The following is a 133,236-nucleotide window of genomic DNA, read 5'->3' on the forward strand; positions in this document are numbered from 1 at the left end:
TATATATATATGTATATATATATATATATATATATATATATATATATATATATATATATATATATATGTATATATATATATATACACTCAAACCTCTTTTTATGCAGTCCTTTTTTATGCGATACTTTATTTGTGCGTTTTGTTTCATGAGATTTTTTTTGTGCTATCTCATTTAATTTAATTTTTGAATGCGCAATAAATTCAATCTCAACGATTAAAATGTGTAATATGTATGTACATACGTCATTATATAGTTACTGTTATGAACATGCAACCACAAATTGCGTTACAACGTTAACTTTTATATATTTTTTATATAAGAGTTGAATTGAATTTTTGTATAGCAATGCAAAGAGTTTCATGCAGTCTGTATCTAACCACATAAAAAAAATGTTTTTAATATTGCTTTGAAAACTGTTTTTTATAGGTACTCCTGAAGTTTTATATGATTTTTATATTTTTATAAGTTTTATGTGATTTTAATATTGTTTCGAAAACTATTTTTTATAGGTACTTTTTTTATGGGTTTTCTTTTTGGCCCCTATCTACCGCACAAAAAGAAGTTTGAGTGTGTGTATATATATATACACATATTTATATACACATGTATATATCTAAATTTTCTCTTCAACTTTAAGTTTCACCATTGCTGGATCATCAGGAAGAGTTACTAAATCTCAAAAAAAAAATTCAATTTATAGAAAAAATGATTTTACAGGAAGTTATAAATTATTATAACTAAAAATAAAACTAAAAAATTTTTTTAATTACTTTTTTTTTGGTTAACGGGAAGTTACAGAAAGTAATTATTAAATAAATTTATTTGGAATTAGGATAATTTAATTTGGTCATTTGTTTTATAATTTTTTAAGAGGTATTCATTTTCATGCCTAAATTTAGAAATTAATTCAGATTTTTTATTTAATAAATTTTCCGGATTTAAATGAGTAATTATTTCAAATTTTTCTTGCAAATATAGCATACATTTTTTGGAAATGTTGTTATAGGCAGGGGCAGATTTTAGAATAGACCATTGTAAATTAAAATTTTTTTTTTTTTTTTTTAAATCCCAAATATTTTTTGACAGCATAGTCTCTTTTGAATATTTTTTGTGTTTAAACGATTGTTTGTGGTTGGCATAACGTTTTTTCCATTCCCCCTCGATTAAGCCAATATATTGTTTATCAGGGTTATTTTGTGAGGAAACAATGCACTTGTATATTACATTTTTCGAAAAGCATTTTCCATTTAGAGGGAAATCCATTTTTTGTTTACAATTACAATAATCAGTGTTTTTTTTCTTTTATATGTTCATTTTTATTAATTAACACGTAGTTGTGGCCTTTTATAATTCTTTCTAAATTTTTTGTACAACTATAACTTACTTTAATGGTATTTCTGTTAAAAATCTTATGTAATTTATTAAAGGGAGGAAAATGTTTGTCTACTAATTTTAGAAAAGTTTTACCTATATTTGTTGAAACATTTTTGCTGTACGGGGGGGGGGGGGTTGAACTAAATTATGTTTCTATTTCTATTACGCTTTTTTGCAATTTTCTTTTCAAATTTTAGCTCGAAATTTTGAAAGCCACTTTTTTTATGGGCATCTTCATAAACGCGTCTAGAGGAGTTAAAAATATTTTCATTAGAAAAGTTTTGGTTTAGCCTATTGTTAATTGAAATTGGAATTTGTTTTAGAATTTGAGGGGATGGTTCGAACTCACATTTATATACTATAATTTGTCATTAGGTTTTTTGTAGGGCTTATAGGAACTTTCTGAGAGGTTAAATGTGACATCAAGACAGTTCACTATTTTTAAATTTATGTTTATTTCAATTTGGAAACCAATGTTTTTAAAAGCTTTAATAATATCTTTTCTAATTTTATCGAGTTGTGGGCCTGATTTTTTATGCATTATTATTAAACCATTGTCGCGATAAAGACCTAATTGATTAATTTGGATTATTTTAGCTAGGTATTTAAATTATATAAACCTACAAATTTGCAAATTTCTGCTCCGTCGTAACTTCCCATTGTTACATCAAAGCATTTGTTCGTGGTTTTTTTCTTCCATGTTTCCTTATTAGAATAGAGTAAAGTTTTTCTGCAGTGCTTAATTATATGGATAGTGTCCTCAGTAATTTCTAAATGGGATTTTCCAAATTCTATTGTTTTATCTAAAATTTCTGCTGTAATTGTATATATTATATTATATATATAATTAACATATATATATATACGTGTATATATATATATATATATATATATATATATATATATATATATATATATATATATATATATATATATATATATATATATAAACATATATATATATATATATAAACATATATATATATATATATATATATATATATATATATATATATATATATATATATATTTATATATATATATATTTATATATATATATATATATATATATTTATATATATATATATTTATATATATATATATATATATATACAGGGCTGTCCCGAAGAGGTCTCTCATGGGGGTGTCATAAGTATTTTTTGCCAACTAGAGACCTAAAAAATAAAAGAAAAAAAAAAAGTCCATGATATTTGACATTTTCCTACTATACTTCAAAACTTATTAACTGTAATGCTAAATGTACAAGTAAGCCAACTCAAATGCATATATAACAGCTTTGAGAGAGGGGAACACCCCCTACACCCCCTGTTCGGGACGGCCCTGTGTATATATACATGTATATACTTAAATACATGTATACATATATACATATATATATATATATATATATATATATATATATATATATATATATATATGTATATATGTATATATATATATATATATATATATATATATATATATATATATATATATATATTTATATTTATTATATTTTTAAAAGTACGGTTTTGTGGGATGAAAAATATTTAAGTTATATATAAAAAAACATATAAAAATACAACGTACAAAAGCATTAAAAGCTTACTTTAATTACAGAACTTTTTTAGAACTTGATGAAAATAATAAGGAAACAATTTTTAAATCGAAGCATAGTAATTTATGCATTTAAAATATGAGCTATACATTAGTAAAAAATATTACCTAATATACTTTTATAATTTGTGCTTACTGGTTTAAAGCAAAACTTCAGCGTTTTATTCTCTCTGAAGAAACGAGCTCAATTGGTGTATGAAACTTTAAACAAAATAGAAGGAGTTACCTGCAACGAAGTTTTTGTTAATTTATTAGTGGTATTATAAATTATTTATATATAAATTATTATTAATTAGTGGTTTCCGTCAAAAGGAAGGAACCTATCATTTTCGGTAATTTTCTTAGTTGTTTTTTTCGTAACTTTTCATAAAAATTATCTTAAGTCGTAAGTTTTTGTTGTTATTTTTATTTTGTGCAATTATCTTTTTGTTTTATTGTAGTTTGACTATTCTTCCGCCAGAAGACCAGTTAAAAGTTTTTTTGGAAAAGTTTAAAGAATTTCATATTAAATTTTTAGAAGCTTACAAATAATTTATTTTAAACCTTAAAACAGATGAATATAATAAAAAAATTCTGATTATTATTGTTTATTTAAGCTATATATTTGTTTGTGTGTGCGTATATGTGTGTGTTTATATATATATAGCAAAATGTTATTTCAATTAAAAATGTATATATATATATGTATATATATATATATATATATATATATATATATATATATATATATATATATATATATATATATATATATATATATATATATATATATATATATATATATACATACATACATATTAAATATTATTAGAGCAATGAATATTATTAGTGCGCATAGTTATGCCTATTGTTCGTATTGTTAATTATGGTTCTGTATTCTGTAAAATGCACTAATTCTTAGTTTTTAAGTAGTTTCTAGACTATTTAATGGGCGGATATATGTTCCATGCGGTCTCTCGAGTAAAGTCAACAAGCAAATTAGAGCTAATATATTCTTATTTTAAAGTAGAATTGATGTTGTTCGTTGTTTAAAATGAAACTTTAAATAATCGTTTGTTTGTTGTTGGTTGTTTTTATTTTTCTAATTTTTATAGCCTGTTTTCATTTTTTAGAAGAAGTTAGAACTAAAATGACTGGTAAAATAGTTTTTTAGTACAATGTTTCTTTTTTAGTAAACTGTTTCAGTTTTGTCGTTAGTCTTTTTAGAACATTTTAAACAAGTATTGTTTCATTTTCTAGAGCAGTTAAGAGGAGCTGGTGGCTTTTTTAGTAAGTTCAATTCATTCATAATGGAGAATAAAATTTTATTTATGTATTTAATATGAAAAGTTAAAAAAATAGGACTGTTGTTTGTGGTCATGTAAGTTTATATACATATGTTTGCGTTTATTTCAATCTATTTTGTATTTCTCTATATCTATATGTAATATTTTATATTCTTAGGAAAAATAATAAGGAATATAAAAATTAAAAAAAATTGTTGTGGAATTTGTCAAAGAATGTTGTGTTATGCTATTTGAATATGTATTTATTAGAAATTTTTAATTTTGTTCTTAAAAGGTTTCATTTTTTTCATTACAATGTTGTGAATTGTAGTCTGCATTCTTTGTTACATTAAAAATAATTGATGCTAATAAATGTTGTTTTATAGTTGTTAAAGGTTTGCGTATATGTTTATATTAAGCTCAAAGTTAAAAAGTTTTTGATAAATGCATGTATGTGGTGATATATGTTATATAGTTGTTTTATAAATGTGTTTTTATAATATTATGAAATGTATTTTATATAATATGCACATGATTGTTAAATGAGGTGTTTTTATATGTTATATAACATTAAAAAAAATATTGTGTTTTATAGTTAGTATAAAACGCAATATATTTTTATAGTTACTTTTTATAGTATAAAACACAATATATTTGAGATATAGCTCTAGAGCAAGATTCGTCAACCTTACCAGTCAAGCGGTGTTACTGCTTTAGGTCTAAGTGTTGTCTAACCTTCAATATAACTATTCTGAAAATACATAACATTATCTTTGATAATTTTTAACAAAAAAGTTATACTAATGTTATTTCCATAAAATTGGTTATTACTACTTTGAAATTTCTGTGATGCTATTAACTATTTTTGTCTTTTTTAGAAAATTTAGAAAAATAAAATAAAATTTTGTGCCAACACTGACATGGCATGTCACATGTTATTGTATGTAAAGGTTAAATTTTGTTATGAGGATTACAGTTCTTATGAAAAAAAAAAGAAGGTAAAGAGTATTGTTTGTATATATTTATTTTGTTTACTTTGAATCTTTTTAAATTCTCTCGCGTCATTTTTAAAATTTTTGTTTGCACATGTTTATTGTTTGCTTTTTTGATAAGTATGTGTATGTGGTAATATGTGCTTTATAGTTGTTTTATCAATTTTTTTTTATAATAATGTTAAGTGTTTTTTGTTTGTTTGTGTATGTGTTAATATGTGTTATATAATTGTTTTATAAATGTTTTTAAATATGTATATAAGGTATATATTTAACCTTTAACATATTTAAACACATTTATTGTGTTTATAGTTGATACATATGTTTATATTATGTTGTTTCCATGTTTTCAAAGTGCTACAACTTGGTAAGCGTGTAGAGCAAGATTTGTTGACCTTGCCAGCCAAGTGATGTACTTATAACAGAGAGTTACACAACAGTGTTTAGTATCAACCTGTTACTGCTTTAGGTCTGGGTGTTTTTAAGCCTTTATTATTAATTATTCTAAAAATACATAATAATGTGTTTTAATAACACTTTGCGTAATGTTGTTTCTTATGTTCTGTTATATATGAATTTTATGTTACTTAAGTTATGTTATATGCATATTATATTAACTTATGATGTGTGCTATTGTTGTGTGTTGTTGCTGTGATGTTGTTGTTTTGTTATCTTTTGAGTTGATAGACATTTAGCTTACCTTCATTTGGTGTCTATTGTTAAAAATGATAAATAGGTAATTTTATTATTTAAAATCACTGCCTTAAATCATTCACTAAAAGCCTAGACAAATTATTTTGTCATATATGCAATTTATTTCATCTCAATTTGATTTTTTGTCTTTAGCACTGTTTATTATATGATTTTGCTATAAATAATTTGGAATCATGATGTACCAGCATAAATTATTTTCTAAAAGCTAACATGAAATAATAATATTTAACAACTACTACCCTAGTAAATCACAACAGTTTTTCTCTATAAGGTACATTGACATTTTTTGTATGTAATGTTTTTCATATTTATTTACTTATTCATTACATTTTTTAGTTTAGATTTATCAGATTATGTATTTATGTTGTACATAATACATAGTCTGATAAATCTAAATCTAAGTTAATTTATTTTCAAACATCTCCTAGCTGATATATATATATTTTTTTAAAGTCATAAGAGTATTGTATTGTATATGTAATCTTAGGCCAAATCAAGATATTCCGCCTACATATTGTCAACTATACATCTATGAACCACTTTCAGCAGTAAATTTTAGAATGCGACAATGTGGTAATGATCTTTTCTTAAATGTTTAGATTGCAAAATTTTATTAGTGTAGAGAACCCAATTTCTCCTGCATTTAAAAACATAGCTGAAGTGGAAGATGAAGAAATTCGCCGGATAGCTATAGATGGTTGCTCAGTCTCAGTTATAAAAATGACTTTACTTGAAGGGCAAGATAGACGTTGCTATAATCTCCTATCACATGTTGCAGTTGTATTTGTTGGCAAAGATGGTGCTCCACCTGCTTCTGGGGAAGTTGTTATTTACCCAAGAGGTCATCGTCTTAAAACTATATCAAGTATGTCTGCCAACTTAGATCCTATGGTTTATTCTCTATTTTTTCCAAGGGGTGATGCTGGTTGGCATTATCAATTGGTTCACCACCCTGAATGTGCTACATTGGTTAGAAATCATGCTACATTATCTCAGTATTACAATTATAGACTTTTAATTAGACAATTAACCTAAACAGAGAAGCAAGCTGTATGATGCCTTGCACAAACATGTAAACGACCTTGGAAATGATCATAATATTAGACCAGGCTGTGTTGTAGTTTTGCCATCAACAATGTAGCAAGTCCTATAGCTTTATTTAATTTAATTTTTTTTAATATAGTAGTTTTAATTTAAAAAATGTTTGTTCCAGGTTTTTTGCTTTTATGTTTACATTTTGCTTTTCTGTTTATATACTTAAAAAAGACATGGATTTCAATTAATCTTAAGTTGAAATATAGTCTTTAATTAAAAAAGTTCACAATTTGTAATATTCTTTTACATTTATTTATAATCCAATTGTAACAATAGTAATACTATTGGTAGTATGTTTAAAGAATACAGTGAAGTTGAAATGGCTATTAATAGGCGAAGAATTTATTTTTGTATATTCTAATAGGCAAAAATAATTGTTGTCCAAATAAAAGAGATAGAGCTAGGCAAGGTGAAATTAGTTATTGTTGAAATATAAAATATGCTACTCGGCAAGCAGAAAATTTACTTGCCAGAATTCAGTGTCAAGCAGTGTTAATGTTTGTTTACTTGATTTTAAACACTTTAGAACAATACTAAAAATGAATTTTACTAATTATAGTAACAGAGTTGATAATAGTTTTAAATCAAAATGATTTTAAATTTTTTTTTAAATTCAAACATAATTATGTTCTTTTTTTTAGTTGCCTTTGTCATCACTTGATTAGTTTGCTTACTGTTAAAACATGGTTTTAATTTTGTAAATTTAATGATATGAAATTTACTCTATTAGTCATTAGTCAACAGTTAGAGAGAAGCTGGAACTTCAAATAATAAAGGTAAAAATAGTTTTGTTTACTGGTAACTTAACAAAACCAGTTAATATTATTTATTCCATGTCTTTTACTTTTTTTATTATGCTGCTTTGGAAACACTTTCTTTCTCTCCCTATCTCTCTTAGATGAGAGTTAAATGAGAATTAGTACAGGGAGCATCAATAAAGCATGTAATTATTGAGCTTTTACGTATTTCATATTTAATACCATAATTGATAATGACCATGTATATAAAATATTTTACGAGTTGCTTGCTATTTTATGATATAATTATTCAAATTGTTTAACCATAATTGTTCAATATTGAAACAAATAAAATCTTTTTAGTTCAAGTATTTTAGTTGATAAAACATATTATTAATTTGTGGTGTTATTTAGCCGTGTTTTAAAGTTAAGTTGTCTAGCCTTTTCATAATCTTTTTTTTTTTAATTATTTTGGAGAGACATAGTAATGTCTGCAATGTGTGCTTACAAATATCTTATGCTGTGCGCTATTGTTTCTGTGTTTTGTGTTGATAGAGCTGGGCTGTTATAGCTATTTTTTTAATTCTTTATACTTTCTGTTATATTATTATCTGTTATATTCTACTAACAATAAAATGCAAATGATACTATTGTAATTAAAAATTGTAATTATTTTTCATTTCTTTTTTTAGGTGTTGGCAGGCTTTACTTGGCTTTCTTTTTATGGTACCTGCTGTGTTTAACAGATTTTAAAAAGAACTTAACGATGTTAATGTTGTCTTTTTGTTGTTAACTATAAGCAATGATTTAATTACTAATAACCCGTATTACGGGTTGCTTACTGCTATTACATACATATTTTTCTTTATTTTAAGTTATATAGTAACTTTTTCTTTGCAAAAAAAATGCAGTAATTTGAGATTCGGAACATTAAAAATCTCAAAACTTGTGCTCCAGCAAACTCAAAAAACAATAAGTTACTCAACTTCATGCTATACTATTTTTAACTAAATTTATATTCATCAATATTCGAACTTCATTAGATAATAGTCAGTGTCTAAAAGTTTTGGCAATGTAAAGTATCCCCTTGTTTTAGGATTTTGATTATGTTTACAGGGCAATTCCACTGTTACTTAAAAGTATTTTGACTTTCGTGATGTCGCGTTTTTAAATATTTTAACAGGTTAGATGTTTATATATGTATTAATCATTCCAAAATAATTGATTTGTTTTCCTGTATATTGAAATTTCGTTCAATTAATATAAGTTAAGGAATTATAGTTGATTATATTCTGTGTTACGTATGGGACGCAAAAAAACATTGCATTAAAATGTGTTTTTTCAGTTGAATATTTAGAGACAAATATTTAACCTAGGTGAACTGGCTTTTTAAATTAAATTAAATACAGGTATTTGTACCTTAAAATGTATGTGTACCTTAAAAAGCTGGTAATTGAATTTTGGTCTCATATTTTAAAATCAATTGGAATAAGGTTTATATTATACAAGGAAGTAACCAAGGCATAAAAGAATATAATTTAAAACAATAATTCCGCTCAATTTTTCCCAGAGGTGGTTCAAACCCCACCTCTGGGAAAGTTTAGCGACATCGGTTTTAAGGTGCACATTGCTTTTCTAAAATCTCTAAAATACCTACATTTCAAGGTGCACATTCAAAGACCTACATTTTAAGGTGCACATTGGTTTTCTAAAGTCTCTAAAATACTTATCTTTATTGTCAATTTTAGTTTTACGACTTATTTATCAAATAAGAAAAAAAATTTAAATTAACAGATAAAACACAATTTTATTTAAAAAAAGAAATAAAATGTTCATAAAAATGTCAAGAGTTGATATTCATGATCCATTCAGAGGCTTCTATTATTTTTGGTTTAATACTGTCAACTTTGCAGGATTGCTTGTTACAAACTGACTCAAAACATTATTGCAAATAGGGCACTGCTTGTAGCCAAATACACAACACCTTTCTTTACATGGACATTGAAGTTTGCATTTGATAAATTGTTCTTTAAATATTGCATGGTTTTTTTTATTTACCTGCTTCCTCTCGGCTTTTTTCATTTTTTTTCAGTTTTCTTTTCATTTTTTTTCAGTTTTCTTTTCATTTTTTTTCAGTTTTCTTTTTCAGTTACCGCTTCTTAGACCTTTTCCCCCTCCATTGATCCATGTTGTTGAGTTACTTTTATGGTTTTTCTAGAGATATCTTTTGGAGTAACCTTTAAATATGGTAGCAAATCAGGAACATCTTCAATAAGTAATGGAGGTTCAGTAAGATCATGGATAAATATTTTTCAATTTTTTTCTGTAATAATCACAAGAACCTGTTCTGGTGATTTACATCGTGAAGGGATGAAACAAATGAGATTTTTTCTACAGAGCATTGTTTTGGGGTCTGAGAAGACTGAATAGTTGCTATACATCTCGTTGTTTGCTAAAATTTATTATTTTGCATCCAGTTAACATTTAGACCTAACTCTGCAATACTTTTGCTGCTTTAATTCTTTTGTTGTCCATGATGACGATGTCTCTCATAATATTTCCATAAACAGAGAACGATCAATTTTCATAGAAAATAGTATAGATTTACGTTGGCAATAATGGTGGTGTAAAATATGATTTACTTGCTCCAACGTTTGTATTACACCTGTTGTGTCTGGCGGACTAACAAAAAGACGACAATAATGAAGGACACTTACTTCAAATCTTGAAGAGTGACTATCTGTTAGTACCACCCCAGGTCTCTCTACATTTTTCTCTGTTAACTTGCAATCAAAGAATTTATAGAAATCAAGTAGAAAGTTGTGATCTTGTATTCCATGTTTTGTAGTTGATGTAAGCAAATTTGTAATCTTTTCCACAGTAGATTGGTAATTTTTTGTAGATTGGTGCCATTTTGCTGGTTACTCCTTTTCCTGATAATATAACGTGGCAAATAACTACATCCCTAGCACAAGACACAAGTTGGTGAATACAATCTCTGTTCTCGCAGGTCATTTAATAGCAATCTTCAGCAAACACCAATCGACTTGCACTCCCGTCAACTCCAAAGCTTATGAACTTTCATATGATTAAACATTCATCATGATTAAACATTCGTTTAGTATCTATTATACCGCACCACACTCCTTCTGAAGTTTTCTTACTGTTCTTCATTATACCTGAAATTTTAAATTCTTCGACTATTTGACTTTCACCAATTTCTCTAATGCAGTTTAAGGCACATTTCAAAGAAACTCTCTCTTGTCTTGTTTAAGTTAGACTGGGGTGCTTTGCCATGAATCTTGACCATAAAGAACGCGATAGTTTATTTGTGAGTATTGCTTTTTCTGCATTAGGTGAAAGCTTGCAGTATAAACAATGATTTTTCAGGTTTTTATTAGCATGCATACAATACCTTATTATATTTAAAATGACTTTGGACAGTTCTTTCATACAATACTACTGCATTCACTTTTTTTTTATTTTAGTTTTTTATTTTTATTTAGATGCCCATAGAAGTTTTTACGGTCTTATCACAGAGCACCGCGAGCATTTAATTGGAAGTTTACGCCACCTATCTCACCGATGTCGCAAAACTTGCCCAGAGATGGGGTTTAAACCACGGATCCTTTGTTTCTAAGGCAAGTGCGCAACCACATCGCCACGGCTGCTCATCCTTTGTTAAAATTGAGAGTTGGTTATTTTTTTACCAATTTAAGCACCATCTAAAATGCGATTTATTGTTCTAGGATCAACATTATAATCACCTTGTTTAACAGATTTGTAGCCTCGACAGTTGTTGTTTTTTTTACAATAATCCACAGCATTTGCTAAAATATTTTCGTTCAATTCTATTTCGTCTCTGTAAGAACCTGCTTGATATTTTGTTTTAGGTCTTAACCTAAGATTGAACTTTGGTCTTAACCTAAGAATAAACTTTGGTCTCATTTTAATATACTTTAACTGTAAAAATAAATTTAAAAGTTTTATGAATAATTTAAAATATAACTTTTTAGTTCTTTAAAGAATCTTATCTGCATTTTAAGGTACAAAAATCTGAAAATCTGAAAGTCATTTATACAATCTATTTACTTGAAATTGACATAACACACCTCTACACACAATGGTAAATAAATTGTATTTTTTTAATAATATTTGAATAAATATTTGACGATCTGATTCTACTAAAACAGTATCCTTTGAGGTAAAATAAACCTAAATGAATGAACAAAAAAAATAAAGAAATGATTCAAAAAATAACTAATAAATGTAACAATTTAGACCTAGTAAATAAATTGCAAATAAGAAAAAAACTCAAAACTAGTATATAACAATTAAAAAACACTGAGAATGTATGGGTATTAATAAAAGTTTTTCTTCTCAAAAAATTGAAAAGACAGACATAGATTTCAATATCCTGAACTTTTTTGATTTACCAGATTCTGATAAAGCTCCAGAAGTATCATTGTTAAATTTGATTTTTGGCTGTAACATTTAAGATCCATTCAGTTTAAAACTGATTGCAAAGTCAACAAAAGCATTGATAAAAACTATTTTCTCATAATGTGGAAAAGTGCTAATATAGTTGCAGTCTGAAAAAAAAAAGTTGAAATTTGAGCCAGACAATTACAGACCTGTTTCAATACTGCTGATAATGTCAGGAGTATTGAAGCAGGTCTTACTTGATTAGGTTGAATGACTCTAATTTTTGCAACTCAATTTGCCTGTAAATTGGTATTGTTCTAGAAGAATTGTATTTTTTTTGCGCACTGTGTTGTTGCTACCTCCTTCCTAAATATACTAATATCAGTGATATCAGTGATATTCAACCTAATCAGTGAAATCAGAGTCATTCAACCTAATCAAGTAAGTCAATAGATGCTAGTGTCTAATGGACTTCGTCAGGGAATTAGAGTTAGTTCTAAACTTTTTATTATTTATGTTAAATATCTCCTAATTGCCTAAAAACCCACTAAACTTCAGTTTGCTGACAGTATCACACAATCAAAGGATGATTTGGACCTATATGTACTAACAACTAAATTAGTACAAATGTTCAATAAAACTAAAGAACTATGAAATAATTACGGTTTCACAACAAATTCATTCAAGTCTAAGATCTCCATCAATGAATTTTTCGTGCATTTAGTCGGCAAATCTGAATCTCTTAGACAAGTCAATCATCACATGACAACACATGACAACAAATTTTATTAACTTTTCTGCAAAAACTTTTGCTAAGCTGCGACCATATAAGAGATTTTTTTTTTGCAGTATGTTTAGGAAATGGTATGCAGGGGCGCCGAGAGCCTTCACGTCGCCTGGGACAGAGCACCCTATTTTATAATTTTTCTTATTTTAAAATATTGAAAGGCTTTTTTTTTTTAGAAACTTTTCTTTATTTTGGCGCCCCTTCGACGTCTGCGTCCCGGGACAAACTGTCCCCCCTCCCTTCCTCTCGGCGCACCTGTGAATATGGAAAAATTGTACTACTAACATTCCTTTTTTTAGGTGTTTGTCTTTTTGAAATTATTTAGACCAGAAAATACCTTTCTGGTAAACTTTCCACAATTTAATTGACATTTGACAATTGACATCCACAATTCAATTGTCAATTGACATTATAAAATTTATTCAAAAGTTTGTCTTATGTTCATTTGGCAATAATCTTAATAGCAATTAAGCATTCCCTTGCCAAATAGAGAAAAGACAACTTATTTTGTCTACTTTATGGTTTAGGGTTTCATAAGTTGGCTCATGCATGTATCGGAATTTATTATTTTCTAAATAATAAATTCCGATACATGCATGAGCCAACTTGTTGTTCCAAAGTTATGGCCATAAAATAAAAAACTTCATTTTAAGGTTCAAATGGTAAAACAGGCTTTACTATGTGGAACTGTTGCTGATTCATTAAAGAGTGTAAGTGCAAAAAGTACCCCAAAGAAATTTAAATGACTATAAGGTACAGTGCTGGCCAAAAAGATCCGACCACGCATTGTTTATCTATGTATACAGTATGTACATTGTAGTGTAGGCGCTTTTCTCGGAATTTCACTATCACGCTTTGCATGCGTGATTGGCTAGGTATCAACCAATCAAAACAGTTGTATCATTAAATATACCATTGCATACGTGGCTGTGAATTACTATTTTCATTTGACTATGACGACAACATCACCTGGAAAACGTGCTAAAATACAACTTTTGATGGAAGACAAGAAGTCTAAACGTGCGATCACCGCACGTTTGCAAATGCCTAAGACAACTGTTCACGACGTCATTGAGCACATCAGGTCAACAGGCACCAGCGCTGCAGGATAATCCAGTAGCAGACCGTGGTAAGCCACATCAAAAACTGACGCTATGATCCGCCGTGCAGCCACGAAGGACCCACTGGCATCATCCTTACAAATTCTCAATGAACTGCCTCCTAATGTGAATGTGAGCTCTCACACCATTCGGCGACGTCTTGTGGACAATTTCAGTCTTCGATCCTATCGCGCTGCATTAAAACCACGACTATCTCAGAAAAATATTCGTGACCGCCTCAAATTTTGTAAAACACATAAAAATTGGACCGTGGCAATGTGGCGACGTGTTATGTTCTCAGACGAATCGCAGGTGAAACAATTTGCTACGCATAAAGTGAATGATCGACGGCCACCAAACACACGCTACAATGCCCGTTATGTTGCTCCAACGGTAAAAGATTGCCCTGCGTTTGGGGGGCAATTACTGCCAGAGGTCGAGCGGGAATACATCTAATGCCGCCAGGTGAAACTATCAAAGCTGTTAATTATTTGCAAATAATAAAGGAAAATGTTCCTAATTGGCTCAGAACTCGCAACTATGACATCTTCATGCATGACGGCGCGCCATGCCATTAGGCAAATATCGTCAAGACATGGTTTCAAGAGAATTTCATCGATGTTCTTGCTCCGTGGCCTGGCTCGTCACCGGATTTAAACCCGATTGAAAATTGCTGGGTAAAATTGAAAGCAGAAGTGGCAAAAGCAAACTCGACGGCGGCGACAACTTTGAAGGAGGCTATACTGGAGGCGTGGTCCCAAAAAATAACGCCTGATTACTCTGACTCTCTTGTTGCCTCTATATCTCGAAGAATAGAAGCTGTCCTCAAAGCCAGAGGAAGACATTCGAGGTACTAGAAACTCTTTTCTGATGTGAACTACTTGTTGGTTTCTTCGAAAGTATGTCATTGACTTATGTGAATGTTGTTTGTTGCGTTTAATTCAATCATATTATCATTAAATTGAAGTGGTATTATGTTTCTGTCTAAAAACCTTAGTAGTCGGATCTTTTTGGCGAGCACTGTATGTTCAAATTCTGAAAACTAGCTTTCAGCTATTAAAACAAACATTTTTATGGCTATTCAAAAAGTCACTTACATTTTGAGGTACAAATACCTGTAGCTATTATTCTACGTAAAATTATTCAAAAGATTGTTTTAGCTAATTATTTATATATCTTAAATCAAATTAGTAATTGTTACTTACGGGGCCAGAAATAAACGTTACAGGAAACAACTTTTAACAATTAAAACAAACAGATATTTAGATATTTATGTTAAAAAATATCTATTTAGGCATTATTATCTAAAATTAAAAACAATGACTGGTAAAAAGTTATAATTAAATAAATATTGGAAATAGTAAATTTAAATTTTTTGAAAAAGACTATTGAAAAATAGCTCTATAAACATTTATAAAAAACTATGAAACATAGAAATTCTATAGAAATTCTATAGGTCTATAGAAATTCTATAGGTCTATGAAAACTATGAAACGGTCTATAGAAATTCTGGTATAATTTTGTTAGAAATTTATAATTTCTTTAAAAAATATTATTTATAGCAAAAATTCTAACTGGAGAAAGGAATATTTGGTGTAACTTAAAAAAAAGACAAGAAAATAAAAACAATTTCAAGATAACAAATCTACTCGATTATGTCAAAACCATTTCTAACAAGAAATGATCCATAGAACCCCATGTGGTACACAAATAAGACTTATAAAAGTTTTCAGGACAATATTGCACTCATGAAATAACTTTCGAGTGTCAGATACATCCAGAAAACCACAAAGTTTCAGAAAATATTTAAGAAAAATATGCAGGCCTCAACTTGAAAATGTCGATGACGATTCGTCCGCCACAAAATGAAGTAGATTCCTTTTTATTGACATTATTGTCAGCGCCACTAGAGGAAGTAGACTTAAAATAAATATTGCTGAAGGTGAGTTATTAGATGATGAAAGAAGTTATTTAAAAAGCGTTAATAACATATTAAAAGTTGATTTAGAAAGAAGTAATGAATTTCTAAGTGTACGTTGCATTTGCTTTATTATATTATAGTCAATGATGAAAATTGTAATCATTATACTATTATAGCATAATGATTTTCATTGATGGAAATCCAGTATAATTTATACTGGATTTCGTACAGTATAATTTATACTGGTTTAAGAAACTGGTATAAATTATGCGGTATTACCGGTTTTATGACAACTGAAAAACAAAAACAAGCTCATCCACCATCCAAGTGTATTAAAGCCACTTGATATATTTATTTTAACATTGACTTGTTTACACAGGAACTTTGATCTTTGTTAGTTATTTATTTTTACACAATATTTCAGAAGGAACAGTTTCAAATACTGTAAATACATGGATAAATTTTATGTATAAGACTTGGATCCATCTGCATATGGCCTAGTATGGAGCAAGTTAGGAAGACTATTCTGCAATGAATGAAGGAAAAGTTCCTAACGGTAAAATGTATCATTGATTGTGTAGAGTTTAAAGTTAATAAACTGAATTATTTATGCACAAAATTATGTATTCAGATTATAAAAGTCATAAAACAGTTAAAGTTTTGGTAGAAAATGTAAATATATCAAAAAACATGATTTTGCCAAATCATTATATAAATATTAGAAAATAAACCATTTTACGAAGTAAAAGAGTGCTGACATATAAAGTAAAGCAAAAAAACATAAAGATGCTGCATATTACCTGTGTCTTTGGAGCTATTTTGTGAAGAATTTAGAAAACAGAAAGAAAAAGACAAAAATACAAAAAATAAAAAACAACAAAAATGCAATAAAATAAAAAATTAAATTAAAAAAATCTTATTAATCAAGAAATAACTCCTGCTATTGAAAGAGTTTTAAATACTTTTTCTGATTTAGTGGAACAACGCTTAAAATTGGTTTTTACCTAATATTACTTTAATATTTACTCTTTTCGTTTATTGACCATATTTGTGTATTTTATTTTATATTTAAGTTTATCTTTTATTTAGTAAAAATTAAAAACAAAACATAAAAAATCTATTTAAAAAATTACATAACTGCCAATCAAGAAAAAGAAAAGGATCCAGAAATGGAGAGTTAATTTATGAACAGAATAGTCAAGGCAACATCTTTATTAGTTTGATTTTAGATGGGTAATTGAGACCAATGATAAGTAAGTAATAATAAAATAATACCTTCAAATTTTGTTGCTTGATTCATAAAATTTTTATTCATCACTGCATCATTCAGTATATGATTTAAAAGATAAACATCCAACAGATGTTAAACTTTTAAAATCATTTCTAAAAGTACAGTTTAGCTTATACTTTTTTATGTTTCACATAGCATAACTAAAAAGAAAATATACTAATTAAAAATTAAATTTTAGAAACTGAATAAGAACTATTTTAAAAAAATTACATAATTGTCTATTTAGAAAAGGAAAGAATCCAGAAATGAAGGGCTAACCTGAGACAACAAAGTTAATACTTTACATAAACTTCCTCTCAGAAAAGGAAAGAATCCAAAAATGGAGGGCTAACCTAAAGCAACAATACTAATACTTGCAGATTATGAAAGATCGTTGTTTAAAATGAAGAAAATTGGTATCCATTTTGTTTTTTTACCAACCCAAAGTGCTCTAACTTTGACTTGAAGAAAAAAAAATTCCCTACCAAAACGCTAATATTCTCCATTTTCTTAACCCCATTATGTTTTGTTACTTCAAGCAATGTCAATATTGAAAATGACATGGTTTTCACGGTCGCAGAGCTTAATTTTAAAATAGGATGTTGAAAGTGACAATAATGAACACTTAGCAATATAGTTGCGAATATTAGAAATCCTTTAATATAAAATTCCAAACAGCATTGATAGCTTAAATGATTAATTACTTCCTAAAATCTTGTATAAAAGATCTTTCAAAATTTAACCGAAATAAATCAGTTAAAAATCGCTTTAAAGTACTTTAATTAACATTAGCTCTTTCTAAACTTCATGGCTTTTAGAGTCCCATCGATGATTGAGTTTTATTCTATTTCTCTGACCCAAATTGGATTAAGATTTGCAAACAATTTGAACGCTACCATTCGTTGGTGCAGAGAGTTTGGTTTGATTGCAAAAAAAATCCATTGTCCTTTATGTGCCAAACCTTGCATACAGCAAAATTACTCACGTGCTGTGGACCTTGTTATTTGGAGGTGTTTGGTTAAACGCTGCAAAAGAACTTTCAGTACTAGAAAAGGCAGTTTTTTAAAAAAATCTCATTTGGAATTATGACAAATTATTGGCATAATGTACATATGGTGTAGAAGCGCTGGGTCGAGCTACAGATTATCTTATGAGGATATTAAACATGAACTGAACATTGGCAGTCAACATTCAGCTGTTGATTGGAACCAATTTTGCTGAGACATCTGTGTTTCCCATTTTATTAATCATTTGGAACCAATAGGAGGACCAGGACGTGTTGTTGAGATTGATGAATCTATGTTCTCAAAAAGAAAATATGAAGTCGGGCACTTAGTACCACAGCAATGGATTTCCGGTGGTTATGAGCCGGGAACAAAAAAAGGTTTTTTAATTCCAGTAGCAAATTGTGATGCAGCAACTTTAATGCCAATTATACACTAATGGATCCTTCCAGGTTTAATAGTATGGAGTGACATGTGGAATGCATACAAAAACTTACCAGCGCTTGCATACCTACATGGCACAGTTAACCACTGTGTAAATTTTGTTGACCTTCAAACAGGTGTAACAACAAATTATATTGAAGCAATGTGGTGTTAAGCAAAAGAAAAAATTAAAGCAATGACGGGACCTATTAACCGTGAGATGATTCCAGACTACTTGTCAGAATTTATGAGAGGGCAGCGTTTTAGAGAACACTGTTTCTTTCATTTTTTTATTGAAGTTATTTCAAGCTATCCTGTCTAACCTCCGCTAACAAATGTTGTATTTGTCAAACATATTTTAACATACTAGAAAACTATTTTAAATCGATTTATAAAAATAAGAAATTAGCAGCTACAAAATTATAAAAACGTTTTAATTAATAAAATTGGCTGCTTTTGCTGCTTTTAAAACTAAATATGTTAAGAAAATGGGGAATATTAGCGTTTTGGTAGGGATTTTTTTTCCCTTTAAATCAAAGTTAGAGCACTTTGGGTTGGTGAAAAAACAAAATGGATACCAATTTTCTTCATTTTAAACAACGATCTTTCATAATCAGCAATAAAAAAAGGGTTTGCGAAAGTGCACTAGCGCTATATATTTATATATACATATATATATATATATATATATATATATATATATATATATATATATATATATATATATATATATATATATATATATATATATATATATATACATAATGCATAAATACATTAATGAGCTTACCAAAAAAACGTTTTTTATCACAGCTTTTCATGGTTTGTTTTGCACAACCCGTAGGTTTTGACGGCTTTTGGAATGAAAGTATTTCCATAGTTATTCCATAATTATTATTTATATAGCTATTATAAAAACAATAATATAGTAATAAAAAATTAAATTTTAGAAACTAAATAGAGAAAACACTATGCAGGGTTGTTACGACATAATATGTCTGGCAGATCTGTCGACATATTTTCAGACATAATTTCTGCCGGCATAAAATATGTCCCATATATTTTCTATTGACATATTTTGACATAATTTTATGTCTGAATTATTTTCTGCTGACATAAAATATGTCAGACATATTTTCTATCGACATGTTTTCACATAATTTTAGGTCTGAATTATTTTCTGCTGACATAAAATATGTCAGACATTTTCGATCGACATATTTTCACATAATTTTATATCTGAATTATTTTCTGCTGACATAAAATATGTCAGGCATATTTTCTATCGACATATTTTCACATAATTTTAGGTCTGAATTATTTTCTGCTGACATAAAATATGTCAAACATATTTTCTATCGACGTATTTTCACATAATTTTATGTCTGAATTATTTGCTTTGATATATTTGACAGATAACAACCCTGGTACTATGTACCTCAAAATAATATTTTTTTACTGTATTGAAATTTAAGTTTAAATCGAAAAAGTTGCAAAGGAATTATCAGTAATAAAAAACTTTTTATATGCTGTCTTCTAAAGTTTTTATTTTTTAAATCGCTTTATCTCAAAACTAAAATATTTCAATAGAATTTTTTTAAACTTTTGAAACATATGGTATTAAAAATATCTTGTAATTTTAAACAAGCTAAAATAGAACTTCTCTTGGACGCCTAATGAAAAACTTACATAAGCTTTTCATTAGTCGTCCATAAGAAGTTCTAATTTAGCTTGTTTAAAATTACAAGATTAATACCATATGTTTCAAAAGTTTAAAAAAATTCTTTACTCATAATTTACTAAAAACGCTGTATAATGTCTTCTGAAGAATAAGTTAATAATTTGAAGTTTCTGCTTAGAAAGTCCTCACAACAATTTACAATCACCTACGATGACTTTTTTTTTTAATTTTATGGTTTCACTTAGTTTAACAATAGATTGTTTTGTTAAAATAAATTATTTTGAAAAAACAATTGTTATTTTAAATTTCATTTAAAATAAATTAATTGTTATTTTAAATATTCACTTTTGTTTAATTTAAAGTAGAAGGCTAAATATTTACAGTGAAAAAAAAAATAAAGTCATTCAAAATCATTATAAAAATTAAATAAGAAATAATGGTTAAACTACACAAAATCTAAAAAAATTAGTTTTGGACAATACATCTCCACCCCTCCTCCCTACTATTATATAGGTCATAGTATTTAATTAAACTTAGTATTTAAATACAATGACTATTTTAAAACCATAGATATATAAATTACATGATACAGCAAAGGCAGAAAGCCGGACAAACTTTATCTTAATGACGTAGTGAGGCATAAAAATACAATGTTTATAATTAAATTTTAAGTTATATTTTGAATTGCAAAGTTCATAAAACAACAACTTCGAAGGAATTTGAAATTCATTTATAGTTTATATATACTTTAACTGAAGATGAACTAAATAAAATTAATCTTAGTTGACTCAAAATAATAAGATTTAAAAAAATAATAATAAGCTTTTCAAATACTGCAATGCAAATTACAGTTTTATTGAAATAATATGCGATGAATTGCCTAATTAACTTATATATGGTTATATATACCACACAAGATTATTAGGTAATTCATATACATAGTTAATATATACATACATATATATATATATATATATATATATATATATATATATATATATATATATATATATATATATATATATATATATATATATATATATATATATATATATATATATATATATATATATATATATATATATATATATATATATATGTAAATTATGTTAGTGTATTTTACAAATAGAGTACTCAATGTTCTTAAAGAACAGAGCAATAATAAATTAGCAAAAAACACTTATAAAATAAAAGATAATACAATTATATATAATTATATAATATTATATTATATAATTAATTTATAAGATTGAAGTTAAATAAGTGTTTTTTACTAATTTATATATATATATATATATATATATAATATATATATATATATATATATATATATATATATACTATATATATATATATATATATATATATATATATAAGATTTATAAGGAGCTTTAAGAGACTAACATTGAATATAAAATTATATATCTATATTAATGTATAAGATATTTATCTTTAATATACATATGTATTTATGTATGTTGTGTTTGCGGCCTTATTGTAACACGGTATTTCTTAATTTAAAATATTTTGATACGTCACAGAAACAGAGCGGAAAAACGTGCTAAAAGTAAGATGGCGGCTTTCTAGAACTTATTCGTATATATACAAAGTGCTAATGATAACAAAAAGATTTATTACTAAAAATATTCATTGTGTTCATTTTCAAAAATGAACACAAGGAATATTTTTACTCAGATGAGGATTGGGACAATTATGTCGAGAGATTAGATTTTTTCTTTATTGCTAACGACAATATTAATGAGGAGCAACAAGGAGCTATCCTTTTGAGTTCATGTGGACATGTGACATATAAGTTGTTTAAGTCTTTGGTAGCACCGGGAAAAATGAGCGATAGATCGTACGCTGAGTTATGCAGGTTGATGAGCAACCACAAGAGCCAAACCCCAAATCCAATAGCGAACGTTTCAAATTCAATTCAAGAAATAGAGACACTATTGAATCAGTAGCAACATTTATTGCTGATCTCAGAGCTTTGACCACCCATTGTGCTTATGAAAATACATTGGATGAAATGCTACGAGACAGAATAGTGTGTGGGATTAACGACTCTCGAATTCAGAGGAGACTACTAAGTGAAGGATCTAACCTTTCTTAACAAAAAACATCAGACATTGTACTAACCATGGAAGCAGCAATAATTCAATGCCATCAAAACGTTACCAGCCAAGCAGCAATCAATAAAGTTGAAATCAAATCAGAAAGGCATTATGAGCGTGAATGTTTCCGTTGCTGAGGCAGACATAATTCAGAGACATGTTTTTTTCAAAGATCAGGAGTGTTTTTTTTTGCTACAACAAAGGACACACCACAAGGAAATGTCGTAAAAAGAAAAGGATGTCTAAAAATACAACAACCCAACACAAGATAGACGAGATTAATGTAAATTAAGATGAAGAAGAGCTATATCGCATTCAAAACAAGTCGAGTAAAAGGAAACCAATCATGATTGACGTGGAAATTGAAGGTATTTGTACACAAATGGAACTCGACACTGGAGCATCTGTGTCAGTAATGAGTCTAGAAACATTTACGAGCTTGCAAAAGAAAGGACTCACGAGCAAGGAAGCTTATCCAACCAAATCTTTTTTGCGGACATTCACTGGGGAAGTAGTATCACCAGTGGGGAAAGTTGAGCTTTCGGTCAAAATAAATGGGCAGACTAATGTGTTAACTTTAATAATCACTCCAGGTAGTGGACCTTCATTGATTGGCAGAAACTGGCTGAGAAAAATTAAAATTAATTGGGAAAAAATATTTACTGCAAGCTCAGGAATCCCAAGAAGTCCAAATTCATCAATTATAAATACATTGGTTAAAAAATATTCTTCAGTGTTCCAAAATGTGCTGGGACAATTTAAGGATAAAGTGGTGCACATACCTATGGTGCCTAATGTAAAACCTAAGTTTTGCAGAGCACGACCTATACCATATGCTTTATTAGAAAAAGTGAATACAGAACTGGATAGGTTGAAATCTTCGGGCATCTACAGACCGGTAAGTCATTCCCGTTCGGCAGCTCCAATCGTTCCAGTCCTAAAAAAAGATCACACCATTCGATTATGTGGAGACTATAAACAGACTGTAAATCAGGCAGCAATATGCGATTTTTATCCCCTACCGAGGACAGAAGATTTATTTGCAACTTTGGCCGGCGGACAAAAGTTCACAAAACTGGACTTAGCATTTGCCTATCAACAATTACTTCTTGATAAAAGTTCCTGTGAGTTGTTGACAGTCAACACTCATCGAGGTCTATTTGACCCTACACGATTACAGTTTGGGGTGCATTCAGCATCTGGAATTTTTCAACGAGAAATTGAGAAGCTAATAGGCAATTTGCCATTTACCAAAGTTCGAGTTGATGACATTTTAGTGTCAGGCCGGTCGGATGAGGAGCATCTAAAAAACGTTGAAAGGGTTTTACATATTCTAGAAAATGCAGGACTAAAATTAAAGGAAAGTAAATGTGTATTCATGTCACCCGAAGTTGAATATCTAGGTTTTAAATTAACAAAGGATGGGGTAGTACCGTTGGAGGACAAACTTAACGCAATCAGGAATGCTCCTGAACCTAAAGACACTACCCAGGTAAAATCGTTTCTTGGCATGATCAACTATTACCACAGTCATTTACCAAACCTAGCAACATTAGTGGAGCCACTCCAAAGGCTTCTCAGAAAAGGCATTACTTGGTTGTGGGGCATGAAAGAACGGACAGCATTTGACAGTGCCAAAGCGGAATTATGTTCGCCTAAATTATTGATACATTACGATCCAAAAAAGGAGCTAATCTTGTCTTGTGACGCATCACCTTATGGAATCGGAGCAGTGCTGGCACACATCACATCTGAGGGAAGTGAAAGACCGATTACTTACATATCCAGAACGCTAACCACAGCAAAACGAAATTATTCTCAAATTGAGAAAGAAGCATTATCTATTATATTTGCCGTGAAGAAATTGCATCAGTATTTGTATGGGAGACATTTTACTCTAGTGACAGATCACAAATCTTTGTTGGGTTTATTGGCAGGGAAAGCCTATTCCAGCCATGACCGCCGCAAGGATTCAGCGTTGGGCGTTAACCCTTTCTGCTTACAACTATTGTTTAAAATACCGTAGTGGGGCTACACATGGAAATGCAGGCTGCATGAGCAGATTGCCGATTAAAAACACCGAGTCATCAGTCGCAGAGAATATAATTTTAATGATGGAGCTATCCAGCACGCCAGTCTCAGCCAAAGATGTCAAAATCCATTCAGCACGAGACCCAATCATAAGCCGAGTGTTAGATGGTGTTCTTAGTGAATTGCAGTTTCCCAATGAAAAAGGATTTAAACCTTTTGTAGCTAGAAAATATGAGTTAGGAGTTGAAGGAGGAATACTAATGTGGGGAAACCGGGTTGTAATACCCGCATCGTTACAGGAGATGATATTAAAAGAGTTACACAGTGCCCATCCGGGTGTGGTACGCATAAAAGCTTTAGCGAGGAGTTACGTGTGGTGGCCCAATATGAACAAATCGATTGAGGAAACGGTACACCGATGCCGGTTGTGTGAAATTCATCAAAGAAGCCCTGAAAGTGCGCCAATACACCATTGGGAGTATTCAAGTAAACCCTGGAGTAGAATACACCTTGATTATGCAGGTCCATTTTTAGGACACATGTTTTTAATTGTATGCGATGCTTATTTAATATGGATTGAGGCAATAGTGATGAAAAATGCCAAATCCAAAAACACCATTGAGCAATTGAGAGGTATATTTGCGGTTCATGGGATTCCCGAAGTAATTGTTAGTGATAATGGAACTTCGTTTAGCAGTGCTGTCTTTGCTAAGTTTGTCAAAAGAAATTCAATAAGACATATTTTTACAGCCCCGTATCACCCTTCTTCGAACGGGCAAGCCGAACGCACAGTACAAACATTTTTATTTTTATTTATTTTTATTTTTAATTATATATATTTCGTCGTTAATAGTATTTACAATAACAATGTTCATGAATAAAAAACAATATATGACAGGGGCAAAAAGAAGACTATAGTTGCCTTATCACTAAGCCCCGTAATAAATATACCGTAAATTACAATGCTAATAAAAACCGTAAAAGTTACATATGCTATAAATTATTTTTTTTATTAACGCTTAAGTTTACTTTACTTACTAAAAAGACCAACAATAAAGAAGAAAAAACAAACAAAAAAAAAAAACAAAAAAAAAAAAAAAAAAAAAAACCAGAAACAAGACTAGAGACAAGATTATTTATCATATTTATGTATTAGAATAGACAATCTTAGTAATAAACAATTACTAATACTAAATCATTAATAATAGTACTCTCATTTTAAACGCTTCAGAAGAAATTTAGTTCATTGTCGTTTAGTAAAAGATTATGCTTAAGTTTAGTTTTAAATTGATTAAGCGAAGAAAGTGGTTAAAGATCATAATTTAAAAGTGTATTCCAGAGTTTAGGACCTCGGTTTGTGATTGAGTATTTAGTGGCAGAATAGTAGGTTTTGGATTGAGTATAGTTATTATTTGAAAATCTTGTGCTGTATATGTGATTTATTTTTTTAAATAAAGAGTTGAATAAATATGGTGTCATTTTTTTATCAAGTTTAAACATAAATATAAGAACATGATAGAGATTTAAATTATAAACATTCAGAATATTAAGTTTACTAAAAAGTATTTTTGAATGAGAGAAGCGATTTTCATTTGTAATAATCCTAATGGCGTGTTTTTGTTTACATAGAAGTTTACTTAGCTTTGTAACATTGGTGCTGCACCAAGCAATGTTAGCATAGTTTAGGTAACAGTGTATAAATGAAAAGTATATGTATTTAAGACAAGATTGGTTTAAGACCTGTTTAGCTTTATACAGTATACCAATATTTTTAGAAACCTTATTCTCAACAACACTTATATGTTCTCTCCATGTAACATTTTCATCGAGTATTACGCCCAAAAACTTTGACGATATTTCCCTTTTTGTTATATTTTTATCAATAAAAAGATTTAGAAGTTTAAGTGGAATATTTTCTTTTTTATGAACACGATAGAATAATGTGTATTTAGTTTTAGTAATGTTTAAAGATAATTTATTGGCTTTAAACCATTGGGTTAGGTTATCAAGTTCTTTGTTAACTGTTAAAAATAAAATATTAATGTCTTCATGAGAATGAAACAAATTCGTATCATCGGCGAATAAAGTTGTTTAAAATATTAGAAAATTTATATAAGTCATAGACATAAATTAGAAACAAAATTACATAATAATTATATTGACATAAATTAGAAACATTCAAGGAAGCGATGAAGAAGTTGACCGCTCGACAAGGCAATTCTATCGAAACTACGGTAAATCGATTCTTATTTGCATACCGAATCACCCCTCATTCGACCACCGGAATATCACCGGCAGAGCTTTTAATGAAGAGAAAATTACGTAGTGCGCTTCAGAGCCTAAAACCGGATCTAAAAAAAGGTGTGGAAGAAAAACAAGAAAGGGCAGAAAGGTTCAGGAACAGGAAAACACACTTGAGGCAGTTCAACTGTGGGGACAATGTGATGGTAAAGAATTTCGGAAGTGGTCCGAAGTGGATACCGGGACGGATTATAAAACAAAAAGGACCAGTCAATTTTAAAATTTTAACTGACGACGTAGTTGTTCATCGACACATTGATCAAATACGGTTGCGATTTTCCGATTTACTGGAATACGATTCGAATCCCGTAATCACGTTTCCTGAAAGCACTCACCCTCAACCCCCACTTCAAAATTCGTTACTAAACCCGTTTTCGCTGCAACAAAGTACGTCTAACGCGAAAGAACTACCATATACAGAGGAACCAACAGCCAGCAATGCAGTGCAAAGTTACACAGAGGAAGACGGGGCTAGCAAATGTCCTCCCGTGATTGAATCGAGTATTGCACCAGTGGAATCACGCAAGTCAGGGCGACTCCGACAGAAGCCAAAACGGTTTCCAGATGAATAAAAAAAAACTTATTGGTGAAGGTGTTGTGTTTGCGGCCCTATTGTAACACGGTATTTCTTAATTTAAAACATTTTGAATACGTCACAGAAACAGAGCGGAAAAACGTGCTAAAAGTAAAATGGCGGCTTTCTTGAACTTATTTGTATATATACAAAGTGCTAATGATAACAAAGAGATTTATTACTAAAAATATTCTTAGTGTTCATTTTCATATACCTGTATACAACGTATCTAACAATGTACAATATATTTAAGGATTTAGTACTAAGTAGGTGATTAATACAAAGAAAATAATGAGTGTAAAAGATTGTATGGAAACTGATTCAGACAGTTTGCAGAAAAAAACGTATTAAATGTATAATGCAAGAGAAGCGTAGACTCAAATAAAAAAACTGCAAAACTTCAAAATGTGATCAATGAATTACAAGAAAAACGTTTAATTAATGATTAAGAACAGCAACTTTAATTAGTCTTAATGCTAGTGTTAAAAATTTATTTAATTTAAAGAAAACTGAAATCCAAAAGCAAATTAAAATACTCTCCATTATTGCAAACTTTTGCATTAATATTGCATTTTTATTCAGCAAAAGCATCTGATTATGTCAGACAGTCCTTTGACACTTGTCTTTTTCCCCCAGACACTTTGAGAAAATCGTAAAGTAGCATTAATGGGCAGCCAGGCTTTACTCATGAAGAATTCCAAATTTTAAAATCAAAAAATAATAAATCTAACAAAAAAATTGTATGCAGTTTGATGATGGACAAAACATCAATTCGAAAGCAAATTGATATGGATGGACATAAATTTTATGGCTTTGTTATTTATGGAACAGGATTTAACAATGACAGTGTTGGAGTTGCTAAAGAAGTTTTTGTTTTTAATACATAATTTTTAACAGACTTAATCTAAAAATGAAAGCAAGCATTATTTCTGTCTCAAGTTCTGAGTTGGAAAAATGAGATGGAAAGCATTTTATTTTATCAACAACAATTTATCATACAAAGATAATCAATAATACAACCAAATGTCCACCTCAATTAAAAGAAATGTCTTCTTTCGAGAAAGATGTAATATATCTAATTGAAAGAAACAATGTTTAGAAAAGTGAAAAACACATTTCAAGATAATATAAAAAATGATTTAAAATTAGTACAAATGTCAAACAAAACTTATATAAAAGCCGACAAAACATCAAACATATCGTTTAATTTTTTTCCTCGAACATCAGTTCTTTGGAATTTGCTTCCTTCATCTTGGTTTCTTGATTCATATAATTTGCAATCTTTTAAGTCGTCTGTCAATTTAAAAAATGCTAAACAGCATTTTTTTAAAAGGCGGTAATATTACTGCCACCTACAAGTGAGTATGTAACATGAAAATTTTAAATTAATAATAATACTAGATTGTTATATATCATTTGAAAAGGCTTCAGTATTTTAAAAGACTTCTGTATTTTAAAGGTGAAAAAAATATCAAAATTCAACATGCCTACCAAAAGTTATGATGTATTAAGCATCGATTTTTCAATCTATGGATTTGTTGAAGAAACTGTGGTCATAATTTTCCTTCAGTAAAATTGTTAAAACTTTGCCAATACTTGTCTTGGTATCAAAATTTCCAGGGAGTTAGAGGGAGCACTAAACCACCGTCTTTACCATCTAATAAATGCAAATTTCATCCATAAAAATGTGTATTTGAATGAAGTAGTAAGTTTTTTATACAAAAAGTTGTTATTATTTCATTTTACATCCCAAGGAAACAGCCCGGAGTGGGTTGCTCCGCCATCTTTACAGTCCAAAAATACATATTTCTTCTTACTAAAATAAAAGAATGATGAAATTTTGTATCGTTATAAAATGTATAAAAATTATTATCAAAAACATGCTAAAAATTACCTATTCAACTGTGTTGTGTTTGTTTCCTTTTGGGATAAGGTATTTGTCCCCTCCCAACCTAACTTTAAAAAAATTTTGAATACAAAATTGTAATAAATTTACTTTACCAAAATAATATTATACATTACAACATAATAAAATAATACAACACAACCTTATAAAGTAATATAATACAATTGCTATCGATGGAATACTATGACTGTTTTAAAATAAAAAAGTAATGAAAATCACAAAAAAAATCAAAATCAAGATAAGAAAAGAAATATAAATCAAAAAAAAAATTTTTTCTTTAATTACACAGTGAATGTATTTAGTTACGTAATTTTGTATTAGTTTTTAGTAAATGATCAAAAATGAAAGTTCCAATAATGAAACTATATAATAATCATTTTTAACGATAGACACCACACAAAGGTAAGACTAAGCCGTGTATCAAAATATATTTTGCAATACCTTTTTGCAAGTTGAAACACCTGCCGTATCTATTTTGCAAATTTCATCATTTGCGATACCTTATTGCAAGTACACTTGTGGTATCGATTTTTCAAGTTTCATCACTTGCGATATCTTTTTGCAACTCACAACACTTGTGGTATCTATTTTGGTATTATTAAACATAAAAAACTATGAAAATAGTATACAGTAAGACTTTCAACAAAATAACAGACATTAACATTAAAAAAATATTAATTCTCCTGAAACAATATCAGCAGCAAGCTGAATTTTTTATGCAATAATCAACAGCTTCAGGATCGGTTTCATCTTGTTGCCAGTAAGAAATAGTATAAATTCTGCAATCTTTTCTTTTCTTTTTCTACTCTGCCATCATACATGAAAGACATTTGTTGTTCAGTATCATACTATTCATAGAATAACATTACCTTGGTTCATGGTTTACAATACCTCAACTAAAAAAATAACAAAGTTTATTTTACAATTAAATTATAATAAAACTAATGCTCAACAATAGAAATAATAAAAACCTTTATCCATATCAATATCCATAGTTATATGTAATTTCTATATAGAATATTAAAAAAATTTAATATACCAGATATAAAATTAAATCAAATATTGATTTAATAATTTTAAAAATATCGTTTTTATGTTATCATTATTAATATCACCAATAATACTATTATTAAAATTAATAGAGTTGATACAAATTAATAACTTGTTTTTATTATTTAACAACATTACAATGTTAAGTTTAATTATAATCATTAAATTATAACTTACAATTGTAATTTATGTCCCTTTTAATAATGGACCATAAATTATATCATAATTCATCATTAAATTGTGTAGAGATAACAATGTATACATTATTTCTAATAAATTATTAGTAATAATGTATAATAATGTAATGCATAATGTATCACATTTTTATAATGTATTTTAATAATGCACATTATTTAATACTATTAATAATAGTGATTATTAAATAATTACTAATACATTATTACTAATAATAGATATTTATTAGATTTAATAATTACATAGTTTTATAATATTAAATACAATAATAATAATATTAAAGTTTACAATATCATAAAAATGATTATATTAGGAGATAAGTCAATAACGATGCCTTTGGTCTCAAAAAGTCTCACGAGATTCTCAATCTAATACCGCCCCCTCCCCCAATACAGAATTCGGAAAAAAGGATATTAGGTACCAAAGTGCGACACTTTTTATGGTATATGCGACTAAATATTTTTTTCTGAAATTTGGCAGGTGCTTAGATGATGTGTATAAAAAATTATCCTGATAGTTTTAAGAAAAACCCCAACATTCCTTCAATATTAATTTGACACGAGAACAGCAACTAAACTTTCAACATCAATAAAGTCAAATCAAAATTTGTCAGTAATACATAAATACCACATTAAAAAAAAGCTCTACTTTTCTATTTAAAAGGATCTAAGTTCATATAAATTTCTAAAAAGAAATGCTACAAAAAAAAAAACGTTACTCTAACGCTACTTAAAAAAAAGTTCAAAAAACGTGGCAAAGAGTTTTAGCATATTTTTCGGCTCCGTAAATAGCCATATTCGCGTACCTACTACAAGAAAGCTTACCCAAATTTTAAAGATAAAATAAAGAAAGAAGGCAACCATGATATTTATGATAAAATCAAAATAAATGGGTCTACTGAATGTTTTTTTAACGGGTGATGCGGAAGTTATCGGACAAAATAAAAATGTCAATAACTTATTTATAAATAAAAAAACAAACTATTGTTATATTTTTTTAAAATAAAGCATTTATATTTTGATAAAAATATATTGTTTTTTATATGAAAAATCACCACCATCTGCAATTAATCTCAACTTTGCTCTGACGCCTTTCATATGCGACTGTAAAAAATTTAAATCAATTTCTTGTAGTTTTAGTTTAATGCGATTAATCAAAACTTGCTCTGTTGAAGCTTGCCAATCTCCCTCGTAAACCTTCTGTGCCAAATGTCCCCAAAAATTTTCAATTGGTCGTGCTTGAGGCACATTTGGGGGATTGGATTCTTTATCAACGTAATACACATATTAGTCTATCCAATTTAGAGAATCTTTAGAATAATGAGAACTTGCTGAATCTGGCCAAAATAAATAGTTAAAGTCTCCATGATACTTGTGAATAAATGGAAGTCGTTTTTCTAAACATTCATTAATATAGATTGATGAATTGATCGCTACAACCTTGGAAGTGCGAAACAATGGCTCGGACATACCACGGTCAGATATGGCTATCCACATTAATAATTTTTTTGGAAATATCTCTTTTCCTATAAAACGAACACTTTCTGGGCATGTCTTTTTGTTGTTTGTGTAGTATCCAGAATTTCCAGGCATGATGTCCTCTGCAAAACAAAAGTATTTTTCGTCATCGATGACTAGAAGCGATTTTGTGTTATAGAGTTGGTTAACTAGTTTCCTGCTACTTTTCTTTGCCTTTATTTGTTGTTCTATAGTGTATTTTAGAGTCTTTTCACGTTTTCTATATTTAATATTCATTTTTTTAACTGAAGACCAATTGTCGTTTGATTTACACCAAATTTAATACCTATTTTTCTCTGACTGACCGCTTTTCGATTGTTGACAAGTCTCGTTAATTCGGCTTTCTTTACTCTAGTCCAGGATGTCGGACAACCAGGGTGATTTCTATCAGAAAACGATTGAACAGTTTCAAGTCTTCTTAGGTTATCATATATTGTACTTCGAGCAAATCCTTCCTTTTCAAAATGATTTACGATTTTTTTTATTTTTTATATTAGGTTTATTTACAAAAAACATTTTAGTCGCCTTCGAAAAGATTCTCGTTCAGCTGCATTTAACCTCATTTTAAGTAATTGTGTTTCAAATAATAAAGTTTATATTTTATAGAATGTTTATGCCTACGCATAAAACCACAAAAACTAATTATTATGCTCAAATAATGAAATTAGGATTTGTCTGATGATTGTAGAAGTCAGATAGGATCTGACTTCTGCATCACCCGTTACTTTAAAAAATCACAAAGAAAACTTCTCCAATTACCCTTCAGAACGACTTTTGAATCCAGTAATAAATGAGATTATTTTATAAAAAATTAACAATGAACTTTAAGCATAACTTTAAGCTCTTTAGACGTCACGTGACTGGTTTTTGAAAATGAAGTATAAAACATCTTTACAAATATTTTCGACATCGATGATTTTTATCGTTCAATAAGTAAAAAAAATGCTTAATAATGCAATCAACTTTGCCGAACAACTAATAATAAATACTAAATATAAAACATTATTAAGACGCGCAAGAAAATCTTTACTTTTTAACAACGAAGATGCGTGGATTAGGAAAAAAGGTGGACTCTTTGATGTTAAAATGGGCGCTTACCATCGTATGCTGAAGTATGTGAGTTAGTAGGACTTTTTCGTTTATTCCAACTTTCGCATTATTATAGTAGAGATGATTTTGGTCTATATCGTGATGACGGGCTAGCGATATTTTAAATCAAAAATGGCCAGCAAATGTAGAAAATCAAGAAACATATTGTAAAAATTTTTAAAAACAACTATCTCCTTATTTCCATCCAATGTAATAAGAAAATAGTTAACTCGACACTTGATCTTAATAACATCTCTTTTCAACTATACCGTAAATGCGACAATGAGCTGAATTATGTTCATCCTGATTTAGACTACCCAGCTCTCACTGTTGAATTGAGATTAACTGCCACGTCAGTTACCAAATCTGTTTTTTATATTGCTATCCCACCTTACGAAGAAGTTTTAAAAAAGTACGGCTATAATTGTAAACTAAATTACCAACCTCGAGTTACCTTGACTAAAAACAAAAATCGAAAGCGAAAAGTCATAAGGTACAATACTCCATTTAGTCAGAATGTGTAAACAAAAAAAAAACAGTCGTTTACTAGCATTAATTGACCGGCACTTTCCAGTAAACCATAAATTTCACAAAATATTCAACAGAAATTCAATCAAAGTTAGTTGTAGCTGTATGTAAAACGTAAAGTCTATAATTAGTTCACATAATCACAAGATTTTACTCAGTAGTACAAATTTGAATGCAAGAACTTGTAACTGCATTACAAAGATCGCTTGCCCATTGATTAATGTTTATTATGTAATATTGTTTATCAAGCTACTGTGATTGATGAAAATCCTAATCCTAAAGAAAAAGAAAAATATACTTCGGTATCAACAAGACACCATTCAAGCTTAGATACGCAAATCATTTAAAATCTTTAAATGCCGTGAAATATAGAAATGAAACCAAGCTTTCTAAGGAGATTTGGAGTTTAAAAGAAAAAAACATAAATCACACAATAAAGTGGAATATTATAAAACGCTGTAAACCTATCAAAACAACATCCAAAACTAGCAACCTCTGCATTCATGAGAAATTTATAATTTTAAATCACAAAGAAAACAACCTGCTTATTAAAAAAAACGAAATATTATTTATATGTTAACACCTAGATGATATTTTCAATTCCAACAAATTTCTACTGACCTCTTTGATACCTGAGATAGGACAGGCGAATATTCGTTAAAATTCGGATTACAAAGTGTACAAAGTCTATTCGTTACATTAAATATTTTTATCTCTACATAAAATCCTACAAGTGAAAAACAGATAAATATTTAACATGATATTTTCAACGATCTTTTTCCTTTTTAAAATTGACATAAAATTTTTTTAAATAAAGGTTGTTAATGTTCTTCAAAAATTGGGAGTTGAAAAGATTCCATAACTTAAGTTCTCGTTATTACTGAATTTTTAGATTTTTTATTTCGACGCAAATTGTTTTTTGTACGCGTACTTTTTAAAATAAATTAAAAATTGCTTTGCTTCACTTTCTCTTTGTCATGTTTTGAATTATGGTTAATTAGAAGCTAAAAAATATTAACTTTAGTTTATAAATAATGAATATACAGCAACCACGGCGCAGTTGTTAGAGCGCTTGCTGTAGAAGCAAAAACCTAGGGTAATTCTTGAGGCAACTAAAAAAATGTTTCAGTTAAATTCGATGAACGCATATGATTTAAGTTCGTCTTTCATTTAAATTCGAGTCTTAAAAAGTCGACTTTGCTGGTCCTTATACCGGAGCTAAATATTTACATCTATTGTTACTTCAAAAGTCGTTCTACCGAAATTTTTAATTCATTTGTAAAAGAGTTTGTTTTTAAAAACCCGTTAGAAAAAACCGTTTAACGGTTTATTCTAACGGGTTTTTTTCATGTATTTAGTAGCTGATGATCGCAGTGTATGGCACGAAACTTTAAGTACTATTAATAATGTTGTTTTTCCATTTAAACAAAATTTAAATATTTATTGCTCTATTATAGTAATATTGAGCACTGTTTTAAGCTCAAGAGTTTTCGTATTATTTTAATATAATATAATACATAAAAGAGCAATCAATATATATATATATATATATATATATATATATATATATATATATATATATATATATATATATATATATATATATATATATATATATATATATATATATATATATATATACATATATATATGTTTATAAATATATAAAATTGATTTTAATAAAAAAGGCAGCGTATAACTATTTTTTAAATATATTAACGATATAGTTATATATTAACGATATTTCGCTGACCTATTGTGGTCAGCGTCATCAGGTAATGAAAAAAACGTTACAAAATAACCGTTGAAAAAAACGTTACATAACTAACCGTTTAAAAAAGAAGACAGTAAATGCGGAAAATATAAAAACCAATTAAATAATATAATAGTGACGTCAGTTAAATTTTTGTTAAAATTGGTCCCCAAGTTTTTGTTTTCACATTATCCCCGTCATCTCTATTTAGAACAGTTCGTCCAATACCTATCTCGTGTTGAATTCTTGCTTTATTTATCTCCAGGGATTTTCTAACTTTTCTTATCCTGTATTCTGGAATGACTGTCAAGGTTTTAGGATTCAGCCAATCAAAAGTACCACTGCATGTTCTTAAATGTTCTGTGGCTCCTGAACTCAACCATCTTTGATTTTTACAGGCTCTTTGGTATTCCGCACTTCTTGAAATGATTTTGTTTTTGGTCTCACCAATATATTTACTTCCACATGAGCATTTAAGCTCGTAAACACCCGGATTTGAGTTCGGTTTTTGAAACGCGGTCTAAATAGTTTTTGGTTATTTTAATAAGATTACTTTTGTTACAGCCGTTTTCTAAAAATGTATCTATGAGTAAATCAATTTCTTGTGAGACATGTTTTTGAGAGCAGACTTGTTTTGCTCTACATAGAAATCTTTTAAAGACGCCAGTGATTATGCTTGGGTTGATGTTGGAGTTTGGTTTTATTTGAACATTGGTTATCGCATCCTTACGGTGTATTTGAAATTTATAAAATCCGTTCATTGTTTTTGTAATAGATGTATCTAAAAAGTTAAGTTGTTTTCTTCCGTTTTAAAGTTCAACAGTATATTTTATGGAGGGGTTTTGTTCATTTAAAGTTTTAAGAAACAGTTCTTGTTTTTCTTTCGAATCGAAGCAAGCACGGGTATCGTCTACATATCTTTTGTAGATTGGAATGAATTAACAAAGGCTATATTAAGGGCTCTTTTTTCTCTATTTTGCAAAAATGCTTCAGCTATGACCACTATCAATGAAAAACCAATTCGACCTGAATTAGGTAAAACTCGGATTTAACTTCGTATAAAAAGTTACACTTGCTTAATGAAAGTTGAATTATTTGGTGTCTATCTAAAAGAGTTAATTTTAATTTAAGTTTTTAAGTTTTTAATTTATATATATGTATGTATATATATGTATATGTCATATATATATATATATATATATATATGTATATATATATATATATATATATATATATATATATATATATATATATATATATATATATATATATATATATATATATATATATATATTTATATATATATATATATATATATATATATATATATATATATATATATATATATTATTACAAAATAATAATTATTTACAAATATTTCAACTATCTTTGCATAAAAAATATTTATATTCTAATTTAATAATAACAATAATTAAATAATAACAATAAGTTTCACATATACTTCTCCTTGTATACATCTTTCAATTTTTAAATATTTTTATTATAAGCGTTCATAATATAACTAAGACAAACTTTTTTACATAAATTTAAAACCCAACTTTACAAAAAGATTCCACACCCTGTATGCCGATATTTTTATAACAGTTTCGTGACTTCAGATACATATATATATATATAAATATTATTTTAGTTTTATTTTTGTATTTTTATTTTTTTGTGCTTTTTAATTTTTAATTTTTTTTGTATTTTTAATTTTATATTTTTTTGTGTTTTTGTTTTATTTATTTATTAGCCTTTGTGCGGAAAGAAATCGAGAATATGGAAAAAGGTTGAGAATGAAGTTAGTAAAGATTAGATAGGTATATTTAGCGAGGAAAGATTTTTTTAAGTAAAACTAAGAAAAATATAGAACTTTTACACAATTCATCACGTTACGATATCCACAGAAAACATGCAAATAATAAAATATATATCATAAACTAAGGGCTAGCAGTGATTGTTTAATCATATATAACAATATTTTTGTTTTAAAAAGAAATATATATTGCAGGAAACGGGAACACTTAACTAAACATTTAGTTCTTTCTATGAGCCATTGTATTAGTTTAGCTCATATGTTTAGCTTTAGGTTCCCAATCTCTATTTGACAAAAAACGTTTTTAATACAAAAAAGTTGATAGAAAATGTCCGTGGTATTTCTACGGACATGATAATTATATTTTAAAGTAATAATATTCCTGATGTTTCTGGTAATTATCCTGATCACTGCCGTTGGGTCAATATTTGAATTGTTAAACATATGGTGGCATCTGCTGTTTCATATTTCACTCATAATGGTTTGAGTGACTGTCAACAGCAGCTGCGAGGTAGGGTTTTTTTTAATTTATATATCTATGGTTAAAACCAAGAATTATTTTATCACGCCCTTTTTTACTTTCGTCAATTCCGCTTGTTTTGACATTCTTCCGCTATTCGCTGACGGTCTAATTTTGAAGATAACGGTCTTGTAATTTACTTTTAAAAAATCAAGATTACATCGTATATATAAAATTTGGAGCGTTTTTATTCAAAATAATTTGTTTCATTTTTACTGTATACTTTTATATACTTGTTGTTGTTATTATTATTATTATTATTATTATTGTTATTATTATTATTATTATTATTATTATTATTATTATTATTATTATTATTATTATTATTATTATTATTATTACTATTATTACTACTACTATTATTATTATTATAGTTACAAAATTATTATACATATGTTTATAGATATGTTTAAAAGAAAATGTATTGTCTATAACACGATACACGTAAACAGTCATTTCAGACGCCAATAGGCTGCAACCAACTAAAAGTCAAGAAAAGTGAGCTTTCTCTTCTCAATCTTTAGTTGCCTTTCAGTGCATCAGCATTTACTTTTGTTTTATCGTAATCTTATTTTATTCTAATCTTTATTGTGATTATCTTTGTATTTTTAATTTATTTATTTATTGCTCATGTCATGAGTTAATATATTCTTTTCAACTATTGTGAGTTTTATGAGTTAAAAAGAATAAATGAAAAATACCATGATAATGACAAAGATTAAATAAATTATTGAAGTTTTTAAAACTTTTTTCTTTCCCTCTATTGTGTGTAACATCTAAAATAATTAACAATTATACAATTTGTTATTCTTACAATACAAGTGTTTTTTTATTTATTTTAATTTTGAAATCTGGATATTTAGTTTCATAACATTAAATTTTTAAATTTAAAAATCTATGGTTGATTGTTATTATTATGGATGTTCTGCAACTAAATAGTTAATACAATAAATCAAGCTTTCAGCCATAATTTTCTCTTTCTTACAAAAAAAAGGAGTACATTTTTATATTTCTCAGACCACAGAGTTTTTAATTGAAAAGAAGTAATTAAGGAAGAGATTGAGGTAATATGTTGGTAGGTTTTTATAATTTATAAGATGTGATTGAATTTCAATCTTTGAATTCTGTAAAAAAAAAATTGCTAATAAAGAGTTAACATATATTGCTATAAAAGTTCAAATAAAATCATCTAAATTTTCAAAATGTTTATAATTTTCACAAGAATTTCACAATTTTTTAAATGAAAATTTAAACATTTTATAATGTTAAATATTATATAATATATATGCAATTCTACAAATTGTGATTTTGATAGGGTGAACCATCTGACATTTTTCTAACCTTGTTCGTTCAAGATCTTTTTATCAAATTACAATATTCTGCTACTTTTTAATCTTATTGTATATCAATTCTTTCTTCATGTTGTATAAAGATATTTGATTTATTACATTCATTGGTATTTTTTTTCAAATTGTACCTTTTATTGTTGTATTCATTTTTCAATTTCATTTATAAAAATGATTATAAATAATTATTAATTTAATGAATTTTATAACATGAAACATAAAATTTGCCATCATTTGTTTTAAAATATGTATTTGTACTGAGGATGAGCTATGAAGTTTTTTAGTATTTTATAAACTGCTTTTAAACTAAGAAGTTTTTTTTTATCTCAATAAAAATATGTTTACAATTTAATATAGGTTATAGCTGTAATAAGAATTTGTAATCATCATGGTTGATAAAAGAGAAGAGCTAAACAAATATTGGTGCATCCGATGGGCAAGTAGTGATAATGGTTGGGTTTTTCCTGGTGTTAATCCTTTTTTGAAATTATATTTTCCCAATCTTACAGAAGGTAAAGGTGTCTGCAACAAAAGAGTGTTGGTCCCACTCTGTGGAAAAACAACTGATTTATTATGGCTATGTGAACAAGATTTATCAGTAACTGGTATAGAGTTTTGTGAAGTGCCAATTATCAATTTTTTCAAAGAGAAGGGTTTGTCATATGAATGCTATGAGAAAAGTTGTCATAAAGTTTATAAGTGTATTAGCAAAGATATTGTAATTTATCAAGGGGATTTCTTTTCAATGAATTCTGATATTTTAGGTGGAGTGTTTGATTATTGTTGTGATATTAGCTCATTGTCTGCTATGATCCCTAATGAGCAAAAACTGTATGTTGATAAATTAATATCTCTTTTGTCTTTTGATTGTCGTCTTATTCTAAACTGTTTTGAATATGATGTTACCTTGCGTAATGATAAACCTCCATATGCAATTTTCAGAGATAGGCTTGAAAATATGTTTGGTTATAAATTTATCATCAAAGAGTTATGTTGCAACACTGAGGATACATTACCAGAAGGCTATACTAGTCGAATCGGTTTTAATACAAGGCACATATATTATATGATTAAAAAAATAAACTAGAGAATTTTAAAAGATATATTTTAATCTTTTATGTAGAATTATTGAATATAAATTATTAGGTTTTAAAATTTAATGAAATTGTTTAATGTCGAGTGAAAGTATGTTATACATTTATGTCTAGTGAAAGTATGTTATACACTTATGTCCATTGAAATTATGTTATATACTTATTTCCAGTAAAAGTATGTTATATACTTATGTCCAGTGAATTTATGTTATATAGTGTGTATAAAGTAGTTATATATTTTTAATTCAATGATTTTAATTTTTGCAGAGCAATTAATGGAGTTGTTTGTTTTTAATGAAAATAATAATTTTTAAACTTATTTTTAATGACTAATTTTATTTTTCTTGTAAATTAATTTTCCTTTAATTTTCTTTAAAGTTTGTGGTGTGTTTTTCTATTAAAAAAAAAAACAGAATCCTGGTTACCTACATACAGTGCCATAAGTCAAACTAAACATAAGGATACTACATGTATACATATTAATTAATATTTTTTAGTCTCAGCAAGCTTTATTATTATTATTTTTTTTACTATATGATCAAAAATATTTGATAATAGTTGTTCTTCAGTGTTCATAAAATATATCTTCAAATAGTTTGCTATAATTTTTGGATAAATATTGTTTTTGTTATGTTATTTTTGTGTGCTGTTTCAACAGATTTAGTGATCAAGACATATATACAAGCGATTAAGACATATATACAAGCGATCAAGATATTTACATATGCTATATGATCAAAAATATTTGATAATAGTTGTTCTTCAGTGTTAGTAAAATATATCTTCAAGATATTCATACAAAATATATTAATGATTAGAAGAAAGAAGCATACAATTTTTTTTTTTTTTAAAATAATTATTTGTAGAGTCTAAAAAACTTTTGTCAAATTTAAATTATTTTACTTTGATATATATATTAAATTAAGTATTAAATAATTTAATTTGTATAAATAAAATTAATTATTTATTTTTTTGAATGTAGATGAGTAGCAATACAACTAGTGTTGATAAAAGAGAGGAATTAAATGAGTATTGGCGCAATCGATGGGTAAATGGAAGTACGACTTGGGTCTTACCTGGTGTGAATCCTTTTTTAAAATCGTATTTTACAGTACTTACTGGAGGTCAAAATTTTTTTGAAAAAAGAGTGCTGGTACCACTTTGTGGAAAAACGCCTGATTTGTTGTGGCTGTGTGAACAAGGTTTATCTGTGACTGGTATTGAGTTTGCAGATATGCCAATTATTGATTTTTTCAAAGAAATGGGTTTATCTTATAAATTTAATGAAGAAAATGGTTATAAAATGTATGTTTGCGCGGAAAAAGATATCACAATTTATCAAGGAGATTTTTTTTTAATGAATGTTGACATTTTAGGTGGTCATTTTGACTTTTGTTGGGACATTAATTCATTATCTGCTATGATTCCTGATGAACAGCAGATATATGTTGATAAATTAGTATCTTTTTTATCCTCTGATGCACATATCATCTTAAACTGCTTTGAGTATGATGTTGCTTTGCGTGGTGGGAATCCCCCTCACGTTATTTTCAGAAATAGGCTTGAAAAGATGTTTGGTAGTTCTTTCATTTATGAAGAGCTATGCCGAAATACTGAAGATAAACTTCCAGAAGGTTTGACCAGTCGTGTAGGCGCAGATGCGCAACATGTTTACTACTTCCTTAAAAAACAATCATAATATTTTTTTATTTGCACATATTTTTTTTAGGTAATATAATAAGTAATAAATCAAAATGATTTTTTAAATCGCTTATAAGTTTTTACACTGTTTTTTTTAAATAATATTTTTTGTTATTTTTTATTAAAACAGAATAAGTCTTTATTAGAATGTAGTTAAAATAATTTAAGAATTTTGACAAAATTTTTTGTTTTTCAATTTTTGACAATTATTTTAGTGAAAAAAGAGCAAAAAAATAAAATTGTTGAAATAGATTTTTTTTTAAACTTATTTTTCTTTAGGGCGCTTTCTCTGATACGCTCACTATTTCCAATCTCTGTTTAAAGTTACCACTACCTTTTTCATCCTTAAGAGTCAAGGTGATGATCATTTAAATGATCATCATCTCTGTTCTTTGTATATGCTTGCAAACATCGTTAATCTTCTTTTTTTCTTTTTTACTTGTGGTGCATTACTTTTAATGTCTAATTTTTTATTACGTTTTTTTATTACCTATTTTTTTATTTTTAATACTGTGCTTTGAAGAAATATAAACTATAAGGGGAAATATAATACACTCTAAGGGGAGAATATAAACTATAGTCTTAGAGGCTACTTATTTCTTTGATTTGTTGGTCTAATGTTTAGTTGTTTGTTCTTATTACAAAATGAATGCTTTACCACTAGCTCTTCATCATCATCGCTTTCATCATCATCTCTTGCATCATTATCTCTTTCTGTTAGAAGTGGGATTAATCAAACTTGATCTACTTGCACATTACTCTAGACTTTGTTGCCTTATATGCTTCACCAGGTGATTCAAATTTAAAAAGACCTAATTGTTTAATTTTTACTAAAATGACTCATGAGCATGTGACTTAATGATCATTTGTGAAAATTTTAATTATTTATATAAATTAATACTATATAATTATCTTCTTATTCTAATTATTTATTCTGTTAAGTTATTTATAATGTAAATTTATAATTTATTTTTATTGATTTGATATAATTATTTGTATAGTTATTTGGTGGTATTTACTTCAGAATAGTTCTAATTCATTTGAAATGATCTTTTCTGTAAGAACTTTTGTTAAAATATATTGATTAATTTAAAGCAATTTCTGGAACACCAGAAATTAGAGTTGTTTGTTTGATGGTAAGTACAAAAATTAAAAAAAAAAAATTCAATATATTTATTATTGAATTATTTAAATTTTATTGTTTTTTTAGAGCAGTAAATCATAAAATTTATGTTAATTAATAAAGAATGATTTAAGTTATCATAGTAAAGTATTTATGGCATTAGGGCAGTTTCGCAGTTACATCTGGGATCCTATTTTGATTATATCACAAATAATTGCTGTACAGTCAATTTTTTACTTGTGTTTGGGAGTTTGGTTTTTTTGTATTTATAGTTTTATTGGACAACAGGTTCTAGTTCAGCATTTGTTTGATCCAACGGTTTGTCTTTTTTTATATATGGCATAAGTAAATAATCAAGAGATGCATTGGATTTAGATTTCTACTATAATTCTGAGTTTTCTAGTTTGGACAGAACAGAATCTTACATGAAGAATATTAATGTTCATTTTGGGTGTAGTTCTAATTTAACCATCATTCAGACTTTAGGCCTATTTCAGAAAAAAAATTTGATTATAAGTTGAACAAATCTGCCCAATATTAAAATACATTAATGTATATTTAACAGATATTTAACAAAAATGTCATTTTGGTGGTCATCAAAGAAGTTAATATGGGTAACATACGTTCTCTTGGACCTCATCAGACCAATAGTAGTGCAGTTCTTTATACAACTGTCTTCAAATCCAATTACCTGTACCTTGTTTTAGCTTTTTTTTTTCATGCATTATATATACATATTCAATAAATTAAAAAAAAAAGTTTATATATGAATGTTTGAATCCAGTGCATCTCTTGTAGTAGCATTAATGTTATGTTCATTTGTTTTCTATTAAATATATCTTATATATTATTATCAAGTTATTTGTCCAGATGTTTTTATCATGTATTTTATATTAAATTTTATTATTAATATTTTTTTTGTTGCAAATAATTTTTTTTTAGATAGTAAGTTTTTCAACTGGTGGTAGAATATATCTTTGTGTGTTTATTCTCAACTCATTATCAAAGTATGTAGTTTATGTTTAGATTTAAAATAAAATTAATGTTAGTCTCAGAATAACAATTCTTTTTCTCTCGAATTGCTGTACTAAAATATTGTAAATGCTGTATTAAAGTATCGCTATTGCAAAATCTATTGCAATAAAATATTCACCCATTTTCTCATTTTTTGAATTCGTATTATATTTTTAGTCACAAGGTTGCTGTTTTTAACATTAGTGCAATCTTTTTCGAAACGGACTACCAATTTCAAACACATATTATGTTCCAAACATAAGTTCATAATTTTTCTTACTAATTATAAATATTCATATGCACTTTAATGTTATGCAAGATTTAAAACTTGGACAAAATGAAATGAATTCCTTGTTTTAATAGCTTCACTTTTTTGTGAGTTTATGTGATTTTTTGCAACTGAGGTCTTTTCCACCATGGTTTTAACACTTTCTCTAACTTTAGCTCTAACTCTTGTAATAAGAATTTATCTTTGTATACGACCTTAATTACTTTTAATAAGAATTTATCTTTGTATATGACCTTAGTTACTTATAATAAGAATTCATCTTTGTATACCGGCTTGGTTACTTATGATAAGAATTCATCTTTGTATACCGGCTTGGTTACTTATGATAAGAATTCATCTTTGTATACCACCTTGGTTACTTTTTACTTCTTCTTCTTTTAACAAAGTTATTACTTTAGTTATCAATTCTTTCACTAGTAAAATAACTAAAAGTATTTAGGGTTTTTATTATTCTTTATATTATTCTTATGATATATTATTCTTAATGTTCTAAAATTTATTAAGTAGTTTAAAGCTTTTATTATTTTAAAGGTGTAAACAGAAAAAAGGTAAAATGGAGTCAACAAAAACAAAACAAAAAATATGAATTTTTAATTTTCAAAAAGGAAAAATTTTAAATAAACTTAGTCTAACTACATTTAAAATCATAATTTTTATTTAAAATTGTTTTACAGTTATATATTCAAAGATTGTTTTATTTTGATAAGTTTATATTTTTATAGCTCTATTGCACTTCGGTTTATTGTTCAGCGTGCCAAACAGGTATAATTTGATTTTTAAATTTATGTGTATAGTTTAATTTTAAATGCGACTTACAATTTACAGTAACAGTTATACTAATATTATGAAGTCTGATCATGCTTTGTCATAGTTAAAACATATAAACTCCTTTAACTATATAAATTTATTAAACTATGTAAATTAGTAGAATTCATCACTCTGAATCTTTATAACACTATCCTAAACAACAATTGGGTTTCAGGACTGATATCATAATTCTACACCATCTAATTCTAAAATTAGATAGTGTAGAATGAAACTGTAGTCTATCTTTGTATTTATGGTAACAAAGGTTGTTTAATTTTTGGCTCAAATGTATAATAATAATCTAAGATAATAATTTTTTTAGTTTCAAAGTTGTTTTTTGTTCTTTTTTGCAATATTCGGAGCTCAAAGTATTTGGCATTGTATGTGTCACATAGCAATTACTCTTCTATATTTATATTCCTGGACATATTTAACCTTTTGCTGGAATAAATATAGTGTTTCTGATTGCAAAAAGATGTATAAACAAACAATGTTTAAAGAAATAACCAATTATTTTTTTTCTCCTTGATAAACCAGTCTTGATTGTATTTGATTTTTGATTTGATATGTTTGAGTCAAAAAATATAATATATATACAGGTTTGGCCAGGAAGGCATTTCAAGTCTTTATATGATCACGCAAATAATATTTTGTTTTGAAGATTTAACCATGGTTTTAACAAATACTCTGAAAAAATTGGCTTTTAATTGTTGAAATAGTAACTTAATAATAACTTGATTAATAAAATTGAAAATAAATAACTTTGACCCATTTATTATGAAAATAAATAACTTTGCATTATCGTTTTATATTAGCAAAACCCTTTTACATAAAGGAGCTAATGATTTTAATTAAAGTATCATTGAAAATTGTATAGGTTTTTATTTATATTATTTAATTATATAAGATTTTTTTTAAGTATAATAAAAAAAATAAAAATTATAGTTAAAAAAAAATTTATAAGCGACAACTTTAAACAGCAATGGTCTCTTTAATAGACTTTGTCTAAGAATCATTAAAGTTAATTCACTCAAAAAGTAGAAAGATTTTATTGAGAAAAAAAAAAAGACAGACTTTTTTGAAAGCTTTTCAGTTTAATAACTTTGATCTTTACTTATATTTTTATATTATTGAAACGCATTTAAATAAAGTAATTAATCACTGCTAATGATTTTTCATAAAAATATTAATGAATTATATATATATATATATATATGTATATGTATATATATATATATATATATATATATATATATATATATATATATATATATATATATATATATATATATATATATATATATATATATATATATATATATATATAGATCTATAGTTTGTTGGCTTTGGGAAGAGCGGAAGGAAAAAAGTGATTCTTACGCCAACACATACGTCACTTTTAATTACTTTTGACTTTCGTCCAACATTTTCGTGTTGGACAAAAGTCAAAACCATTAATTTAATTACAAATTAATTGTTTTATAAAAAAACCACAAAAATGCAAATTTAATTGACCAGAATGTTTTTAAAAACATTCAGAATGCTTTTAAAACATTCTGAATGTTTTTAACAATATAAACAATGTTTTTATTTTTATTTTTTTTAATAAAATGTTTTTATTTTTATTTATTTTTTTTAAAATGCTTTTATTTTTATTTCTTTTACTTTAAATCATGCGCGGAGTGTTGCTACATCGACTATCTTATAGCCTGACTCGCAAGGGAGTGCTGCTACATCGACTGACAAATAGCCTGACTCGCAAGGGAGTGCTGCTACATCGACTGACAAGTAGCCTGACTCGCAAGGGAGTGCTGCTACATCGACTGACAAATAGCCTGACTCGCAAGGGAGTGCTGCTACATTGACTGACAAATAGCCTGACCCGCAAGGGAGTGCTGCTACATCGACTGAGGGTTTGGTTGGGGCAGGCAGTCTATCATTATTAAAAAAAAAATTCCGGTCTTGCATTTTAATTTTTACTTTTTGTCAACAAAATATGGAAAAAACTTTCGGACAACATCTAAGGGTTCTATATATATATATATATATACATATATATATATATATATATATATATATATGTGTATATATATATATATATATATATATATATATATATATATATACCCACCCTTTGGGTATGGGTGGGTATTATATATGTGTATATATATATATATATATATATATATATATATATATATATATATATATATATATATATATATATATATATATATATATATATATATATATATATATAACCCACCCTGCAATTGCATAAAGAAAGAAAACTGCCTTATAATAGGAAAATGTAGAGCCTCTAATGTTATTTATATATATATAGTATCTCCCCCCCCCTAACACCCCAGAAAAAGTATATATTGGTGAATGGAAGAAAAGATTGGCCACAAACTCTCATTCACAAATAAAAAGATGAAAAATTCAACCACCCTTTCAAAGTATATATGGCAGATAAAAGAAAACTTAAAAGTAACACCAAAATAAACTTGGTCAATAATTAAACAAGTCCCGGCCTACAGCAACGTAACAAAAAAATGCTTGCTTTGCCTTCATAAAAAACTTTGCATAATATCATACAAAAGTTATGCAAAAATTCTTGTTTGAACAAGTTCTTGCTTGACAACCACGAGCCCAAAGATAAAAAAGCTAAACCAAACCAAAACGCTCGCAAATAGTTATGGTTTTATAATTGTTTTTAAACGCCACGATGTTTATTGAGTATACTTTTTAATAAAGAAAACAATGTATTTTTTACCTGAGGATTGCTAAACGCATGAAACTTTAAGTAGTAAAAATCATGTAGTTATTTTTATTTAATCTCGCCAAAAAATCAATTATATATATATATATATATATATATATATATATATATATATATATATATATATATATATATATATATATATATATATGTATATACAGTATCTGACAAAACGAGTGCAACGAAATAATGCTAATTTAGTTTCTTTATATAAAAGTGCTGCATTTTTTCAATTTAGAGAAATAACTATATAACTGTTTAGAGACAAAGTTCTTCAAGTTTTATTCGTCACAAAGTTCATTATTTGCACACGAAAATTAATAAATTAATAAAAAGTATTAAAAAAATTTGATTTCCTTCTGGACAAAACGAGGGCAACTCAACAAAATGTTGACCAAGCTGTATTTTGCTATCAATATTTTGTGGCGAATCCTTTGTTGTCGATCACAGCCTTGCATCTTTGAGGCATAGATTCGATCAGGTGATCAATGAAACTTTGTAGAATTGCTGCCCAGGCCTTTTGGATTTGTTTAAACAGTTGATCCTTATTACGAACACCTTCACAATTAATTCAGCGGTTGACGATCTCCCACAGGTTCTCGATAGGATTGAGATCCGGAGATTGAGGCGGCCAATCCATCACCGATAGGTGGTTGTCTTGAAACCGCTGCTTGACTACTTTTGCAGTGTGTTTCGGATCGTTTTCTTGCTGAAAAACCCATTTTATTGGCATATTCCATTCAGCATGAGGTAAAGTAACATCTTTCATGATATTTTTATACATGAAACGGTCCATTATTCCATCGATGTATTGGACCTAGACCGTTAGCAGAAAAACACCCCCAGACCATTACATTGCCTCCACCATGCTTCACGGTCTTATGGCAGTAACATAAATCGAGGCGTTTTCCAGCCGGTTGGCGTACAGGGCAAATGCCATCGCTCCCAATGATGTTGAACTTTGATTCATCACTGAACAGGACAGTTCTCCATTTCTGCACATTCCAGTCAATATGAGATGTAGCAAACAGGAGCCTTTTCTTCTGGGTTTTTAGTGAAATCAGCGGTTTCTTTGCAGGGTGTCGGGAAAACAATCCGGCTTCAACAGCACTTTGTCTGATTATTCGATCCGATACAGGCAGCTCTAATTGCTTTTGTATCTCGACTGATGATATCCAGGGATCCTTCTTGACGGATCTGACGATCATAGAATTCTCTCTAGAAGTGGTGGAATGCGGTCTTCCACCTTTGTTATCTGCTGCCAACTTCCCCGTAGAACGATATTTGGAACATAGTCTTGATACGTTCCATTTTTTCACGTGATGTTTATCACAAATACTTTTTTGTGACATCCCACTTACGTAATCGCCAATAGTTTTCTTTCTTAGTTCCAATCCAAGACTGTCGGGAGCCATTTTTGCACTTGAAGTCATAAAAATAAATAATCATGTTTCTCAAGGCTTACCGTGTTACATTTACCTTGTGATGATACAATAATGCTCTGTGGAACACAACGTCTTGGTTGGATGTGGACTGTATTGATGTAATGAAACACTTGTTGTATTTCACTTCTCGTATTGATGTTCCTTGATAAAACACTTTGATAAAACTCACTTCGATATACTGTCTTGATAATACTGACTGATTGACTTTCATATACTGACTGAATTACATGTCGATTTACATGTCTCTTATATAGTAAAATGAACCTGTGTGCACTTGTTCTGGAAGATTCTAGATGCTTCTTTTCGATGCTTCTGGAAGCTTCTGGATGCGTCTGGATGCTTCTGAATGTTTCTGGATATTTCTGGATGCTACTAGATGCTTCCAGATGCTTTTTCTGGAAACTTCTTGAAGCCTCTGCATGCTTCTGGAATCTTCTGGAAACTTCTGGATACTTCCTTTAATTATTAAAAAACTTCTGTGACGTTGACACGGACCAGACTTAAAAAAATGAAACAAACCAAAAAAGTTGCACTTGTTTTGTCCGCTACAAAATGGCAGTTGTCAACAAAATTCTGCCTGTGTGCTGTCACCTGTCAGCTGATTGCTCATGTCATGGCATGCAATGACTCCAGACTCCTGAACTGTTTGCTGTGGTAGTATAGTTTGTTTCATTTTTAAGATATGTAAAATTAGAAACACTTTTTAGCATTGTTCCATGTTGGTTGCAAATGTTTTGTCCAATACTGTATATATATATATATATATATATATATATATATATATATTTATATAAGTATGTATTTTTTATTATAAATGTCTTTAAATAAAAAAAAATTTTGTTTACGTTAATGCAAAGTTAAATGTTAATGGCATCTTCAAGTGCCTAGACAAGTTGTGTTCATATCATAGATAAACATTAAAAAAGTTATTTTTAAAGTTAATTAAACTTTCCAAAACAAATTATTGAATGAGATATTAACAAAAACTTATCATTTTTAATGCCTTTTTTTTTTCGCAAAAAAAAAGTTCCGGCTCTTTGGCTATTTTATTGTTTTTTAAATCAGGTCTGATTTAATGTGCTTATATTTGACGTCAATAAAAAAAGTTTCATTCAAAAAACTTAAATCAAGTTTAAATTGCAGGGGTTTCTCCTTTGGCGGTTAAGTTAATAATATTAATATAAATTGTTATACATAATTATTATAACATAAGTTAAAAATATATATAAGATTTTTCAAAGGGTCTCCTCAATTTATTAAAAAAATAAAGATTTTTAAATCTTTCAAAATTTAACCATGTTGAATTATATTGTACTTAGTGTTGTGTATAAAAAAAGTAAAATATTCATCTTGTGTATTTGAAAGTTCGCTTCGCTTGTGTATTTTAAAGTTTGCTTCGCCTAATTACTTTTTTATGCTAGCTTATTTAACTCAAATACTTAACGATACATTGAGCAAAAAACAAAAACATGCTACAGTGAACGTTTTTTATGACCACCACAGACTAAATATGAAGGGAAAACCAATCTGATTATGTAAAACTGAACTGAAAAAACTCTGTGGTGAGCAAAAACATTTATTATTGAAACCAGAAATTGAAATTTGAAATTTTTAACGGAAAAAAATGCAGATTTGAGAGCCTAAAATTAGGCTCTGAACCGGAAGTATAATGGCAAAACAACAAATGCTTTTGTTAATATCTCATTCAATAATTTGTTTTGGCAAGTTTAATTAACTTATTTTCTAATGTTTATCTATGATATGAACACAACTTGTCTCGGCACTTAGGAATCCCTTTAAGAATGTTTTTTTTTTAACTTTGCGCATAAATGTGCGCATTTATTAAATAATCGTTAGATGTAAGTTGTTACTTCATTTAAAATTCCAAATATAATTTAGATAATCTTATCTAAATTATTATTTAATTTAGTTAAATTTAAATTTTATTTTTTTATTTTAGTTTTGGTTAAGTTATTTTCATTTTATTTTTGGTTTTTTTTTTTTACGAAGATTTATTTGCTTTATATACGATAAGTTTTTTTCAAGTTTTTTTATAGTTAAGTTGAAGATAATTTTTTCAGCACATTTTAAAAATGTATACAAAATTTCAAAATATTAACAGCCATGGTCAAGTTTTTAAAATCAAATAGTATTTGTGTGGTCATATATGATGTGAAATTGCACGGCTTCTTGGCCAAGCCTGCATATAGATGATTCATTTAAATTGTTAACTACTATAACTAAAATATTATAAATATTTTGAAGGTGTAAGATAATAGATTGTGTTTAAGATAAAGTATTGACATCCAAAAAAAAAGTTAAATTATTTGTGTCACAGACTGTTAATGCAGAAGAAAACTAATTCCCTTTCAAGTATATATTTACAATATTAGGGATTTTACCCCAAATGCTAATGATTTGAATCCAAATATCTTTACAACTTGGCTGATTAAAGTACTTAGGAAGAATCACAGTAAAAGAATGAGACTATTGAATGGCAAGTAACAAGGGAATGAATTTTAGTAGATGACACAAGAGACACTAGCTTTTTGGAGCAGTGCCCATTATAGTATTTATAGAAAAGAGAAAGAGAAACAACATTAGAATGATGTGATAATGGTTTGAGGTTGGCTACAAGAGCAGGTCCAATTATGTTTACAATGCGTTTTTGCACCTTGTTTAAAAAAGAAAGAGCATCATTGGACGATCTGCCCCAGATATGGAAACAGTATTCCATACAAAGACAGATTTGAGATTTGTCAAGATAAAGAATAGAATCCTGAGTAAGAAAGTGGCAAGCACAATTGAGAGATGCAACCTTAGCAGATGCTAATTTTGCAATCAATTTAATATATGGTTTCCAAGAAAGATCAGAAGTAAGAGTTAATCCTTAAGGTGAAGGGTAGACGCCTTATCTAGTACATTACCATTCATAAATATAGGAAGATCTAGATTATTGCAATAACGATTAGCTGAAAAAAGTTGACTTTTGTCTGAGTTAAAGTCTGAGCCCATGCTGTCACAGAAGTGAGATCCTTTTCAAGCCATAATGCCTCCTCCAAGCATTCATAGTGTTGGTTTCTTATTAAGGCAATATTAAATGGTAGTATCATCAGTGAACAATGTCACCTTAGATGTGAGAATTTCTAGAAGATCGTTAATGTAAATTAAAAAGAGTATAGGGCCAAAGATAGAACCTTGAGGAACCCCTAAAGTTACAAGATATGAAGAAGAGTGCTGTCCATAGAGGACATCTTTTATACTACAATTGGTGAGAAAGCATTCAATAGAAGAAGATTTAAAGATTTTATGTGATATAATACAAGAAGAGAGCTTATAGCGAAGACCAGCATGCTAAACTTTATTAAAAGCTTTAGAAATGTTGAGAATGATAGCCTTAACCTCTTCACATCTATCTAATGCACGATTAAACCTATCAGTTATTACCATTAACAAATCAGCAGTAGAATGAGGAGATTAAAATCCATATTGATGATCAGAAAATAAGTTATTAGATTCAAGATGAGAGATTAAGTGTATGTTAGTTAGACTCAAAAACCTTGTTTATGATAGGAGAATACTAATGGGATGGTAGTTAGACGAGTCAAATCGCTCTCCAGAATTTTTAAAAAATAGCGATAACAGATGCCGTTTTTCAGCAGGCTGGAAAACAAGACTCTGATAAGCGCTTGTTAAATAGTTTTGAAAGTATAAACAACAGCTCCGAAGAACAATGGATGAATTCTTACAAATGTAAATGCCTAAGCCAAGCATGTGACTATTAGAGTCTTTACAAATTAAAAGAGGATAGTCAACAACACTAAGATCGTAAGATGAGACAGCCAAACTCAAATTAGTCTCACAAAGAGTAAGTAGGTCTGGTGAACTTTGCAAGAGATAAGACCCAACAGAAGAAAAGTTACTTCGAAGACCATGAATGTTAGTGAATGATAGGTTTAGAGAACTTTGCGATGGCAATCGTTTTTTGTGTTTTATAGTTTTTGGTAGTCATTTTTAAATTTGTTAAAGAACTTGACTTAAATCACAGATACTCAGTGCATCACTTAATATTCCAAGCAATACCCTTATGTCTTCTAATAAACTTAAGTCGTAACAAGGGGCTCTAAATGTGGCCTCGACAATGCACATAACAAGTACAAATAGGGATACCATCCATGTGCAACATTGCACTGTTAGTACTCTGATATTTTACAGCTGTTGATGGAATAACCTGACCTGATAAAAACAAGATAACCTGACCTGAAAAAAAACTTCTTTAAAATGTCTTGACCAGGCAAAATGTCTCAACATTTATAAAATACCTTCCTTTTTGCTCAAATAACAATTTAAAGTCTTTTTTTTTCCAACAATCCTATGCCTGTTCTCTATGAAAATTGCAGATGAATATTTCACACTGATAAAAACAAACAAAAACAGAAAAAATCAAAATGAGAAATGTACTACGAAAAACATATTGTTTGCTCCAGTCAACAACAAAGTTTTTTTTTGTTGTTGACCGGTGTTATAGGCATGTTATCAGCTATACAACTTTTGCTTCCAAATTCATTATTAATTGTAAAAGACCTTGCCTAATTAATTTTTATTAACAACCTCACAACAAATTGTGGAGAAAAATTAGGCTATAAAATTTAATGAATTCAGCAAGCATGACAAAGCACATCATTTCACAAGTTCAACAATTCAAGATCACACTGGATGAGTTTGGACTGTCATACATTGCAAGGACTTCCATGAGCTTTAAAATGAAATTATATCCATGTGAAGTAAGTCAAAAAATTAAATTGTAAAGGTTAGAATTGATTGAGGAGTTGGTTCCTGATAAATAGTCTTAGAATTATTGAATTAAATCACGAATCTAGCATTTCCCCAGAAAAGTTCAAATGCACAAGCAATGCTTTTAAGGACACTGGTGTGAAAATGACAACTCATCTGTCTAAGGAGCTGCATGAAAATTATACTAACCTTTCTCAAGTATTTTAGTTGATTGATTTGGAAGACCAGGAATTTGTCCTGTCCTGTGATCTAAAACTTGCAAATATTATTTGTGGGTTTTCAAGCATACTCAAGTGCACATTCCTGCACCTAATTTGAATCTGGTTCAAAGGAACTTGTAAATCAAAGTAAATTGAGGACTTTTGAATCTCTGGAAAAAAATTGTGTCTTTCTTCAGCAGGTTCAATATCAGAAAAGCTCATGACTACACAAATGTTGTTTATTCTCCAGTATTTAATCTACCTGCAGACACATTGGTTTTGAAGTTTCTTCCTCCCATGAAATTTTATTTCCTAATTAAAGTTTTTAATCATGTTAGCTGCTCTAATGCAGGTTTTTCCTCAGTTTTTACGATAACTCTTTGGACTGATGCATTACACATTAAGCAACAGCCTTACCATGGTGGATATTTTGCAGGAAATGAATTCAGAAAGCGGCTACACAATATTGATATTCTTCAATCAATTGCTGAGAAACACTCATGCTATGCAGCCATCCCATTCATTGATACTTTTCGAAAATTTAATTTGGTTTTGTCTGACTGTTTTGGATGCAACCTTGATCTAAACTACCCACAAATAATTGAAGCATTCAGATTGTCCTATGTGGCGTTTCAAAATGCGTCTGTAAAACCCCAAGGTCCATGCAGTATTTTTCCATGTGAAAGATTTTATCGGCAGACATGGCCAAGCTCTTAAGGCTTTTCTCAGAACATGTAACAAAAGCAATGCACCACAACTTTCAGATACATTGACAAAAGTACAAAAGGCTCAAAACTTCCAGTAAAAAATTACAATGTTGCCTCAATGACCTCAATAGTATACATTGCTTATGGAAAGTCACTTTAAGAAGAAATTTAGGAATTAATTATTTTAAAAGCATCCCGGAATTCCCGGTGTGTAACTTATTTATCCCGAGATTTCCGGCATTATTTTTAGTATAAAAACAAGCTGTTTCTGACGAATTTATCTTAGCACGCTAATCTATATTACTATTTAAAATAAAATATTGTTTTAAAAAACATAAGCAATCAATTGATTTGTCACTTATTCGTGAATGAATTTTTCCCATAAATAGACCAGCGACAGAAAAAGCTCTTTCTGATTCAATTGATGTCGGCTTGATGGTCATTAATGTGGAGTATATTCTTTCTAAACTTTCGCTACGTTTTCCAGTTGCCTCAAAAAGTTTGATTTCTTTTGTGAGGTCTTTTAAATTGCTAATATCTTCTTGAGCTGCTTTTTCTACTTGTTTGACATTACCAATAGTCGCATCCAATTTTTGTTCAAGTGTCAAAACACTTTTGCCTAATAAATTTGGAGCAACATGTTGAAATATTGACGGGTCAGAAACCATGCTTTCATTATCACGACTCACTTCAACTATTTCATTATTTGATGAACTAGTGCTAGCATCCTCTATGTACCTGGTATAAATTTTTTTTGCTGTTGCTTTTAATGCATCTTTGGACGGTAAGAGTAGTTTAGACTTGATATTTGATTCCTATTTATTATTTGATTTAATTATAACTAATTGGGTTGTTTAAAAAGTTTAGTAGTCCAATTGAATTGGCGTTTCTGCGTTCTTCAACTCTCTGCTGCACAGATTGAAGCGGTTTATTAGCTATCAAATTTTTTTTCTCCGCCAAATCATCCAAGATGAATATCATTACACCTTCTGCGTCAAGTAGAGTATAATTATTTCTACCAAATCTTTCTATTCCAACTTTTATCTGTTGCAGAGAAAATGTTATGGCGTTCATAATCGCATATTCATCTTCGGAGATATTCAGAACTTCTTTTAAATCGATCATTGCTTTTAGTATACATGTTTTTACTTTAAGGAATCTTTCTTTAGTCTCTCCCAGTCTTTCTAGCATTGCAACAAGACTATTCCACCTTGTTTTGACATCTAATATCAGCTTCAGTTCTTTATAAAACATAGATTTTATGTAGATTTGTAAAACTTCATTTTTAAGAGATGATTTGTGGAACATTCAAACCACTTTTTGAACCTTCTGAATTGTTAAGGCTATATTTACGCTATTTTGTAAATCATTAATAAACGTAACGCCTGATGAGCTGTATGGCTCAGTCAAAGACATCATCAAACTCATCATAATCACTCAAACTTTCATCGGAATCTTGCAACTGCGATTCAATATATTTTGCTGAAGAGTCTGACTTTTTGTAAAGAACGTCACATACTGTTAAATGAAGTCCGTGGCATAACACAGCTGATGTTCAATACAACTTAGCCGTCCAAATTTTTTCATTGCGGATGCTCCGTCAGTGACACTACCCATGATGTGCTTTTTAATTGATAAATTAAAATCTGACAGTTTATTTTCAACCAGATCAACAACTTTTCTGCAGGAAGTGATCCAGCTATCGGAGTCAATCCCAGGTTCCAAAACTTTGTTAATAAGTGTAAATTTACATTTAAATAACATCGATTTTTTAAGGACGTATATTCGAATAACGATAAAGAAAATCGCGACCCGCTATATATTTCTTTTGTTATTTCTAAAACCACAGTTTGTTTAGCTAAATCATATTGTTTTTTTATCATACTCATAACATAAGGTGGATTTTTTGGTGATAACATGTCTTTTTCAGACAATGATTTTCTAATAAATTCACTTTTTGTTATGGCATTTATTGAGAAGCTATCCACCGTTGCTAGCTTTGCCACAATTTTCTCGATAGTCTGCTGTTTAACAAACAATGTGATTTTCTTTTGCACAATTTTAATTTCCGAACCAGTATCTTCATGTTGACGCTTCATATTTAAATCCAAATCTTTACGTGCGTTTTTTAAATAACGTTGGAGCCCACTTGTCGAAAATCCTTTGCACATTATCTTTACATTGCACTTTTTGCAAATTGCAGATTCGCTAGATTTTTCTTTACAAAAATACTGCCATGCTTTCGATCCATTTACGTAAACTTTACCTTTAGTTGTTTTACGTGAATCGTAAAACATATACAGGTAAAGTTATAAATATTTCTTACATTTGCATGTTATCTTACGTATGGTTTTATATGTCTTTGTTTGCCGTTTTTTAAATACAAAAATTATTAAATATTTCAATACAGAAAAAGTTTAACTTTTCAATAATTTAGAAGTTTAAAAATCAAACTTACTGTTTTCGTCGCAAGAAATCTTTTTTATATTTTACTCATATTTTATAATAACGAGAAAAAAGAAAACTCGCATTGCAAATTGCAATGCATTCCTTAAGTTAGATAGTTTAAGATAGTTTCAATAACATTTCTTGTTGTGCTAGGTTTTAATATAAGATATGAACACATAAAAATGCAACTAAACGCAATAATATGTAAAATTTAAAAAAAATTATGTTCCGCGATATAACAGTGATATTCCGGGAAATCCCGCTCCCACTTTTATCCCCCGGAAAACGGGATCCCGTTTGAGAAACCTTAGTTGAAACTTTCCGCATTATGCATTTTACCCGTGCCATAAAAACAACGTAAGCTCTGCAACAACGCTATCATTACTTTTAACAACGTTTTGTTAAAAGTAATTACTTATTATAGTTTTACTAAATGATGACATTAATAATGATTTGCGGGTCAATGAACTCTTTTTCGATACATCTGTCATTAACTTTAAATCTATGTAAATACGTAAAATGATTCAATTATGAATACGTCTTATGTCGAAAAGAAGTGCAAAAAAAACGTCACATAACGTTGAAAAGAAGTAAATATAAAAAACCTATGACGTTAGATTGCGCTGAAAGAAGTCATTTTAAAAATCTTATGACCTTTTTTGGCTTGTCTTTCAGATCTCATATAATTAGTCGATAGAGAGAATTTTTCAGTACTTTTTTTGGGGCTCTCTAATAAACATATTCAGATACAATTATAGTTACAAACATAATTATTTATATTTTTTCAGTTTTATATATAATCTGAAATTTTAATCTGAATCTTGAAATCTTAATCTAAAATTTTAATTTGATTGATTTCTAATTTACTTTTTAATTTTTCAGTATTTCATTGTTTTTATTTGTATTATTTATTTTCAACTTTTTGTTAACTTGTTAATGTATTGTCATTGCAGTTGTATTTCTAATTTGTTCTATTCTATTTAAATATGGTATTTAAAATGTTTTTTTTAGTGCCTAGATTTTACTTGCACCTCCCATTTTATACATTTAATTATATGCTGGTGTGTTTCTTCATTTCCAACTGCTTGGACCTGGTGGGTCATGAATGTGGCTTGTATTGTTTTAACATCACTTTTAAGTGAGTATATGTGTATGCGCTATGAAATGAAAACTATTCCAATTAACAATAATGGAACACCCTGAACTGCTGGAACACAAGATTAAATATATGAGATACCATTGTTACTATTGAATTTGAAAGGATTCCAGTAAAGTTGCAAAGGTTTTTTATGAGAACAATGTATTCTTAAATATATCATGGTTTTTAGATGTATTGAAGTACATTAAACATAAAAAGTTATATAAAATACTATATTATATTATATTTGCTATAAAATTGCTATATTTATTAAAATATTTGTGGCTTGAAATGTTTTTGTTAAAAAATAAATAAATATTAAAATTATTTTTTTGATCATATTAGAAATGAGGTTTTGAATTTAGTAATTGATTTTTGATCAAATTAGAAACAGATTTTGAATTTAGTAATTGATTTTGTTAGCTATATTAATGTGTCCATCAAGTCTCATAATAAGTCAGTTTTTTTTTTAGGAACGCCTAAGAGTATTTCATGAAAATAACTTATCTGTGACAGACTTTATGGTTTAGTTAAATTAGAAATCCGATATTAAATTATTGTAGAAATTGATTGAATTTTCTTTTTTTCGTTGCTTTTTTTCGTGTTTTCAACGAGTCTTGGAATAAATTAAAAATACGCTTTCAAAAAAAGATTGCTGCACCAAGTAAAAGTTCAAAATTTATAACTTTAATGAAAAATAGCCACATCTAATATAAACCAATCTTCAGTTAGCCGGATTCAAAGACGTTAAAAACCGACATTGATTGCATAGAGAGGAATGTTCTGATGATGATGAAACAATGACAGATGATCTGATGATGATGAGGGACGATCTAATAACGATGGGGGACTAAAACTAGGATTAGTGCACTGTGGAATTAATAAAAAGGTGGTGCTAATTTCGGATTTTCAAAAATCCTATATCAAAAGTTGTAATAATGCAAGATTGTTGGGTTGTAACTAAAACCCGGCCCAGCGATAAAGCCGACTTCTTTATTTTTCTAAAAATCTTTGTTTTTGAAAAAAACATAAATTTGTTTACCTTTTTATTAGTTAAAAGTTTAATGCACATATAAAAATAATATAATAAAGTAAGATAATAAAAAATGATCTAATAAAATAATATTTAAAAATGTAAATTTTTGGTTTTTACAAAAAAATTATTTAGAGTGTCTGTATTATAAAGTTGTATGTTTTTATAGGAGGCGATGAGATAATTACTGAAAGCAATAAGTAGATGTGTGTATTTTATACAAAACTTAAAAAATCATTTTAACTGTATCATAAAAAAAGTACTGAAACTAATAAAGGAAGGAAATTTGCTTAGATTACAACAGAGACCAAATGAAACCAACTGTTCACGCTAAGCCATTCTTCATAACTGGAGATTGGACTGGATTACTCAATCTTTGAATCGCGAGTTGCTTGGCTGTTACCCCAAGATAAATTTGCTATTGATAGTTGCACAATTAACAGTGAAGATTTAGCAACACTAAGTTTAGATGAGTGGTTAAAAATGATGCTGTAATCCATGCTTACCTCAATCTGCTAATGGATTTAAACAAGGCTAAAAAGCGCAATCTAATTTATGTCCTACCTTCTTTTTGGCTCAAAGATGGCCGGAAAAAAACCTTGATTGGCTTTATAAAAAAGTCCGTCTATGCAAGTGCCAATGGATTTTTTTGCCTCTTCACGTTAAAAACAACCACTGGACGCTCTTAATTGCCAACACTCTTGATAAAACAGTAGGGTTTACGTATTCTCTTAATGGGGATAATACTTCGAAGCATGATATGTGTCTGAGATATAAAATATTACGGTCATCTGTTACTAATAAACTTGGAGCTTGAGACAAAGTTGCTTTTAATACACCTTAACAACTTGATTGAAATAGCTGTTGAGTTTTTAAACTAATATTTGCAGAAGCTGTTACTAACAATGTGAACATATTGTAAATCCGAAAGCTGTTACATTATACCATCAATACATTCGTGCTAGACGTGTACAACGAATGTGCGCTAACATTGATAACAAAGATATATGTGACATTCTGTTTTGTGTTAAAACCCGTGGTGCTCGTTTAAAATAGTTACAAATGATTTAGTGCAATTGTTGGTGTCGTAATGCCTGCGTGCCGTATTAGTCTTCTCATACGAAGATTTCATTTGAACAAATAAATGATATATTACCGGTTTATGTTGTTTAAAACTTTGTTTATTTTTGTAAAAAAATTTCAAACACATATTTTTATCACTTGTGAACTTGGTATAATAATTATGTAAGTTCGTTTATTTGTATATAAAAAAAAAACTTTTTTTATCCTGGCCGGGTTTAAGTTTTTTGCCGGGCCGGCTTTTAGATACAACCAGATTGTTTCAAATTTATCTCATTTTCATTGTCTAAAAAAAAAATATTTTAATGTAATCTTTAACATACATGTTATAAATTAGATTGAATTTAAATTTTATAAAAATTGAATTTATGTAAAATACCATGATTAGAGGTTTTCCCCTGTTTGCATGTTTTTATACATTCCGCAAGATGTATACATTCCGTAACATCTAGCGGAATGTAAAAAACATACATTGTGGAAGCACTTTTCTTATTTAATAATAATAACAATAATAATAAGGGAAATATTAATATCTTCGAATTACTTTAATCTAAAGTAAGCTCCAAAATTATTTTTGAGCATTTTTTTTTTTTTAATTTTAATTTTTTTTCTGTTATTTAGGTGCCCCAAAAGACCAAACGGTTTTGTAACAGAGCACTGCTTAAGTGCATTTAAATAAGAAGTTCACGCCTCCTTCCTTACCGTAGTTGCCGCAGGATGCATAGCAAACGGCTTTTATATCTTTTTTTTTTTTTTTTTTTATTGTTAACTTTTATTTCGCTGATTAAACAATATTACAATTTTTTATATAAAATAAATAACATCGTAAACATAAAAAACCTTTATAAAAAACGTTTTTAATCTTTTTAATTTATAATATATATACTGTTATAATCAGTCAGGGACTCAAAGAAGGTAAGGATGATGCGTTTATCATCACAACCTTTTCATAGAGCCCCATTAGTCACTCATTAAAATAAAAATAAAAAAAACACTTTAATTTTTAAAGTAAAATAAAAAATTTAATAAAGCAAAACACTTTTTTTTTTTTTTTGTGTGTGTAAAAAACTGAAAACAAAAAAACAAAAAACAAAAAAAATATTAAAACACAGAAGAAGAAGAAAAAAATAAAAAATAAATAAAAAGAAAAAATACAAAAAAATCTGAAAATAAATACTGTAAACTATAATATATATATATCATCGCAATCTTTTTGTCGATAAACACCAATTAATTCAGGTAAAATCTCCATATTAACATCATTACTTGTTCTGGATTTTTCAGTCAGTAAAATTTGTAATACCTCTTCTGGTTGTATTGATTTAGATATTAATTTGAAAGTTTTTTTTAAATACTACTGGAAGTAATATAAGAAAAATTGCATAATTGATTAGAGAAAAAGTTAAAATAAAAATTTGCAAAGAATTCTTTTTAAAATTAAAAGGAGTTTCAAACGTTGTACATTGATTTTTACCTGATTACTTTTCACACCTTCATTGCATTAACTATGTTATTTTCTAAATTCTCCTAATTTTTAAAAAAAGTCCTATAAATCTAGAAATTTTATCTTGAAAGATGGGAAGCCAGTTCCAACCCCCTGCCCTTCCCCTTCCTTGCCCTCAGAAGAAAAATAAGGATCTGTAAAAGTCTTTCTTGCATAATCCAAACATTCTTTTCTACAATATTTGTAAAAATTATCTCCATCTATTTTTGCCAAAAATAAACATTATGATTATAATGAAATTAAATATAAATCCATGTAAGTACAATAATATTGTTAACTATTTGAACATTAATATTGTTCTTAAATGGACAAAAAGATTTATGTATATACCCATCTTCACTGATAACAAATTTGGATCAGAAAAATTTGGCGTAAAGTATTGTCGTCATTAGATGAACCAGTGTCGTCTGGTGGGATTTGTCTACGTGTAAATTTTTTTTATATAAAATCTTTTTTTGTTTTAGATTTTTTCAAGCTCTTACAATATCTTTATTTGTTTTTGCCTATTGCCTGCCGTTGCCTAAAATCCAATTTATTCGACAAATAAGATATATTTGTCGAATAAATTCAATATTTAAGATATATTATAATTAGAGATGGTCGGACATGGGCCAAATTGTGTCCGATGTGCGACCGAGTCAAAAAAATTTTACAAGATGATTGATCGGTTTGAGTTGAAAAATTTTCAACGGTGTCCGTGATCGAAATGTTCGGTTCTGATCGAAGAATGTTTTGTCCGATGTCCGCTATTGTCCAACTTTTTTATGGCCGCCATGTTCGACGTCCGACCGGGCCAACATTTCTGGTCCAAATCGATTAAAATTGATTGACTTTTCCAAAAGTGTTCGACTGTTCGGTTGTACGACTTGTTCAGCATTATTATCTCTCTTGAATTTATTCCATTTTAATCCAAATTATTCACCACAGCTTTAAATTATTTCAAGACTTTTGCTATTGTTTCGCAGTAGAAGCTATTAAAGTTCCACCACTTATTTGGAACACATCAGGCTGTTGTAGTTCTGAGGGAAGAGAAGAGATATTTTACATAAGTGCTAGAGAGTGCAAGGTAAATTACCATTTTCGGACAGGTGTCCAGTATTGAGAAGTGAATTTCAGAGGGGAATAGGATTCAGTGTCCAGTTCTGTGTACAGTAAGTGTCCTTTAAGTGCTCTGTACGTTGTTTTGATTAATGTGTTTTGACGTTTCTGGGGTGATTATTTAATTGACGTTTACCGGAAAATAAATGCGTTACAATTAATAGTTAATTGTTATAGTGGAAATATTCATTTTTTCTGGAGATTCTAAGTTATGGTTACTGTATATTTTAGTTTATAGTTTATAGTTAATATCGTTTAAACCTTTGTTTTATCCTAGTTTTTTTATTAAAAATCACGATGTATGCGAAACTATGCTACGGTTGTATTCTTGTTGCTTGTGAACAGATATTTGAAGAGCATGAAACGTGCGCACATATAAACGTTAAATGTTTTGTTTATTTCGATTCTATTGTTATCTTGTTGTAAACTTTTAATGGTCTATTGTTCTATATACGCATCATAGCTTTGTATCTGATCGCAGAAAAGTTGAGTAATTCTCCAGGTGTGTTTTTCATGCTTTTTTTCATGGGAATTATTTTTTGTTTGTGGTTTTATTTTCGATTATTCACCACAGCTTTAAATTATTTCAAGACTTTTAAAAGTTTCATTCTCCTTGGACTACAGGATATTGGTGAATATTAGTTACACATTTTCGAGAACTTATTACACAAAAATACAAAATGGCGCATGTTATAAAAGATATCTATGAGACTTCAGATGAAGTCATTAAACTTAATGCAATTTTAAATGAATAAATTTCCAGTGGTTCTGTTCTTTTGAAAGCGAAAACTACTGGTGTAGGCAAGTCAGAAGTTTAGATGAATTTTTCTTTGCTCTTTAAATTACATCCCACCAAACCTGTCAAAAGTATTGCAGTTTGTAACATTTGTAAAAAAGCTGTTCATTAAAAGCTAAGTAGCACTACTACTTTGATCAGACATTTAAAAACACATGCCCCAACAGCTCAAGATCCTTCACAGTCTATTTTGCCAGTAATAAAAAAGGAAAATTCTACCATCAAAATATCTGTGCAAGTTCATAAAAACCACAAGAATGCGATGTTGAATAGTTGTCTTGCGTTATTTAGTACTGATCTTTGTCCATTTGTAACAATTTATGGGGAAGGATTTGAATCTGTCATAAACACTGCTATTCATCTTGGTGCTACATATCGGGGACATATTACTGCTAAAGACATTCTTCCTTCCAAACACAGTTGCTGAAGCCATGAAAATTAGTGTTTCAAAGTCTAGAATCACAATCAGCCGAATACTCAAAGCGAAACTAGAAAGAAGTGGTGTAGGCATAACTACTGACATTGGACTGATGATTTTCACAGAAACTTATATCTATCGATGACGCTGCATTGGATTGAAAATAATCAAGTACAGGAGGCGGCAATGGCTTTTTCTGTGTTACCTCCTATTTCAAAAACTGCCACTGTCGTCTCTCGATATCTCATTGACAATTTTAAAAAGGTAGATGCCTATACTGCTGGCGGACTGAGACGAATAATTTTCACTACTGATCAAGGTTCTAATATTTTGAGTGCTTTCAAAGATAGTGGGTTTGTAGTAGCAATAGAAGATATAGACATTCGTCCAGAAATCTTGCAATCGACAAGAATTTCATGTAGCAGCCACATCTTGAACAATGTTTTGACAAAACTTTTTAAACCATCTGAACTGAAAATTCACTGCTTATCTTTGCATGATCTTCTTCACAATTGTTATCAAGTTGTTACATTCGTAAAGAGTGGAAATGTGAATGCAAAATTAAGCCGGAAAAAAATATGTAGCTACACGTTGGAATTCACATCTGGCACTCTTTAAAGGAGTCCTTCTAATGTATGATGAACTGTTGATTCATTTACGAGGAACTAATAAAATGGTAGCAAATGAGGCAATCGACAAAAATCAGTTGGAGGTTTTGGTTAAATTTTTAAAAGTTTTCAAAGCTGCAAGTGATGATTTGGAAGGGTCAACCTATCCATCAATTTATATGCCAATTTTGTTAAATTTTAGTATGCAAGATTACTTCAAGTCTTTCTCCTCATCTTTTGCACAGATTCCTTTGAACATTACTCCTGAATCAGACAATCCTGAGTCTTATGTAATTGATGATGACACTGACTTGGCAAACACTCTTCCAGTTGAAAACTTCTTGCGTTGGGTTAATGATTCTGACTTGAAATGATAATAAAACTCAATATGATTCTCAGGTCTTCACACAGGACTATGAAAACCAAAGAGATATTATTACGTACTTGTCAAGTTTTGCAACTGACATTTTGTCTGATAAATTCAAAATAAATCATATTTATTGCATTGGTTTGTTTCTTATTCCTTTTTGCAAGTCTTTCAAAGTCTTCGGTAAAATGCCAAGCTTATAGAAACAAAGAAAAACCTGCGACGTCTTATACAATATTGTAATTTTGAAAAGACAAACTCATCACCGACCAATTCTCCACCTCAGAAAAAGCAGCACTCCTCTACCAAGCCTTTTTCTAACCACATTTTGCCTTCACTTTCTTCCTTTATTGACTCAACAGTCCCTGTTGAGAATAATGAAATTGAACAATATAGTAGAACTGAAGTTGTGGCACCAAATGTTCAAGATTTAAAAAATTTGGGGAATGAAGCACTAAAGTGGTGGGGAAAAAATAAAGAGACATTTCCAGTATTGTTCATTGTATCTAGTTTTGTTCTTGCCATTCCTACTACCTCAACCCCAAGTGAACAAATGAATTCCATTGCAAAGCTGATTACTAATGACAGGAGAGCCAATCTTGCACCAGAAACAATTGAAGCCTTGATGCTACTTCGAATGGACAAGGAACTGCAAAATTCCCATTTCAATGCCAAGGACAAACACTTAGAAAACTTGTTGAAAACTTACTCAACTTTTTTTTAAATTTACTACCGGTATATACTTCACTTAAATCTGTACTAGAAATTACTACGAACCTGTAAATATGAAATACCAATAAATATGAAGAATTACAACAACAACAAAAAATTGTCCGATTCTTGTGTCATTTTTTATTTTTCATTTTTTTGCATGTTCGACGTCCGACCGCGTTCGAGACTTTTAGTTCAATGACTGTTCGGTGATCGATCGGTGTTCGGTTCGACATTAGTTTTTCTGTCCGGTGTTTGGGGTGTCCGAGTTGTCCGGGTTGTTTGACAAAATTATTGTTGCTCGTGTCCGACCGGTTCGGTGGTTCGGACCGTACGAACACGGGCGAACAGAAAAACGTCAATCAGTCCGGACATCTCTAATTATAATGTATCTCCTACTTTTGTACACCTAGTTTTGTTAAATTTTGCAGAAAATGATCTTAACATTAAGATCATTTTCTGCAAAATTTAACAAAACTAGGAGTTGACTTTGCCCAAAACACGTCTCATATTTATAAAGTCTTAAGGCTACAATTATAACACAAAAAAAGGAACCAGAAAAACTTTAAAATAATTCATTGATCTTTTAATTTTGAAAAAACTACAGGTTCCATCAAGTCCCCAATCTTGAACAAAAGTCAACTCAGTTGAGTCAATTTCTTTGTAAGCGATTTTAGATATAATTAGAGTCTCTTATAATTCTATTATTCTCTGAACAGTAACCTTGGTAACGATGACATAAGGCTCGGTAATAAAATTGTATTTTTTTTTCCTGTTGTCGTTTTAAAAACCATACTTTTGTGTAGTATAAAAGTTTTTAACATTTTTCTATACTTTACTCTTTCTCTCTTCAAATAAATGTTGTTGCATAAAACCGTTAAAAATGTTTCTTTATTATTTTGTCCTATCAATATTATTTAAAATTTAATTTCAGCTAAATATATATTTAGCTGAAATTAAATTTTAAATAATATTTAAATTGAATAATAAATTTCTAATCAATAATAATTGTAATTACATTTTGATTGCTCGAACTTATAAAAAATTTAGTTCTTTTTAAGTCATATAAAATATTCGAGATTAGAAAATCAGGTGTCTGGAAAATTCAAAAGCAGGAAATAATACCGAAGATTACTTAAGATTTGTATGCTATCAATGTTCCATGAGCTGGTTCTTTGAATCTTGTTAGTAAAGCAACAGTTAACTGTTGATTAGATGTAGCAAACTTTTATGAAAGTATTTTAAAATTTTTTTAAAGTACTTTTATTTTTTTAATGATGCAAAAGTTCCAAAGTTTTTGTCAAAGATCAAATAGGAAGCAAACTCAATGGCCACTATTGCAATACTAGTTAGCTACGGTGAAGTAGTTTTTGAACTGTATCACCTACATATTAATGCTAAAGAGAAAAGGCAGTCAGTAGCGGATTGGCAAATTTGAGCGGTCCAGGAAACCCCAAGTAAAATAAATGTGAAAGAGTAAATACATTACTTTTTTTTTAGTGGTTATATTAATTATATTAATATAATTTTAATTAAGTTTGTATTTTGTTGGCAACATGTAACGATCTCAAAAAAATGTTTTAGTTTTCCATTTAACTTGAGAAAAAGTCGTTAGAAAAAATATTTTGCACAAATATTTGGAAAACGCGAATATAAGCTACAATTCAATACCAAAAAAGTTATGAATACATCCCTACACTGTTAATCATGTTATTTACTGTTTTTCCCAAGCAAAATCGATCAAACGTAAATCTGGTAATGAAAGTATGGAAGATTTTTAAGATACAAAACTGGTTAGAAAATTGGTTAACAGTTTTATGAACAGCCCAAGCCTCTCACTAAGGGAGCACGCAAAAATATAAGTACTTTCTCATAGTTTTGTTGTAAAAGTTCAAAATAAACATGTTTTTTAAGCTTTCAACCACAAAAAGTGATTAACCGTTCTGAAATTACAAAAGAAATGTAAGAACGGCTGAAAAAAGTTTCATGACAATTATAATTCGAAATATTTGTGAGTTATTGAAGATATTGAAATCTATATGACGTACGATCATCATCAAATTCCTGATGGTGTCTATTTTAATGCCAAATTTAAAGGAAAAGCAGATAAGAAATGATAAATTTCCTAAAAAAGCCTCGATTTAGCAAGCTATTTGCAGGTATGACAAAAAATCAGCACCCTATATTTCTGAGTCCTCACTTTCTGGTAAAATATATATTAAAGAGTGTTTACAAAAACGTCTTTAAGCTCTTACTAACCACTTAAAAGTAATTTAGTAAGAAGTAAAGTAGACATGTGTTCGGGCCTGACTTATCATCAAGTCATTATAGCAAACTGGCTATGGGGTGTTATAAACAAAATGACGTGAAAGTTGTGTCTAAAATAGCAAATCCTCCAAACTACTGACCAGAATTGAAAACTATTACAAAGTACTAGGTAATTATTAAACAAAAAAAATTAAAAAAAAAGCTTAAATGTTAAAGAATTGAAAATGTCATTTAAAAAAGCATCAAATAGTTGTTCTGTGCGCGATTGTTGTTCTTTGCGCAAGCTTATGTGTACCGCAAAAACAAAAGTTTGAATTTTTATTAGATGTTCACAGGAATAAAGTAATTTCTTTGAAATACTTTATCTTCTTGTATTAAAATTAATACTTAGTTCTAAATAAAAATTAACGAGTACTTTTTTAAAATTGTTTTTCTACTTTCACACTTATTTCGTGTACACGTTTACATATAAATACATACTTAATAAAAAATAAATAAACAAAAGATTCTTAACCACTTAAATATTTACTAATACCTGGAGCATTTTCTCTTATTTTATCTATTATTGTATCATTATTTAAATTAACCAAAGTATTCTTCTCTATTGCCATAAGCATCAAAAACTGCAAACTATCTTGTGACAAGGAAGATCTGAGTCTACTTTTTGTAATTTTTAATTTGGAAAACGACGTTCACTAGCTACTTGCGCCTATAATTAAAAATAAACATTGCTATATACTTTGCTATATAAACTATATTTAACCAAGAAATTAAAACAGCAATAAATGCAATTTTTGCAAGTCTTTTTGTTTTTGAGGCATACTTTACTTATTAAACTTCTTATAAACTACTTCACGCATTAAAGCAGCCGTAGCGCAGTGGTTAGCGCGCATGCCTCAGAAGCAAGAAATCCGCTGTTCAACGCTACCTCTGGGCAAGTTTTATAACATTGGTAAGGAAGGAGGCGTGAACTTTCTTTCAAATGCTCTTCCGCAGTGCTCTGTGATCCGTAAGGACTTCTTGGGGCACCTAAAATAAATAAAAATTATTTCTGAATTTGAAACAGCTAATTCATCGAAAAAAAATTAAAACAATTCACTTTAAAAAAACTTTAAATCAGAACTTTTAACTGATTAACTAATTTCATTAGAAGAAACAACTTAAATGTTTACATATCGCCGGTCTCGCGGTCTCTAATTTAACCGGTCCACTAAGAAATGTCCCGGTGTCCCGTCAGCCCAGTCCGCCATTGGAGAAAATTTAACTTTTTGAATGAATTGAAAATGAGAAAAAAGGATACGAAATGATGAAAAATAAAAAATACAGTGGAAGCCTTTCATAGTTTCTTTTAGAAACCCTTTTTAATAAAACCTTCAGTTTTTTTTAACGGATTGTTTTTAGAGTGTGTGCAATAAAATAAAATTTAAAACAATTTTTTTTTTGGACGTTATTAGATTATTAAAACTTTTTCAATTTTGGAAGCCCATAGTCATAAGGGTTCACACATATATTGCTGTTTCACACGTTTATCGCTGTTTCACACGTATATCGCAGTTTCTCACATAAATTGCTGTTTCACACGTATATCGCTTTTTTACATGTATATAGCTGTTTTGTCGGGAACTGACTTAACAGTTACCTCGGATTTTTGAAAACAGTGTGTTTATTTTATACGTAAACTTTTATTGTTTTGTTTTCTTTGTATCTATACTTTGCTTACTTTTTAACAACTTTAATAGGATCCTTCTCAATAATCCTACTTAAGGAGATACTGTTAAAGAAAAGGAAAAGAAAGTTAAAGAAAAAAACAAAATAGTTGTTTTATTGCGAATTTATACACCATTGGCCATATATTAGAGCTTACTTTTTTTTTTTAATATCCTGTTAGATTAAGATTATTTTAAAAACTTTTAAACTTTTTCAATATTTTATTAGTTCTAATTAATAATTCATAAAGACTCAAATAGTCACATGCTTGGTTTAGGCATTTATATTCGTAAGAATTCACCCATTTGTCGGGAATCTCAATTTTAATCCAAAGACTATTCTTTTATGTACTTTCGCTTAGCACCACTTCACTCTATTGCCTTTCTCTTTGTTCCATATCGCTCTCCTTCATCTCAAGACTGCACTCTTTTTGATGTTGTTTCTGATCATATTGATCAAGCCCTCTCTCTTTATCCATCAGCAAATATTGTTGTTGTTGGTGACTTTAATGCTCATCACACTGAATGGCTTGGCTCTAATGTAAGTGACTCTGCAGGCGTTAAAGCCCACAACCTTTTCCTTTCTCAATCCTTAACTCAAATAGTCAATTTTCTAAACAGCTTTCCAGACAACACGAATCATTTTACTGACTTAGAAACATTTATTCGTCATTTATAAAAATTTTACAACATTCTTGTTTTACAATTTTTATCAATAAAATATAGATAAAAAAATTAATAACGACAGGAGTTGAAGACAGAAGTCTTGTTATCAAACCCCCATAGTAAGCGTAAAATATTTTTACAAATTTCTCATTATATAAGTTTACAAATACTCGTTATATAAAACAAGTTAATACATAATTACAACAAGAATACGACAAATTGCAAAAATTCAATAAATACATACAGTAAGAAATACTACAAGATTTTTTTTTTTTCACCTAAAAATACAGAAATATGTTTGTGTCTGTTAGTTCAAGTAAATACTGTTTTACTATATTTTTAAAACAATTTATTAAAGTTATACTTTTCATATTTTCATTAAGAACTATGTTCCACAATCATTAACCTTCTCTATTCGACTTATATCTTGTTTCTGATCCTAGTCAGTGCTCAGCTTCTCCACATTCACTCTTTGGTGCTTCTGATCACGGTTTGATCTCTCTTAAACTATTATCTCATTCTTCTTCATCATCTGAATCCCCATATTATTGTACCCCTTACAACCTTAAAGCTGACTCAGACTCTTTCTGTGATTTTCTTCGTGATGGCCCCTTGGGTAGAAATCTTTCGTCTTCCTGCTGACAAATGTGCTTCCTATATAACTTCGTGGATTCAGGCTGGAATGAAATCTTTATTCCCTCACAACAATTCCAGGTCAAGCCTCACTCTTCTCCATGGTTTTCCTCACATTGTGCTTCTGCAATTTTCCATTGAAACCATTACTTCCATATCTATCAGCAAAACAATTCTCCAGAAAACAGACGTCTGTTTATTACTGCTAGGAACCATTATAAAAAGGTTTTGTCTAATTCCAAAGCCCGCTATTCTCAGGTCATGAAATTTTGTATTTCATCACAAAAATTAGGCTCTCGTGACTTCTGGAGACTTTTAATAGTATTAATAATATGGGAAAATCTGTTATTCCTCTCTTGTATGGTTCAGACTTTGTTACCTCACCTAAAGACAAAGCTGAATTGTTTGCTAAGAGCTTTTCATCAATATTATCTCTTGATTCCACTAGTTGCATTCTACCTGAGTTAGTCATCAAACAGGTTGATCCATTACTTGCCATTCGTATCACTCCAGCTTCTGTATCTAAAGTGATATCCTGCTTAGACTCTTCTACAGCTTGAGGTCCGGATAACATATCTGTTATAGTCTTGCAGAAGTGTTCTCCGGAGCTGTCGTATATACTTTCAAAACTATTCAATAAGTGCTTATCAGAGCTTTGTTTTCCAGCCTGCTGGAAAGCGGCATCTTTTAATCCTATTTTCAAAAATTTTGGAAAGCGATCTGATTTGTCTAACTACCGTCCCATTAGTCTTCTTCCTATCATAAGTTAGATTTTTGAGTCTTTAATCAACAAGTACTTAATCTCTCATCTTGAATCTTTCTTTCTGATCATCAATATGGATTTCGATGTTCTCGTTCTACAGCTGATTTGCTAACAGTAATAACCGATAGATTTTATCGTGCACTAGATAAAAAGATTAAGGTCATTGCTCTTGACATTTTTAAAGCTTTTGATAAAGTTTGGCATGCTGGTCTTCTCCATAAGCTTTCTTCTTACGGTGTATCTGGTAACATCTTTAAGATTATTGAATTCTTTCTTTCCAATCGTAGTATAAAAGTTGTACTCGATGGACAGCACTCTTCTTCAGAGGTTCCTCAAGATTCAATCCTTGGCCCTATACTCTTTTCAATTTACATTAAAAATCTTCCAGATTTTCTCACATCTAAGGTGGCATTTTTCGCTGATGACTCTACCATTTATTCTTGTCATAATAAGAAGACAACACTCTCTAGTTACATGGGGGGAGGACATTCGAGCTTGAAAAAGATCTCACTTCTGCTTCAGCATGGGGCTCACAGTGGCTGGTAAACTTTAACTCAAATAAAACTCAATTTTTTTCAGCCAATTGTTATCAGCCAATTGTTATCAAAAATTCTTATTCCTCTAGTTTTCTTCCTCGAACATCAGCTCTTTAGAACTCTCTTCCTTCATCTTGCTTTCCTGGTTCATATAATTTGCAATCTTTTAAGTCGTATGTCATTCATTGTCTTGCTCTACAATCTTTATCTTTACTTTTCCAGTAACTTTCAATTCTAATAGTGGTTACTTGCAACGAAGATGTAAAAAAAAACCAACATAAAAATAAGTCAAATTGCAAGTGGCGAAATGTTATATTCTTAGACGAAATAAATGTTGAGGTAGAAATGCAAAAATTTTGTGTTATGTTAGGTCGATTACCTCAAGAAAGATTTCGAATTGTGCATTAAAACGAACTGAGCCTGCATGAATTATGTAGGATTTGGACACTATCGATTATTTGAAGGTTGACTTAATGCTGATAGATATATTAAAATTTTAGATTGTTGCCTTTTTCTCTCAACCGATATATTTATAGAAGAAAACAGCAATACCATTTATCAACAAGAGGGTGCATCATACCATACTGCAAAAATGTGCAAACAATTGTTTGAAGACAAACGAATTTTTATAATGCTGTGGCCTGCTAACAGGCCAGACTTCAATTGTATTGAAAACATATGTCAATGGTTAGATTAACATTTTAGAAAAACTAAAAGTTGGAAATTGCTTGACAATGTCAAGCAATTTCCTTATTTCAATTTTTTTCATGGCTCTCTATTTGTAAATTGTTGTTTTAATATATTATTTGAAATATTTCCATAACTTGAGGCCAATCTTTTTTTTTAAAGTAAGATAACATGTTTCATTATTTTTCACTTTTTGGTATCAAAACCATTATGTTTAGATTATGTTTTTAAGATTTCCGTAATGTATATAGGTTTTACCTATAATATTAAAAAATAAAATAACAAAATGCAATTTAGTTATCCTTTTATTTTATTTTGGAATTAATGCTTTAATAAAAAATTAAGTGAACTCTAATTTGTGGCAAATGGTGTATTTATATATGTATATATATATATATATATATATATATATATATATATATATATATATATATATATATATATATATATATATATATATATATATATATATATATATATATATATATATATATTTATATATATATATATATATATATATATATATATATATATAAATACATCATTTGCCATAAAATGAGCACCAAAAAAGGGATAAAAACTCCCCTAAAATCCCCTAAACCTGTGATCGCCTTTCAACCTCAAATCTGAAGGGTAACAGCTTACTGAGTTTTATACAAATACTATTCTAAGCTAAATTTCTATTTATCAATAGGTTTTGAACTTTATTGAAGTGTTCACAAGTTATGACTATTTCCAAACTCCTCAAAATGAAGAGTCGTAAGTTTTACGCGACTGTACTATAAAAAATATTCTGAAATCTAAGTTACTCTAATAAGGGTATGCATAAATTAAGTCACGCTTAGGGGGGGGGGGGGGGTAGTGGCTTTGTGACGACTCATACGGAAATCGTTACTAAAATGTTACGATATTGTGATAAGAAGGGAGAGGAGGGGGTCTAAAATGGTCAAAAATTGCGTGACGTAATTTGTGAACGACCCCTAATGCAAATACACGAAACCTCTATTACATCTGTTTCGTAATTTACTTGACGCTTACTAAATACTTACTAAAATTACGTGATTCTTTTGTTTTTTTTTTGTGAACAAATTACGCAATACATGTTTATGAAGAAGCTTTAAAACTAGCGTACTTACTATTTTTATTTACGTTACTGTTATTTTCTGAATAGCTCAGAAATCAGATTATCTGATGATTGTCTGAGGTATTCAGATGAGATATAACAAGTTAATTAGAATACTGCTGTTATTTATGTTTTACATAGCAGCTATTTTTATTTGCTATACTTCGATTTGAATGATTTTTATATTTAAATATTTTATATTCTATATATATATATATATATATATATATATATATATATATATATATATATATATATATATATATATATATATATATATATATATATATATTTGTATATATATATATATATTTATAAAAGTTCTTATGCAAAAGAGAAGATAAAATAAATTGATAAAGAACCATCTGATAGAGTTATTAAAAAAAATACGCAAAAGAAAACATTGAATTTAATAGACTTCAACTAATTCTGTTGAAATCAACAGATAAAACTTGTTTGGTTACATAACTGAGGTTTTAATACCTATTTTTTGCCTACTAATAAAAATGTCTTCTGATTTTTTTTGTTTATATTATTTTCTAGATTTTTTTTGTCTCCATTCTGTAAAAGTTTCTTTTAAAGCCTTTAAAACATATTGGTCTTATCCATTTCTTTAAAATCAAAACAAATGAAACGAAAATGAAATAAAGCTTGCAGTTTCTTAGAAAAGTATAACAATTTTAAAATTATGCACAAAACAGTTATAAAAAAGCTGCTAAGTGGGCAGTTTTCCGATTTTCGGACAAGAGGCCAAAAAATAAGAAACATGCGGTACTAATAATGCCAGATGGATATCGCGTTTGTTGTATGAACCCAAAGTATTAATCATTTAAAAAAAATTAAATGGAATTTGATTTAAAAACACTTAACTAGAAGTAAACCATTAATTAAAAAAATTAGAAATCTTTTATATTGAAAGAGATATTTATCTCTTATTTAAGAGAAAGTCTTTGCTGACTTTTTATAACTTAAAAGATGATGGAAAATGGCTTGCTCTTAAAAATGGGATAAGCTAAATATTTCAAGATGAAACATTATGTCAAAACCTTTTAAGTAACTTATGGTGTGGCTGAGAAAAAAACAAAATTATGTTCCGATTAGCTTCAAACACAGTTAGATATCTTAGTATTAAAAAAAAAAGCTTTTAAAAAAAATATTTATAATAGATTAAGAAACCTACGAAATTTTAGACCAACTAAAATGAATAGACCAATGAAAATATTCAAATCAGTATCGGCATCACTTAACATTTTTATCTGCTTTTTTAATAATTTATACTCTTATGTGTAAAAAATTATGTTTCCTTGCAGACAAATAATAATAAAATTTTTATTTAAATAACTAAATTATATATATATATATATATATATATATATATATATATATATATATTATTTAGTTATTTATTTGAAAAACAACAATAAGACCCGATGGCCACTAATACTGCTGTCTACATTAAAATAATTTTTTTAAAGATTTTTTATGCAAAGTTGTATCAACTGTTAGAATATAATCATGAAGAACAAAGTAGCATAGCAAGACGGTTTTAAAACATCAAAATAGATGACGCAGTTAAAACATTTCCTTATTAAAAACATATATTAAAAACATTTTACTTTATACAACACCATCATATCTACCTAAAATAGATCGTGCAATTTTTTGCGTATGACAGTGGCACAACGGTCGTACGAGTCATGTGATTGTTGTACGACTTCAAAACTAAATGGCAATGTTATTAGTTTTTTTAAAAAACAACAACATTGAAAGCAATGCTTTAATAATGGATTATCAGAAGAAAAAAAATTCTTAAATACTAATTTCATATTTAAAATATTTAAGCGTTGTTTTTTGTTTTTGAAATGTAAAATATTTGTAAAATGTGTTTTTAATATACATAAATAGCGGGAAGCGAAGGCAAATATATATATATACTACATATAAATAATCGTAGTAGAGTAAATACAAGGTGATCATACAAGTAACAAAACAAAACAAAACAAAAACTTTTTATATTACATATATTTTAAGAACAGCTGCGTACAAAATAAACCAAGTGCATCTTTAGTTTTTAAGGACTTTTTTTTTAATTTAGAAAGTAGTAAGAAATTGCTTTCCCCCCCCCTCCCTCCCCCTCCCACTATATTATACTATATTCCCACTATATTATATATATATATATATATATATATATATATATATATATATATATATATATATATATATATATATATATATATATTGTTGTTGTATGATTTAGTGTTAAAAACACTAAACTCTTGATCGTTGTAGAGTGCTCAATATTTAAAAAAAATATATATTTTTTCAAAAACTGAGCGTTTTATACTTAAATTTTAGAAAAAACAACTTTTAATTAAAGTTGTTTTTTCTAAAATTTAAGTATATATATATATATATATATATATATATATATATATATATATATATATATATATATATATATATATATATATATATATATATATATATATATATATATATATATATATATATATATATATATATATATATATTATATATATATATATATATATATATATATATATATATATATATATATATATATATATATATATATATATATATATATATATATATATATATATATATATATATATATATATATATATATATATATATATACAGTACCGACGCCATGCCGTCACCTTTTTGTAAAGTATAAATTTTTATATAACAATCATTAGACGGGATGATATTTTTAATTTTACCGTTACTTTTCGAGAAACCATTTGTTTAGTATGTTTTCGTGACAAAATTACACAACATTTAAAAAAAAAAAAAGCAATATCAGCATTAAATAGAAAAACACACAACAATAAATAAAAGATATGGTGTAAGTTATAGTTATACTATAAACAATTTTTTAGATTTGAAATAGCTAAACAGTTAAGAGAGATAACTAAATAAAAAGGAAAAAACTAAAAAGACACGCTTTTAAGTTAAGTGGTACATACCTAGGTGTTATTGCATCAAGTAGACTAGAATTTTTTTAAATATCGAATTAATACAGAGTAGTAAATGAAAATGCAATATCTTAAACTTACAATTATATATTAACACATGGATAGTATATGCTTGCAAAAAGTTAAAAAATAAAAGGTAATTGTTGTTAATTGAATTGTATTTTTCAATAATAACTGTAATAATTTTATATCAATTTATATTTATAAAGATTTTTATGGAAGCTGTGTGGCTATAATTTTTGGAAAAACAAAAAGCTTTTAAAACTATTTAAAATTTAACTTTTTCTAAAGGTTTTTTACCACTTGTTTATATTGAAAAATTATTTGCTGAGCAATGTTCTAATATTGGTCTTAAATAAGATATAAAATAAAAATACAGTTAGACCCAAAACACTATCCTGAGAAACTTTGCTAGTTAGGTTCAATAATAAACTTGCCAGCTTAAATTGATGCCTTTCATTAGTAAGACATGCAGAAATCCAATTTAATAAATTACCTTTTATGTTAAACAAAGCAAGTTTGACTAATATTTTATGATGAGATGTGATATGCCGTTTGAAAGTCTTAAAATATCTTTTGAAAGTCAATGTTTATAACATCTGTTTTAAGTAGTGCAATACTGCAATTATCAAAAGGTTCTAAAACATTTGCATTATGGTTTGATTTTTTTTTTTAAATGGGAGAAACTAAAGTTTAAAGTCATTGTTAAGGTAAAGTACTTAGTTTGAGGCTGCATCAAAAATATAAAAAAACATAAAATGTAGGCTTATTTTTTTAAGAAAAAAATTTGAAATTCATTCTGGATTATATATAATTTTAAAAGTGTGGTTGTATGCTAATATTATTCCTTTATTTTAAAAAGTATACATTAATATCTGTAGTATGCAAAGTAATGGAGAATTTGATTACTGATGCTTTGATGGAACATCTCATGAGAAGAATAAATTACTATCAGATTCTTAGCATTCCTAATAAAAACTGTTATAAAAATTTATTAGAGTCTTTAGATGTAATTACACAGTCTTTGGAAAACATTTTTTCTATTGATATAGCTTTTTGAGACTTTGCTGAAGCATTTGATACAGTAGCACACAAGAGATAGTTAATTAAGTTAAAACATATTGTGAAAATAAAGTTTCAATGAGGTGGTTTAAAGCATATTTGAGCAATAGAACTAAAGAGTTGTTCTTGGGAGTTATAAATCAGAATTGAAGGAGGTGCCTGCTGCTGTTTGTTATATACATATTGATGATATATCACAAAAAATAAAAAATTGTTGTAAATTGTACATCAATAATACAAAAATTATTTCAGTGATTTTAAATAACAAAGATAATTGTATATTGCAGAAAGATTTATTAAACCTTAGTAAATGGTGTTAAAAAGGATTATTAAACTTCAACAAAGAAAAATATAAAATTATGTATATTATATGAATCAACTAACAGGCAATGAAAATCATTCTACTATGCTAAAAGCATCTTAGGAATAAGATTTAGATTTCCTAATATCTTATGATATTAAATTGCAAAATCATGTAAATATGATTGCAAGAAAATAAAACAGAGTATTAGGTCAAATAAACCATTTCTTGGTTGCTGTATTGTTTGTTAGTTAGTCCTCATTTAGAATTTGAGTCATCAATTTGGAATAAAACAAATGCAAAGAAAAGCAACAAAAATTAAATATTTAAAAGATATGTTATGAAGACCGAATAAAAGAATTTAGATTTACACCATTAGAAAAATAAAGAGATGGGGGAGGGGGGAGAGATTTAATATAATATTATAAAACAAAAAGAGATAATCATAAACTAAATTAGAGATTTATACCACCAATATACAAGTTGTTAATTATGTTAATGTTAATACTTTCAAAAATTAACTTGACAAACATGAGAAAAACAACTAAAAACATGAGAAAAACAACTAAAAACATGAGAAAAACTTTTGTTTTATTTTAATATTATTACAATTTTTATTTTATTATTATTAAGAAATTTTTTTATATTTTGATGTTATTTTTATTTTGATGTTAAAGTCATGCAAATACTGTTGCATGACATATTATCATATAACACTAATAATGTTAAGCTTTAACTGTAAAGTTGAATACTTTGAAAATTTTAATTTATTTTCTACTAGTTTAGGTTTGCACACGCTTCACACTTTAAATAAATTTATTTTAAACTACTTGAATGTATTTTGGTGCTAAAGTGTGCTGGTGATGAATTTTGTTGAATGAAAAAAGAATCTGACAACATGCTAGTAGATCTAACATGTGTAGGTGGTGTAATTGTTTAGTTGAATTTCTCTTCAGAAAAATTATTGGACTTGATACTTATAGTCATTAAGGAAATTTTTAAGTATATATATATTTCAATTTTAAAAATGCATTTTTAAAAGCTTTAGTTGTTACATTCTCTTCTGAAATATATTGTTGCCCTAATGCACTTAAAGTTTTATTTACAGGATCCTTTATTTGAAGGTATTATTTAAACAAGGTTATCAATGAAGGTTTGATATATAATCAATCTATTTGATATCTTACGGCAATGTCTAGCTTTCTTATTCGTTAACATATCCTTGTAAAATGTTATTTCTTCTTTTTGTAATTTAGTACATTGGTTATTGTTAAATCAAACTCTGGTTATAACTGTGAAACCATAAAACTTTGTTATTTGCGGACAATCAGTAAAAGTGTTTTTATATATATGTGGCGATTGTATATAATGAATATATATAAAGATGGCTTACATATAGAAGATGTTATATATTGTTATTTTTCTATTAGTTGTGTTTTATTAACGATACAACAATAATGCTACAAGTAGGATGCAGTCTGACTTTAAATGATCCAGACAATGCAGAAGCATGGGATAGATGCTTTTCAGCTTCTGCACGTTCAAAGAAATTAAAAGATGAGATAAACGATAGCAACAATGTAACATATATATTTCCCTTATGGTATATCCAGAAGAATTAGAAAATATGATGTTTGATGATATTAAAACTGTTGTTATGTCCCATTTGAGACCTCAACAACGACTAAATATGAGAGTTCAATTTTTAGCATTAAAACAACAAAAAGCAATAAAAGCATTGTATCATATGCACAAAGATTACGCGAATCTTCACGTTTTTGCAACTTTGAAAAATTGGGAAAAGATGGTCAAAGCGTGGAAAATGATTTAATTCAAATGAGATTGATTGATGGCCTCCAATCTTCTGATCAGAGAATTAAAGCTCTAGGAATGCTACAGAGTGGAGGGTCACCTAAACTAGGAGCATGTGTTGATTTTATCAGGCAACTTGAACAAATATCCTCTTTTAGTATACAAAGTAACATTGAAAACAACGTAGATCTCCCTTCAGTTAATTATATCAATAAAAATAAAGAAAAAACACTAAAACGCAAGTATTGTGGCCTTTAACACCTACCTAGGAAGTGCCTAGCATTTGGGAAAAGTTGTAAAAAAAGTGGAAAATTGAACCACTTTAAAAGCGTATGCAAAGCAAGCATAAAGTGCGAAAGAACAGTAGAGGAAATAGAGAACAATGATGCTAGTGTATATTCTAATAATATGAATGAAACAAACCCAGAGATTTATGTAAAAATAAATGATTACAATATAAAAATGCAGGTTGATACTGGAAGTCAGGTCACAATCATTCCTAAAAAATTTTTTGAAACTAATTTCTAAACCTAAATTAAAAAAATGTTATCTCCATCTAAAACAATTTGATGGTACAATTATTAAAGTCCTAGGCGAATTTGAGGCAACTTTGAAAACTGAATCGAAAATAAAAATTGTATGAATTATTGTTGCAGGCTGCAAAAAATCATGGTTAATTGGCACGGATGTAATAAATATCAATGTAAAAATTATTTTGAATTAATAAAAAATGGATAAAATTCAATAAGCATCTTTGATATATCTAATTATTATATATCTTATTAACTAAAATTAAATAAAAGTTATTTGAAAATAAGACTCCCTTATAATTGAATAAAAAATTATTTGAATAAAAAAAAAATGCCATCATTTGCATCACTTGCAAATGATGGCATTTGGCTATGATATAAGCTATAAAAAAGGAGAAAACATTCCTCATGCAGATGCGTTATCGAGATGTTATGTCTTTTCTACCACAAGATGAAGAAAAGGACCAAGAAACCTTTATTCACTTAGTGGAAATAGATTTTGTGAATCTTGAGGAGATAATAAAAGAAACAGAAAATGATAGAGTATTGATGGATATCAAAACCAGAATTAGCAATAATAATTGGAACAGGTGCTCTGTAGCAGAAAGACCTTATAAATCTTATAGAAATAAGTTGACTATTGAAAAGGGAATAGTATGTAATAGTGATCTTATTGTACCTCCTAAAACAATGAGAAGGAAGTTCATCAAATCAGTCCATGATGACATACATTGTGGCACAGTGCAAACTCGATGTAGAATAATGTTGGAGGCTTGGTGGCCTGGCTAATGTCAAGATGTTGAAGAATATGTGAAAAATTGTAAAAAATGTGTGGAGATTAAAGAAGAGAAAGAGAGGACATTTAAAGAAAGAGAGGATGTTACATACATAGCCAAATGAAAATAAATCTTGGTGCAGGGTTCATATGGATCATGCCTATGTACAGGGTGTCGGACTATTTCTAATTCTAGTGGATTCTTTTTCTGGATGGCCTAAAGTTATTAATATAAATAACCATGAAGCTGCCACAGTGAAGGCAGTACTGCAAAGTTTTTTTTTTGAGAAATGGAGTTCCAGATATTTTGGTATCAGATAATGCTGCAGAATTTCATGATACCACTTTGTACCAATGGCTGAAAAAAATAGGTTGCTTACCTTATAAGACCCCACCTTAACACCCTCAATCTAATGGAGCTGCTGAAAGAATGGTAGAGACAGTCAAAATGGGTTTAAAAGCTTATTCACCAGATAAAGGTTTATTATCTGGATATTTAAGCAGAATGCATTTAAGTTACAGAACAATACCTCATGCAAGAAGATCAAGGAGTCCTTCCAAGATGATGGGGAGGCAGTTAAGATCTCCTCTTTCTATGAGCTTCGAAAGTGGATCACCCTTATGGTATTGCCAAAGACTAGATTCAAAACCTGAACCTGCTTCATTTATATCTCAGGCTGGGTAAAGCACTGCAATTATATTGAGGAATAACTCTTTAGGTACATTAGCACACTGTGACCAAGCTCGATCTTATCAATAGTGATAAATCTAATATGTTCAAAGGACTTGTAACTGAAGGAGAGTGTACCCAGAATCAAAGAAGTACAATGTCAACAAGGGGACAAAAGCCAATAGTTTCAGGGATGTGAAGCTGTAAAACTTTGTTATTTGCGGACGAACAGTAACAGTGTTTTTATATATAAGTGGCAATTATATTTAATTAATATATATAAAGATGGCTTACATATAAAAATGTTATATATTGTTATTTTTCTATTAGTTCTGTTTTATTAACAATACAACAATAACAAAGTTTAATAAACATGATGCCTATTATCTTTTCATACTTGAACATAGCAGCAACTCCATCATGTGTTGGCGATATTTTATTTGTTTTGATTCAAGTTGTTCCAACTTATTTTCAACATATAGTTTTATTTGTTTTGCATGTACTTTTTATGCTTACTAACCCTAATACATGTACTTCTAATTTTTTATTAACAACAGTGTGAAGTGTAACATTGAGAACTGTTATTGTTAATAGCAAAGTATAACTGTTATTAACAATAACAGTTTCACTTACAAAAGACAATGCAAGTGGAAGATCTTTAAATGTTGCCTAAAAATCTTCTAAAAAATACTTATTACAAGGTCAAACGTAATTTTTTTTCTTTTTGTTTTGGCTTTTTTTTTACTTGACATCAAGACGGTGCAACCACTAAGTACTTTAACTAATGCTTGACTGATGTTGTTTTTATTAGTTTCAATATTTTTGACAGCATGTAGCAAACAATTACGGCAATACTTGCATTTAATGGGTAAATACACAATTTTTTCAAACCAGCTACTTAGTTGCTACTTACCTTTTGATCTTATGAGTATATATAAGTATATAAAGTTTTTAATAAAGAAGAAATTCATCTTTTGTAATTGTCTGTGCTTTTTTTGAGCACAAGTTTTCCATTGATCAATTATTTTCAGCCAATATCTTTGAAGAGGTCTTGTAATTATGCGAAAAAAACATTATTTTCTTCAGCTAATTATATTCATCAATAAGAACTTTAATTCTACGAAGATCCTTTTATAATTTTATGACCTTTACAATACAGTTTACAGGACAAAAACAATTTCAAATCAGTCAGAAAAGCAAACTGGGTTATATCATACATTAGGTTGTTCACCTTTGATCTATGTTGTCCATAGATGGTCAGCTTTATAAACAACATAAGTAGGGACCATATGACTAGAAGTTGAACCACAAAAGTTGATTGGTATAACATAACATGTTGTACAGTAGCTAATTTTTGCATATTTCTAAAAACTGCAGGTTTTCCAGGTGTTTTAAATAAAGGTTTTTAACTTTATTATACCAAGTCCAACTTGTAGCCCATGAATGTTTGATGCTTTTTTATATGATTATAAATCACTACTGACAGCGTATCATTTGATATTTGGCGCTTATTTTAATTTATATACTGCCAGGTCTCAATTATTTTATTTGTATAAATGTGGCATAGTAATGCTATGTAATGCTAAAAAAAATACAAATTTAAAGATGAATAACAATAATTTCAACATAATTTTTTGATAAATTATATAGACTGATTAGTTTATACAGTTTATAATTGATTAGTTTATGAAGTTCATAAACTTGCAGTATTCCTTTATATTAACTTATGTTTTTTATTTCAAACTAAAGATTGTTGTAGCTTATTTTTATGTATTGTTTATTTTTACAAATTTTTGACAATCAATCTGAATTAACTTTATTGTGGCAAAGTTTTGCAGGTCTGCACTCAGCTGAAAACTTCACTCTTGTGCTGAATTGAACTCTTTTGGGTTGTAAGAACTGTAGGGTTTTGATTGCATTTCAACATTAACCTTCATAAAGTAAAACTGTTTTTTAAAACAAATTAAAAAAATAAATTTACCAGGTTTTATAATATAGGTGCAAGTGATCCCATGTCGTGATGAAATGATGCATATCATCAGAAAACAACACAGAAAATGTAGATGATTATTCTAAACAAATATAGCAACCCTTCTTGATAATTTGGCACCCATTTAAAATATTTAATAAGCATGGTAATAAATGGTTATCTTTAGATGTAAGTATATAATTTAGTGACACATGAGTGCTGTGACCATCTAGCACAAGAATGTGTTCTCTGCCAATCTCTTTAACTGCTTATATGAATAGCCATTCCAACCACTCAATAAATTGGGATTTCTCCATCCATCCTGAATCTGATCTTATATACACTGTGTTGGTTGGACCAGTTTTGCACCATGATTGATACAAGTATCTTTTTGATCTATAAATGACTAGAGAACGCAAGTAAAAGACTGATTTATTGGTGCAGTTGTTTACGATATAATTAATTTTTTCATTGTTTCCTGTAAGTTTGAGAACGTGCTTTGTACCCTTTTGGCTTAAAATTAAAATTTTTAGTTGGTCACCACTAAAACCACACTAATTGCATTTCCAAATATATGGAGCTTTTAAGTTATCAATTTTGCTTGATTGTATTGTTTCTTGTAATTGTTAAAATATTTTTCAGTTACATCAGAAGTGTAAGATGACGCTCTGTTTAATGTAATGTTACTCTGCGTAATGCTACATCATGTTTCCATCTCTCTTTAAAATCGTACCACCACTGTAATGAAGGTTTGCCATTTTTAAATAAATGTAATTCTTTTGTATTTATCATATAGTGCTGAATGATAGAAATTATATTGGCTTGTGTCAAACCATAACCCCTATTGCCAAACATTGATTTAAATGAATCAATAACTTTTTAGTTTAAATGATAAAGCTGTTGGGTTGCCCCTTCTATGTTGACTTGCATTTTTACTTTTATTTCAGTCAATGATGATATTTTTTAAAAAAACTTTTTGTTTAAATAAAATTTAAGTAAAAGTGACTGACTTAAAATAGTGACCGAAAATACAATAACTTATCCTATATCATATCTTGCTAAATATTTCTTAAAAACAAGAACAACGTGAAGTTTGAATGTAATTAACAATACATAAAAGATTACTTGATTTAAAAATTGATATGATCCATTTTGAATTTGATGCATTTTTGATATATAAAATAAGATTAAAAATATATGATGGGGTTTTTTTATTATTGTTATTATTTTTATTAGTTTTATAATAAATAAAACAATTAAACCCAGTTATCGAGTATTTCTCTATGGGGACATTCATAAAGTACATGGGAAGTAAAACCACTGATTTAGGACCCTCTCCTCCCCCTTGTACAAACCTGTACACTTTTGAAGACTTTCCCTTCCCCAACTCCTTCCCTAACGCATAAAACAATAAAAACAAACAAAAAAAACATAGTTTATTTGACATTTCTCTGTACTTAATTAAAACTTAAAATGTTATTTAATGTACTTATTTAAATCTTAAAATGTTACAACATATTGTAACATTTTAAGAGAAATGATAAAAACCAGTTTACCACAGGTCAGAAATTGGCCTTTTAGGTTTGATTTTGGAACACCCCAAATATTTATATAGATTCTTTATAACAAACCTTTAAGCTTCACAGAACTGTAAAAATTAAAATCCTGCAGGTGGCACATTTTCTGAAAAACCATTAAAAGTGGAGGGACCTACAAAATTTCATGTTCAAGTAAAGAAACTTCCTGAAATAGTGCAAACCTTAAATTATTGCATACTAATACTAACATCAAATAATGATTTTCTGTCAAAAAAAAATTAAAAATAAAATCTAGGAACATGGAATACACAACGTTTTGGGGCACCGACCCCAAATGGGGCAAATAAAAAAAATTTTTTTTTGTACAATCTCATAGGTAATCTAATTTTGTTCACAGAACTCAAATTTAAAAAAAATATAAAATTACAGTTCAAGAGTTATGACCAAAAAACTTTTGATCCCCCTCCCCTTTCCAAAAAAATTAGAAAGTTTGAAATTTTAAATGACCATAACTTCTTAAGTGCACATAGTTTTTTTATGAAACTTGAAATTTGTCAATGAATTTCTATTTGGGCTAAGAATTAACAAAAATATTTTTTCAAATGTGTATGCCCCTCAAACGGGGCAGTTTTTCTGAATTTTGGGGTACTCTTGTTCGAAAGCTTAAATCGCAGCTATTTTTGGGATACTTCTCTTTTTTATTAATACCAAGATTTACATACAAAATAATATATTTAATAATATAAAGATCAACTTAGAGTTAGCTCAGCTTTTATTAGTACGTATTACTCAACATTTATTACTACTTGTTAGTTGTTTATTGTTATTTAAAGATTTGATAGATATAAATAATGATGACTAACTACATTCCAACAAAGTTAATTGATTTATTTAAATTAGAAGAAATTAATATAAATTTATTTAATTAAAGTTCACTTATAAATTTTGATAAACTATTAATACTTTTAGTAAGTAATAAAATTAAAGAATTCATAATGCCTCATTTAATGTCGAAAGAAGGAAGAAGATTTAAGTTCAAAAGATCTCATAAGTTAAACAGACTTTTAGTCTGTGCTTGTTGCTTTACTAAAAACACTAAGTGTATTCCAGTTACAGAAAACTTGGAAAGGCTTGTTGTAAAGCATTGTCACAATGACTATAGTATGAAAGTAATGAAGTATCCAGCTGGGCTATGCCTTACGTGTAAAAGAAACTTGTACTTGGTTAAAGCTGGAAAACCTCTTTCAACGTCTGTTAAACAGAAATGGAACAAGGAATCTTTAAGCAATTTCTACTGCGATAGGAGCTGCAAAAAATGTAAAATTTGTAAATTGGCAACTAATAAAATCTCAGGTTCTATATTATGCTTCTTTTTTAAAAATTAGTTAAAATTAAATTCATTAAACAGTTCTTTAAATAAATATAGACAAATAAAACAAAAATAATATAATTTCAGAAAAAGTTGGTGTTTGCAAGAGTTCAAATGTTGCTTGCTTAAAGATTTGTCAAAAATGTTTTTACGTTATTGGTAAAGGTATACGCCATAAATGCAACCCTAGAAAGCAATGAAAGAATCTGGCAACTTATATATTAAATAAAGATGTTAAAGTAAAATATTTATCTAAATATTATTATTACAACTAATTTTTTAAATCAGAATGTTTCTTATTATTATTATCTCATTTGTAAAACAGTTAGGTTTTACAGCTTTCACTGTATTGTGTAGGTTCAAGGCCAAGTAGTGTCCAATATTCTGAAAGGTTTATATTCCAATAATGAAATGGAAAAAGGTGAAGAAATGTTGTGTTCGACTGGTATAATGTTAAAAAACTTGCTTTCTTTTTATATATTTGAAAATGTTTTGCCTTTCTAAAAATTTTTGTCAATTATATAGGTGGTTCTAGAGTCCCTATAGCTTTAGGTCAAACTTGTACGAAACCAATAGAAATACCATTTTCTGAGTTTAACAAGTTAGTTGTTTGTTTGCAACTGACTCAGTTCAAATCTAATGTACTCTTGAAGACCTTCCGAAAAAATGGAGTTAAGTTTGAAAGTAATATGGAAAAGAAATTGGATGATAAAACAAATATACTTAAGAACTTCTATGCTTTAGAAAACGTTTCCTTTGAGGAAAAAAAGAAAGGTTTAATAAATAATGTAAAAAGAGATTTAGTTTATGTAAAAGATATTACAGAGTATATTGAACTTGTAATTGAGTACAGAAAGCAAGATCTCTTCAGTACTTTTGTAAGAGTTGGCATAGATTCAGGTTGAGATTTGATTTGTAATAATATAGATGGATAATAAACTATAAATTTAAAGAATAATGAGTAAATAAAAACACCTTAGGTGGAGGTTCAATGAAAGTTATTGCAAACTTGTTTAACCCAAACCAACACAGACAGAATGACCAGAATGATAGGGGAACTTACTCTGGAATAAATTCTGTGCTTGTATTGGCATACTGTGAAGATATGCAAGAAACACATAGCAACCTCACAGTATTAACAGAAAAACTTCACCTTCATAATTGTAAATATTCTCTTGCATCTGACCTTAAACTCATAAACATTTTGTTGGGAATTTCGGTAATTAAATTACTTGAAAACCTCCCAATTTATTCTATAAAGGAAATAAATTTTGTATATATATATATAACTATTTATATAACTAAAAAATGGTTATAGACTCATGGTGGAAAATACAGTTGTGCCTGGTGTGATGGGGAAGCTGTTCTGAAATCTGGTCAACTTAGAAGCTTCGGAGACCTAGATAACTATTACCGCCAGTATGCTGAGGCAGATTTTCCTGAGAAACAAATGATGAATTTTAAGGTTACCGTTATTTATATATTTGTAATCTAATAAAAAGCTTTTTATACAAAACTATTGTGTTCCATTTATTTTTATTCAGAATGTTGTGAAGCCTTGTCTTATAAAGGAAGACGATCCTGAGAAGCTAGTAATAAGCATAGTGCCTTTACCAGAACTTCATCTTCTCATGGGTTTGGTAAACCACATTTGTAATTATATTATACCACTCTGAGAAGGTTTAAAAGATTGGGTTAATAGTCTTGGTGTTATACGGAAAGGTTATCACGGAGGTACATATGACGGTAATGTTTCAAGAGCAATATTGAAAAATGAAGACAGTCTTGCATCACGAATTCCAATAAAGTTTTTCCCTTTAGTTGATACATTAAGGATGTTTAACAGAGTTGTTACTGGTACATTTAGTGAACCACTAGATCCAGAGTATCACAAGCTTATCCAAGACTTTACAAGAAGTTTTGAAACACTTCTGAACAGTACGTTCTCAAACATACTGTTCAGAAGTGAGTACAATAAAAACTCGTTATGTTTAATAACGAGTTTTTATTGTATATTTAATCTTATTGTATATCAAATAAGTATAATTATGCAGATAACCTGTTAAAAAGATAATTTTAAAGTAAAATTTCTATCATCATTATCAAAAGAAATTTAGAATATAAAAAAAATTTAAATAAGACATCATTTTTCAACAAATCAATAGATAAATATGTAGTTTCAATAAATAATATGTTATGCATAGTTAATGAAAAGTAATTGAAATATCTCCTTGGAAACCTCTTCATAATTTTTTTTTGAGATCATGATTTTGAATAAAAACACTATTTTTATGTAGAAAGAGTAAAATAGTGTCAAAGTAAAAAAATAATTTGATAAATGACGTTTTTAGTTTTTCTTTCTTGTAATGTTTGTTTTAGCTAACTAATTTTTTGAAAATTACCTAATAACAATTGTATGTATATTTATGTTGACACTTACTGTGTTGTCCTATTTTTTTTTTAAATAACTATATTGTCTGCATAGTTTCCATCAGTTTCTTATTTCTTTTTTTATTGTCAAAGAGGTTGCTTGTTTATTTTGTTATTTATTTTTGTGACTAGTATTAGATGTTTTTAGTTTTTTAGAAGTTCAGAATAAAAAAAGTGCTATACATATACTGAGATATATAATACAGTCTTCTACATTATGACAAAGACAAAGTGACAGAGACAAAGTTTTCTTTAACTAAACTTTTAATTTAGATTATCTGTTCTGTAGTCCTGACATTTATTTCTATATATTATTTCTGAAAAATTTCTATATATCTATCCTGCCAAATTTATTTATTTATAAATTTATAAATTTATTTATAAATCTCAAAGAATAACAGCTATAAATTATTAGGCATAAAGTACAAAATTAAAAATTAGTACAAAATTTACAAAATTTTTACAAAATTTACAAAATTAGTACAAAAGTACAAAATTTTTAAATTCTAAAAGTAAAAGAACTTGAAATAACCTTGTTTTTCAGTCAGGAATAAGATTTCATTGAAATCTTTTTCCTGACTGAAACAAATATTACTATGACTACATAAATGTAACACAAATATTACATGATGTGCACAGATGAGTTAAGTAATCAATTCATACAAACTCTACATGACAAGTTGTCTTTAGAAAATAAAAATATAGTAACATATCTTAGAGGACTTTAAAATTATTTTTTTGAACTATAAATCAATCTTGTAATAATGTAACTTCTAAATTAATATAATGACCTATTTTCCTTAATTCCATGTGCTCCTTTTCTCTATTCCCTTTTATTACCAAGCAAATAGAATTACCACAATTCAAAACACTAATTTAAAATAAACATAGAATAAAATGAGCAAAAACCACAAAGAAAAATTGCTGTTTTGAATACTTTAATGAAAATTTATTTCTTAAAAACCATGATGATGCTGAATGGCCGCCATTAACCCATCAAATAACTTATAGTATCAATAATTCTTCGTCAAAATATCTAGAACTTGTTATCAAAATAATTAGTAATTGTTTTTTAACTTTTTAAATCTTTAAACAAATAAAACTATATCTAAACCTTAGATTTCTGTTGTGATTATTAAATTGATACATATTAAAAATAAATTTCACAAAAAGTTTATAAAATGTAAATGTAAGAAATTTAAAGATTGCTTTAAAAAGTTCAAATTTTATCAAAATCAAATCATACTTCAAAAAATATTTTAATGAAAATTTAAACAATTTTTGAAACACCTGGAAAAAAATAAAATAAATTATTGCTATAAAACCAAACAACCACAACACCATCGAAATTTAACTATAAATAACCAAATTAAAACCTATAAGGTTCTAATCACAAATTTGTTTAATGAATATTTTTCTAAAATTGCAGAAAATCTCTCCAGGACAATCATCTCCTAGACATAACTTTAACCTTAAAAATCAATATTCTAACTCCTAAATAATTTATCTTAGCACCAAAAAAATTAATCTACCCTTAGCGTTTAAATAAACAAATCATTTAAAACTTTCCCGAATTATTTAAAGTCGTTTATTATTTGTAAAACATTTTAACATATATACTTTACAAAATGTTTTCTTCAAAACTGTCAAAAAAAACACTTTTGCTAGGTCTGAGTTCATATAGAGTTTTGCTAGATAATTCTCACATTTTGGCAAATACATTTCATCGCATATTATGCAGACATCTTAAAACATTTTGCCTTTTTTGAATAATAGTTATACAGATTCTAATGCATCAGTATTACTAAAACTTTTTTTTTTCTTAGTAAGGAAAGTAATTCTTAGAAGAAGCATATTTTATAGTGTAACTTGTATGATGGAAGTATAGCGTAACAAATTTAGAGAAGGGATTAAAGTATAACACAACAAATTTAGAGAAGGAATGGAGGTATAACATAACAAATTTAAAGAAATGGAAGTATAACAAAATGAATTTAGAGATGGAATGGAGGTATAAAACAACAAATTTAGAGAAGGAATGAAAGTATAACATGACAAATTTAGAGAAGACACTAGTTTTGTCTGTTATTTTATTAAGTTTTTTAAAAACTAAACTATAGTTTAGTTTTCAAATTTACTTACACAAGGTATTTTTATCAACTTGAAACCATTAGATAATCCTTGTCCACATGTAAAACATGTTGTTTTACATGTAGGCTCTTATTAACTTGTATAGACTCAATAACTTCTACTTTGGAAATTTCATTAAACAATTTTTTGTAAATTACATGATTATTATGTATATATGTATATATATATATATATATATATATATATATATATATATATATATATATACATATATACATATATACATATATATTTATATATATATATATATACATATATACATATATACATATATACATATATATATATACATATATATATATATATATATATATATATATATATATATATATATATATATATATATATATATATATATATATATATATATATATATATATATATATATATATACATATACATATACATATATATATATATATATATATATATATATATATATATATATATATATACATATATATATATATATATATATATATATATATATATATATATATATATATATATATATATATATATATATATACATCCTACAGAAGGAGAAACAGCATGTTGAAGAAAAAGTTAAATAAATGTTTTTACTAATTTATTATTGCTCTGTTCTTTAAGAACATTGAGCACTATTTGTAGAATACACTAACACAATTTATATAAACTAGCTGTCTGGACCTGTAAAATACAGGTCTTAGTAAGTTTATTCTACACCAACCATTTCGACACATTCCTTACTTCAATATTTTTTAGTAAGCGGTAGAAAAACTATACATGTTTTCTACCTTTTAAAGTTATGAATAAAAAAAATAGTTTATAACATAATTAACTTTAAAATTTTTAAATGCTTCGGTATTCATTGCGTGAACCGGTATTTATCAGCAGTTTGGATATCAGTACCTGAAGTGAGCGTTCTAAATAATAATTAGAATATGCACTTGAAATGTGTTGATTAATTGAAATTGATATAAAAAGTTTAAAATTTATTTACAATTAAACTTACAAATATGTGGAATAATGAATTTACCATAACCAGTATAATACGGTTATGGCGAGAATTAGGTTTACAATCACTGTAAACCTAACCTAATGTAAACCTAATTCTCGCCAACACTGTCTATACTTATTTTTTATGTTTTATTTCAATAATTTTTAGTAAGTAGTTGAAAATAAAAATCTGTCAAATCTTTTTTTTGAGTTAACAATTAATGCTCAATACTTTTTAACTTCTTATTGTGAAATTGTAAATTTCTATAAAAGAACAAGTACAGACTTAAAAATTTTTTTATCATTAAGTTTCTATTAGGTTTTTAATAAATTTCTTCCAACCCATTTGCAGCTTATTAAGACCCTCAACCTATTATTTAATTTATAAGATGAAAGTTTGAATGTTTAACCTTTTTTTCTAGAATAAAAAAAACTGAATCTCTAATGTGTGTTATACACACATACTTAACTAATTTTCCAGACTATCCGCAGCTTATTAAGACCCCAACCCATTATTTAATTAAGACTTGCGCAAAAAATTTCTATCGCTGTTTTGATGTTTATTTAAATTTAAAGCTTTTTTTAAAACTCTCTCCTTATTGTTTGTTATGGTATAAAATATCTTTATATATAATATGTATATAACAGCAATATAAATTTAAAATGTTTTATTTTGTATTTAAAAAATTGGAAAAGATTTAAAAATCAATTTGCAAGTGACAGATTTGAATACTTCGGAATATTTTGAACATTTCGGAAGCGCTGTGAGCTAACTGTAATAATAATATAAAAAAAACTGTTAGGTAAAACTTTTAGTAAATGGTATTTACATAACTTAACTAAGCTTTTAATATCTTGCAACAGTTCAAGCATATTCTACTTTATTTTTAACTAAGCTTTTAACATCTTACAACAGTTTAATTAAATTCTGTTTTATTTTTAGACACAATATGGCAATGACTAAAATTATACTTTGTGCTGAGATATGGCTTGTTACTAAATTTAATGAAACATTATTTATAGCAATTGTATTGCAAACTGTTCTAGTTCAGTAATGGATCTAAATGATATTTGGAGACACCAGTATATGAATTTTCTAAATGTTTTGAAAACCACAATTCGATGCTACTTGTTTGCGCATATAAGATTATCCTCATATCCAAGTAGCAAACAGTATTTTCCCAATATGTAATGTTTACAGTATGTAAACTATATAATCAATATTGTGCCAACAGTTTTACTATGTAGGTAGGATTATCATCAAAAAGTTACATCATTATAGATATGAGGAGTTAAAATTTACTCTAATAGATATATCACAAGAGCTACAGGGATTTCAAATTGCTTAGGGTTTCCATCAATTTTAACTGATAACCGAAAACCTCGGTTTTTTGTCAAAACTGATATAAATGAAAATCATCAGTTTTTAAAAACAGTATTAGTGGTTTTTTGTATAATGTCTTTTGAATGTTTATTTATTATAGGAAGGTATAAAAAATAAAATTTGTAAGTAATTGAATTTTTATTTTATTATTTAGTATTTTGTTTATTATGTTTTATTATGTTTTAATGTTTTTATTATTTTTGTATTTTGATGAAAAGCTTACATTTTTTTAACGCCTTTTCATTTTCAAAATTATTCAAGTATTCCAAAAAAAATACGCAAATATATTCAAATTCAAGTATTCGAGAATACTCAAATAGGATGGGCTATTCTTTACATTAAGGATTTTTATTTCTTAAAAAAACATACAGATATTTTTAGTGTATATTTTGGTTCAATAAAATATTAATATAAGGAGTGTAATAAAAATAATTTATGATAATTATTTAATTTTGTGAAAATATATTTATCTTCCAGATAAATCATATCATCAGTTTAGAAATTTGTAGCCCGGCATAAAATTCCAAATTCAAAAGATGTTGAAGGCATCTGTAATAGATGTGGTTCTGTTGTAACATGCTTCGGTGGATCCACAACTACTTTGCAGAATCATATTTTGCGTCATGAAATTACTATTAATAGTCCTTCGACTGGGAAATCAAGCAGTAGTTCAAATCCACCACTGGAAAAAAAAAAATGAAACCATTGACAGCTATTTACAAAAAAAAAGTCTTGAAGAAATTATAACGTATCTAGCTACAGATGGTGTTTCAATTAATAGATAACTAACAAAAAATTTATTCACTCATCGATTCAACAAAGAGGAAATCATCTTCCCAAAACTCCGACAACTGTGATAAATTTAAATCCATCAAGATTTTTCTTATAAAAAGGAAGTGATGAAACAAGAAATTGAAAAAATTCAAATGGCACATAAATTCAGCTTAACACATGATGAATACACATCTATGAGACACAGAACCCAGGAAAAAAAGTTCTATAGAATTTTTATAAACTTTTGAAATATATGACCTATAGAAATTCAATAGAATGTCTATTAATTTCTATAGAAATTGCTATAAAACATTTTTTCTATAAGAAAAAAGTAGGAAAAAAAAAGTTCTATATGAATTTCTATAGAAATTAACAGAGACTATAGAAATTCTATAGAGTTTTATAGAATACCTATAGGCTATATGTTTCAAAATTTTATAAAAGTTCTACAGAACTTTTTTACCTGGGAAGGTACATTGGTGTCAACCTGCATGAAAGAGAATGTAAAAAAACCTTTAAAATTGGCTTTATAGGATGGTTCCTGTTTAGCTGAAAATTTAATACAAAATATTAAGGATCATTTGAATCTGTTTGGTGTCTGTATGGAAAGAGATGCAGTAGGTTCTACTCAAGATAGTGCAGCAATCCACAATAAGCTCATGCAATTAATGGACATTGTTGATCAGTTTTGCTTTAATCATGCAAATCATCTTGGTGTAAGTGACACGTTATACAAAAAAAAAAAGACACTAAAGTACCAATTCCCAAGGAAAAGGATAGGGATTCAGAAGAGGATGAACATGGAATTTATGATGATAATTTTAGTTTTGAAAAAGTAAACAATGAGATTAATGTTGACTACCCTTAAATTTTAGTTAATGCACAAAAAGTAGTGAAATTCATCAGTTGGTAATCAAATTTTTCAGAAGAAAGTTACTGAGGAGTTTGGTAAAGAAATTGAACCGCATCTGGATGTTCGTCATTGTTGGAATTTACTTTTTTCAATGACTGCGTCTTTGTTAAAAACTTAGAAATGTTTTATCCAGACATATGTTGAATTAAATGCTCTTAATGTAATCAACAAGCTAGATTTTGAGTCGTTAGCTTCATTACATGCCGCTTTAGTGCCAGCAAAACTAGCAATTTTTTAGCAGAGAAGGTGCAACGTTATTGACAGCATATACTATTCTTGAATTCATGCTTGCAAAAGTATTTGCTATGAATACAGAAATCGCATCTTTATTGCATTCAAATTTAAAAAAGCACATCGATGAAAGAATTAGCGGAAATTTATGCAGTTGTTAAGGTGCCTAAAAGATCCTTCAGTTGTTCCATTAAAAAATACTTTAAATTTTGCCGGAAAACTTGTGTTTAGGCTTGTTAAATTTACTTCTAATGGATGAATTTTAAGGATGTTTTAAGTGCACTTCTCAATAAAGATAGCGTCACACACTTACCCAAGTCTACTGATCAATTCAAATGGTTTAAACAAGAGTTTTTGTTGTACCAAAATACGGGCAAAAGAACAGAAAATCTTTACAAAAATTTACAATGCGATCTTTATACAGCCCTTATCAACAGATGTTGAACACATTTTTTTAAACTGCACAAGTTTCTGCACAAAACTCAAATCACGATTATCTGATGAATTGTTAAAATCTTTAGTTTTCTTAAAAATTTTTTACAATAAAAATAAGTCATTATAAGTTTTATTTCAAAATATAAACAAAATGTCAGAACACTTTGTTTAAATAACTTTTTAAATAAACAATGCAAGATAAACTTACATAAGTTTTATAATTTGATAAGAAAAACCGAAAACCACGGTTAACTGCTAGTTTTTTTTTATTAAAACCGAAACCGCGGTTTTTTATAAATGCAGTTTTTTGGAAACCATAACATTACCTAAAAAAACAACAGAATTTTCATGTTTCTTTATTTCTTACCGGGGTCCATACCTATATAACAAAATAATGTCTGAAAATATAGAACTTAAAGCATTAAATAGTCCTGTCACCTTGAAAAAAAATATTAAAACACCTCGTACTTAATATCAACAATTATATTGACATTTATTAAACTTAACAACAAGATTTATACTAAAATATTTATGTGTATCACTGACTGTATATTGTTTAAATATTTTTGACTATATATAAAAATTAATTTTATTAGAGATACTGGATGATTAGACTTCATAGTCTTCTACGAGTCTCCTTTACAACAACATGTTAATATTTGAAGAGACAATAGTTTTTATTTTTTATTTTTAAAAAAACACTGTTAGTTTTTATGATAAGGAACATTTATTAATTTAATGTTATACTTTGTTAAGCTTGTTAAATTACATATTCTTGTTATACTATATATTTTATACGTTCCATTATATTGTCATAGAATTGTAACATAATGAAGTGTAAGTATATTGAAGTTGTAAAAAAAAGAAGACCAAGTATATATATTTTTTATCTTAATATTGATATTGCAACTCTTATAAATGATATCAACATTCAATACACATATATATATTTTTTCTTATAGTATCGGTCAGCCTGTTTAAGACTCGTCAAAAAGGTTATCTAAATTTCAAAAATTTATTTTAGATATTCTTCTTGACAAGTTTTAAACAGATAAAACTGTGTAAGTAATAAGCATGAAAAGTGTTTTACATATTGCATTTTATATTTAGTTATAGTTATTACACAATTAAATAAAGTATGGACTGGCTAATTAATAGTATTGGTCGAGGCAACAAAACAACCAATCCACGTGGTAAGACTGTAATTGAAGATGCTCATAAGGAAAAAGCTCAAATAATGAGCCGAACATTATCTTGTGGCCTTGTTGCAAATGTTACAAAAGATGAATTGCAAGCTACTGTACCAGTTCCTACTGGTGTTGATAATAATGAGTGGTTAGCTACTAATACTTTATCATTTTTTAAACATATTATGTTGGTTTATGATTCAGTTAGTGAATATTGTACGCCACAACATTGCACCGCTGTTTCCAATGGAGCACATATGAACTTTACATGGGTTGATGAAAAAGGAAAAAAAATTCGCTTGTCAGCTCCACAATATATTGAACTTGTAGTCGTTAATATTGAAAAATTAGTCACAGATGAGAATATATTTCCTACAAAGTATGATATGCATTTTCCTGCAAATTTTGTAACGATTATTAAAAAAATATTTCGCATGCTCTTTCATGTTTTAGTCCATGTCTATCAATCACATATTGATCATTTAGAAGAATCTAATCAACTAAACTTTTTAAACACGATATTTATACACTTCATGTACTTCCAAACCGAACATGGTTTGCTTGATTCAAAAGAAATTCAACCACTTGAAGATCTCATCAAATCTTTGTGTTTATAATCTTTTCAATATTAAAGTTTGATTTTTGATTACCGTCGTAATTTTCAATTACCGTGTTCAACATAAATCATGCTGTATAAGATTTTATTTATTTCATATTTAAAATTTTTTATAAATTGTTTGTCTGTGCTCATATGAATTAAAAAAAAAAAGATTTTTTATGTTGATGATCGTGTGTGTGAGAGTTTTTGTTTACAATGTGTTTCGATAGGTTGATGTGTTTCTATGGTTAAATGTAGTTTTTTTTTGTTTTTTTGAATTTTGTGGTAAAATTTTCCTCTTTTTTTTTACTTATAATTGTTTTATTTTTGAGGTTTTTTATGTTTTTAATTTTTTTAATGTTCATAAGAGGTTCAGCTTAAGAGTGTCCTCTATATTGTAAGCACCATTTTTGTGAATTTAAACTAGGTTTTATAAAATCTAGGTTATATAAAAAGTTATATTTATATTCTCTATAATAAAGCTTCTTATTTTTGTTTCTAATTATTATTGCATTTATAGAGTATACAAGTTTAACTGTATGTAGTTTTTAATATAACATTGGTGGAAATAGATTTCATATTTTATTTATTTTTGGCTTTTTCTGTTAAATCATATCTGCTTATATAAGACATCTGATTGTCTTTATTTACTAAGTCAATTTTGCTACATTTAATTCAGACAAATATTGCTAATTCAGTGAACTCAGGTTGAACGAAGGCTGTAATAATGTAATAAGTTGGGTTGGCAGCCGAAAATCCAAGAACAAGAAACCCGTAGAATAAAAGCGGGTCGAATCGATCACCAAACAATAAAAATAAAATAACCCTTGTTATTTATTGATTTTTTTCAAAGCGTGCATTATTTATTGAAAAATTTTTTTTTTTTACAAATTGAACTTAAAAATATAAAAACCAGAAGAAAAAAAGATCGTTTTTGATGAGAATTTTTTTTTAAAACCCATCAATATAAAATACATTTAATAAATTTTATATATCTAAGAGTATTTTTTACATGACATACAGAAATAATAAAAGATTTGCGCTTTTTTTTTTAGTTTTTGCATTTTTTAAAACAAAAAAAATTCTAAACCCATTACAAATTTTTTTGGTAAAGACGTTTCGTTGCAGTACTAAGCGTTGTATGTACTTTCGTTGCAGTACTAAGCTGAATGTAATTTTTTTCTACACTTTCTTTTCTACACTTTCGTTACTACACTTTCGCATTTAATAACTTTCGTCTTTTTGCTAAAAGTGATATAGTCGGTTTTTTATTTTGAATTATTTCTTTTTTCTGCAGGGTTTGGCAATGGCATTTTGAGTTTGCAGACGGTTTTGCGTTTTTTAGCTTTTTTCAGCCAATTTGAGTTGCTTAACTTCTATTAAGATGGTCTACAATGCTGTGTTCTGTGGTACATTGGCCTTTTTGAAATAAACTGTTTCTGGTAGATAAATCAATATTTGTATTGTTTTCCCAACATAGTATTACAGCTGGCAAACAGACGTGAGACGTATGTCCATCAAGATGTAAAACATGAATACCACAAATGGCTTGACATTCTGGTATATACATTTCCTTTAACCATTTAGTAAATGTATCATGCGCCACCTAACCATAATTAGAAAGTGAATATTTGGTGTCAGTCGGACCGCCTAAATCCACTAAGCTATAAAGTTTCGTTTTTCGTTGTTACCATTGAGTTTCAAAACACGCTTTTCACTTTTTAGAGATGATATAGTTGCTTTGTTTTGATCACCACTGAAACCTGCTTCATTGCGTTTTCAAATATGACAACCAGAGGTTATATCTGACAATTGATATTGTTTAGTGACAACTTCAAAATAGTCATCAAATATTTTTCTGCGCACAAGAAAAGGCTTTGGTAGATAAATTGTAAGGTTCATAAGCGAATTAAGCCAGTCTTTGCCAGGCCTACCTTTTTTAAATAGGTCTGATTGATTTGTACAAAGAAGGTAGCCGCATACTAAATCCATGACATCACTTTGTGTTAAACCATTTATAAAGAAACTCAAACACATGACTCATTATTGACTCTGTTTGCTGCAAAAGTAAGGATCCTGGTCCCTTAAAGCTTGCATTGTTATTGCTTTTGCAACCTGAGTTGAGAATGGAATGCTATATTTGAATGCAGCTTTTCTGATTGAAGTATTTTTTTTTCTTTCTTTATATCATTTAACACTGCTTTTATATCTTCTTCGTTGTACAATTTTTTACTTGTTGACATCTTGAAAAAGAACAATTAATAAATATTATTTCGTCATTTTTGTTAAATAACTTTATAAGCTTTTACTCTATACTTTATAAAGTTGGTTTTCTCTCTATATAATAATCTGATTTCTTCACTAAAGCTTAACTACTAAAGCGTACACGTAAAATGTCATGACCAATACCCACTCTTGAACAATAAAATCCACGATTGTAGTGTGAAAAATGTGTAGGGTAGATTAGGGTAATATGAGCACCTTGAGAGAAAATTTGAATATTTTTAAAAATAACTATGCTGGATTCAAAATTTTTGCGAATAAACAATTTTTAGGGATCCCTATTTATGATCCACTAAGATATTTGGGCACCCGAAATTTTTCTTAAAAACACAGAGGTTTTTAAAAAGAAGTAAAGTGCTCATACCACCCAGACCACTTGGTAATATGAGCACTTTAATAAGCTCAGAAAAATAACAGTATTTAAGTAAAAAAAATACCAACCAAACAATTAGAACTCATTTTTGGAACATAACGATTTGTTATTAACAAAACTAATCATTAAAAGATCAAATTATAAGTCACATTTTGTTGAAACAATATTTTTATGTTTTCTGCAAAAAAAAAAAAAAAAAAAAAAAAATGTTAGTTCGTTATTTTTTCAATTTTATTAACTCAAACCTTTGAACGATAAAAATTCAAATTTTTTGATTTTGAATTACAGAAAAATATTTAGTATTGTTAAAATATTAAAATTTTTTACTATATTTTGTTTTTATTCAAAAAGCAATTAAAACTACAGCTATTATAGGACTTTAAACTTTAAACTAATTTCAATGAAAAACTCTGGGGAATTTGAGCATGCTCATATTACACAAAGATTGCATCTTTAGCCAAAACTAAATATTTCTATGCATTGTTTTTCAAACAAAAATAGATTGGATTTTTAGCTAACATAATTTTCTTTATAAAAAAAGTTTCATTATTTTAGCACCAAAATTTGGCGCCACAGATTTATTCATGCGTGATGATATTATTTTAATAACTCAAAAAATTTAACAGCGTTTTTTTTTTTTTTTTTTTTTTCGTAGGTTTTTAAATAGTTATTATTCCTCGTTTTAATTAGATGATAGCCGCTAATTATTGCAAATAAATTTACACTAATTGTACTAATTCCTGTTATCATCACATAAATTGGATTCAAAAAATACAACGCAACTTTAACTTCACAGCTTCCATCTTAGAAACCTTTAAGTATGCTCATATTACCAAGGAGCTCATTTTGCCCTAATCTACCCTACATCTAGTAATATTTAAAAAGTAATATCTAATAAGTTTATAATAAAATACAAAGAAATATTTACAATACCTAAAAAAATTCGAACTATAGTTTTCATACATTGTAAAAAGCTAAATTTTTTGGAATACCTTTTTTCTGTTTTTACCCTTAAATCAACAGAGCATCTGTCACATAAATAAACACTGTGGGGCAGTCATCAGAGTTCTGACAGATTTTTCAGGCTCTCATCATAAAAATAATGTCACCGGAAAATTGGTTGGAAATTTCTTTTAAATGCTAATCAACGATGTTCTTTGACACCTTAAAAATCAAAATCAAAAATATTGATTTTAAAAATTAAAAAAAAAAAATTCCTTTTAAAAATAAGGTAAATTAGACCTTATACAGTCTCTTGTAAAAGTTTAGAATCAGTTTAGTATTATTTAGGTAAATTCATAATTTATTGAAAATGACAAAAATGACATACTAAAAGCTAAGATTTAATTTAAGTTAGATACATACATGGGAATGTATATAACATAATGCATGTCATTTGTGTGTGTCATTTTCAATAAATTATGAATTTATCAAAAAATACTAAACTGATTCTAAACTTTTGCATGAGACTGTAAAATAACTTAGGGGTTGTCCATAAATTATGCCACGCAACTTTTGACTGTTTTTGATACCCTTCCCCCACATCGTCACAGCATCGTAACTCTTTTGCAACAAGTTCCGTATGAGTTGTCACAAAATACCTAACTTCTGGCCATCTCTAGAGCTTGACGTAATTTATAAAGTATACGAGTACGGTCTTCGTGTAATACATTACAAGTCTAATTTTAAACTCAAGAGCCATTATTTAAGGAGTGCCTCCTGTTTATGACTTTAGAATGTGACATTTAAAAACTTCTTATTAATTTTGCAACATTTTGGCTTTGGCAACATTACCTTAGATTCTCTTTTTTTTTTTTTTTTTTTTTGATATCATTATTTTTTCAAAACTTGTTAAGCTTAGTTAAAAATTAGTTATAAGTTTTATTGTTTAAAGTTTTTAGAGAGTAAATTCTGTCTAACTTGCATTTTAAGAGCTCTTTATAGATAAATATCACAATAGCTATTTCATTATTTTAGACTATTGGTCTTGATAGATCACCTATTAACAGCCAGCAGCCAAGTGATGAATTATTCTGTGTTGACAGACTTAAACAGCCACCTATTAACACCCAACAACTAAGTTATGAATTATTAGAAATGATAATATTTACAATTTAAATGTGCAAACACGGTTTATTCAATTTGGTTTTGTAGAGCTTATAAAAAACCAAAGGATTGATTACACAGGTCAACAAAAAATATTTTTCTGGTTCCGAGCAAACAATTTGTTTTTTGTATAGCATTTCTCATTTTGATTTCAAATATGCAACTCTTTTTTTTACCATCACGTCAAGTTGTAAATATATTTAGGTTCAAATTATAAGTATTTAGGGTAAAGTCCTTAATATTGTCAAAAAAAAAGTTATTCAAAAGTATGTCAACCTGGGTCTCAAAAGAAGCGTATTTTCATAGAGATTTTAAAAATGTTATTCATTTGTAATAAAAATAGCATTTTAGCATTTGTTTCACATAACTTTTCTGTCAATAAATTTTAAGGAAAAATGTTTATGATTTCTAAAATCTCTATGAAAATACGCTTCTTTTGAGACCCACGTTGACATACTTTTGAATAACTTTTTTTGTGACAATATTAGGGACTATACCCCAAATACTAAAGATTTGAACCTAGATATCTTTATAACTTGACGTGATGGTAAAAAATGAGTTGCATATTTGAAATCAAAATGAGAAATGCTATACAAAAAACAAATTGTTTGCTCGGAACCAGAAAAATTTTTTTTGTTGTTGACCTGTGCTATTGATATTACTCTGATTTTCATGTAATACATCTTATAGGCTATTGCTATTTATTTACGCCTTTGCCAATAAAAAAAAATTTACATTCGTAACTTATAAAAGAAATTACATGACCTATTGAGGCTATTGCTATTAGCAACGCTAATAGCAATAGCCTATTTCACCTATAAAAAAAAAAAGAAACTCAAAGTTCTTTTTATTTTGGATGATCTTTGTATAAAACTTATTCAGCTTTCTAATTGTAAAAAAATTTTTTATAAATTTTAGATTTTTTGTTATTAAAAAAATTTTTTTTTTTTTTTTTTTTTTTTTTTGTTATTCACCTCCTCAAGGCCGATAAAGCCACTACAGATGAGGAGGTTACTTAATAGTGGTTATAACCCTCTCTCAACTCTATAACTCCGAAACACAAGCCTTGACCAACAAGGCCGCTGCGCGGAGAAACAAGTTGAGCGCGGTACTACCAGGGACGTGGTGGGGATCGAACTCGGAACCTCCCGCTTATTAAGCGAGCGCTTTACCACTACACCACTACCGCACATGTTACTTCAAAGATGCATGGCAACGTAAATAGTAACGCACTGATTCATAAAGAATTGCTCAGCACATCCAAAAGAAAATCTTGTATCATAAAGTGATACAAGATTTTTTAACTTTCATATAGCGAAAAAGATCTTGTTATTTAATTCATTAATAAGATCTTTTTCTCTATATGAAAGTTAAAAAATCTTGTATCACTTCTAAAATGCCTTGGGGTTTTTGATATGCTATTTTAATTTGTAACTGTCTAAATTTTATTCTGCGTCATTTGGTACCTAATTGATGCTTGTAGCTTGTACCTAATTGATGATTGAAGCTTATTTTAAAATTTTACATTTTGAGACCCAAGTAGGTTGGCTAAAATTCGTAACCAATGACTTTTTTCTTGTGTACAAATTTAACAAAGAAGTTTTAGACACCTTTCTTACCAATGTTGCCTGTATGGCCAGGGTTAGTATTAAATTTTTGACCTTCGGCTTTGTCAGAGCTCTAACAAAAAATCTTAATAAAATTTTTTATTAAATAAAATTAAATAAAATTTTTTGATAATTTAAAAAATTATAGTATCTCTTTTCCTACTGAATTGAATATAAATGTAGATTAGGTTGACATAATCCAGCCAAATATACTTTAGCTGAACTGGTAAATATACAAACAAAATTACCAAGAACAAAATAGTCCCTTTCAAGACATGTGTTAAGACAACTCCTCCCAATTAGCTTAATTCAAACAATGCTAACAAAAAATCCCGCTTATTTATTCTATAAATTGTTTTATAAATAATCCTTATAATCCTGTATATTAAGCATTCATATCATTGACATTTATCTAGATATTTTTATGAACAGCACGTAAATGTATATTTAGATCCGTTTTTTCAAATATGTTAAAATGCTCTGTGAAAACCAGATGGTTTTTGTCTCAGCACTTTGGAAACGCATTCAACAAAGAATTTTAAGACGCCTTTCTTACAAGGGTTGACATCAAACTTTGAATCTTAGCCTCTGTCAGAACTCTAACTACTGCGGGTGCTATAAATTTGATAATTTAAATTAATTTAAAAATTTTGGTACCTTTTTTCTTACTGAATTGGATATAAATGTGGATTAGCTCGACAAGTATACTTGAGCTGAACCTTTTAAATTTCTAAAAATTTTCCAAGAAGTTAAAAAAAAAATGTAGAGCAATTTTAGACAAAATTGGTTGAACATGAAAAGTAAAATCATCCGGCTATGTAGTCTGCCAGATTTCTGAAACTAGGAATGCGGAGTCCCAAAAAGAACTTCGGATTAGAAAGTCAAAAAAAGATTATTTCTTCCCGGTTTTTTGTATCCAGGAGCTCCAAAAATGTAATACTCTAGGCTAAAAAAAGATTAGGTTCCAAGTCATTAGATCTCGTGAATTTTTTTCTTATTACAGATCGTATGCCTACCAACATTTTTAGAGCGTCTGGACACCAGAGACCAGGAAAAAACAGATATAGAAAGAGATATAGAAAGCCAGAGCTCTTTTGGGATACCGCATCTCGGTCTAAAACACCTCTAATTTTACTTTAATTAATTTTTTTTGTAGTTATTAAGGTGCTCCCAGAAGTCCTCACAGTCTTAACACAGAGCACCACGGTAAAACATTTAACAAGAGCGATCAGGCCTTCTTCCGTACCAATGTCGCTTAATAAGCTAGAGCTGGTGTCGAACCTCGGACCTCTGATTCAGAACTTTAACTATTGCGCCATGGCTGCGTTATTATTTTACAAGTAACATTATATTAAACTTGTAAAAGTAAAACTTTATTGACGTTTCCAAAAAAACTCTACTTTTAAGCAACGTTAAAAGTCAAGAAACAAGCAAAAATAATATAACTTAATAAAAACTTTTTATGTTTTTGATTCGTTTTCATTTGATTTTTTAGGTGGCACGTTATAAACTTTATTTCAATGTTAAACAAAAATGACTCTTTGTGTCTATTAACGAATAAATATATGTTTTTCTCCTTCGATGTAAAAAACACCAAAAAAGTCTCATGGACATCAATATATCAAATGCAGCCGTGGCGCAGTGGTTAGAGCGCTTGTTTTAGAAGCAGGAGATCCAGGTTCGAAACGAGCTTTGGGCATATTTCGCGTCACGGTAAGGAAGGAGGCGTGAACTTCCTGGTTAAATGCACTTCCGCGGTGCTCTGTGACAAGACCGTTAGGACTTCTTAATGCACCTAAAAAAAACTTAAAAAAAAAAAAAAAAAAAATGTTTTTCAGTATAATAATGTTATATAAATGCATAAATAACTATATAATCTGAAGCGAAATATAGGCAAGACAAACATAGATGAACCTAGCATAATATAAAATAGATGTTGTTATAGTAAAATATATGGTATATAGAATAGTATATACAATATGTTACAATATTTTTTGTGTTTCTCAGAATTAGTTCTTGTTTTGAACTATTTGTGCGTGTGTGTGCATGTGTGTGCAAATTAAAACAAATCCTAATTAAGTTTTTGCTGAAAAGACCCCAAAAAAACCCGACTTTACTATGATATGACAGACGGATGATTAAATGCAAAGTTGATAAAGAAATTTCAAGAGGAATTTAAAATCAGTCAAACTTAGTAGAAGTCTGACTTATTCAGTAAACAAAAGCATAAAACACAGCTGCGTAAAAACTATTTTCTTTATTTGTAATCTTTAATTCTGATTAATTCAGACCGTCATCAGACATAACATAAACTTGTTTGTTTTTTTTCGTTTGATGACGTATTAGGGCGTTACTGTATTTATACCCTCTATAAAAAATGTTTACATTTTTATTAAGTCATATTTTTACAAATATAGGAAAAAATTAATCAAATAAGCTGTAACTGTAAACTGTAAATTTGTAACTGTCAATACAGCAAGTTTGTAACTGTGCATGTAACAGTGTCATTATGACAAGTTTTTTATGAGAGTGTTTTTTTTTTATCTCTATATTGTTATTATTTAAACATATAAAAAAAATTTAAAAATTTTTAAAACTCTTAAAAAACATTTTTTAGAGTTTTATTTGAAAAAGATAAAACAGTTAAATTTTAAATCATCTAACTTAAATTTAAATATTCTAAAATACAATATTATCTCCACTCTTTTTATCTCCCCGATATTTTACGATATATCATAAATATCAGATTATATATATTGATATATTTTGAAAAACATTTTTTTCAAAGTGAATTTCATTAAATGTTTAAACACATCCAATACTTATTGTAGATTGTATGAACGCTATATTTAAGTTATTAAATGTTTAAACAAAAAAACGTTCCCTTTGATAAAATTTTAATTAAAAAAAATTAATGGATCTAATAAATTCTTTTATAATATTTCTAAATAAATTCTTTTAAAATGCCGAAATAAATAAATTGCTAAAACAATTAAATTTAAATCCATTTTTACAATACTTTGAATAGTTGATTGAATCGTGAGAACATTTAGCACGGGAACATAGAGCCTTAATTAGTCAGAAAAGATAAAAGAAAAGGAAGTCTTTATAAAGCATCATAAACAAAACATATGCAAACAATAAACTTTTTTTATTAATTTGTCTATTTGCCATTTAATGCCATTTTTACAAGTTTTATAAAACAAAAATTTTAATAAAAATCTTTTGAATAATGGGAGGCATAATTCTACGTAAATCAAACAAAATAAAGAAATATGCAAATAAAAAAGAAATAGTAGTAACTGTAATGAGAAGACCTTCGATGAAAATAAGTTTTATTAATACATTGGGAAATATGGAGACTTTTAGCAAACCTGCATTACAAAGACAAAGAAGGGTTTCAGATGAAGATACTGAACAGCGAACAAGAAAAATATCTTTCGTCAATTTACACATTCGTAACCGATCGCAAACATTAGGTGGCAGTTTATTGAAATCTTTTGAACTAGATAGTCCTCTTGAACAGAAATTACGCGTCCGAAGAGCGAGTTCTTTTAATGATTTGCTTGGTAAACAAAGCCCAGATCTTACAGCAGCAGTTCCCGAAATAAACAAATCTAGAAAGATTTCTCTGCAAACAAAAGGTTCTATGATATCAAACAACATTCGAAAAAGATTTTCCACGGTTAGTCCACCTAATATAAATACAAGTAACATAAATTTGCACCAATCAGCTTCCGAAAATTCATCGAAACGTAACGCTTGGAATTTAGTTTCATCTTTTATGAATCGAAAAATTTCTGACGAAAGAAATAATAAACGTACTCTTCATAAAGACTTGCATTCATTACCAAAGTTAGAGCAACCGCTTATAGTAGAACAAATGCTTCGTTTTATAATCAACGATGAGTGTGACAAATTGAAAGATTGTCTTAACAAGCTTGATTCAACAGACATTCCTGGAATAAAAACTCTTGTTCATCAAGCAGCGTACAAAGGATGTTCGCGATGTTGCTATATCTTATTAAAAGAGGGTTTTCCTATCGATCGAACAGATATAGAGGGATGGACACCGCTACATGCTGCTGTTCTAGCAAACAATATCAATACTGTTGCTTATCTTATACCCCTTTATAGCAGTGTAAACATTGTTGATACTAATGGACTATCTCCTTTGCATATAGCAATTTTTAAAAAAAACTTACCTCTTGTTCGACTTTTGGTAAACGCATCAGCTGACATACAACTAGAATCACAAAGCAAGACGCCGTTTCAATTGGCTATTGATTTAAAGCACACCGAAATTTTAGACTATTTTATATCATGGAGCTATTCTGCAAAATACAACACAATAAGAAGATAAAAGAAAGAGTATAGAGTTTTTAAATAATAAATGTAATATATTTTACTTTCAGCTTTTGTATATATTTTAATTTCATCTTGCTCATAAATGTAAAAAATAAATATAGGCGTTAAATATTTTGATAGTTTTTCTTAAATTTCTTTATTATAATCATTATGTATATATATATTTAAACAACTTTAAAAAGTATTCTACACAATAGAGTGCTCAATGTTCTTAAAAGAACAGAGCAATTATATATTTCTGATGAATCTTTGTTGATGAAACACAGTGTAAAATGGAAAAAAATTTTTGTTAAGTGATTTTCTACTAATATAATATATATATATATATATATATATATATATATATATATATATATATATATATATATATATATATATATATATATATATATATATATATATATATATATATATATATATATATATATATATATATACGCTAGACTGATCCAAGATCTAAAAGCTAAGATCTTAAACGCTAAAGTAAACATTTTACTAGTATTTTTATAAATTAAGAATTTTCGAATAAAAATAAAAATATTATGATTTATATATGATGGTATTATTACTTATGCATATTTGATAATTTTACAAATCTTGACTATCCGAGTCAACAATTTTATAAAGTTCTACTCTTCAAGTATTAACGTACAAATTATTCAACTTTAATATACTTTTAGAATTATTATAAAGTCTGAAATTCAGTTTTGTCAGCTATCAACCATTGTGCATTTCTTCGATTCTTCTACTGTACCTCATCAAACATACAGCTTTTTAAATAAAACTTTTTAAATAAACGAATGAGTTTTTTTTACAAACAAAGCATTGCTAATAAATATTATATATGTTTATTGTTATGTCATTATATAACTCAAATCCATTTTTTTCTTACAAATAAATTTTTAAAAAAACTCTTCGATTCATGGCCGTATTAAGGCGGGGGCGGATGGGGCTGCAGCCCCAGGCCCTTATAAAAAAAATAGGCCCTAAGGCCCGTGACTTTTTTTTTTTTTTTTTTTTAGGGAACCAGATAAATATTCCTATGTTTCTCAGTTTTTTTAAATCAATTTATTGGGAGCTGCGGAGGCGTTGTGAATAAATAAATGAATAGAGATATACTATATCTCTATCTTCGTATATTTGGCGGAATTTTGGTATTCGCAAACATTTTTTAAATTATCTTTCCGCATAAAGATGTTTTGAGAACATTCAAGTTATTTATGTTTCCATCTATGTCCGCACATCATCATGAAACTGGTATCCTAGTTCAATTGTGGTCAAAAATTCTGAATAGGTTCAATTTAACTAGCAAGTACTTACAAGGGGCAGACACCGCTACGGAACTGCTTCGTTCTTTGGGTGATTTTGTTCATTCTCTTCGGAGCCAGTTGAAAAGGAAGTAAAGGATCTGGGTACCGATTCGTACAAAGGTGAATCAAGGCGAAAGCGCAAGAGGAACCAGAGATGGGATTATGGTGACTCAGAAGATCTAGAGTTATCCCCTTCTGATAAGTTTAAAGTTCAGTGTTTTTTGCCTATAGTTGATCAATTGTTAGTTGCTCTTAAACAGAGGGCTAATGCATATGATACAGTCAGCAAAAGGTTTGGTTTTCTTAAAAATCTACAATCTTTGTCCAATGATGGTATGAGAGATCATGTTTCATTTGTATGTGAAACATATTTTGAAGATGTTGAACCTAACTGTCATGGTGAATTTATTCACTTCACTTCTCTGTTTGCCAAATTGTCACCGCCCAATGAAACTGATTGTGTTGAACTGCAAATGTACACCTTTCTAGTTAAGAATAGTTTGACCGATACCTTTGTGAATGTCTACACTGTGTTGAGAATTTATTTGTCTCTTATGGTCACAAACTGTACTGGAGAAAGATCTTTTTCAGTCCTTAAAAGAGTTAAGAATGAACTTAGATCAACAATGGGACAACCTCGCTTAAATGATTTGGCTTTATTATGCATTGAAAGTGACATAGTTAAATCAAGAGATTTCACAGTAGTGATCAAGAAGTTTGCTTCAAAAAAGGCCAAAAGCTAGAATCTTCATATATTTTTCAAAAGAAAAATATATGAAGATTCTAGCTTCAGCTAAATATTTGACACCATCAACAACACTAAAAATGATATATGTTTGCTTATATTGCTAAATGCTATCCTATTCCAATATAACTTAAATATTGTTATTGGTGCTTTTGTAATGTTAGACTGTACTAAGGGCATACATGTACTTCACTTCTCTGTTTGACCTTTGCCAAATTGTCACCGCCCAATGATCTATATCCTGGAAAACATATGAAAAAATATTTACATGATAAAACAACAATACAATACCTTAAGAATTTGTCAGTGCACAGTAATAAACATTGAGTTAAAGAATGAATTTTTGTGTATTTGAAATATTGTTTATTTTTATTTTTTTAATTTTTTCATTTAAATACCAATATTATTGGTATTTTATTCCTTTATTGGAGATGAACACATTATCAATTTGATACACGTACTCCACTGTCTCAATAGTAAATATACCTATAGCTCAGCAGTTGCTTTCTTAAGTCATGATTCAAGACCTTTTGTCAGTTTACATATATATGGGTGTCTGGGCCAAAGGGGTGTAGCTGTACCTAACCAGTTGGTAAAAAATTATTAAAAAAATGCTCTAAAACATACCTAGATTGTGTCCTTTTATTAGCAAGACTGAAAAAAAAAATTCTGGGGGGCAGCTGGCCCCCTGACCCTCCTACTTGGGGGTTTGTTGGCCCCAAACCCCCCCCCGGCTGGGGCCTCCGGCCCACTGACCCCCGGGTTTAGCCTCGCTAACGCTCGGCATTTTTACCTTACCGCCACATTAGGCCCTCCTATACTTACAGCCCCAGGCCTAAAAATGTCATAATCCGGCCCTGCTTCGATTAGTTTATAAGACACATGATTTGAGTCTAGACGATTTTTTGAAATCAATGAATAATGTGATCCTTACAAAAAATTTGGGATTTTTTAAAACTAAGGGTTTTTATTTTTTAAAGCTAATTTAGTTAATAAGTTAAAAATTTAGCGGAATTTTTTTTAGATTAAAAACTATCAAAACATTCGAGTTCCACTTATACACCTGTGGGCAGGTTGGTAAACTTTGTTTGCAATCTGCAGCTGCAGCAGAAATTGAAACTGATAGCATCGTTCCCAGAAACCTCTAGCAGGTGCCTGCATACTCAGGGCTGGAGTTAGCCGGTTTGGTCTACAAAGCAAATTGATGTTTTGTAGACCAAACCGGTCTACAAAAACTGCATGAATAGTTTGAGTTGTCAAACTCAACTCAAACCATTCATGCAGTCATTAAACATAAATATTAAATTGTTTACGTTCAGAGAAAAAAATTAGGAAAATCCAATTTGCATAAAACTTACTCTTTATCGAATATTTCCAAATTATATCCAGCTAATCTAGTTGTGGAATTAGAAACTGAAATTACACGCAATGATAATATATTAGCCGCAAAAACCCAATGCAGCGAAAAGAGTTTGCTGTATTGAGGTTATCAATACATCAATGGCATCGCAAACTCGATGCAGCGAAAAGAGTTTACTGCATTTAGGTTATCAATACATCAATGACCATCGCAAACACCTCCCTTTGATTAAGAAAAGATACTATCTTAAAAATCATTAAATAAATCTGGTGCTTTATTAACTCCAACAAAATGAATTGAATGCATCTACAAATAGCTAAAAATAACAACGACCCTAACTTTCAAAAAATTAGGGTCGCGTAATATAATAAAATAACAAGACATGATACTTACTAAGTTCGCCAAACTAGTAATGACAAATCTCCAAACGTTGGAAAAGTTTATCAGTAGCAACCCATACATCAGAAAAGGCTAAGCGCTACGCCACTCTTTAATAGTTTTTGCCTCAATTTGGTCTTAAACTCATTGAGTATTGCAATTGTTTTAAGTTCATCAGTTAAAACTTTTTTCCATAGTTTTTGTCCTCAAGAAGAAAGTGAAAATTTGTTGCAGTAAAACAACTTTTGGGCTAAATGTAATTGTTATTTAAAAATCTGGTTAAATATCTGTTTTAACATATTTTGAATAGCGGGTATAATAATTTAGGAGGTATATTTTTATTAACTTTGAACATAAATATAAAAAAATAATAGATATTTATTTGATACACATTCGATATATTTTAATTTATAAATAATTGTTGGGAATGTGTAAATCAATCCTCATTGAAAATGATTCTGATTGCATTTATTTTATTTTATTTTATTTGTATATAAACAAAATAAAATAAAAAACATGCAATCAGAATCATTTTCAATGTGGACAATTATGCAAATATGTTAATCTAAAACTTGAACTTTCTATGCAAACTTAGAACCTTTATCTAAAAAACGCGGGTGCCACATACCTTCAAAGATGTAGATTATGAACTTAGATGCAAACGTTTTAACACAAGTTCTTTAGATCTTAGAGATAAACATGGTGATTTAATTCACCAATACACAGTGTTGCACAGCTTTAGAGTAGTTTTATGGTCTTCTAATTTTAGCGAACTCTTACGGACCCAAGCACGTACGCAATAAAATAAATTAAGTTTGGTTCATTTAATTTTAAAGATTTTTTTTTGATTGCAGGATTATAAAGAAAGAAGAAATTGAATATGTTAGTTTTACTTTAATTTTTTGTATTCATTGTTTTATTAAATAACTGATTGTTAAACTTAGAATAATATTGTTCCAAGTTTAACGTTTTTTTTTTTAAGTAAACCTGTAAACGACACTTAATATATCGACACTTAATATCGAGCCCTTATAAGTCGGTATAAAAATTCTTATCTAACAATATATACAAAATTGTGCAACAAAAGGTAAAAAGGTTCGTAGTGAGTCCACAAAGTTCTTACCGCAGGCATTTTGGCTGATGGCATTATAAAACATGGGTAGAAAAAACGCTATTACCAAACAGTGACGAATTGTAAAAAAAAAAAAGTAAATAAAAAAGTAGTAAATTAAAACTACTTTTTAGAATCGCACACTTATGCATAATAGTGAGCTTTTTTTTTTAAATTCACCTCCCCATGGCCGATAAGGCCACTGCTGATGAGGAGGCTACTTGTGGTTATAACCCTCTCTCAACTCTATAACTCCGAAACACAAACTTTGACGAACAAGGCCACTACCACATTACAGCTTCAAGCCAATAGTGAGCTTCTAGCCAATTTTTATGCGCTTGCCTTAAGTTACAGATGGAGACATTGGAGACAAAACAATTAAAACTGCATACTTATCTTTTATAAAAAATTTAATGAAGTGGATCGATATTTCCATTTTTAAATTTTATGATCTTTTATCTAAACTTAATGTTTTAAAAGGAATTATGTGCTACATTATACTATTTATTTTAAAGTAATTAATGAATTTAAAAATAATTATGTTTAACGGATAAAAAAACAAAAAAAAAAACAACAACAAAAAAACAATAACAAAAAAACAATAACAAAAAAACAACAACAAAAAAACAACAACAAAAAAACAATAACAAAAAAACAACAACAAAAAAACAACAACAAAAAAACAACAACAAAAAAACAACAACAAAAAAACAATAACAAAAAAACAACAACAAAAAAACAACAACAAAAAAACAATAACAAAAAAACAATAACAAAAAAACAACAACAAAAAAACAATAGTCTGGATTTGAAAAAAAATATATAAAAGACAGTAAAAAAGATTCATGACAATATGCTCAAATATGTGATAAACAAAAATTAATGCATTAACAATATAGAAATTTCAGTTATTTCCCTTTTTACTTCAGTTGTTTCCTTTGTTATGACCAATCCTGCAACACAAGAAAAAATGCGAACCGACGCACAGTGGAGTATTTCAAAGTAATAGTCGATCAAAAGTCGATTACAAAAATTTTGTAAAAGTATACTATTAACTATATATCATGAAAGATTTATAAAGGCTACATCACTAAACAACAATTTTAGTGTTGCCCACTCCCCCTTCCAGGTATAAAAAAAGTTTAAACTCGGACTTCGCGTGAGCTCATTGTATTTGTTTTTTACGCTTCCTGTCAAACACAACTTTTAAAAGTATTATTTAAGCTTGTACAGTGGTGGCCAAAAGTCTTGGAACAAAACATTTAACGACCAAAAAAATTTATTTTTGATCTAAAGTATAAAGTGACCAAACAGTTAGAAGAAGTCTTTTGGTTGATTTCAAAATGAAGGCATGCAAGCCAGCAAAAAAACCTTTTTTATCAATAAAAAACCTAAAAGATCGAAAAACATTTTGTCAGCGCATCAAAAATTGGAGAAAATTGGTCTAAAGTTCTTTTTTCTAATGAAACATGTATTAAACAATTTAATGTTACAAACAACTTTGTAAGAAGACCAAAAAACTGTAGATATATGCCAAAATATACAGTTAGCAGTGTCAAGGCTCCTGTGTCTTGTATGGTTTGGGGTGCTATTTCTGCCAAAGGACGTGGGCCATTATGGATAATGCCCAAGAACACCACAATAAACAGCAAAATCTATTTGGATGTTATGAAGGAGAAGTTGCCACCTTTCATGCAGATCTTGAATTGCACTTATTTCCAACAGGATGGTGCACCATGCCACACAGCCAAAATTGTAAAGAAGTGGTTTGCTGATGAAGGAATTCAAACCCTTGAAAATTGGCCTGGGTCATCACCAGATCTTAATGTTATTGAAAATTGTTGGCATATTATGAAAGTAAAAGTTGCTGCCAAAAAGCCTAGATCCTATAATGAAGCATTTAGTTGAAGCAATCAAATCAGTGTGGATCCATGAAATTACACCAGACTATTGTACAAAACTTGTTAACAGCATGCCAAAACGTATCCAAATGGTAATTGACAATAACTATGCTTCCATTAAATATTGAACTTTTATCATGTATGTGCATGTACCTATCATCTTTAAAATTGTTATAAACACTTATTTTATTGAAAAAAATAAAAAAATTTACTAATAAATTGTTTTTCACACAAATATATTGATTTCATAACATAAAATATGATGTTCCAGGACTTTTGGCCACCACTGTATGCTGTAAAACCTTTAATAAATCACGATGAACGTTGAAGAAGAAGGTATGTACATACAAAATAAATGTATAGTTTCTTCATTTTACTTAACAAAGTTAGATTTTTTTAAATATATCTTCGAGACTAAAATTGTTAGATTTTTTTTTGTAAATACTATATTCAAAATTGTTTTCGTATATGAATTAAGCCGAATTGAGCAAAGATTTTTTATGTAACTTAAACATTAGTTATTCTAGTTAGCATTTTTGAAATAAAATGTTCCACGTTAATTAGAAGATCATCTCAAAATTATTACAAAATGTACTGATAATTATCAAAGTTCACTAAAAAACGCCTTAAATACTTTCAAGTTTCATTTTAAACAAAAATGGATAGCTGCTAACTACATAGAAGAACGTTTTTTGAAGCACAATGAACTATGGCTCAATGCTATCATAAGTTTACCCACCTGTATAATAAAAAGGCCTGGTCGACCATCAAAAGATTTCGAGTTGTTGAGTTCGCCAAGCAAGAGACGTAGAACAAAAGCTTTGAGAGACCAAATATCTTATGCACAACTAACCTATGCTGCCCAAATGAGTCAGCGTGATGCAGGACATTGTGATGCGTCTAGAATAATGAAAGATATTAGCTGCTCACTGGAAAAGGCAATCAAATATAGAGAAAACTTCAATTCCATTCAGACGAATGTTATAAAAAACACACACACAATCGGAAGCATTAATTTTTGTGGAAGCCAATATGACAAGGAGACAATATGAAATAATTCATGCAGCTAATAAAAATATTTATCCATGTTATTCGCTTTTGAAAGAATCAAAAAAACAATGTTATCCTCCACAAGAGTCAATGACAGTTTCAGAAACATGTTGTGAAATTAAACTACAAGATATTCTAGACCACACAACTAGACGCTTGTGTGAATATTTAGATGAAGTTTTGGAAACTTTAAACGAAGAAGAAAGAAGCAATTTAGAAATGTTATCAAAATGGGGTTGTGATGGCTCACAGCAGCAAACATTGAAACCAAAATTCCAAAAAAGTACAGATAGTGACTCTAACATTTTTCAAAGTTCATTTGTGCCTCTACGGCTTATATGTCATATTGGTAGCCAGAAGATTATTTGGCAAAATCCTGTGCCCTCTTCTACAAGATATTGTCGCCCAATTCGAATTCGTTTTATCCATGAAACTAAAGACATAACAAATGAAGAAATATGCTATTTAGAAGATCAAATAAAAAACTAAAAAAAAACTGAAATATCGAAGTTTTTAGGTGGTATTATACATATAAAGCATACCTTGGCATTTACAATGGTTGATGCAAAAGTATGCAATGCTGCAACTAACAGGACATCTGCTATGAGGTGCTATATATGTGGACTAACATCAAAAGACTTTAATAATTTAACCATAAAAAAAATAGATAATCCAGATGCCCTTAAATTTGGTTTATCGATATTGCATACAAGGATTAGGTTTTTCGAATCTTTACTACATTTATCATACCACATTCCCTTAAAAAAATGGCAAGCGAGAACACAAGATGATAAAATAATTGTAGCTGAAACAAACAAAAAAAACATTCAAAACAAATTCAAAGAGAAAATGGGGCTGCTGGTGGATATTCCAACTGCAGGTTTTGGGAATACTAATGATGGCAATACAACAAGAAGATTTTTCTCAGATCCTCAAACCTGATCCCGCATAACAGGAGTTAACATTGGACTTATTAAAAATTGTAGTATCATTTTGGAAACCTTGTCAAGTGGATATAAAATAGATATCAAAAAATTTGAAAAGTTTGCAGAACTGACAGCAGAACTTTATGTTGAAATTTATGGATGGTATCCAATGACTCCTACAATGCACAAGATATTGAGACATGGTGCCACAATAATTGATCAAGCTATATTACCTATTGGTCAATTATCGGAAGAGGCGGCTGAGGCTCGAAACAAGCACTTCCGTGATTATAGACAGAATTTCTCGAGGAAATTTTCAAGAGAAATTTGTAATAGGGATATCATAAACAGACTTCTGTTAAGTTCCGATCCTTTGTTGAGCAGTGTCAGAAAGAGGCTCAAGAATAAAAGAAATGCTATTTCCACTGAGGCATTAGAGTTCTTGCAACCAGAAACATTGAACGAACTACAACAATATGAAGAGGAGGCATCTAGCGAAAATGAATCAGACTAATGTTTATTTTTTATCGTTTTTTAAGGATATTTTTTTATTTTATGTTGTTTTTACCTATATAGTAGGGTTTATTTCACCTTTATAGGAAATATAAAAAAACAAAAGGAAATATACAAATACACATGTATTTGTATATTTCCTTTTGTTTAAATTGTTTGAATTTTCATCACTTTTTTTAAACATTTTTACTCTTAAGGCATTTAATGTTTTAATTGAAGTTTAACAGTTTATATTGTTGTTTAGTTTTTTTTTTAATTTTTTTTTTTTTAAACTTCTTTTTGTATGGTTTATATGCAAAAGTGTGCTTTGAGTAAAAAAAACCTGCACAATTATTTTAAATATTATATTATGATTTCAAACTGCTTTTAATTGTTTATCTAATTGTTAAAAGCCGTAAAATAATTTTGATCAACTTTTTACCATAAATACTCCACTGTGCGACGCTGCCATACAAAATGAAATAAATGTTGATCAACTTCAATTGAAAATTTCATCTGTTCAATTGAATAGATATATCAAAGTGAAACCAATCACTATGATTTAAATACCATTAATCTCAGAAGCAGATATTAAAATGAAGTTTATGAATCTGATTTACCTAAATATAATGATTCAGCTGAATTAGAAATAAATGAGATAAATGTAGACTTATAACGCAGATAATAATGCTTCACAGATTTTGGATTTTGGTAGACGATAATTCGTCTGACTTTTTTTCCCGTGAACTTCGGGAAGTCAGACGAGAAAAACTTTGATTATTTAAAAAAAATAATAATGGCGAAAAATATTTACGCTTAGCAGGTTTAAGGACGGGGGTAATAAACTTTTTAAAAACCAATTATCAACTATTTTCAACAAATTATCAACAATTTTATCAAATTTAAGATACGTCAAATATATCTTGTTAACCCGTATTTTTAACTTTCAAACTAAAAAAAGACACATTATTAAAGTTTTTTCTGATTGCAGATTTATAAAATTAATAATAAATTCATTTTTTTTTCTTACTCATAAGCAGTGGCCAAATTAAGTCGGATTAACTTCAAATTTAATTTTTCAATTCAAACATTTTGTTTTTCTTTTTATATACTCATAAGTTTCGATGAACTCTTTTATTGCAACATGGTATCCAATTTTTAATAAATAGATGATAAGTTGTTTGACTTCCCAAAGTTCACGGGAAAAAAAAAGTCAGACGAAACATCGTCTAGGATTTTGGAAGAAAAAATATGCACGCAAAGAATATTTTCTTTGGAAGTTGACAAATAATAAAGTTGTCAGTAAAGATTGACTTATTTATTTACGTCAACTGGTGAAGAGTTTTACAAAATGCTGTCTCATAAGAATTATCAGGTCTATTTTTTTAGCAGTGTACTATTTTGTTTAACTTTGCTGTATAAATATACTGATTGTTTTCAGAAATAATGATCTATTATGAAATAAACTTTGAATTGCGCTATGTTCTATTTGATTACACGATGTTCTATTTGATAAATATTCCGATGGGTTTTGCATTCAAATTTAGATAGTATATCAAATTATTTTTTAATAAATAAAAAAATTTAAATATTTACAACTCATTTTTGACATTTTAACTCATGCGAGTTAAAATAATAAATTCGTGGTTTATAATATAAAGTGCTGGCTATTAACCCATGCATTTAAAAAATATACGCAAGTCCGTCGCACCACAGGTCTACTAGGGACTTGCTTGTTGTTGTCGTTGAAAATATATGTTATTTGTTGAAAATATATATCAACATATATTAGTAGTACTATGTAGTTGTAAGGAAACTCGTCGAAGACTAAGAAAAGTCTTTTCATCGAGAACCTTTAAAATACAAAATAAACTAAAAATTTAAAGAGTAAAGACACACATTAATTTTTTAAGGTCTACTGTTCAGTAATATTTTATTATGTATAGTTGCTAACAATTTTTATTTATTTATTCTTTTATATTTTATGTTTTATTTCTTTTTTATTTATTTTTTATTTTTATAGCTTAAATTGTTCTTTTTACGTTTTATTATATTAATTGTTCTTTTATATTTAATACATATCGATAAAATTGGTTTTGTTAATTATGAGATCTTTTAGTTTTTTTTTCAGGGCAATAAGATTATCCAATTTAGTAAGTTCTATATTTTGAGGTATTGTTTTGTTGTATAAATAGGGGCCACGGTATACAATTGAAAATCTCAAAAATTTTGTTTTTTTTTATGGGCAATGTAAAGTTTCCGGTACCTCGTGTGGTATATCTGTTGGCGTTGGTTTGTAAAAAGTTATTAGTAAAATGAGTTGGGACAAGTCCGAGCTTATATTTGAGCATAAATAAAACATTTTTGTAGATGTTAATTTGATAGATATTTAAAGCATTCAAGTTTTTAAGTAAAGGATCGGCATGAGTGAATTTATTTTTATTATAAATCAATCTTGATGCGTGTTTTTGGTGTGTATATAGAGAACTTAATTTAGATTTATTTGTACTTCCCCAGGCAATATTAGCATATGTTAGATAACTTTGTATATAAGAAAAGTAGAGAACTTTCAGATTCTCCTGGGAAAGTATAGTTTTGACTTTGTAAAGTATGCCGATACTTTTTGATATTTTTGTATAATATTTTTATATGGGGTTTCCAAGAAATCGTTTCGTCCCAAGAAATTTAACAGTTTCAGTTCTTTCGATGTTTATTTTATCAATTTTTAGTAATGGTAGCATGCTTGGTATTTTGTTTTTTTGCTGGTTGGAATGAAACAAGATGTATTTTGTTTTTTCTTGATTTAAAGATAATTTATTTACTTTAAACCAAATGTTTAGACTCTCAAGGTCATCATTTGCAGATTCAAAGATATTTTCAATTGATGCTGATGAATAAAATAAATTTGTGTCATCAGCAAACATTATTGCATCAAGTTTTTTTAGTGATTGTGGAAGATCGTTAATATAAATTAAAAATAAAAGAGGACCAAGAATGGAACCTTGGGGAACTCCACATTTTATTTTTAGTAAATTAGAATATTTATTATCGTTCCAAATAACACATTTTTGTCTGTTGCACAGATAACTTTTAAACCAATCTAGGCTAGTATTTTTTATTCCGTATTTTTCCATTTTTTTTAGTAAGATATCATGATTAATTGTGTCAAATGCTTTGGATAGGTCTATAAAAGTTCCTAATACAAATTGCTTTTTATTAAAAGAATCACTTATGCTATTAACTAAATCTAGTTTTTATTTCTTTAATTTTATTTCAGTTATGAAAAAGCGGTAAAACACATAAAAAAAACAAAAATACTCTTAGGCTTTGAAATTAAAAAAAAAAAAAAAATTAAAGAAATTATTACAAAAACTGTGTTAATTAAAATAAAAAAAAACATCAAATGGTCTGCTTAATATATGCATAATATATATGCATATATTAGGCAGACCATATATATTTAGTTCGATCCCCACCAAGTCACTGGTAGTACCGCGCTCAACTTGTTTCTCCGGGCAGCAGCCTTGTTCATCAAGATTCGTGTTTCGGAATTAAAGAGTTGAGAGAGGGTTGTAACCACAATAAAGAAGTCTTCTCAACTTTAGTAGCCTTCTCGACCTTGGGGAGGTGAATAACATTAAAAAAAAAATGCATAAACAGAATAAAAAATTTAAAAAATAAAACAAAAATAATAATCTATGTTTACAATGTGCAAGAACAACAAAATGCAGTAATTTATTTAAAAAACAGACTTGTTTTTGACCAAATAACATTTCTTACACAAATGCTTTTCTGGCACATACCACAAGGCCAAAACTTGTCGATGAGTCTTCAAATCATCTACTCTATAGAGCACTTTCAACCCATCAGGAGTATCAGGATTGGAGTGGCAAAAGAGAATAAAGACCACTTTTATCAAGAATAACTAATGAGATATGATTTTCTTTTTTTTTCAATACAGCAACTCTGAATAAGAATGCAGTCTTATTCAGAAAGAAGCATTCTTAACATCATCTGGTTTTAAAGACCAACTCAGCATCAATAAAAAACATATTGCTTAATTAGTAATATTTGATTAGTTAAAAATAACGAACCATCAAGTACATTGTATTAGAGAATCAAATTAAAAACATGTTATACATACTAGCATGTCTTTTAGATGGATGAAGTTTCAAAAAAGGTACTGGACCTTCATGCATCTGACATTTGCGTCATTTTGACAGACCAAAACTCGGATATAAGGATAGCAAGAAGTGACTTTTAGATTAGTGACGTCTCTTTACCGGAAAGCTTACATTTCTAATGTTGAGAATGTACCTTTCTTTTGGGAGATACATTAAATTCTAAAGATCTAGAATTTTTACCGTGACATGGGAACTGTATGCAGATTGATTTTGACAATAATATTGCAATATCCACCTTTTAGAACATAAATCATTATCAAATAAACTTATTTGAAGCAACTTGCAAACAGCAAATGTGTCAAAATAATAGGTTTATAGATTTTCAAAACATACATGAAGAAAAATTAGATTTCACTGTAAGCTGTTAAATATAAAATTTTCATGTTCTCTTGATAACAAAGTAATGTCATTTAGACATAAGCTCATTTGCTTTAAAACATGTTGAGGTACATATAATGTTAGAATTTTCGAATATGCTGCCTCAGGTGAATTTGTATCAAACACATCAATCCTAACTATTTGCATTTAAAAAACTGCTTTATGGTGCCTCTCATTGCGCATTGATGTTAAAAAAACGTACAATTTATCAAGAAAGTTTTCTAAAGAGCTATTACAGTCTATTACTTCTTTCAATTTACCATTAAAATTTTCCAACTGGTCATTTATGCTGTTTATGAAATTTCAACTTGCAAATTTCAAACCAAAAGCCCACTTAACACGAATTTATGCCATTTATGGTTATAATAATCTACAACAGTGGTTGGAGCTGATGAAATAAACATTGTATATAATTTGTAGTAATCCTCCACTGAGATAGCATATGCCAATTTATGAACAAGCTCCAGAGATGAAGTTTGTTCTCCACTAGTAATTCCTAATAATAAAAATATCTGAGAAATAAAAAATTCCTAAAATATTTTTATCTACCAGCTCTAGTTAATTAATAATAAATATAATAGTTACTGTTAATAAATACTACGTCAGGATGTTAAATACTGACGTAGTATTTATTATACGTAGTAAAAAGTGGTCACTTCAAGATCGGCGTCACTAATTGACGCCGATCTTGAAGTGACCACTTTTTTGTAATCGCTTTTTTCGGGAGAGTGAGAGTTTTGAAGGCTACATCTTTTGCGGATTCAGAAGAACCTGCCTCGATTACGTTTAGTTCTTCATCTACTTGTGATCTCCGCTCGTCTTCTTTTTTTTGAAGTTCGATGAATAACTTCCCATGTTGTGTTTGAATATGCTTTCGCAAGCCAGTAGTATTTGCTTGCTTTGTTGCAAGCTTATTTCCACAAGTTTTACACAGAGCAGATTCTCCTGTGTAAAACTTGTGGAATGTAAAATACAGTTTAATAACAAATAAAATGATTTTACTTTTTTATTATAATTTTATTTTATTTTTATTAAAAACAACAGAGCCGGGACGCTTCGAACTCACGTGGGGCCTGAGGCAAAATTAAGTTTTGGGGGCATTTACTGTAAATTTTACCTCTAAAAAATGTCAAAATAGTTAAATAATTTCAAAAAAATTATTACCAAAAAAAGACCCTTTGATAGGTGTGAACTTAATTTTTTGTTTGTTTTACAATTAATTACTAGGTATCTTTATATGAAACAAAAACAAATTCAGAGTGGGCCGGCATACAACCTGGCCCTCAATTTAGCACACTGTGCTTTACGATTTATGAATTATTGCTCCACCAATTAAATTAATTTTTTTTCAAATCTTAATAGTTAATAAACAACAATAGTTATAACGTAAAAATGTAAAAAAAACCTGCTTTTTTAGTTAAAAAAAAATTCAAAAATCTCAAATACTCATGAAAGACTTGAACCCAGAACTCCGCGCGTATATGCCATAACTTTTTCCGCTTGGCCACGCAAACTAACGATAAATCTAGTTAAGTTATTATATCTAACAATAATTCTGCCGGTAATTAATTTTAGAATTATTTCCCGAAATTGCCGGCAATCACCTTTTGAGATAAAGTATAAAAAATACCTAGTAAGTAGTGCTTACCTATATTTTTCTTGAAATAATCCCAGATTAAAGATGTTGTAAAAGGCATAACGAGTGAAGATTAGTTTTCTTTAATAACTAAAGTATACTTATGTTTAATTGTTAAAAACTAAAGTTTAGTTGTTGAATGTTGAACACAGAACAAAGCGAGAATTACGATACCACGAGAGATTTAATTAAAGTATACCAGAAAGAAAATTAAAATATAAATGCGATATTACACAATTATATAAATTAAAATAACTGTAGTGACTGTTACGAAATCAATTCCCTTTGAACAATCATTTCTAATAAGCGTTTAGAATAATTATTAACGATTGCATCACAAGCAATTCCCTTTGGAGAATTATATGAAAAACTCTAACTAATGATAGTTACAAAACTAATTCCCTTTGAACAACCATTTCTAATACTCGTTTAGAATAATCATTAACCATTGCATCACAAGCAATTTTCTTTGGAGAATTATATGAAAAACATTCTTTAATGATTGCAAAACTATTCCCTTGGAGATTATATCCGCACAGAAAGTTTTCGCTTAAATGGAATAAAAATTCGATAGAGTTGGAATAACGACATGGAAAATTACACATTGCAGGGGCTGATCCAGGTCATTGTTCTAAGGGGGTAGTCGGGCCAAAAAAAAAATAAAAAATAAGGTTTGCGTTTTTTCAAAATAAAACAACTGTTTCATTTGATATTTAGAATAATTTTAGAAAGGTTATAAGATAGTTAGTAATAATAAATATATTGAATGGTTATATAATTTTTTTTTTATTTTTAATTTTTTTTTTTATTTTATCAATAATATTTTGAAGTTTGACGTTTCTTAGGTAGGGGAAGGGGTAGTTACCCCGAATACCCCCCTCCCTTACCTTTTTGTCCGCCCTTACACACTGTTTAACATAATTTAATAATTTGTAAAAATTTCATATAGAAATAAATGTTGAAAAAATCTTTTCTTTCCTTTTAATCACGGTAGAAAAAGTTGTAATAAGGATAACAATTAAGAAATTAAAATACAGAAGTGGTACCACACAATTAGTTAAATTAAAACAAAGATACCAGATGAGAAATTAAACGATAAACATGATATCATACAACCAGCTTAAAGAACTTTTTTTTATAATAAATGAGCCATATATATATTTCATTAATTATACGAATTTACTATTTCAAATTACAAATCGTTTATAAAAATAACATGGAAGTTCTCATGATGACCCGAGTTGCAATACCAAATGATACTATCGGTACCAAACAATACCAACATAACCGATAACTTTTGATATTAATATCGATAGCGATACCGTAAGGTATCGCACCGAGACCAAACGATACCAACATAACCGATACTTTCGATACCAGTATCGCGTGATCTCGATATCGATACTGTATGGTATCGCAGCGATACCAAACGATATCAACATAACCGATACTTTCGATACCGGTATGCGTGATCTCGAAGTCGATACTGTAAAGTATAGCATCGAGACCAAACGATACCAAACAGTACCAACATTAACGATACTTTCGATACCAGTATCACGTGATTTCGATACCGATACTGTATGGTATCGCACCAATACCAGACGAGAAATCGAGACTCGAGACCGATTATCTAGTGTCTATTAAATACTACTTCAGGGCATTAAATACTACCTCAGGGCGTTAAATAAACAGTGTAATAGAGAAACTCTAGGAAAAACACCATGTAATCTCTTTCTGTCAACTCTTTGTCTGTAATAAAGTCTTTTTTTATAAATAAAAAATAAAATTTTTTTTATAAGATAAAAAGAAAATTTCTACTCATAGTGCAGTAAATGAATGTAAAAATGGCGAATATTGACTTGTAAAATGGAGACAGAAGCTTTATAAATTTCATGGAAAAAGGAAAGATGTGATTGTAAACAAATTAAAATTTTCACTACGGAGTATTAACTTTTTCCGATATTCATTTAAGCTAACCACACCCATTGGCAGAAGAAAAAAATTACTCTGGCAAGCTCCAGAAAAACCATTTGGTGGGAGCAATTTTGACACTTTCCTGATCTCAAAACTATAAAAACTGAAATCATCTATCACCGTCCGCAGAAGAAAAGTGAAAAAAGTGCGTTTAAATTTTTGCTTATTCTTAAAAAATTGAAAATGACAGCATTCAATACTTTTTAGCATTTTTACAGTATTATAAATGTTCTTTATTGTAGATTGGCATAAAAAACACAAAAGGTAACTGTTTAACAAAAAATAGCAAAAGATTATATTACAAATCTAGTTTTTAAATACTGTTTTTTTCTAAAACAAAAGATATTCAATAGTTGCTATAAAATAATCTGCAAAATCAGAAGAAACTACAATGGAAAATTGCACCTTTGATAATTTCATAAATGATCTTTAAGCTATTGTTGAGTACAACAGCTTTTACTCAACAAGTTATCCAAGAGTGAAATAAGCAGTTTTTCTCATTGAAATATTATTATATATTATTATGTATTATATTAGAAAATGTGCATTATTTTCTAGTATTCATACTTTTCTCTTGCTTACAAGCTTTTGCTGTTGTAGTCAAACAGACAGGTTTGCAGCCACTTCCCATACTCAGGGTGATCAATCGGCCTTTTGTATCTACTTCAGTGTAATTTGAAGTTGTGGGGCAAAGCCTATAGTGCCTTCTCACTGTATTTTCCAAGTGGTTTTCTTTGACTTTCAATGAACTCTTTCACGTGGAAAAATACTGCTAGAACCTTTGGAGTGATGCTTCCTCTTGTCAGAGACAAGTATGCAGTATGAAATATGAAATTCATCAATTCTTTCTACATAGTCAGGTTTCAATTTGTTTCTAAAGCATCCAGGAACCACTTAATCAAATTTTCGCAGTGTGTCAATTATATCAAAGATGTCAAATGCGCGATCTTGTTCTGCCATTCCCTGAATAAGATCCACATTCTTCAGCATTTTCCTGCATTCATTGCCAGCAAACTGCCCACCATGAAAAGGCTGTGGTTTGATATGTAGATCATTTGGCCAAATTAAGACTTTTGGCCAAGACTCCCTTAGAATGTTGTAAAGATGGTTTACAACACCCAGAAGCAAGTGGAGTTCCATTGGTGGAATGACGTCCAAGACAAGTGTGCTGTCTGGTACATTTAGAAGTGGCAAGTTGACAACATTTTTGAATAGCTTAGCTTTCTTCAAATCCTGACCACTTGCATTGAAATCTGCAAAGCATCGTCTCAAAAAGCCAAATGTTCGAGGGATGCCATATTGGGCTAAATTCATGTGAGAGGCATTACACCATGTGCAAGGGTGAGAGCTGGTATGTGACTGAAGGCCGCAAATAATGTTGGCTAACTTAAAATCTGTTGAGAGAAGGAGGTCAACTTTCTCGATTCCAAGAAAATTCCATGCTCTGTTCTGCCTCTTGAATGCCTAAACTTACTTTCAAGAAACCACCATTACCATCAAGGCACAGCTTTACAATGTGTGATGAATAGATTTGTCTTTTCAACTGAACATCATTGAGAAGATCTGCAAGATCTTTGCAATGCACAACAATTTGTTGGCGTTTCTGCAACTTATCATTGGTGACCTCAATTTTTGCTTGGATGAAATGATCTTTGAGTTGTTTTCCTGCATCACAAAATTTTTCATGGAAGTTAGGCTCCAAAATCTGACCCTTGGGCACGTGATGGATGATTAAAGCAAGCTTCTTCATGTTTCTGTTTGACAGGCCTGTGTTGACTTGCACTTGCACAAGATCCTGAGTGCTCAAGATAGAACCATCACCAAAGAGTCTTTTTGCTCTTAATGAACCTGAAAGTTATTATTACATCACATTATTTTCTTGATTGTATTACATTCATTGTAATGCCATCAAATTTTTTTAACTCAAGCAAAAAGCAACTGTCTCACTAAGTTGACTTTACTAAAAGTCTATTTTATGTTTCACTATTTGAAAGATACTAAAATTACCTTTAGTTAGTGGTAGGGGGCAACCACCATCTGCACGAGACAGTCTGATCGTACCAAGTGGAGAGAATTCTTTGGCTGCAACAACAGTGGATGAAATTTGCTCAGAGACTTTAGAATCCGTGATGGCTAGTTGTCTCATATTTTCTCAAAATATGAATGTGTAACAATTGTGCGAGATGCCTCTTCCAATAATGAAGAGGGAGTCTGAGCATCTTTTTTGAGTTTAGCCTGTTTCCAATTTTTCTTAATCTTCAATTGGGTGCTTTTCAAAAACTTTCATTCGACCAATCTGGCAGATTAGGCAGTCACAGTTGTTGTCTCTTGTTGAAGGTCGAACTTTGACAGGTGTGAAAAAGAGGTGGTAAATTGACTTCTACTCCATTCTTCTTCTTTCCAATGGTGATTCGGCAAGATCACATATTCCAAGAAGCACTCTGTTGTCAGCAAAATCAAGACTTGATGAAAGTATGCTCATCACATCATCCATCATAGATTTTGTGAGAACTCTGAAAACATTACATAAAGCTCATCAGATAATGTATACCACAAGAATTTTATGTTAAATATTCAAATGAAGAAATAAATGTTTCATAAATAAATCAAAGTATTAAAGAAAAAGAAAAAAATAACTCAATACCTTGAGCTCTTTCTTATACAGAGAAAACAGACGGTTCTTCGGCAGTCATTGTGTGATTTGGCTTGATTTGGCATTCTTTTGCTTCAAGTTAGGTTTAGAAACTAAAGAAATTATTCCTTTTTTTCTATAACAATACTGAAATATAGATTTTTCAAAGTAGACAGTTCAAAATTTGAGTTACAGCATAAATTTAAAAATGATAGTTGCTGTTTCCTGGATTTGATAAAAATTATATAAATTCAAAATTAAAAAATTATTTTTTAATCTTGGTTAACTTACAGCATGGAAGTTACAAACAATATTCAATTAATGATCACAAAATTTTATACTGAATATCTAAAGTTAACGTAACAAAAGTGCAATATAAATCATTAACAATTGCTCATGCTCAGATTTAGTAAAAATGAAATTACAGTTTTAGATCCTAACTAGTTTCTCTAACCAGATTATATGTTTTTAACTGTTTACAATTTAAAAATTTAAGGTTACTGCTGCTGTAAAAATGCCAAAAACTTTTAATGCTGTCATTTACTGTTTTTTATAAAGCAAAAGTTTAAAAATGAAATTTCTTCCACGGACGGTGATGGATGATTAGGGTTTATAGTTTTGTATAGTTTATAGTATAGTTTTGAGATTAGGAAAACGTCAAAATTGCTCCCACCAAAGTGTTTTTCTGGAGCTTGTCAAAGTAACTTTTTTCTTCTGCCATTGGGTGTGTCACCCTAAGTTGTACTTCAGCTTTAATGTTTACAAGAACTCTTTTTTCCTAAGCTCTTACTACTCGAAAAAAATGATACACTAAACTATAAGTATCTGATACATAAGGAGTTATACTAAGCTATAAGATTCTCTTAATTAAGGACCAAGATTCTCACACTTACGTAGCGTATATATTATGCTTTATTTTATGTTTTCTAAGAAAGAAATAAAGCATAAAACTAAAGAATATCAAAGATAAAGCTTTTTTTACATTAAATAACTTTACAGTATTTTAAAATGTTGAAGCCCTAAGAGCATTTCTAAGCTGAAGAAAAAAAATCTTATGAAGGTGATAACGAAGCATTAATTCATAGGTTAATTAAAGATGTCTTTTTTTAAATTTATTTATTAGTTTTATTGCCATATTTTGTATATATTAAAAAGTTTCTTATATATAAAAAATATGGCAATAAAGCTGATAAATTAACTAAAAAAAAAATTTTTTTTTACCAACACATTAACAACTTCGCAAAAATTCTCTAAAATTTAAAAATACTCAGATATTATTTTAAAATCCTGTAAAGCCAGTTGATTTAAAAAACTCTATCCTCAAAATCCATATCTGAAAATTATAATGAAAAATACTTTTGGCTTGAGTCGATTTGGTTTGTTTATCTCCACTAAACTTGTGCAAGTCAATTAACATGCGTGCGTATAGTAAAGTTTATAACTATAGTATATATAGCGTATAGTATATATATTGTTCACCAGCCTCGCACCCCTTCTTTATCTATTAGACTGGCGCAGATGTATTTTTAATACATTGTTTCCAGTTTAGGATGTTGAATGCAAGATTTTCTTGACTCAATGCATGGGTTTTGCTTGTGTCTCTGTTTTTATGACTAGGCAACTCATTCTATTATCTCCTAATGAGGGTACAGCTCTAAAACTCAGTTTTATGGTTTTGAGGCCAGCCGGTAGTCAGGTTTCCCGAACTCTGTGGTAGCTCTCAGAGAAGCTGATTCCATCAACAGTAGAAAAATATCTAAGTAATAATTGTGCCATGTTGCGCATGGTTGGTGTCCTTTGTTTGTACTTTTGGTGTGCATTGCCAAGGCCAAATTTAAAGTCCTTTGTTAAGACTTAGGGTTTATTAATAGTAATGAGGCAATTGCTTGGGCTATTAAACAGTGTACTGAGTACTATCTATGCTTTGAGTCAAGTTCTTTAACAAATTTAAAAACGAATAAAGTACCAAAAACTATAAAACACAACAGACCATCATCATTACAAAGTTCTCTAAACCGATCATTCACTAATGATAGGTTTAGAGAACTTTGAAATATTCGTGGCCTTCGAAGTAACCTTTCTTCTGTTGAGTCTTATCTCTTGCAAAGTACACCAGACCTACTTGCCCTTTGTGAGACTAATTTGAGTTCAGCTGTCTCATCTTGTGATCTTAATTTTGATGGTTATCTTTCTTTAACTCGTAATAGTTACATGCTTGGTCTAGGCATTTATATTCGTAAGAATTCACCCATTTGTCGGGAATTTCGATTTGAATCCAAAAACTATTATTTTATGTGCTTTCGTTTAGCACCACTTCACTCTATCGCCTTTCTTTTTGTTCTATATTGCTCTCCTTCATCTCAAGACTGCACCCTTTTCGATGTTAGTTCTGATCATATTGACCAAGCCCTCTCTCTTTATCCATCAGAAAATACCATTGTTGAAGGTGACTTTAATGCTCATCACACTGAATGGCTTGGTTATAATGTCAGTGAATCTGCAGGTATGAAAGCCCACAACTTTTGCCTTTCTCAATCCTTAACTCAAATTGTCAATTTTCCAAATCGCTTTCTAGACAACCCGAATCATTTACCTTATCTACTCGACTTATGTCTTGTTTCTGATCCTAGTCAGTGCTCAGTTTCTCCACGTTCACCCTTAGGTGCTTCTGATCGCGGTTTGATCTCTCTAAAACTATATTTCATTCTTCTTCATCATCTGAATCCCCCTTTCATCTTACCTCATACAACTACCTTAAAGCTGACTGGGACTCTTTCCGTGATTTTCTTTGTGATAGCCTTTGGGTAGAAATCTTTTGTCTTCCTGTTGACAAATGTGCTTCTTACTTAACTTCGTGGATTCGGCTGGCAAGGAATCTTTTATTCCCAATCGACGATTCCAATTCAAGCCTCACTCTTTCCCATGGTTTTCCTTACATTGTGCTGCTGCGATTGCTAATCAAAACCATTTCTTCCATATCTATCAGAAAAACAATTTTCCAGAAAACAGATGTCTGTTTATTACTGCTGGGAACCATTTTAAAAAGGTTTTATATAATTTCAAAGCCCGCTATTCTCAGGTCATGAAATTTTGTATTTCATCACAAAAATTAGGCTCTCGTGACTTCTGGAAAATCTTTAATAGTATCAATAATAAGGGAAAATCTGTTATTTGACCTCTCTTGTATGGTTCAGACTTTGCCACCTCACCTAAAGACAAAGCTAAATAGCTTGCTAAGAACTTCTCATCAATATCATCTATTGATTCCACTAGCTGCGTTCTACCTGACATATTCGTCAAACAGGTTGATCCATTGCCTGGCATTCGTATCACATCAGCTCCTGTATCAAAAGTGATTTCCTGCTTAGACTCTTCTACAGCTTGTGGCCCGGACAACATACCTGTTATAGTCTTGCAATAGTGTTCTCCGGAGCTGTCATTTACATTTTAAACTGTACATCAAAACTATTTAACAAGTGCTTATCAGAGTCTTGTTTTCCAGCCTGCTGGAAAGCGGCATCTGTTATCCCTATTTTCAAAAGTTCTGGGAAGTGATCTGATTTGTCTTACTACCATCCCATTAATCTTCTTCCTATCATAAGCAAGGTTTTTAAAT

The 133,236-nt window shown here is 28.7% G+C and overlaps 4 protein-coding genes and 1 long non-coding RNA gene across 6 annotated transcripts; all 5 read left to right on the forward strand.

Moving 5' to 3' along the window:
* Positions 1–5,133: 5,133 nt before the first annotated feature.
* LOC136091429 (uncharacterized) lies at positions 5,134–11,820 on the forward strand. The gene is made up of 3 exons (XR_010643984.1): positions 5,134–5,255; positions 5,605–7,834; positions 8,488–11,820. It is a non-coding gene; the product is annotated as an uncharacterized LOC136091429 (long non-coding RNA).
* Positions 11,821–38,206: 26,386 nt separating this feature from the next.
* LOC136092283 (probable thiopurine S-methyltransferase) lies at positions 38,207–41,998 on the forward strand. Its single transcript, XM_065820147.1, has 2 exons — positions 38,207–38,301; positions 41,226–41,998. The coding sequence occupies exon 2, from the start codon at positions 41,226–41,228 to the stop codon at positions 41,940–41,942; it is 717 nt and encodes a 238-aa protein (XP_065676219.1). The 5' UTR covers positions 38,207–38,301; the 3' UTR covers positions 41,943–41,998.
* LOC136092284 (thiopurine S-methyltransferase-like) lies at positions 39,479–40,558 on the forward strand. The gene has a single exon (XM_065820148.1). The coding sequence runs from the start codon at positions 39,538–39,540 to the stop codon at positions 40,234–40,236; it is 699 nt and encodes a 232-aa protein (XP_065676220.1). The 5' UTR covers positions 39,479–39,537; the 3' UTR covers positions 40,237–40,558.
* A 1,116-nt stretch (positions 41,999–43,114) lies between the features above and the next one.
* Positions 43,115–59,137, forward strand: LOC136092285 (protein SYS1 homolog). Its single transcript, XM_065820150.1, has 4 exons — positions 43,115–43,385; positions 44,010–44,074; positions 45,093–45,132; positions 58,565–59,137. Exons 1-4 carry the CDS (start codon positions 43,221–43,223, stop codon positions 58,754–58,756), a joined length of 462 nt encoding a protein of 153 aa, XP_065676222.1. The 5' UTR covers positions 43,115–43,220; the 3' UTR covers positions 58,757–59,137.
* An 18,405-nt stretch (positions 59,138–77,542) lies between these two features.
* LOC136092439 (MOB kinase activator 2-like) lies at positions 77,543–99,392 on the forward strand. Of its 2 annotated transcripts, none has more exons than XM_065820681.1 (2): positions 77,543–77,563; positions 98,129–99,392. In XM_065820681.1, the coding sequence occupies exon 2, from the start codon at positions 98,157–98,159 to the stop codon at positions 98,820–98,822; it is 666 nt and encodes a 221-aa protein (XP_065676753.1). In that variant the 5' UTR covers positions 77,543–77,563; positions 98,129–98,156; the 3' UTR covers positions 98,823–99,392. The 2 variants fall into 2 exon arrangements, with proteins under 2 accessions (XP_065676753.1, XP_065676752.1); XM_065820680.1 differs by having other exon boundaries at positions 77,545–77,829.
* The last annotated feature ends 33,844 nt before the right edge of the window (positions 99,393–133,236 follow it).

This window comes from Hydra vulgaris, chromosome 15 (assembly GCF_038396675.1).
Source record: "Hydra vulgaris chromosome 15, alternate assembly HydraT2T_AEP".
NCBI classification, from domain to species: domain Eukaryota; kingdom Metazoa; phylum Cnidaria; class Hydrozoa; order Anthoathecata; family Hydridae; genus Hydra; species Hydra vulgaris.

Coding starts and splice junctions, on each gene's coding strand:
- LOC136092439 (XM_065820681.1), top strand. CDS start 98,157: ATGGACTGGCTAATTAATAGTATTGGTCGAGGCAACAAAACAACCAAT.
- LOC136092284 (XM_065820148.1), top strand. CDS start 39,538: ATGGTTGATAAAAGAGAAGAGCTAAACAAATATTGGTGCATCCGATGG.
- LOC136092285 (XM_065820150.1), top strand. CDS start 43,221: ATGGCATTAGGGCAGTTTCGCAGTTACATCTGGGATCCTATTTTGATT. Junction 43,386..44,009: donor AGCATTTGTTTGATCCAACG/GTTTGTCTTTTT, acceptor ATTTTTTTTTAG/ATAGTAAGTTTTTCAACTGG. Junction 44,075..45,092: donor ATTCTCAACTCATTATCAAA/GTATGTAGTTTA, acceptor ATATTTTTATAG/CTCTATTGCACTTCGGTTTA.
- LOC136092283 (XM_065820147.1), top strand. CDS start 41,226: ATGAGTAGCAATACAACTAGTGTTGATAAAAGAGAGGAATTAAATGAG.